Genomic DNA, 106,704 nt, shown 5'->3' with positions numbered 1-106,704 from the left:
CCCAGACAGAGGAGCAGGGATTCATATCCCCCAGACAGAGGAGCAGGGATTCATATCCCCCAGACAGAGGAGCAGGGATTCATATCCCCCAGACAGAGGAGCAGGGATTCATACCCCCCAGACAGAGGAGCAGGGATTCATATCCCCCAGACAGAGAAGCAGGGTTTCATATCCCCCAGACAGAGGAGCAGGGATTCATACCCCCCAGACAGAGAAGCAGGGTTTCATATCCCCCAGACAGAGGAGCAGGGATTCATACCCCCCAGACAGAGGAGCAGGGGATTCATATCCCCCCAGACAGAGAAGCAGGGTTTCATATCCCCCAGACAGAGGAGCAGGGTTTCATATCCCCCAGACAGAGGAGCAGGGATTCATACCCCCCAGACAGAGAAGCAGGGTTTCATATCCCCCAGACAGAGGAGCAGGGATTCATACCCCCCAGACAGAGGAGCAGGGGATTCATATCCCCCCAGACAGAGAAGCAGGGTTTCATATCCCCCAGACAGAGGAGCAGGGTTTCATATCCCCCAGACAGAGGAGCAGGGATTCATACCCCCCAGACAGAGAAGCAGGGTTTCATATCCCCCAGACAGAGGAGCAGGGATTCATACCCCCCAGACAGAGGAGCAGGGGATTCATATCCCCCCAGACAGAGAAGCAGGGTTTCATATCCCCCAGACAGAGGAGTAGGGATTCATACCCCCCAGACAGAGGAGCAGACGATTCATATCCCCCCAGACAGAGAAGCAGGGTTTCATATCCCCCAGACAGAGGAGCAGGGATTCATACCCCCCAGACAGAGGAGCAGGGGATTCATATCCCCCCAGACAGAGGAGCAGGGGATTCATATCCCCCCAGACAGAGGAGCAGGGGATTCATATCCCCCCAGACAGAGAAGCAGGGATTCATACCCCCCAGACAGAGGAGCAGGGTTTCATATCCCCCCAGACAGAGGAGCAGGGGTTCATATCCCCCCAGACAGAGGAGCAGGGATTCATATCCCCCCAGACAGAGGAGCAGGGGTTCATATCCCCCCAGACAGAGGAGCAGGGATTCATATCCCCCCAGACAGAGGAGCAGGGGTTCATATCCCCCCAGACAGAGGAGCAGGGGTTCATACCCCCCAGACAGAGGAGCAGGGATTCATATCCCCCCAGACAGAGGAGCAGGGGTTCATATCCCCCAGACAGAGGAGCAGGGTTTCATACCCCCCAGACAGAGGAGCAGGGATTCATATCCCCCAGACAGAGGAGCAGGGGTTCATACCCCCCAGAGGAGCAGGGATTCATACCCCCCAGAGGAGCAGGGATTCATACCCCCCAGACAGAGGAGCAGGGATTCATATCCCCAGAGGAGCAGGGATTCATACCCCCCAGACAGAGGAGCAGGGTTTCATATCCGCCCAGACAGAGGAGCAGGGATTTATATCCCCCCAGACAGAGGAGCAGAGATTCATACCCCCCCAGACAGAGGAGCAGGGATTCATATCCGCCCAGACAGAGGAGCAGGGATTTATATCCCCCCAGACAGAGGAGCAGGGATTCATACCCCCCAGACAGAGGAGCAGGGATTCATATCCCCCAGACAGAGGAGCAGTGATTCATACCCCCCAGACAGAGGAGCAGAGATTCATACCCCCCAGACAGAGGAGCAGATATTCATACCCCCCAGACAGAGAAGCAGAGATTCATACCCCCCAGAGGAGCAGGGATTCATACCCCCCAGACAGAGGAGCAGGGATTCATACCCCCCAGAGGAGCAGGGATTCATACCCCCCAGACAGAGGAGCAGGGATTCATACCCCCCAGACAGAGGAGCAGAGATTCATACCCCCCCAGACAGAGGAGCAGGGATTCATACCCCCCAGACAGAGGAGCAGGGATTCATACCCCCCAGACAGAGGAGCAGGGATTCATATCCCCCCAGACAGAGGAGCAGGGTTTCATATCCCCCCAGACAGAGGAGCAGGGATTCATACCCCCCCCCCCCCGACAGAGGAGCAGGTGTTTCATAACCCCCAGACAGAGGAGCAGGGATTCATACCCCACAGACAGAGGAGCAGGGATTCATACCCCCCAGACAGAGGAGCAGGGATTCATACCCCCCAGACAGAGGAGCAGGGATTCATACCCCCCCCCCGACAGAGGAGCAGGTGTTTCATATCCCCCCCCCCCACAGAGGAGCAGGTGTTTCATAACCCCCAGACAGAGGAGCAGGGATTCATATCCCCCCAGACAGAGGAGCAGGGTTTCATATCCCCCCAGACAGAGGAGCAGGGATTCATACCCCCCCAGACAGAGGAGCAGGGATTCATACCCCCCCAGACAGAGGAGCAGGGATTCATACCCCCAGACAGAGGAGCAGGGATTCATACCCCCAGACAGAGGAGCAGGGATTCATACCCCCCAGACAGAGGAGCAGGGATTCATACTCCCCAGACAGAGGAGCAGGGATTCATACCCCCCAGACAGAGGAGCAGGGATTCATACCCCCCAGACAGAGGAGCAGAGATTCATATCCCCCCAGAGGAGCAGGGATTCATACCCCCCAGACAGAGGAGCAGGGATTCATACCCCCCAGACAGAGGAGCAGGGATTCATACCCCCCAGACAGAGGAGCAGAGATTCATACCCCCCAGACAGAGGAGCAGAGCTGTGAGGATGCCCTGCCTGACTCTCATTCTGCCCTAGTGGAGCTGAGTTGTTAAACTCGCATTGAGCTGGGCTGTAACATTTCTCCCGAAGCTGTAAAACCCCTCTGACTGGTTGTAAGTCTCCCCGGGTGGAACAGGCTGTCAGGCTCCCATTGTAATAAACCTCAGGCCTGTCACTCTCACTTAGTGGGTCACAGGATCCGAATCCTATTGTAGAACCGGTCTGTCAAAAAGATATGGCCACATTCCTTGGGCAGAGCTGTCAGTCTCCCCATACAGCCCCTTCCCCACAGCGGAGCTGCCTGACTGGCCAAATGCAGAAAGGTAAAGCAAACCCCTCCATGGAAAAGGGGCTGCTGAGGGGCCCCTGCTGTACAACATGTGGCCCTGCCTGCAGCCTCCCTTCATTTGGAGCAGATGTTTGACCCTGCTGGAGAGTAGGGGAGGCAGGCTGAGGGGCTTAGTAAGGGGAAGCAGTGATATCTTGGGTAAGACTAGCATTCTGGCAAAGGAACAACAATAATAACTATTTCCCAGGAAGAGATGGGGAGTCATGTGGAAGCATTAACAAACTGAGAGTATGTGGGTGATGCTGGGAAATGTAGTTCAGCACCAACAGAAAAGGCGCAGATTTAAATAATGAGCACCTTAAACAGGCTTGTAAGTTAATTCCCATTAGTCTAGAAATCTCTAACCAACCATATGACGTTGATATTCTGAGACAATTTGACAATTGGTCTTCATTTTTTATGGTTTTTCAGTTATTTCGCTTTTTGTTCAGCAGCTCTGCATTTTGTATTTTAGAACTATCTGGTTGCTAGAGTCTTATTTACCATAGCAACCAGGCAGTGGTTTAAACCAGAGATGGGAATATAAACAGTAGAACGTCCGCATAGATAGATAAGATATAACAAGTAACAATATCATTGTAGCCTCACAGAGCAGTAGTTTTTGGCTGCCGGGGTCACTGACCCCATTTGAAAGCAGAAGAAGGTGACAAGAGGGTGTGTGGTGTTTCCCTGTACTGTACAGAAACCTGATACGCTGAATAGGTGTATGGCACCCAGGCTACAAATCAGCAGTGTAACTTAGCCCCCCCACAAAAGAAAATTAATTTGGGGGACTCCACCACTTGGTGGTTTATGGTATGGGATTGGCAGCAAGCTGGGTGCCAGATGCAACCATACAGCAGACTGTGAAGGTGTGGGACCAGGTCACTGGGCCCACCTCTCCCCCTCACTGTCTAATATACGGTAGTTACATAAGCAAAGGAAGGGCCAACGCCACTCTTGGCCTTGGCGTGAGATGTGGGGCTGGGAGGTGCCACAAACATGGTGCATATTTATTTGACAAATCTCCCATGAAGTATTTATTATTAGTTCCGTTGGCTTCCCAGAGATGCAGAGATGAATGGACTGGCCCCAGTCTCTGCCCGTGACCCCAGCATGGAATCCAAGGATAAATTACAGAGCAGTGAAGTCACTCATAGACACTCTATGTTCAATAAAGAAAAGGCAATAAAAAGGAAATGCCCTTTGGCAGCCGGAGGCGGCAGGCTGAATCTGCAGAGGCCACACACTCATCTGTTGCAGGCTCCGGATCAGAACCGAGCTGTGGGCAGATCAAGCAGTGCTGGGGCACCCGTTTGTTTATACTGATCTAAAATTGCAGCAGCAGCTAAAATTATTGCATTAAGGGCACGGATTCATAGAGACGGTGGGGAACCCAGTAACTAAGGGTTTTCCCAGGCCTGGGCTCTATTTAGAACCAACCCAGAAATAAAAACAAAAACCGCAGGGCTACAGAACCTTTTACTCACATTTCCCAGGATCCCACATGGCAGTAAAGTCAAATAGGAAAGATTTTGTCTACTGGGCACAGCCAATCAGAGGCTGCCTGGGAGAAAGATAAGATAAGCCAAACAGATCCTAAAAAGAGCACTGGCCCAGGGGGTTAAAAAAAAAACAACTTAGTAAATCAGGGTTCTTTTCATTTACAAAAGAACTAAGCCTTTACAAATAATTAGGGTTATAAATGCTACACATTAGATACTGGGCTTCTGTACCAGCCCCAGGCAACCACAGTGAATATCTATGCCTTTGAATATGCCCCACCCAAACACAACTGAAGCTTTTTGAAAAGTAAACATAATTTCAAGCAGCTTAGCAATATACAGTTAAATAATATGCAGCCTTTTCATGATTTTTAATTTAATAATATGGTTTGGAACAGTTCCCTAAGCCCCGCCCCCTACTGATCTGGCTGTCTACTTTGAGACAAGTAGTCGCCTTTCTCATTCTGCCTCCTCCAAATCCCACAATCCCCTGCACGCGTGATGTCAAGAAGGAAAGGAACCTTGCAGTGCAATGCATTGTGAGTTATGTTGTTCCTGCATGCTGTTTGTCAGCTGTGTTTTAGTCCCTCCTCCCCTGCCAGGATTACAAATAATGCAAAGAAAGAAGAACTGTTTTGCAGGTGGATTCCCTCCTCACACATACGCATTTAAGACTTTGCAAGGGCTGCACCCCTTCTCTGGAATTCACTCCCACAATCTTCCTGGCTTTAAAAACACATTTATTTAGAGAAGCTTCCTCTCATTAAGTTTAGCACAACCTCCGTAGGCTGCTGAAAGCAACACCCTGTGCTACATTTCTTACATTGCTTAATTATGATCTTAATCATTCCCACACCTTGTGTCTCCACTCCCTATCCTTATAGATTGTAAGCTCTTTTGGGCAAGGCCCTCTTCACCTCTTGTATCGGTTGCATTGTATGCAATTATGTATGTCCAATGTATAAATGCACAGAGCTGGGGTATATGTTGGCGCTTTATAAACACGTTAATAAAAATAATTTTAGCCTATAAAAAAAAATGGTATTTATACTTTTTAAAGGAACAGCTTACAGTGATAGGTATATTAGGGGTTTCTGTGCTCTTTAACAAATGTTTGTTTGGAAGCTGGAGTTCCCTTTTAAGCGCAGTGCTGTGACATATATAAATATATTCCATTGCCAACTCATCAGTGCCATCTATGTAATGTTGAGCAATGTAGTGAACTTCAGACCCAGTTCCCGGTTTCCCTGCAGTTTGCCCTTAGTGACACAAGGAGATACCATTAGCTTTACCAATAAGTAAGAGACAATGCACTGTTTTCAATTCCAGTCTAATTTATTTCCTAAAACATCAGAAAATCTCCTGCATCTCTCCTTTTTTTGTTGTTGAGAGGACTGGTAGGGTGGGCACTGCAACATGACATCAGAAACTATCACCTGGAGCCCCCCAGTCACAGCATATGACATCACCATAATGCCCCGTGCCCAAACTCCTGTACACAAGGGCGGATGATACACTCTACATTCTAAGCAGAAGGTCCTTAGGGGGGACCTTATTACATGATGTTCTATTACAAAAACAAACAAAAAACACCCTATGGTTACAGGATGGCAGCAACAATAATGCAGCAGGAAAATGGGGTGAAGGGATCATCTGTACAGCCACATTTAACCTTTTGCTGGTGGAGGGGCCTGTAATTCTTTGCTACCCCTCCCACGCCTCTGAAAGCAAAGGGTGCAAGTGCGTGTAGGGCATTAAAGCAAGATATATCCCCCCCCTTGGCACTGACAGAATTAATACAGATTGCACAGTCCATCAGGCCCCATGGAAGGCCAACTCCCACCCATCGGTGCTGGGAGAGTATCGACAAAGCCTAAGGGAGGGGATGGAGGGGGGGAGAAGAGCTGGAAATCAGCGGACTTCCAGAAATCAGTGAATCCTTGTCAGTTCTTCCACTACCTTTATCAAGTCATCAACCGTGGTCTCCCTTTTCATCCCACTGCCGTCATCAATCTGCAAGACAACAGAGGCAATAAAGAATGTTTCCTTCACATGTAAAGGGGGCGTAGGAGCAAAGTCACAAACCGTACATCATCCTACCTGTAGATTTGCAATGACTTCCTGCATCTTTGGCCGACTAATGTCAAGGAAGCTCTCGATCAGATCTCCATCTATGAATCCTGTGGCCGGTTCAGTCTTTCTCTCTGTGTGAAATGACCTCCAAGTGAAACAATAAGTCAAGGGTAACAAAATACTTATTTTCCGCTTAGACACGGGGGGCAAATAGGGTAAAATAGTTCCAAACAGGATAATCAATGGTCCGGCAGGGGGACAAGTGCTTTGGACACTAACATCAAAGCTGGTCTGACAAAATGCAACTGAAACAAGGTTGGCTAATGACCCCCAATAAAGGGATGTGTATGGGGACACATCTCAGAAATAGGTGGCGCTGATCAACAACCCAAAATTCATGCAACCTATAGGACTACAATAGCCTAATTTGTCCCTTTTGTGTTTGCATAAAGGAGAAGTAAATGTAAAGTAACAGGAGGGAGGGGGACCTGTACAAGGTTGAAAAAGCTGCATACACTAAGAACGGAACTTATAATAAATACCTAGCCACATGGAACAAATGGAATAATGCACACAACTCAATGCTTTAAAAATCAAAATGTTATAACCTGCTATCTATGTACCACAAGATGAAGCCTTGTAATTTACCTTATGTCTTAAGCTCTTCAAACAAATGTCCAATGTACCTATGTATTGCTTCAATAAACTTACCTGAGGAAAACAAAAAAAAGTAACAGGAGGGAGCCAATTCGTTAGGCTCCAGTGATTCCAATCACTTACCTCATAACCACCCTGAGTAGGAGGTAAGTAATGAGAATTCCCTGAATTCACACAGTGGACACCTGGCTCTAACTATTTAAAGGTGTGGTTCACCTTTACCTTACATTTAAGTATGATGTAGATATTGATATTCTGAGACAATTTGTCTATTTTTTTTTGTTCAGTTTTTCAGTTATTTAGCATTTTGTTCAGCAGCTCTCCAGTTTGGCATTTCAGTAGCTATCTGGTTGCCGGGGTCTTTTTAAAGGTAGCACCCAGGCAGTTATTTAAATGTCTATTTAAAGTCTGGAATATGAATAGGAGAAGGACTGAATAGGAAGATAACTATTCAAAAAAGAACAATAACAATAACACTGTAGCATCAGAAAGGAAAAGGTTTATGTCTGCCCCCATCTGAAAGGTGGAAAGAGGCAGAAAAGGAAGATAAAAAACGATAAGAAAAAAAGAAGACCAGTTGCAAAATTGCTAAGAAAAGGACATTCTATAACAGGGATCCCCAACCTTTTTTACCCGTGAGCAACATTCAAATGTAAAAAGAGTTGGGGAGCAACACAGGCATGAAAAAGGTACCTGGAGGTGCCACATAAGGGCTATGATTGGCTATTTGGTAGCCCCTATGTGGACTGGTAGCATATAGAATGCTCTGTTTGGCTTTACACTGGGTTTATGCAACCAAAACTTGCCTCCAAGCTAGTATTTAAAAAATGAGCACCTGCTTTGATGCCACTGGGAGCAACATTCAAGGGGTTGGTGAGCAACATGTTGCTCACGAGCTACTAGTTGGGGAACACTGTTCTATAACATACTAAAAGTAAATTTAAAGGGGAACTCCAACTTCCAAATGAAAATTTGTTAAAAAGCCCCACACAACACAGAAACCCCTAAAATACCATTTTATATATGCTGAAATCCAACTGAAAAACAGTTCTCTTTCTGCATCATTTTAAATCCTGGCAGGGGACTAAAACATTCATGTTACAAATTGTAACAACTTCTCCACAGCTTATAGGCAGCATCCAGGAACTACATAACCCACAATGCATTGCACATTGATGTTCCTTTCCTTATTGACATCACATATGCAGGGAATTGTGGGATTAGGTGGATGCAGGCTGAAGGCAGTCAACTTTGAGTCTCAAAGTAGTCAGCCAGACAGCAGGAGAACAGGGGGCGGGGCTTAGGGAACTGTTACAAACCATTTTATTACATTATGTTTAATGTTATGCTTAAGTTATGTTTGGGCGGAGTTCCCCTTTAAAAGTAAACCATCTCCTTTACTGAATGAACACTGCTTTCAGCCATAGTTTTCATACTATAATTGTCCTGGAAGGATTTGGGGTCACTTCTAGGGCCACATGACCATTAAAATGGTCATTTAAACATTTATCTTCTCATGTATTGAAGGATATAAGGAGTGTTCGATCTTGCCAACGCTTTTGATTACTTTGTTGAGTCTGTTCTGAACATCTAGAAGAAGATTGTACCAGCTCTCAGAAAGCGAGGTAACAAGACCTAAAAGGAGAGACAAGACAGAGATGACTTACTGGACTTGTTAGTTGTGAGATAAAAGCAATGTGTCCCATATATGCTGGAGATCTTACCAATCATTCCATTGACTGTGCCAAAGAGTACAGAGCCCTGTGTAGGTGGGGATGTCTCACCCAGATTCTGCATCACCAGGGAGCCATGACAGAAGACGTTAACAAATTCGCCCAGATGAAAGAGACCAACTTCCTGTAAATGCTGCCGCTCCTCATCAGTAGTAGCAGCACTAGGAATCATGAAAAGAACAATTAGTTAGCCTGCAAATAGTTTGCTCCTACGGTAGCCCTGGATTCTAATGGCTAATTAAGCATTCATACTGCCCATGGTCCTGAAAATCAAACTGACTGTCGCTGCATTACTTATAAGGAGCCTTTTAACATTACATTTCTAAATAAAGCTATTGAAAATCTAGTGTGTGTCCAGTAACTAAGCTTAAAGAATCCCATAGTTACCTGTGAACCAACTAAAGAGAAAAATTAATAATAATTGACTCCCCCCTAAGATTAAAAGTCAATGCAGATAGCATTTTAAGACATAACTGATTAAATGGCATGGCATCCGGATCAAAAAGGAAAGGTGATACTTATTCAATATGAATAAAAGCACTAAATCTAGTTTTCTGTAGTCACAAATGTTAAAAACAGTTAAATACGGCAAAAAGAATTACGAACTACCCCTACCCCAACATGTAATAAAAGGCACAAAGCTGTCCAAATGCAGTAACCCATAGCAACCAATAAGGTGTTTAAACAGGTGACTAGTAAGTGCTACCTTGCTATAAGCAATTAGACCTGTAGCACCATTTATTACACAATCCCATTATGTACTGTATAGATCTATTATTTTCCCCCAGTAGTGTTGGAATGATGGGGTACATTAGGTGGAGATTAAGAAGCTGATTGGTAACCTTATTACCTCTAAACACTGAATTTTTGCTTATCCTTACGATATTAACCATATACACTTTCGAATAAATCAGTCATGCAGTTTTGCCACCCATTACACCGTAAACGTCAGTACCACCCCCCTCCCCGCACCCCATCTACCCAGTTCTAATTACCTGTCTTTCTGACACACAAATAAATTAAAAGCATTCTCGGCTCCCAGGAAATTGTCGTCGTCTAAAATCTCCACGGCGCTCATCCAGTTTGGATTAAAATCTCGTGCGATCTGCAGGGAAATGAAGCCTGTTCACTGACCCAGCTGAACCAAAAGTATACACAGCATAATACCTTAATAGTGAATGTTGGATAAGATATGCACATCTGTTTTATCTCAAAGTCTAAAACCTTTATTTATTGCTTCTGTTCCTTCAGCTCTCCCTCCAATACCCATATTATTAATTTCGTACTAAGCTCTAAATTACCCACTAATATTTTTACAAGCCTACGGCTAGACAATCTGGTTCAGTCCAACCCACTATGTCCCTTAAATCCCTCAGCCCTCTGTCTTGTTTCTTTGTAATCTCTACCTCCTCAAAGTTTCCTTCCATCGGTTTATAAGCCAACAGCAGCACTGAGCGCATCAAGTCTCCCACCAAAATGAAATCGCCCTTAGTTTTGAGATACAAAGCCATGATATTGTTGTAGTGGTTGCACTCTGTTCGCAATTCCTTTTCAGCAGTCCACTCATAGAGTCGTACCTAAATCGAAAAAGTAGAAAAAAAATATTTACTGCTTTCATATATAAACCATATATGCATTTCTATAAAGCAGAAATATGTGACACCTGGTCCCTAGCTGCTGCTAACCTTTCCCAATTCCTAATTCCCAGAATCCTCTTTTCAGTACTACCAGCAGGTTAAGGCTAATGTAGAATTGCTAAAGCAATATGCCGTGCAGATTTGGTCTACAGTGCTCAAACGGGACATTACTGAGTTAGAGAGGGTCCTAAGAAGGCCAACTAAGTTGGTAAAGGGTATGGAAAATCTCAGTTATGAAGAAAGACTGGTCAAGTTGGGATTGTTTACACTGGAGAAGAGGCACTTTAGGGTTGATATGATAACTATAAGAGGATCATATAATAATAATCTCTCAAATGCTTTATTTACCAGTAGATCCTTCCGGCAGACACAAGGACACCCATTCTGATTACAAGAAAGGGGGTTTCGGTTGAATATTCAGAAAGGGTTTTTACAGCTGTGAGGTTGTGGAATTCTTCCCCTGATCCAGTCGTACTGGCAGATACATTAGATAGCTTCAAGAAAGGGTTGATGGCTTTTTAGCAAGTGAGGGAATACAGGGTTATGGGAGCCTGCTCATTGTACAATTTGATCCAGGGACTGGCTCGATTGCCATCTTGGAGTCAGGAAGGAATTTGTAACCCTCTGTGGCAAATTAAAGATGCTACACAGAAGGGATTTTTTTTTCCTTCCTCTGGATCAACTAGAAGTTAGGCAGGTTATATATAGGCATAAAAGGCTAAACAGGATGGATGTGTCTTTTTTCACCCTAACTTACTATGTTACTATATACCAGCTTAAACTGGCTACTTTAGTGCTTTTAGATCTTTTTTGTTCTTTTAGTGTGTCTTTACTCCATCTGATGTTCTGCTATACCATAACCAGTGCATATATCAATGTCAGATATAGCCAATGTGTAGATAATTGTGACTAAGTTCAAATAGTTGTTGTACAATCTGAAGCAACATGTTCTGCCCCTACTGCCTTTTACAGGTTACTGCCACTTGCCACCAACCCTGACTGTACCCCATCTCACCGTGCTGTTGATACTTGCTAGCAGCTTCCCATTGAATTCCACCATAGAATAAACAGCTCCTTTCACCTCCTTTTCTGCCACCGTTTGCAGCTTTCCTGCACAAAGAACATATAACTATTGGTAACCAATAGTAGGATCTTTTATTCTACCCATTTGAGTATTTTAATGATAAGGTATAACAGTAACCCTTATCCTTCAGTCTCCTAAATCTCACCATCATTATATTGGAAAACTACGATCCTTCCCTGCTTTGGTTCAGCTTCATCTGGATACACCATGGCAGTCCCCACCACAAAGTAAGTGGTTGGATCCTTCCCTAGTTTACAGGAAACCAAGCTAAGGGTATACTCATTTTGCAGGAACTGGTGTGTGTGCAGCACTGAAAGAGAAATAAAAGCAGAAAACAAGTCAGCTAGTTCTTTCCTAGTGACACAGAAGTGTCATCATTTTTATAGTGTGCCTTTTAGGATCCCCAAAAACCCTTTTACCTTCAAATGTGTGCTGATCAATGATTAGTAAATTGTGAACTTCAACCTCTTCCCCAAAAGACGTTTCATGTGGGGATGTACTTCCAGAGAACAATTTACTGCAGCTAACACTGCTGGAGAGTGCCTGAAAGAGAATTGTAAGAATGAAAACTGCACAGCTATAAACACTTTGAAGCAACTGACACTTGAAAATGCAGACTAGCAACAATTGCCCCCACCCCCCAGACACACAAATTAGGGAGACCATTTGATTCTTAGAATCCATATGTTCATATCTGTGTTGCCAACAGATGCTGCAGTAAACTAAAACTAACCTGTGTGCTGGCACTAGGTCTAAGAGGAGAGCTACCCCCACTAGCATCCTGCACCTCAATACGGCTGGAAAGAACCCCAAAGCACTGAGAGACTTCCTGATAGCATATCTTTCTGCAATAAAAACAAAGATATATATTGAATGTTAGGTTTTTATTCAAATCATTTTTGTCTGTAAGCCCTGTGTTTCACCTAGTTTTCCAAACACAAACCTGGGAGACTCATACAGGGGCACTGTGCGGATATGTAGCTTCTGTATTTCATCGATGGTTCCAATTGTCAGGGTGCTGTTATTGGCTAAGGCCAAGCTGTGGGAGAAAGGGTATACAGTTAGAAGATAAGAGTAAGTAGAGTTCATTTGGAATGGGGTGGAAGTTAGCATTAAAATGACAAAGAAGAGATATTTGGATAGCAAAGGGGATAGTGTGGGTATACTCACACTTACATTTGTCTGCCATTTAGTCTCGATAGGGAAACTCACCTGTCAGGGTATCCCTCAGAGTTCAGGGGGCACATATAGTTGACCTCCTTTAAGTTGACATTGGAAAAGACCAGCTTGTGGTTGCTGCTGTAGATTACCGTAGGACGATCAGAGCAGGCAAACACATTAGTGGTAGACAGAGATCTGAAAGTCCTGAGTACTGTGGGCTGTGTTCCCAAAGTAACCTTTTTCCTATCGCTCAGAAGTCCTAAAGAATTTAAAAAAAAAAAAAAAAAATAGTAGACTCTTCCACATTTAAGGCCAGAGAAACACAAGGAGATTAGTTGTCCTGTAATGAATCTCCTCTAGTAGTGGCGACTAATCTCCTCTGAATGCTTTCCTGGCAGTAATGTAAATCACTGGTAGAAAAATGTGTGTCACTTCAGCTTTACAAACTCACCCAATGTTGCCTTACAAGAAAAGCTTCAGAGACACATGTTTTCCTACCTGCGATTTACATTCTCGCCAGTAGGAAAGCAATCAAGAAATTAGATGCCACCGCTAGAGAAGATTAATCATGGGGCAACTAGTCTCCTCGTGTGTCTCTGGCCTAAAGATTCCATGACTACTATGCAGTGTATTTACACACCAAAAAAACATCTAGCAGTCAAAAGGGAGTTAGAAAACATTTAACCAATGAATACAGACAATTTACAGAACTGGAAACCTATATTGACACAAATAAGGAAAGACTCCCATCAATAAGTAGGCAAACCCATGATGCAGACAACCAAAACATTTCCATAGTCTTCTCCTTACCTGTGTCTGTGTTTAGACTGAAGTAGAACAGGGCACCATCTCCAAGTGCACAAAGCAAGTAGTGACTGCTTTCGAACGAAGTCATGAGGATGGAACGTGGGATTATTTCTAAGGAATAAGGACAGATGTATACAAATGGATTACAACTTCAATTGAATACAAGGAAATACTAGCCTCCCCTTTAAATGAAAGGTCCTCTTTATTATTAGGGATTTTATGTATTTCATAGAAGACAACGCTTTTCACACCCACATAATGTTCATTTACAAATAATGGCCGAAATACTGCAGACTATGCAAATATGTTGCTTAAAATGCAAACATTCTTGAAATACAAAAAAAAAAAAAAATAACTAATAACTTCTATTTTTGTGCTGATTGCCCTCACTCAAGGCACTTACCTCCACCCAGCATCTCCTTGTGCAACAGCTGGAAGCCTGGCAGGCTGAGGATCCGTGCAGAGATGTCAGTCCAAAGCCCTATGGCACAAAGAGAGGAAAGAGTATCGCTTCCTCCGAGAGGCGTGACATCCAGACAGGCCACCTCATGCTCCATTTCTGTGCAGCTGTGGGGCAGGAGTGGCAGACAGACAGATTAGACAGACAGATAGATTAGATAGACAGACAGACAGAAACCAGCTGATGCATTCTCCTTTCTTCACCTGATCTGTCGCAGTTCTCCAGGGTGGATCTCCAAGTAATACAAAACTCTACCCACAGCAAGCAGCACCTGTCGACTGTTGCAGGAGCAGACGCTAACCTTACGGCCCTGTGGTTCTTTCCATTCACTCACCAAGCTCTGTGGGTTTTGAGCTACCAGCCGTACTGAGGCTGATGTGATCTAATATAAAAAAAGGAAAACTGGATATAGCAGTGCACATAAAACAAATAAGTGGAAGAATATCAGATGGCAAAAGGAAGTTTCCTCCCAATTACCTGAATAAGCTGCTGATGTGCAACATTCCCACAGAAAAATGTCTGCTGATCATCAACGAAACCAGCCAAGTCTGTTTCCTCGACTTCTTCTCCTGTAAGGGTGAGGACTCTAAAAGGGAATTATATAACAGCAATTACTCACCAACTTACATAGAGTTTCTCAACTACCCACTGTTGCTTGGTCATAAGAAACATCACACTCTAACATATAATCAAGGGTTACTGCATGCTGGATTTGTACATTAGCTGAGGACCCACAATTAAGAAAGACTTTGTAGCACCTATGTTAGTAAATTGCATGTAACTGAGTTACAAATAGCAAATAGTGTATCCATTAAAGGAATACTGTTATGGGAGAACATGCTGTTTTCAAAAGGCATCAGTTAATAGAGCTGCTGTAGCAGAATGCTGCATTGAAATCTGTTTTTTAAAAGCGCCAACATATTTTTCTTATATTTAATTTTGAAATGTCACATGGTGCTAGCAATATTCTTCATTTCCCAGGGTGCCACAGCCATCTGACCTGTGCTCTGATAAACTTCAGTCACTGCAAGTTGGAGTGAAATCACCCCTCTCCCTCCCTTCCCCCCTCAGCAGAACAATGGGAAGGTAACAAGACAGCAGCTCCCCGACACCTGTATTGCTAAAAGTGGTAGATATGGGAATAGCACTCAATAGTAAAAAATCCAAGTCTGGTTTAGAACTCCTTCAGTTACATGGGAATAGGAGAAACAATAGGTTAGCTGAAAGCAGTTCTAATGTGTAGCGCTGGCTCCTTCTGAAAGCTCAGACTCAGGCACAATGCACTGAGATGGCGCCTACACACCAATATTACAGCTAAAAAAAATACATTTGTTTGTTTAAGGACAACATTTTAAATGGTAGAGTGAATTATTTGCTATGTTAATAGTGTGATTTGGAAATAAAAAGTACACCATAAAATCATGACAGAATCCCTTTTAGGGAAATGCTAACCTTGTTTGTCCCACAAAAGACAAAACCAATGTGTCATCTGTGTCACGATCAGCAGCAACTCTGAGAGGCCAAAGACCTAAAAGAGAACAGGAAACCATTATGAGAACAAAATTAAAAAACATAAAAAGAGAGCTCCTTATCCATATAAATTCACATTATATCAGTAGTTTCCAAACTGTGGGGCTGGAGCAGTGGCAGGAAGGGGCTCAAAATGAAGGCCAGTTAGGGTGAGATTAGAGGAGTGCCTATTATCTCTCCTAGAAATAATAATAGCTATAACCTTGTGGTGAACTAAGGGTGGCCCTGACCCGATACCGGGCCCCAAAGCAACCACTATATAATGTAAACAACATATTCATCAGAAAAAAGGATTAGGGATGCACTGAATTATTTAATATTATGCGACTTTTGATCACATAAACAAGGAAATTTAATTATTTTTGCTACGCGGGGCTTTTTAACCCTTTTGCCCTGATTTCACATACAAATTAGGGTTTGGATCTGTTTGGGATTTGGCGGAATCCTTAATGAAAGATGCGAGATTCATCCGAATCCCAAAATAGTGTATTTGGTGTGTCCCTAGAAAAAAGGCATGTCCTGTTTTTCTGTAGAAGTTTGTCATCACCTTTAATCCCAGGAAGGTCGATACTGGCATGTTCGTGGATCCCAATTCCATTTCGGATAATCCTTAAAGAACCCTCCTTAAAGGCTCCAGAGCAGGTCACTAACTGTTTGAGACAAAAAGCAGACATTAAATGCTGCTTAGGAAGACAGTATGGTAAAAATGGAACAAATTAAACTTACTGCCTACCTGCCCCTGTCCTTGCCTCTCCAGATCCACAACACACATGTCTACAATGGGGCCCAAGTTTGTGAAAGTTTCCATAACAACAACGTATGATCCCTGTTCGTTGCTCTCTGCTGTAAGCTACACAAAAATAAAGAGTGTAAGGGTTAGCATGAGGAAGGATGAGTGGCAGAGAGAGAGAGAGGTGATAGAGTGCACTGAAAACAAAGGAAAGGACAGAAATGCAGGGAAAAAGAAGACAAATATGTAGTACACAATTACCTTCACCAGCTGGGAATCTCCGAGACGAGAGCCCACAAACACAACTCCATTGTCTAAATAAGTCAGACATTCAGCAATGGAAGTCTGACATAAAAAAAAAAAAAAATGTTAGAGAGAAGGTTACTAACGTTTCCATTAAAAACATAAATTAACGTGCATTAATGGAGAAACACTTCACTACTACTTGTATCTGACCAATCTCCCCAAGGGCTGAAAGGATGGAAACCACACAAATGGCCACCTTTCTATTGTTCCATTTATTTGGACCAGTGCATGTTGAATCTGCATATAATATAGCTGCCTGATTGACATCTAGACCGAAATCCATTTTATAAAAATTAGTATGGATTGTCCCACAAACTGGCATTTTACTTTTTTTTTTTGCTAACCTCTCCTAGTAATTCCACACGCAGATCCTTCAGTGTGACACTTCCATCCATCTGCTCCTCCTTCTCCAATAAAAGCATAAACAGGCGGCCCTCCATGTCACCCAGCAGATACCGCGAACCATTGACATCTACTCGGTTATGGCACACAATGGTGCTTTGCTGCAAAGAAAGATAATACCAGCATTGGAAACCTCAAACACCAGAGACCATATTATCCTCTTAAGAAAAACCACCTCCTTTGTGAAATGATGCTTCATCACTATCAGTATTACTACAAGATAAATAGTTATAATTCTTACCTTGATAATGGGAGGTGCTATTGCTAGGTACTTGTCTCCATTGTGGTAGGTAATGGACTCTTGGCCAATGATAATGGCACCCCCGAAAGGCTCTGGAACTGAAAAGTCATCATTATTAATATCAATAACCCTGCTTGTTTCTGTACAACCAAAAACCGATACACAAAAGATCTCAAGGAGCACCACTAAATATGTTGCAAACCTACATAGGTTATTCGTGTGCTTTGTGTATATACCTGCAATGACCATAGATGCTTCTGCCTCTACATTTTCTTGTTTCCAGGGTCCCTTGCTGAACTCCTTCTCCCTCAGAGAAACTTCATACGTCTTAACATGTCTGCCTTGGGGGTCCTGATACACAAAGCAAATAGTGGGGGCCTGACAACTATACAGGAACTTCACATCAATGACATGCAGCTCCTCCAAGCGAATGTTAAAGGCCTTCAACTCTTTATTGTCCCGCTCTAATGGTATCACTTTGAACAGCCCATCATAAAGACGAAGACCAATCATTCTGCAGTCCGGGTCAATGATCCCAATGATGCCAGTTTCAGAAGGGCGGCCAATGCGATCCTGACAGAACAAGGTTGAAACAAAATTTAGGGTTTAAAAAGGAAAAGCTCAAAAGAAATTGGGAAGATACACAAAGGTTTGAGGCTGGACAAGCCATGTTACTGGGGTATAAAGAAAGTCTATCTTATAAAGAGTAAGAAACTGGTTTTAAACCCACTCCAACCAAACACCCACAATTACCTGTACGTTGCCATGTGCACGAGTTATGATATCAATGCTGTCCCCGTTCTGTTTGTACTCCAAAATACATGCATTGTATTTAGCGGTCAGTATAAATAGCAAGTCTTTACTCTCACCCTGCAAACAAAAACACACAGCACAAATATCACTAGTTAGTACCAAGATTAATAATCCATTATAGTCACCAAAATGTTATTACAGAAAAAGAACCGGTTGCAGTCATTTTAGGGTTATTTTTTGCAGCTCTACAGTTTGGCGTATAAAAAGGCTAATGGCTTGTTAGAGTGTCCAAGAGAGTGGTCTGAATGACAGGATGATAAAAAAAAGGGGCCTGAATAAAATAAATAAGAAAAACAAACAATCTCGCCCTATGCCCTTTCTGATTTAATGGATGATAATTTTTTTGCCCAGAATACTATTTATGCTTTTACCAGACACCCACAAAGGGAATTGTCTGCTTTCCTCCACCTGAAGGCGAATCTGCTTTAATGTGCTTGTACCTGTAGCCCCATTTAGAGAGTGGAGGTTGGCCCGATTTACAGTTCATGTATTTCCATGCAGACTGATGCCAGGTCTGTTAATGGAGCTACAGGTGTGAGGAGATAAAAGCAGATCCATTTCCTCCGCTTGTTTACAAAACCCAGGAAGAAGAAAGCGGACAATCCGCTGTGTGCCCTTGCCATTAGCCCAGCATCACTGAACAGGGTACAGATACTTAGACAATATCTGTTAGCAGGACAGAGAGAGCAGAAATAGATTATGACATCCCTGTCTTGGTGCCAACCAACACAAGCAATGGCGACAAGATCCAACAGAGTAAAGAGTACAAGAGTAAAACCATTTCCTAGCAATAACACATGAGAGAACAAAGGATCCTCACATTAAAAATTCCTAATAAATTATCCAGGCATTGCTAAGTCATTCCATGATCGCCCACCTTCTAAGGCAAAGAATAGGGGAAAATAAACATGATCCGCCCAGGTTTAGATAACCCGGAGCTCTCTATACAAGCCGAGAAGAGATGCATTGCAACAGACATCACAAAGGGCTACCTAAACCGTCCAAAGTACTATTTAATTCCCAAGTATAGCTTCCTAGCAACAGTAAGAAAGCACATCTCCATCACTGCCACAACAGGAGCCACTGGCATCTCAAAAATACAGACTAATGTGGGTTTTCATTCTAAAAGTGATTTGCCCTAAGTAATCGTCAAAGATCCAGTGTCAGGACAAGCAGCACCAGCAAAAAAATTGACTCCCAAAAGATGTGATGGTCATCAAGAACTTCTTAGCTTGTATATAATGAAAGAAAGCAGGTAAAAAAAAAAATGGGAACATAAGACTAAAACTAAAAACCCATTTCATGTTCCCCTGTAGCTGTGCCTCTAAGACAGAGAGTCTCTGTAACTGAGATTTAGCCTGTTTAAAGTCTTACTATATGCAGTCTCTGTCTCTACCTAATCACAAAAAGATTCAGGACCTTTCCTCTTTGAGTAATCTATACTCCAACGTAAACCAGAGTAAAACTAAACTTCTGTTAAAGTTTTGGTTTTCAGGCAGACCTAACGGAGGGTCACATACACAGGCAGATACGCTGCTGACTTGGTCTGATTGGGCCACTTAAATCCGCATGTGTATGGCCATCTTTAATTTATCTTATTGTGACTGACTAAATAAAACAGGCATACAACTAACCATAAAGAGCTTTACTTTTTAGACATGTTAACAATACCCTTGAAGGGAATCATACTGACCCTTATTATTACAGATAACACTGGAAAGTAGCAAGTTCATAGGATAGAGTGATACTTCAGAGCAGTGATCCGCCAACAAGTGACTTATGAGGATTTTGCTCCCAGGGCCCTTGAAGCAGGCCTTTTTTTTTTTTAATTCAAGCCAAGCAGAGCCTTATGTAGACTGTAAGCCCACATAGGGGCTACCAAGCAGCCACTCATGGCTTTTATTTGGCACCCCCAGGAACATTTTTCATGCTTGTGTTGCTCCCTAACTCTTTTACATTTAAATGTGGCTCATCAGTAAAAAAGGTTGGGGATTCCCACATTAGGGCATCCACTTCAAGAAAAGGAAACAGGTGCCCACAGAAAACTTCCGATATGCGTATCTCCACCACACACAGCAGAGGAAGGGATCCTGTGGGTCCCTCTAACGAAAAAAAGAGCTTACTAAATCAAATGAAACCCCCCTACTGCCATGTTTATGGAGACCTTCAAGCTTCATCCTTGTGTGCTTCAGCCATGTAAGACAAATCAGAATGGCAGAGTTGTACCTTTCATTACAGTGGAGTGATTGAGCAGATCAGTATCCTTTAATAGGGATGCACAAAAGCCATAATTTTTGGATTTGCTGAATAAAAAAAATCCTTCAGGAAAGGTCTGACTGAATCGGATTGGAATTGGATTTGCATACTCAAATTTGAGACAATGCAAGAAAACTAAATTAAGCGAGAACAAAAAAATGGTCATGTTCAATCGTCCAGAGCTTTAAAGTCACATGAAGTGTAAAAAACTGCTCCCGAACAGAATCCCTATTCAATAACCATTCTTTCCCAGTTGCTTTTAATGTACATAGCTTACAGAGTAGATGCCTTTAAGGAAACTGTGTATTAAAAAAAAAAAAGAAGCCTTATAATCATAAATCCGACTGAGGGTGCAAAACCCTTGTGAGAAGTAAACACAGACCCCCATAGTGAGAATGCTGTTATAGAGAAAAATATGCTGCTTTGGGAAAGAGAAAGACTCCCCCCTATGCAAAAGTGACAACAATTTCACCCAGAAAAGAACTCTTTCAAGCCACTATAACAACCATACCAAAACCTAATAAGGACCCTACAAAAGTAGAGAACTATCGTCCAATTTCTCTACTTAATTCAGACATTAAGATATATGCTAAGATTCTTGCAAACCGGCTAAACCCTATTCTTAAAAGTCTAGTAGCTAATGATCAAGTCGGATTTGTCCCTTCAAGGCAGGCTCCAGACAATACAAGAAAGCTCATTAATATTGCTATGCGTGCAAATCAAACCAAATCCCCTTGTCTCTTAGTGGCTCTGGATGCAGAAAAGGCCTTTGATAGGGTGTCATGGCTCTATTTACAAAAAGTCTTAGAAAAATTTGGTTTTACGGGTACATTTTTAGAACACATTCTCACTCTTTATAAGCTCCCCACAGCGGAAATTAGAGCAAACGGCCTAAAGTCCCCTAGTTTCACACTCTCAAACGGTACAAGACAGGGCTGTCCCCTTTCCCCATTAATCTTTGTTTTACTTATGGAACCATTAGCAGAAGCAATTAGGCAACACCCCCAAATTACTGGTTTCCAGATAGGGAAATCCATATATAAAATATCATTGTTCGCAGACGATGTTATAGTAACCCTCACAAATCCAGTAAAATCACTCCAAGCTCTATCTGAACTACTTTCCCAATTTGCAGAAATTTCCTACTATAAAACTAACACATCCAAGACAGAGGCTCTGCCAATATGGATACCTCAAAACACTTTAAGAAACTTAAAAGCGTCATATAAGTTTGTATGGCAGCAATCTGCTATTTCATATCTAGGTATAAAGGTTGGTTTTTCGCATTCCATTCTCTATAATATGAACTTTAAATCTATGTTAACAAAAACAGAACAGTATCTGAAAACCTGGGCTTTTAAAGAAATTACTTGGTTAGGAAGACTGTCTGCAGTAAAGACTATGTTAATGCCCAAAATCCTTTACCTTTTTCGGACTATCCCAATAACAGTCCCAAACAAATTTTTTACATTACTACAAAAACTAATTTCAAGATATATATGGAAAGCCAAGAAGCCTAGAATTTTGACTGCTACTCTTTCCAGAAATAAACTACAAGGAGGTCTTGGATTCCCCAACTTCAAAAAATATTACCAAGCAGCCCACTTAAATTTTATACAACACGTTTTTACTACTTCAACTCAACCCCAATGGGTACTACAAGAAAAAGAATTATCTACTCCAACATCTCTCCATTTGGACGAACTTATCTGGATTCCACCTAAACTAAGAATCAAATCTATTATACTTTTTCCAACACTTCAAGCCTCACTTAAAGTGTGGGACCTATATATGCACTCAGATCCGTTAAATCAAGGACTGCATCCTAAATTTCCTCTTTCTGCGTTTAAAGGAGTTATCCCGAACTTTAATTCAGACCCGTGGTCTCAAGCTGGAATGACTCTATGGTCCGACATTCTGATCAATAACCGTTTTCCTACGTTTGAAGCGCTACGACGTAAATGGCCTATTCCGACCAAGTCATTCTACATATATCTGCAACTGGCTAGCTTTCACAGAGCAAATTTTTACTGTGTTCCTAAACAACTATCTACAATCCAACAAAAACTCACTTCCTCAATCATGTCGGGTGCGAGGATATCACATTTCTACTCTAATATAAATGATCAGCTTCCTAACTCTCCAAATACTCCTCTTACGGCATGGAATAAGGAGCTAAATTCAGAAATAGACCCAATAGACTGGAACTCTGCCTTTGCTTTGATTACTGCTTCAACAAAATCAGCCAGATTGTTGGAACCCAGTATTAAATTGATGTACCGATGGTACCTAGTGCCTACGAGACTGTATAAAATTTATCCACTAACCTCATCCAAAGAATGTTGGAGAGGTTGTGCTCAAGAGGGCACTCATACTCATATTTGGTGGGACTGCCTTAAAATCGTCCCATTCTGGACACAAGTGTTTGATCTTATCAACAAAGTCATAGACACTCCAATCCCTAAAATTCCCACCATAGCTCTACTTAACCTGGAACTTGACCTCCTAAAATACACCCAAAAAACGCTGGTAGTACACTTTCTAGAAACGGCAAGACTGTTAATAGCACAAAGATGGAAAACAGATACTATTCCTGATATGACCGCAATGGTGAATTTGCTAGACTTAACGGAAAAATTGGAATTTTTTGATTCAAGAAACAGAAATTCAGTGAGCTCACATCATAAAAAATGGTCAAGCTGGGAAAATTACAAAGCCTGTTAATGAATGTAATACTAACATGGTACCAATAGGCCCGGTTTCTCGGTTTCTCTTTTTTTTTTTTTTTTTTCTTCCTTCTTCTCTCTCTCTCCTTTCCTATCTTTCCCGTCTCTTCTCTGTTTCTCTATCCTCTAAATTTCTCTCTATATTGAGTATAGAGTTTAGTTAATAAAAGTTGTATGGCCTGAAGGCGAGATTCATAAGTTGACCAACCTTTGGAAAGGCTATACCTTTGTAATGTGATTGTTTATGTGTTTTAATTGAAAGAAAAATAATAAAAACTGTCAAATTAAAAAAAAAAAAAAGTGACAACAATTTGAAAAAAAAAAAAAAAAAAAAAACTTTTATATACACACACAATTTTTCTTCAAAATTACTACTTTGTGTGAGGTACAAATACAACATTTTTATTGTGAGTGTAAGCATTAGACCATGTACCATAGTCCTAATTATGTATTTATGGACATTTTCACTTCTTTTTTTTAACAATCACATAGATTTAGCAACCCTACAAAGAATAAGTAAACATTTTATTTTAAAATCCCTAAAAAGACTCTAAAAAGGCCCCAAAATGGCATACCTATTTTCTTACATTGAGTCTGAGGTCCTTTCTAGTTAAAGTTAAAAGCTGAAATATGCTGCGGAACCGAGTTATTTCCCAGTCTAGCATGAATCTCTGCCCCCTTTAGTATACTGAGCCTTCTTTCTCCTTTGAATAGGAAGCCAGTCAAAGAGCTGTCTATTGTGCATGCCTGATTGATTCCCATTGGAGCAGGAGGCAGCAATTTGACTGGCTTCCTATGCAAAGGAGAAGGAAGGCTCAGTATACTAAAAGGGGTGGAGATTCACACTAGATCATGAAGTAACTCAATTCTGCAAAATGTTTCAGCTTCTATCTTAGAAAAGACATCAGACAATGTAGAGAGAGATTTGTAATTTTGGGGACAGTTTAGAGAGAAGGGATTTTAAAATAAAAAGGCTTACTTTTTCTTTAACAATGATGGTCCAGGCATTCGAAGCTGTCCACAGCTGGTTCCCATCTTCTGATCTTGTTAGGCCATCTTTTGAGTATAAGTAACACTGCACATGCTCAGTGTGCTCTGGCCACTGCTGAGAAACTAACCTTTGCAGCCACTGGAAATCTTTAGAACTGAGGCGCCTCCAAACATTACTGTTATAAACATTATTTACCTTGGCTGTAACATGAACAACATTAATGCAATGTGTTGGAAAGTTCAGTAGGCTCCACACAACCATGCATTAAATCCCCAGAGATCTTGCAGTTTGACAAGCACTGCTTTAGCAAGCAGCATTGATCTTGCCTAAAAAAAAGCTAAAAAAATATTCTAGATGCTGTGAAACAACCTCCTTCATCCCACCAAAATCTGTCAGGGGGCACCAAGTAAACAACACCACCTGGAGGGCTTTGAGTTGCCTAACTTTGGGATACAGGACCAGCACCAGGGTCATCACTCTTTTTAAAAAGTAACAGTATTGCTCCCTTACATTCCTACTTGAACACATATCATATAACACTGCCGTGCAGCCTGTCTGAAGAGGCAAACTTGATATTTTACCTTAGGCCTGAAGAGCTCCATCACTGCAATTTTGCCATACATTCCAACCTCCTTGACTGGCCTCAGACCTTCTGGTGTTACCACATAGATCTCTAGCCGGGTATTTTTTGCTATCAGAAGATTCAGGTCATCTTCAGATGTGAAGTGCCCTAAGAAAGAAATGTATTTACATTTTAATGTGTACTTAGCAATCAGACAAGCATATTGTGCATGATTATAAAGTATATCTAAAGGGGAAATGCTTAAAAGCAATAGGGAAATCTAGGCTTTCGCATAACACTTAGAAAATCACAGATGCACCAAATCCAGCAGATATAAATACTTATTATACATTAAATAATTTACACCAGTCTCCACTGGCAGGAATACACTAGGAAAGGTCTGTCTATTTTCCATGCAGAGAACCCATTATCTGCCATTTCACATATTTGAGGCCATATTATTATAAAAGAATAATGTCATACAAAGTTATGTATGGAGATCCCAGTCATTTGGGGCCATAAAAATATTTGAAAGGCCATATCGTCCAGACCCTCAAACCCTGAATCAACGGGTTGAGCTCCAGCACCACATTTAATTACCATACAGAACACCATACCCTTAGGCTAAACCAATCCCTATCTATTAACAGAACATTATTTATGTAGAAGCAATTGTGTTTGCAGCCGAGAAAGGGCGGTGTTCATAGTTGTTTTGTACCACACTACTGTTCTAACAAATGGAGTAATTCCATTTCACTGCAGTGGGATATTATATTTTAGCTTGTAATGCAAAAAATAAATAACCTGTAATATATACCCAAATAAACACTGCTTAATTATGCTGTCATTTAAAATGTGATGTGATGTCATTTAAAATGTGATGTCACTTTTAGAAATAATGTACTGTCTAAAACCTGATTTACGGAAGATTGTCCTTACATATGTAGTCTGCTGAACTACTGCATCCGAAACACAAAATGGGACCCCAGTCCTCCCTAACATGAAATACATAGTTGCACAGTGGAGTTGGCTGCATCACATCCACTACGATAATCCCCAAGGTGGAGCATGAGCACTCAAAGCTGATGTGGTCACACGCAAGCCAACTTCATTATGAAATGCTGCATTGTGGGTCAAGGTACAGGGAGTGAAGACGCTTTTCAAACAATAGGTGCAGCAGATGGGGAGGGTGATCCCTGATCTGATGGAAAATAAAACTTCAAAAATCCAAAAAGTAGGAAAAAAGCTTCAGCAGATTTACTGCTAACCATTTATTGTGGGTAGTGGTAACAATAAATGGTTTGCAGTAAATCTGCTGAAGCTTTTTTCCTACTTTTTGGATTTTTGCAGTTGTATTTGGTTGCAGCACAGAGCAACAACTAGGAGTTAAAGCTTTTTTTGTAAGTACTTTATACAAAGTTCACCAATCATTTTTTATTTCGGAAAATAAAACTTGTCCGATCGACATATGGTCAATTTTAGAACAGAAATTGGTCAGCTAGGCCCAATGGAGTCGCCTTTCACAGGCAGATAAGCTGCCAATATGGTCTGAAGGACATGAATCGGCAGCTTAAATTTGCCCTTAAAGGTGGCCATACACAGGCCGATCCTAGCTGCCGATATCAGTCCCTTAGACCGACTCGGCAGCTTATCTGCCCTTGTATGGGCGCTAACGACGGGCCTGCCCAATCGATATCTGGCCTGAAATCGGGCAGATATCGATCCGGCAGGTTTAAAAATTTTGTTGGATCGGGGACTCCGAACCGACTGCGCCTATGCCCGGGCCTGAATTAGCCCGATATCACCCACCCGTAGGTGGATCTCAGCGTGTGCGCCCACCTTTACACTTTCTCAATGCCCTTTGTAATTGTACCTGCCTTTTCAAACACCCTCAGACACTCGGGGGACCAGGCATTTGCACCTACCGGCTACTGCCACGGTTACTTGTATATAAACATATTGCATGTCTGCTCCCACGTTACCAACACTGGGGCAAAACTGCAACTGGGCAAGAAGCCAGAAAAACTAGTCATGACACACGGAGCTACTTGTTGCAGCTTCAAAAGAGACAATACTTGTAACTGTCTCTATGTGTGTTTTAGCAGAGACAATTCTCAGTATTGTCTATAGCAGGGAATTGTCTGGGGTTTTGTAGCCGCTACAAGTAGCACCGTGTGTCATATCCCTTAATTCTCAGTATTGTCTATGGCAGGGAATTGTCTGGGGTTTTGTAGCCGCTACAAGAAGCACTGTGTGTCATATCCCTTAATTCTCAGTATTGTCTATGGCAGGGAATTGTCTGGGGCTTTGTAGCCGCTACAAGTAGCACCGTGTGTCATATCCCTTAATTCTCAGTATTGTCTATGGCAGGGAATTGTCTGGGGTTTTGTAGCCGCTACAAGTAGCACTGTGTGTCATATCCCTTAATTCTCAGTATTGTCTATGGCAGGGAATTGTCTGGGGCTTTGTAGCCGCTACAAGAAGCACTGTGTGTCATATCCCTTAACTCTCAGTATTGTCTATGGCAGGGAATTGTCTGGGGCTTTGTAGCCGCTACAAGAAGCACTGTGTGTCATATCCCTTAACTCTCAGTATTGTCTATGGCAGGGAATTGTCTGGGGTTTTGTAGCCGCTACAAGAAGCACTGTGTGTCATATCCCTTAATTCTCAGTATTGTCTATGGCAGGGAATTGTCTGGGGTTTTGTAGCCACTACAAGTAGCACCGTGTGCCATATCCCTTAATCAGCAAGCTGCAGGGAGAACAATAAAAACCCAAATACTGACTGGTTGCCATGGGTTACTGCCCATGTGCTAATTTGCCTAGAATTAGTAAATAACTCGCCAGTGCAGCTGTTGCTATTAAGCCACAGGCTGCATATTCCTCTCTCATCCCTACAGGCTTTGTTATCCCAAACGACAGTGCGCTTAAATGTCATTATCCCTGGCACAGGGAGATACACTAGGCACAGACCCCTGGGCAGCCAATAGCCCTGCATACAAGCATGCCAGCAAGGATACGTCCCGCACAACTCATACCTGTCACACAGGCATTGACCGCTGTGGGTTTCTGAGCTGTCACCACGTAGTTGTACGACATGGTTCCTATGAAGTGAGTGCCTGTCGCAACGATCCCAGAAGCGACAGGCGGGAAAAGAATGAAGACAGCAAAAAAGGCCGCGGACCAATGGGGACCGGAAACCTTGCGACCACCGAGAAGACAAACAAGTGTGATAGAGCGTCCCTAAGACCAGCGAGAATAGACCTTGGATACAGACAGGCTCCTGTTACCATTAGGTTAGCGGCGCTCCTAGTACAGAGCGGCCGTAGAGATACCATAGAGTGTAGCCACTATGCGGCAGGAAGGGCTGCAAGGAGTGACGTCATAAGGTAGTTCTTGATGTAGTTTGAAGTGAGTGTGGGTTCCAGGTTCTACTGTGAGAGTGACACAGGGGGCGTAACTATAGAGAAAGGATGCGACTACAGCCCATTAATACTTTGCTTTGGATCCTAGTAACAACTGAGTGGAGCTAATGGCAAAATGCAGGCTGTTTTCATGTGAGGGTTGTATAGTGTATAATGGACGTCCTATTGTAAAATATACGTTTATTACGAATCATGGAGGAGTCATGACATGCTGCTCTGAGACAACTTCTAATATGCTTATTTTTTACAATAGGGGGTACATTATTATAATACTCAAGTTTCAATAAGTTGTGTAGCAGAAATTATATCACTAAGCCCCATTTATTTTAGGATTCAGAGGATATTTATGGCATATATATATATCTTCGCTCATTTGATACAGACACCACTGTATTACTGCCAACTATCCAAAATTCCAGCAATAGTTCCTGGTATTGACTTTCTGGAAATGTCAGTGATTTTTGAAGGGTTGGTTCACTGTTGTGATAAGATGTATATATGGCTTTTCAGTGCCAAATGAAGCATTTTTGCAATATATATCCATCAGCAAAAATTAAGATTTTAGGAGATATTCACATTGCTAATTCAAAGTAGACCGCAATAATCTTTTTTGAAGACTGGCCGCACTGTTTCTCAGTCCTCCATAGGGGGGTATCTGATGCTGATGTGCATGTTCCCGTCCCGCTTCTGTCATATAAGCGCCGAATCATTGGATCGCATCAGTGATTGCATTCGGCTGTGCCCAATGGGAGTCTGACAAAAACCCCGCTATGGACTGAGGAATGGTGTCGATGATCCCGCCACATTGCACAGTCCTCATAAAGGTTATTGTGGTTCACATTGTATTTGCAACATGAATATCTCCTAAATGCTTTGCTAATCCATATATATTGCAAAAATGCTTCTTTTGGCACTTAAAAGCCTTATATAAATTTTATTACAACGGTGAACCACCCCTTCACAGCTGACCATATAGATGAATTTCAGGAAATTTGTGGCTAGAATTAGACTGGCTATACATGCAAAGATTTGGTCTGTAAGGTTAGGAAATCTCCATACATAGATGTGTCTGCTCCCCTGTATTTGGGTCGTCCATGGTCTGTAGATCAAAGATTATCTACCCTGACTGAAAATGTCCACACTAAAAAACTAGAATATTAATCTACATGAAAAGTTACCTATAGGTCATATTGATCGTTTTTCGATTACGTCTGTAAGTAACTGTTACTTGAAGTTTTGCCACCCTGGCTGTCCATTCTCAACCTGTCTGTCATAGATTGTAATGCTAACACACTACCGCTGAACAAACATGGCAGCCCCCTTATAGAGGATCTTGGGGGATCAGGTGGGTAATGTAAAAGCTTTGGGCAAATACTTTTAAAGAAGACATATCATATAAAAATTAAGAATGTACCAGTGAATTATACTCCTCTAAATATAGAAGGATTGTTCTTAAAAAAGTTGTGTTTCGGACTGATTTATTGAGAAATTTCACCAAAACCCCACTAGTCCCGCCCATCTGTTCCACTTCCTGTTGGCAGGGGCAGGGGGGCCACTGGCTCTCAGTACACTGCACTGTAGGATAGGAACCAATCAGCAGCTAGGCTGACCTGGACACGCCCACCCTTCATTTGAAAGACGGACAGAGAACTGATAGGATCTATAGAGAGCTTCAGTAAAGGGACCAGCTTTGCAGACAGTATTCAATTTTAGACCAATGTGAAAAAACCCTAATTTTGTAGGCAATTAGGAATAATACATGGTGTATTATTCCTAATTGCCTACAAAATTAGGGTTTTTTCCATTTTTCCAATATGTCTCCTTTAAGGCAAAATGATCCGTAGCATGCAAAGACAGTATTATGATGGATGTAAAGAAGACTTAATTTCTGGTGTCGGTATCTCTTTAAGCACAGGGACACTATATTAAAGGAGAAGGAAAGGTACAGTAACTGGGATGCCAAAATGTTAGTCACCTCCCAGTGATTGTAATCACCTGATACTCTGTGCCAGTGCTCCTATTAGCAGAAAACTGCACCGGCCCAGGGTACCTGCAAGCAAGTGATTCTCTTCCTTCTTCGTTGCATTTTCGCATACGCAGTAGCGTGAAAAGCCAAACTTTAACAAAAAAGCAGGCTTTTTCACTCTACTGCACTTGCTTCCGCCCCAGGTCACAAAATAGAAGAGAGAAGGAAGAAAACTCGGGGAGATTAGTCGCCCGCGAACAGGGAGTTTGCCAGAGCCCTAAAGGGGTTGTAAACCCTACCATAACATTCACCAATGAGAACTCTACTGATCAAAAACTTCATTATAGTGCTTTAAGAATACAACTCTGATGCTGGTGGACTACAGATCCCAGCATGCCTCAACCTTCATTATATGTTAAATTGTTCTTGGATTTGTAGTCCAGCAATAGCCAAGTAAAGTTTGGTTGAGCAGTGCAGGGTTTTATAGCCCTTTAAAACTAAAAAAATTATGCAGTGAGAAAGATTCCTGAAGAATCCACATTGGCATTTAAATTGCATCATTCAGTTTCATATTAGGTAATTTCAAAAAACTTGAGGGAACCTATTTTCTAAAAGCAGGGCCTATCCCAGTGTCTCAGTTGATGTATATGAAAAATCGCAGAAAATATGCACAGTTCTAAAAAAATATTTTGTAATCGTAACCAATCGTACATTGATAAATGGGCCGCCAAGTGTGCAGGGGATTGTGGGATTGGGAGGATGCAGGCTGAAGGCAGGCTGAGGGCAATCGACTACTGTTACATGTTACATGTTATTTGAGTCTCAAAGTAGTCACCCAGATCAGCAGGGGAACAGGGGGTTTAGGGAACTGTTCCAAACCATATTATTACATTAAAAATGTTGCTTAAAATTATGTTTACCTTGTAAAAAGCTTAAGTTGTGCTTGAGTGGATTTCCCCTTTAAACAAATGTGTGTTTTCTATTTCCTTGCCTTTAATTAAGGCATTATGGCCCATTGCCATTTACTGTCCTATCCTCCTTTAGCTCAGTTATACCTTATAAAGGTTTCATGTTCTATTGTTTGAAATTGCTTATGTTAGAAGTAAGCATATGCTCCCCGGCCTCATATGTCAGCTGCCAGGGATTCCCTCTGCTCTGTTGCTATACACAGCCTGGTGCTGTTTGTGTGCCTGGTTATGTTGCACAAAGCAAACAGCCTTATTATCATTATCCTTTATTTATATGGCGTCCACTTTAGCTGCCGGTCCTTTAGGCCTTTTCGGCAGCTTTTCTGCCCATGTATGGGCACCAACAACGGGCCTCCCCCACCGACATCTGGCCTGAAATTGGGCAGGTTTGATTTTTACATTGGAACGGGTAATGTATTGGCATGTTGATGTGGTCCAAGAACAGATGGTGCTTATGCCCGCTAGTGGGACCCCTATCCTGGTGGGCCCTGAGCAAATGCCCTTTTTCTCATTTATTAAAATGGCCTTTTGGATGGGGGTTTTATTTACAAAATAGATTCCAGTGCTATGCTGATTTCACTAAGTTATCAAGCAAAGTCACTTCAACTGGCATATACATAAAGCCCTTTCCAAAGTAATTCGGGCTTATCTAAGCAAATACGCAAAAACACATTTTGCTGTATCATTGGTCTGTGTAAGATAACATGCATTTCTGTTTTTAAGTAGGAGAGCAAAATGTTGTGGCTGTGGTGTTGCATGGGGCGTGGCTTTGCAAGGGTAGGGGCGTGGCTATAACATTTTTGCATTGTACTTAAAGAGGTTATTCACCTTTGATATTGACATTGATATTCTGAGACAGTTTGCAATAGGTCTTCATTTTTCAGTAATTTAGCTTTTTGTTCAGCAGCTTTCAAATTATATATTTGCTAGGGTCTTATTTACTCTAGTAAACACACAGTGGTTTAAACAAAAGTTAGGAATATGAATAAGAGAGGGTATAATTAGAAAGATAAGTGAAAGTAACAATAACAATTACATTGTAGCCTCACAGAGTAATAGTTTTATCTGCTGGGAGGTCAGTGACTCCCCAGTTAAAAACTGGAAAATGTCAAAAAAGGAAAGTAAATAAAAAAACTATAAAAAATTAATAATGAAAACCAACTACAAAGTTGCTAGAAATGTTTACTTAGATTTGATTTAAAGGTCAACCACCCCTTTAAAAAAGGAGTTGATTTGCTAATTATCATTCTTGTGCCGAGCTTGACCTTACCTTATTAAAATGATTTAAACAGTAATTAAACCCAATAGGATTGTTTTGCCTCCAATAAGGATTAATTATATCATAGTTACCATTAAGTAGGGATGCACTGAATCCAGCATTCGGTAGGGATTCGGGCAAAATCCTTGCTCCCGGCCAAACCAACTTTTTGTCACGTAAACATGGAAGTTGAAATTTTTTTGACGCATGCTGCGCGGCACTCTTTAACCCTTCCATATCCTAATTTTCATATGTAAATTCGGTTCGCTATTTGGCAAAATCCTTTACGAAGGCTTTGGGGTTCGGCCGAATCTGAAAACTGGATTCGGTGCGTCCCCACCATTACAAGGTGCTGTTTTATTATTACAGAGAAAAAGGAAATCATTTAAAAAAAAAATTAGAATTATTTGCTTATACAGGTATGGGATCAGTTATAAGGAAACCCGTTATCCAGAAAGCTCCGAGTTACGGAAAGCCCATCTCCCAAAGACTCCATTTTAATCAAATAGTTCAGATTTTTAAAACTGATTTCCTTTTTCTCTGTAATAATAAAACAGTGCCTTGTAATTGATCCCAACTAAGATATAAATAATCCTTATTGGGGGCAAAACAATACTATTGAGTTTAATTCATGTTTTATTGTTTTTTTAGTAGACTTAAGGTATGAAGATCCAAATTACGGAAAGATCCCTTATACGGAATACTCTTGGTCCCGAGCATTCTGGATAACGGGTCCTACACCTGTAATGGATCTATGGGAGAGAACCTTCCTGTAATTTAGAACTTTCTGGATAATGGGTTTCCGGATAACGGATCCCATGCTGCAGTGATCCCCAACCAGTAGCTCGCGAGGAACATGTTGCTCCCTTACCCCTTGGATGTTGCTCCCAGTGGCCTCAAACCAGGCGCTCATTTTTGAATTTCTGGTAAAGGAGGCAATTTTTGCAGCCATAAAAAAAAAGTATAATGCGAAACAGAGCCTTCTATAGCCTGCCAGTCCACATAGTGGCTATCAAATAGTCAATTATAGCTCTCATTGGCACCTCCAGGAACCTTTTTCATGCTTGTGTTGCTCCCCAACACTCTTTCCACTTGAATGTGGCTCACGGGTATAAAAGGTTGGGGATCCCTGCCATGCCGGTATCTAATTACGTTTGTCTCCTTGATTCAGCTGTATCATGTAACACCTTCAAATACCATAATAAGTAAGATGGGGAGCATGTTTATATGAGCATCTGAGGACCTACCCGTAGATAGTTCTTGCCTTGGGCAAAAAAGAGAAATGTAAATCTTAATTACTGTAAGACTTAATTACTGATTAACGTTATTTCTCCAGCTGCACCTCACGTGGGCACGGGCAGTTATTACATAAAGGAAAATTACATACAATGTACGTCAGTGGAAACAAAATGCTCGGGAGAGTTTATCCAAAAGTCAAGAGTGTTTATTAAAACCTTTCAAGTATATAAATAGCAAAAAGATGTGAATGCGAGGCTTGACCCAATGAGCACCCTGGTTACTGGGCATAGAGGGGAAGCGGAGGTCTAAATGCATTTGTTCTGTTCAGTGTACATTAAAGAGCTGACACATCCTATAGGTTTGTGATTGAAAAGAATGAAACATTTAGAGCTAAATGGTGTTTGGCTGATGTAGGAGCAGAATAATGCTCAGGACCAGATGGTATGCACTAATCCTCAAAGGCCCCTTGATGCCTGGCATGGTGCCATCAGATTGGAAAATTGCACACATGGTAACTGTAAAAAAACGAACAAAGCCAATGCCAAATTAGGCACATTCCCATAGGGCTGCCACCTTTTCTGGAAATGTATTATTCTTCCCTGTTCTTTATTTACGTAACCCCTGGGCACTAGTGCAAGAGCAGTAAGGGGTGCTAAAGTGTGCCCGGTAGTGCTCATGTAGGAAGCACTCTCTCTCTGCACCATGCACCGGAGATGCAGTCCGGTATTAGCAGAGCGAGTCCCAGGTCTCTGTGCTATGAAACATGTACATTGCTTCATGCAGTGGGCAAATTAAACATATGGGGGCTAAAGTGTTTTCATCCAAGATTTGCTTTCCACTTATGGCAGTGATACACGTGGAGATTAGTCGCCTGTGATAAATCTTCTTTACCGTGGGCAACTAATCTCCCCGCAATGACATTCCACCGCCAAGAATATAGGTAAGTCGCCGGTGGGATGGCATACACGTCGCTTCGGTTTCCCGTAGTCGCCCCAAGTTTCCTTGAGAGACAACTTCGGGAAAACAAAGTGACGTGTATGCCATCCCACCGGCGATTTACATTCTTGCTGGTTGGATGGCATGTCAAGGAGATTAGTCACCCACGGTAACAAAGATTTATCGCAGGCAACTAATCTCTATGTGTGTCACTGCCCTTAAGGCACATTTTTAACAATGTGACATAAAGCCACTTCAGGTAGAAGATCTTTAGGGTGAAGACACTACTACACTACAGAGCTACTAGTAGCAGCTACGTGTGGCTACAGAAATAGACAAAGCTGATCGTTTACTGATAACTGTCTCTGCGTGTGTTTTAGCAGAGGAAATTCTCAGTATTGTCTATGGCAGGGGATTTTCTGGTGTTTCGTAGCCGTGACAAGTAGCTGCTACTAAGTAGCTCCCATTAGCTAGAGTTGCAGCACGGAAGCTACTGAGACCAAGCTAAAATGGCAGCAGCTATCTTAAGCAAACAGAGGGAGCTTCTAGGACTGTTTACTCAAGTATGGTGAAGCTTTCTGCAGAATAAATATAGCGTTCTAGGTGGCACTAATGTGGCTAATCTATTGCCAGTAAGTGCCAAAATACCTTTCCTTCTCCTTTAATGCATGCAAACTCCATTTGAACCTATGTCAAGATGCTCACTTTACTGTTCTGTTTTATTGTATTGTTCCCTTGGCTACTTAAATTCCCCTCTTCTTTAAGTGAATACTTAACACAGCCAAGTAATCCATCTTTTTATTCCATCTTTAAGACCTTTTTGTTCTTAAAATCCGTCATGTGTGTCATTAGCCTAAACCCTACTGCTGTATCATGTCAGAACTGATTACATTGCTCTGGGCAGGAAGTGGAAAATGCAAATTCAAACTGCTTCCCCCAAGTGCTAAACAAAGCACACAAACATATCTTTTTAGTTCCTTGAAGTATAGTCTATACTAAATGTACAATATAAGGTTTAATTTGTGTTATTTCAGTTCATCATAAACTAGACACACAAAAGGCAGGGCAGATTCCTAGAAGCACATTTATATTCTAGAATAGTATCCTGAGAGGTGTTGAAAGTCAGTATAATGTGCAGCTTGTGGAGGTCAAAGCAGGCAACAGTGTATAACAATATTAGTGACACAAACACCAGTTCTCAGGCTGAGATTGTTGGAACTTAGGAAGGACCTGATCCAAACAATGATCTCACAAATAGAAGAGGCACGAATATGGGCACACAAATAGCAGAGGCACGGCTTTGGCACACAGATAGCAGAGGCACGAATATGGGCACACAAACAGAAGAGGCACGGTTATGGGTACACAAATAGCAGAGGCACAGTTATGGGCACACAAATAGCAGAGGCATGGCTATGGGCACACAAGTAGCAGAGGCACGGCTATGGGCACACAAATAGCAGAGGCACAGATCTGGGCACAAAAATAGCAGAGGCACGGCTATGGGTACACAAGTAGCAGAGGCACGGCTATGGGCACACAAATAGCAGAGGCACAGATCTGGGCACACAAATAGCAGAGGCACGGCTATGGGCACACAAGTAGCAGAGGCACGGCTATGGGCACACAAATAGCAGAGGCACAGATCTGGGCACACAAATAGCAGAGGCACAGATCTGGGCACACAAATAGCAGAGGCACCGAACTGGGCACACAAATAACAGAGGCATGGCTATGGGCACACAAACAGAAGAGGCACGGTTATGGGCACACAAATAGCAGAGGCACAGTTATGGGCACACAAATATCAGAGGCACGGCTATGGGCACACAAATAGCAGAGGCACAGATCTGGGTACACAAATAGCAGAGGCACAGATCTGGGTACACAAATAGCAGAGGCACAGATCTGGGCACACAAATAGCAGAGGCACAGATCTGGGCACACAAATAGCAGAGGCACAGATCTGGGCACACAAATAGCAGAGGCACAGCTATGGGCACACAAATAGCAGAGGCACAGTTATGGGCACACAAATAGCAGAGACATGGCTATGGGCACACAAGTAGCAGAGGCACAGATCTGGGCACACAAATAGCAGAAGCAAGGCTATGGGCACACAAATAGCAGAGGCACGGCTATGGGCACACAAATAGCAGAGGCACGGCTATGGGCACACAGATAGCAGAGGCACGGCTATGGGCACACAGATAGCAGAGGCACGGCTATGGGCACACAAATAGCAGAGGCGCGGCTATGGGCACACAAATAGCAGAGGCACAGATCTGGGCACACAAATAGAGGCACGGCTATGGGCACACAAATAAAGGCACAGCTATGGGAGCACATAGATCTTCTATATCCGTAGGGCTTATAATAGACTGTTTAAAAGTCAAGAAGCATTAGCGGGTACATAACAAATGTACTGATACACAAAATATTGATTCTGGGAAATGTGATATCTCCTGTATTCCGGGCTTGCTACAATGGCAAAATACATAAATCCAACACCACTTGTAGGCTAGAACAGAGAGGGAGGGAGCATCATAATGAAAGGAAACATAAATATAAAGTACATACTGTGTAACAATTGTTTGATGTTTTCAATATATACATCAGAGATGCTCATAAGCCCATAAGCTGTTACTGAACTTCAGCCCCCAGCATTCTGCCACTGTCTAAAGGCTGTAACCACCACCCCCACACATACACAGTCAGTTTGTGGGCCCCAGAAGCGAAGGTGGGATTCTGATAAGCACCTACTTATATTTATATTATACTTACACATAATAGCAACCTGTTTTTAATCATGGCTGTGCCTTTAAATGTTCTTATCTTTCTGCTGAATTATAAGATACTGGCTTGTTTGCTAAACCAAGGGAAATACAGGCAGCCAGCAACACACAAATACAAGCAGTATATGTAGCGGAGAGGTCACTGCCTGCAGGTAACAAAATTGAGCAAATATTAGAGGAAACCCAGGTAACGTGGTTACACAGGGTCGGTGCTGCTCTCAGGCTCTCAGTGTTCTCTTAATGGAGCCCGAGAGAGAGCAATGGGTTATATCTACTGCTTTTTAGTTTGTTATATGTGCATGATACACAGTGGGAGCTGTAGATGTTAGTGAAATAGCTCCTCTAGTGGTTACAAAGGGCACAGGGCACATTGGTGTGTAAGAAGCAGTCTGTGGTCTCCTAGTCTGCATTACCTAAGCCCACTATGGGTAGGGTATTTTCATTGTGATTATTGTTAATATTACATTGATACTGGACTTAAGCTAGTATAAAGTGCTGCTGTTGGCATGTAGATTTAGGCAATATAGTTTCACTGAACCCCCAGTCTCCCCCCCCACAGTGCTGCCCTGTAGCACTTAGGGTCTGGGCACTAATTTGTATAGAAAGTTAGTTTAGGCCATATTTTGATAGTTGATTAATTATCTGCCCTCAGCTATATTACCTCCCCCATGGCATTGGCACAGTCACATGACCAGTTGATTATATTCTGGCCAAAGTATAAAGTCCCATTACAGGGAGCCTGAGCTGCCCTTCTTGTAGAGCCGGCTGTGCTGCCTGAGAAATCCCTGTTACTGTGCTCTCCATTCTGTTTCCCTGCAGAGTCTGTTTTGTGCTGGATCTGCATCTGTACCTGGGCATCCTGATTCCTGTAAGCAGACTCCCAGTATAATGTGCCTTTCTGGCCTGCCAGTGCTGTGATGTGCAGCCCTTGCCCTGTGCCCCTTTGCATCCCACCGTGCCAGTTTGCTCTCTCAGTATGCGTAGGTTGGCTTCCATCGATAGCAGTTCATTACATGTCCCTTTACTGAGTGTCCTTGTCCCTTCTGTGTACACTTCTCTTATTGATGGATGTTCTATTTCTATACAGGACACACCGAGCATAAGAGAGGACAATACAGCATATAATGGAGGTTTGTTACCAGTGGCTGTGCACAGCCTTTCTCTCATTTCATAGGTAGTAAAATTTGCTTATGGGCTACTATCTTATGATAAAACATGGCTTCAGTTTATTGGACATAGGGCTGCTGTGTTGTTTCCTATGCTTGGAAGTCCTACACCACCCTCTGTGCCCCACTAAACATACTTCTGTGATCCTCCAGAGTAGTCCTTGTTTAGTGAGAACAGAGGGGGTTCATATTTTGCCACTGAAGTCTATAAAGTATATTTAATAAAGGAGCCACCATAGCAGCACTTATTCACATTCTAGATCCAGCAGGCCTGGACTTGCAATCAGTGGATTCTGGACTGGTGGCAGGCTATTTGGGACTCACTGTCCTTTTAATGCCAGGGCCTATTTTGAATTCCAGTCCAGACCTGAGAACAGGGATCCCCCACTTTTTTTTACTCATGAGCCACATTCAGATGTAAAAAGTGTTGGTGAGCCACATAGGCATGAAAAAAGTTCCTTGAGGATGCAAAATCAGGGCTGTGATGTGTGTCTCTGTGCATCCAAAATGTGAGCAACATCAAAGGGGCTGGGGAGCAACATGTTGCTCACGCCCACTGGTTGGGGATCACTGTTATAGATAAATAACTTAAATAGGGTAATAGGGTAAATTTGCCCTTGACTTTATCAATATCCCTTTCTATCACTTATTGTCCTGCTGTGCAGAACTGACTTAACGTTTCAACATTACCTTTCACTGTTTCCAGGTCAGCAAAAAGCTTTTGAACTCAGTCCCAGGCTGCGTAGATGATGCTCTCGAAGGTCTTGTATGCTGCTCTCCTGGACTTCGGATGCTTCAGGGGCACCGCGTTATACTCCGGGCTGACTTTGAAGGTGTCAAAGGCAAAGTGGCATTGCTGTCTGGTGGGGGCTCTGGGCATGAGCCAGCCCATGCAGGTAATATTGAAAGGATAGAGTTAAGACATACACCCTTTGTTGGCTTGCAGTACCCTTAGCCTCTCTCTTGCAGGTTATGTTGGACGTGGAATGCTCACAGGAGCAATTGCTGGCCCCGTCTTTACCTCACCACCAGTTGGCAGCATTGTAGCAGCGATACGAACAGTGGCACAAGCAGGAGCTGGTAACTATCTACTGCTACCTTTAGCAGTGCTGTCCAACTTACTGTCGATAGTGGGCCAACATCCAATTTAACAAATATTTAGGCGCTGGAGAGTATTAAAAGAAGTCTGTGAGTTCTTGGGATACTCCTGGGCCATTTTGAAGGGCCACATCTGGCTTGTGTGCTCCCAGTTATGCAACACTGCTCTAGATTGTTGTTATCCACTTGGGGTATGTGGGCAGAAACAGCCTATCAGGAAGGTTTTATGGAGTCCAGCATCCTGTAGCTCTCCATAGAGAGATCTGGCCTGTGATACATAGGTATGCTAGATCTCAAAACTGGCCAACTTAAACTGCTCTAGCCATTTATTTATATATTGTTTTGTCCTCACCTGTCAGAGGGTGTGTCTTGTTTCTCATTTTTCTGCTCCTTGGACAGAGGGTGTGCTTCTGATAGTGAAGAATTACACTGGCGACCGCCTGAATTTCGGCCTAGCGCTGGAGAGAGCACGGGGAGAGGGAACGAAGGTGGAGATGGTTGTCATTGGAGATGATTGTGCTTTCTCCTTGCCCAAGAAGGCAGGCCGTCGTGGGTTATGTGGAACTGTGCTTATCCATAAGGTGAGAGCTAAAGTAGTATGTTAGTGCCTTTATTAACTAAGGCCACATGGTAATATGAAGAAGATTAGATCTATAAGGCCAGGCACATTAAACTATACAGTAAAAGTCAGTGGCATCAAATCTAACGGTATTTAGAGTGCCCTATCATACGAGACTAACTAAATATGTTGATCCAGACAGCAGCCAGTAGCATTGCACAGATACTATCCAACTGAGTGCCTCATTCCACAGCAATACAATGTTTATCATACTTTGATTTTTTTCTTGTGTCTCTCCTGTAGATAGCAGGTGCTCTGGCTGAAGAGGGGAAGAGTTTGAAAGAAATTCTTCATATTGTAGAATCTGCTGCCATCCGGATTGGTGAGAAAACTAGACCAGTAATCAGTGAAAACATGATACATGTTGGTGGTGTTTTATAGCTACTTCTTGTGTTTACCCCTTTAGGGACTCTCGGTGTCAGCCTGTCTCCATGCAGTGTCCCTGGTGCAGGACCAACCTTTAAACTTGCGCCGGATGAACTAGAGTTGGGACTTGGTGAGTTGGGACTTGTGTCTGTCCTCTTATTCTGCTTATTCCTGCCCCAAATGGCACTGGTTATGTTACTGGGCCGTATTTATCAAGATAGAACTTTAGTAGTTCTGCGACAGTACTGATAGTCATAAGCAAAGTAAGCTGAGTGAATAGAGGCTGTTACTTTGGGCAACATGCCATTTTGTATTTCTGTTATAGCTAAGTTAAGAAATTAGCTAAGAAGCTTTTCAGACAGGGCTAGATTCAGAGAGAGAGCAGTTGAGTCAGCAGTCCAAAACTGCTAATGTCTCAGAAACTGCTAAAAATAGAACATACATGTAAATTGCAAAAATGCTCAGAAAGCCACCAGTCCATTAGCTGCAGAACTCGATAGGAGTATTCTACATAAATATGGCTCACTGCGTCTTACTGTATTTCATTTCTGTTTAGCTCTGCTTGTTTGTCTGTCCTCCCTGCAGGCATTCATGGAGAGGCAGGTGTGCGGCGAGGCAAGGTTGGGCTCAAGTCTTGTTTTGTTTTTCCTAATTTCAAAGTCCTGTTATGCACAAACATGTTACATTTATAGAATAAAAATTGCCTTTTTATAATCTTTTTTTTTTTTTTTGGACACAACAGATGATGTCCTCTGATGAGGTTGTAAAAGTTATGATGGATCACATGACTGACCCCTCCAGCCAATCAAGGGTGGAATTAAGCCCAGGTCAGTATCTGTCTGCGTGTATTTCTATAGGCCAAGCCTTGTGCTGTCTCTAAAGCAGCAAAGCCTTCAGCCTTCTATAAGGGCAATATACATCAATATTTAGCATAAATAAATAGGGCTTGCATAAGAAGTACACCTATTCTTTTATCTAAAAAATATATTTAACATTATTTTGTAAATTACATGACAACTACACTTTTAGTGTATAGTATATAAACAAGAAGCACAGGGACCCATAACTTTTTTGTTTTTGTTTTTTAATGTTTGTGGGAATCTAGGATGAGCCACATAAGCCTGGTCCTTGCCCTTGAAATCCCATCCACACTGCACCTGCAATACACTTAAGCCATGCCTCTTTCATAGAAAGCCCCACCCCTTTTGCAGCTGGGTGGGGCACTAGCCTGTGTTTCCCCTGTAGCTGCCCTATGGATGAGCAGTAAGTCTGGGTAACTCTGGACTTAAATTATTCGACTTATACCATGCCATATATTGAGTTCTAAGCTCATTAGTCTATAATTTCTCTACTAAATTAGTATTTCATTCTTTATTGCTACACTGTATAGACATAAGTGGTCATTTATGTACTGCACTGCAGTTGCAGGTCCCACAGTCAGTTTTGTGAAAAATCACATTAATTAAATGTACTTGCCTCACTCTGTGCTCCTTGCACATCTGTATAGTTTGCAGATGCACCATAAGAATCAGGCACACATATCACTTTTATGTCAAACACTATGAGCTCCTGTGTGTGATGTGAGCTCCTTCCACAACTGCTCTAAAGAACCAAGGTGTTGGATCAAGTATAAAATGAAAGTACTTGCAGTTTCACAGTTTTGCACTATTTAGTGAAAGAAATAAGAAAAGCCAAAGTTTTTTTTTTCATTTGCAGATTCCATGCCCTATGCAAGCTCTATATAGAAAACTCACATTGAATGTAATGTTTATTGGGAAAGCTCTACCTTATTGTGCTCTTATTATGTGTCTCGTGATTAGGTGACACTGTGATCCTTGTTGTGAATAATCTGGGTGGTTTGTCCTGTCTGGAGCTACAGATTGTGGCTTCTTCGGCCGTACATTGCCTAGGTCAGTAGCAGCTCATCTGGATCTTGCCTCACACTTATACCCCAATAATGTCCTTGCTTTGCCTCTACCATTCTGTGTTAAGTTCTCCTCTTAGTTATTCCTTCTTTATGTCCCATGGAGAGATTAGTCACTTCCCAATAGATCTCTGCTATAGCGAGCAACTAATCTCTCCAAAATGCCTTTCCACCAGCAGCAAAGGGGATCGCCAGTGGAAAGGCCTATGCATTGCTTCGATTTTCCAAAGCGATGAGTAGGCCTTTCAACCTGCGATTCCCTTTATTGCCGGTGGAAAGGCATATCTTTAAATTAACTTTTATTATGATGTAGAGAGATAATTTGCAATTGGTCTTCTTTTGTTTTTTAAATAATTATCTTTCTTTAGCAGCTCTTCAGTTTGGAATTTCAGCAGCTTGGCTACTAGGGTCCAGATTACCCAAACAACCTGGCAGTGATTTGAGGGTGAGACTAGAATATGAATAGGAGAGGGTCTTAACAGAAAGATAAGTAATAAAAAAAAATCAATAACAATAAAATTGTAGCCTCGCAGAGTAATAGTTTATTGACTACCTGGGTCACTGACCTCAATATGAAAGCGGCAAAAAAAGGCAAATAATTTAAAAACTGAAGACCAACTGAGAGTTGCTATGAATCATCCATTCTATAATAGACTAAAAGTTAACCTAAAGGTGAACTACCCCTTTTAAAGAATTGTTGTGCATTTACGGTTTGCCCCTAGTATGTTACATAATAATCTATTTCAGAGGGAAGGGGAGTGCAGATACAACGTGCAATGGTGGGGTCCTTCATGACAGCCTTGGAAATGAGTGGCGTCTCCCTTACTATAATGAAGTGCACGCCAGAACTACTGCTTCTCTTTGGTAATGAGCTTTTGTGTTCTGTAACATCACACACTATGTACATTGCACTGAGCATCATGTTTAACTGTTGGCACTTGTGATCTTATCTCGCAGATAGTGAAACCTCAGCGCCCGCTTGGCCGAGAATTTCTCGTTTCCCTGTGACGGGCCAGACCCGGATCTTCCAGTGTGCTCCAGAAAGCACCACGTATGAGGAATCCAAACCAGACAGTGAGTCCCATACGTAGAAGTATAGAGTGCAGTCTTGCAAAAGTATTTACACCTTTGACCAGTTCCTAAACCAGTGTTAAACAAGAATGAAAGGCCCACTAATAGCACAATGTGAATATTTTGGCCTCCTAAATTGCTGTATTTCCCACCCCCAAATTATTAAAATATTCAACTATTCAGCATTTTAGAGCCAGGTATAGCAAACAGGCCAGTTTAGAGGGACCCAGTTGTGCAGCTTAGGAGGGTGGAGGAATGCCTCTGTGGGGGAGCAAGGTAATATAGCAGGCTTTTGTATTGCGTTAATAACCTGTCTCTTTAACATATCCATCCATTTGAATTAAAGGGGTGCTTTTGGGCTTTGACCTCCGTCATCTTGTCCCGACACCCTCCTGTAATTTCTTGCACTGCACATACAAACAGAAAGAGAAACTTTAATTACAGGATATTATTTCAAATAATATTGATAAATATATTAATACAAATATATAGAGAGTATCGATAAATCTTGATAAACCACCTCACCCCTAGTTTGTATTTAATTGTTGCCAACTGGCAGCATTTAAAGTATTTACAGAGAGGCTGCCAGAATATAAGAGAGGAGTAACTATGGGCTACCCAACACAGGAAACCAACACAGGTGAAGGGTCAAGCCAGGCTGCAAGTATCACAGTCCATGGCAAGGTACAGAGTGTAGTGGAATAGTGGTTCCTGTATAATGGAAGCAAGCTTGGGCACAGAAACTGTTGTTAAATCAGTATTTGTTCCATGATTTCTTGTGTTTTAGCCATGTCTGTGCAGGTTTACAGTCGCGTGTTGGGGCGTGTTTGTCTGGCACTACTAGCGCTAGAAGAGGAACTTAATGATCTGGACCGTGCAGCTGGGGATGGAGATTGTGGAAGTACCCATGCCAGGGCAGCCCACGGTCAGTGTTACCTCCTGAGGTTCTGATCATAAGCAATATAATGGTTATTTGATTATATCATGCCATTTTCAATCTCTGCAGCAATCCAGAACTGGATGAATTCACAACAGGTTCCCTCTCACCCTGCAAAGCTCCTTATGGCTCTGTCACAAGTCTTACTGGAAAAAATGGGGGGCACCTCTGGAGCGGTGAGTGTAATGCAAATGAAGGCTCTGGTAGGGGAATTTTAACACAAAACCTAACATTTTAGTTTGCTTTTAGGTTATGTGTATTTTACAGTGTAGAAGAGTTGCAATTTTCATCATTATAGTAATGTTGTGTTTTGTCTTGCAGCTGTACAGTCTTTTTTTGACAGCAGCTGCACGGCCCTTACAGAGCATGAGTGGCCCGCAGGCGTGGGCATCAGCAATGGATGATGGCATTGAGGCTATGAAGAGGTACGGTTGGCAATCTCGATAAAATGACAAGGAGTAAAAAAGCATAGCCATCAGTATAAAACTGAGATGGAGGGTTAAATTGACTAGGAAACAGTTATTACTTGATGTTTTCTCTGGGGCAAACCACAAAGACTAGAAGATTATATGTGCCCATGCCTGATGCCTATGCTATAACTCCACCCCCTTTTCATAGGCCAGTCCACTTTTGCCTGCAGAATGTGTTCCATTAAAAACAAGCGATTGAATCAGCCTGTCTCTGAGCACACACATGGGGGCACATTTACTAATCCACGAATCCGAATCACGAATGGGAAAAAATCGTATTGGAAATGAAAATTTCGTAAGATCACAAGCTTACGAAAAAATCGTATTAGTCACGATAATATCGTATTGGCGATCCGAAAGTCACGAAATTTTCGTAACGAACAATTGTAAACAGCGGTAAAACCTTTCCGATTTTTTCGTGCAAACGTCCGAAAAAGTTGTGCGGCGTACAAAAAAGTTGTGCGGCGTACGGAAAAAGTCGTGCGCTGTACGAAAAAGTCGTGCGGACGCCCGATAAAATCGGCGAAAATACGCTCGGAGCGTTTGCATGAATGCTCGAGCGTTCGTGCTTTTGTAAATGTGCCCCATGGTGTGGTTTGTAGGCCTAAATGCCAAGCAGCTTATGCATTTTAGCCCTAAATGGAATATGAGAGATTCTTCGGACAAATTATGGAAAAAGGGAAGCACTTAAAGGGGTGGTTCACCTTAAAGTTAACGTTTAGCATGTTATAGAATGCCCAATTATTAGCAACTTTAAATTGGTCTTCATTTTTTATTGTTTTTTAATTATTTGCTTTTCTCTTTTGACTCTCTCCAGCTTTCAAAAGGGGGTCAGTCAAATAAGTATTGCTCATTGTTACTTTTTTATTACTTCTTCAGACCCACTCCTATTCATATTCCAGTTTCTTATTCAAACAACTGCCTGGTTGCTAGGGTAAATTGGACACTAGCAACCTATAGCTGCCAAAATTCTAAAAACTGGAGAGTTGCTAAATATAAAGCTTAGTAACTCAGAAAGTACAAATAATAAAAAATGAAGACAAATTGCAAATTGTTTCAAAATAGCTCTCTCTACATCATACTAATTTAACGGTGAACAACTCCCTTAACATATTAGGTAAACTCAGGACTCTGTGACCCACATTCCAGCTCCTACTTGTACAACTTGTGACGTCAAGGAATAACTACAACTCCCATGTACATCAGCAACTCACTTTATGTTATAATGTTACTTTACACTTGATTATAATGTATGTTAGTTGTCCAAAAGGGTTGGCATTGCACAGAAAAGGAGAGGTGGAGTCCTATACAGTGAAGTGTTTTTTGTTTTTTGTTTTTGGAACGCTTTAGGTTTGGGGGTGCAGAGCCAGGAGACAGGACCATGGTAAGTCATTTTGTGTTGCTAAGCACCAGTGAGTATGACAGGTGTCACTCCTTTCTAATGTGATTCATATTCTCCACTAGCTGGATCCGCTGTGTGCTACTTCTGGTGTTCTTCAGTCTCTGCGGACTCCAGGTTGTGATTTGATGCAGACCCTTAGCTTAGCCGTGCAGGTGATTTCTTGTGCCTTGTTTAAGTGGACTGGACGGAGCACAAATGGGGTAAAAGCTCCCTAATCCTGTACTTGTCTCTTGCAGAGAGCCACAGAGGCCGCTGACAGCACACGTCACATGACAGCGGGAGCAGGGAGAGCTAGTTACATTGGGTCCTCATCACTCAATCGTCCAGATCCAGGTGCCGTTGCAGTAGCGGCAGTTCTCAAGGGTATCATGGAAGGCTTGGAAAAAAAGTGACCTGGAGTTTGTCAGCAGCCCAAGAAGTCTTATGGGACCTTGCAATGTTGACAGTATTATGACACAGACATTACTCAGTGGAAATGCCCCACCCCGGGCCCTAATTAAAGCAAATGACCTGTATTAAATCAGAATGTATAGATTGCCTGGTAACACAACCATTCCCTAATAACAAATGCAGCTGCTGTAACATTATGCCCCCAGCCATACAGAACTTCAGTTACATTCCTGCAGATGTTTGCAATAAATTCCAGATGGCAACGCATGTGTTGTGGCGCAATCCTCTGTGGAAACGAGGAAGCAGAATTAGGCACTAATATCATTTATTTGATTTAATTGCTGTGTAATTTGACCATAGCTCTCTAAACATAAAAGACCAGACAATAAAAAAAAAAGTCATGCACTCGGCAGGGGCCCTCGGCCTAGAAGTTTCTGGGCTATGAATAAAATGAACGTGATTCTGGCGGATCAGTGGTGGGGATGTTCCTGAGATTAGTTCAATTGCTCCCTTAAGCACTCTACACTCACCATTAGTGTTGCACTGCAAATCACTTCATAAGCAGGCAGCACACTCAAACTTTGGTTTCAAAGGCTGTTCCTCTTCTATTTCTGCATACAGTTTTGGTGACAGACAGATGTTAGTGTTGCTATGGGCACTTTCCTGACAGTGGTGCCTATAGCAATGCTTTGTGCCTGTCTCTTTAAGTTATAATTGGACACACCATTTATTAGGTAATCATTTACACAATGGCTTATAAGTACACATACCCGTATAAATAAATGATTTCTTATTTGGAACCGCTTGCCCTTCGTGTAACTGATCAACACTTTATGGTTTGATGTGTTTCTCCGCTACCAAGACTTTATCTAAGCTTAATTTTCTGTAAGGGTACGATAAAAGGACGCTTCCGCCCAATTCCAATATGGCCGCCAGTGGAACCGCGTCATTGTGGGCAGGGCCTTTCTAGTAAGCGCGTTACTGAATTCCGCTTCTGACCGTCGTCATGACACCAACAAGCTGGTTGTGGCCGCGGTAGTGAAGTCAGTCCGGGCAGTACCGAGAGATCTCTGAGGGGATGTGACAGATCGGTGAGCAACCGGGCCTCTCCCGCGTCCTTCTATAATACACTCCGGCCCTGCCTACCTCACAATAGCACCCTACTGTGTGTCTGTGGCCGCCATGGTGTTGTCCTCCCCCAGCCCGGGGCACCCAGTGTGTGTGTGGGCTTGCTAGGCACTGCTCAGCCCCGGGGTTAGTGTGCCAGTGCCGGCAAGGGATAGGTAATGGTTGGCAGCAACTGCACCGTAATCCCCAGCCTTCTGTTCCTCAGAACTACAACTCCCAGGGTCCAGTGCCACTTACCTAGAAAATTGGTCCTGTCTGGATAACCAGCATCCCTTGCTTCTTTCACCCTTTTGTTTTCATTATATTTTCTTATAAGTTTCATATTAAGCACCAATATATTCAGCTGGGGTGGTGCATGATGGGGGCGGGGGGGGGGGTATATATTACAGTAGGGAGCACATACCAGAGAGATGAGGGGGGTATATATTACAGTAGGGAGCACATACCAGAGAGATGAGGGGGGTATACATTACAGTAGGGAGCACATACCAGAGAGATGGGGGGGGGTATATATTACAGTAGGGAGCACATACCAGAGAGATGAGGGGGGTATACATTACAGTAGGGAGCACATACCAGAGAGATGAGGGGGGTATACATTACAGTAGGGAGCACATGCCAGAGAGATGGGGGGGGTATACATTACAGTAGGGAGCACATACCAGAGAGATGAGGGGGTATACATTACAGTAGGGAGCACATACCAGAGAGATGAGGGGGGTATACATTACAGTAGGGAGCACATGCCAGAGAGATGAGGGGGGTATACATTACAGTAGGGAGCACATACCAGAGAGATGAGGGGGGTATACATTACAGTAGGGAGCACATACCAGAGAGATGAGGGGGGTATACATTACAGTAGGGAGCACATGCCAGAGAGATGGGGGGGGGTATACATTACAGTAGGGAGCACATACCAGAGAGATGAGGGGGGTACATTACAGTAGGGAGCACATACCAGAGAGATGAGGGGGGTATACATTACAGTAGGGAGCACATACCAGAGAGATGAGGGGGTATACATTACAGTAGGGAGCACATACCAGAGAGATGAGGGGGGTATACATTACAGTAGGGAGCACATACCAGAGAGATGAGGGGGGGTACATTACAGTAGGGAGCACATACCAGAGAGATGGGGGGGAGGGTACATTACAGTAGGGAGCACATACCAGAGAGATGGGGGGGGTATACATTACAGTAGGGAGCACATACCAGAGAGATGGGGGGGTATACATTACAGTAGGGAGCACATACCAGAGAGATGAGGGGGGTACATTACAGTAGGGAGCACATACCAGAGAGATGAGGGGGGTACATTACAGTAGGGAGCACATACCAGAGAGATGAGGGGGGTATACATTACAGTAGGGAGCACATACCAGAGAGATGAGGGGGGTACATTACAGTAGGGAGCACATACCAGAGAGATGAGGGGGGTACATTACAGTAGGGAGCACATACCAGAGAGATGAGGGGGGTACATTACAGTAGGGAGCACATGCCAGAGAGATGGGGGGGGGTATATATTACAGTAGGGAGCACATACCAGAGAGATGGGGGGGGTATACATTACAGTAGGGAGCACATACCAGAGAGATGAGGGGGGTATACATTACAGTAGGGAGCACATACCAGAGAGATGAGGGGGGATACATTACAGTAGGGAGCACATTCCAGAGAGATGGGGGGGTATACATTACAGTAGGGAGCACATACCAGAGAGATGAGGGGGGTACATTACAGTAGGGAGCACATACCAGAGAGATGAGGGGGGTACATTACAGTAGGGAGCACATACCAGAGAGATGAGGGGGTATACATTACAGTAGGGAGCACATACCAGAGAGATGAGGGGGGTACATTACAGTAGGGAGCACATACCAGAGAGATGAGGGGGGTACATTACAGTAGGGAGCACATACCAGAGAGATGAGGGGGTATACATTACAGTAGGGAGCACATACCAGAGAGATGAGGGGGGTACATTACAGTAGGGAGCACATACCAGAGAGATGAGGGGGGTACATTACAGTAGGGGGCACATACCAGAGAGATGAGGGGGTGGTCAGCAACCAGTGCTGCAATACCCTGTCCCCTCCCTTTCTCTGATTGGCCCAGATTTGGTGGGGCAGTTTAACCCATTATAAACATGTACCAGGGCATGTGTGCCAGCTTGGGGGGATAGGTTTTGCCCCCAATACCTTGCCTTTGGCATCTGCGGGAATCACAGCGAGTGGCATAATCGCACAATTGCTGTATTTATATAGCGCCAACACCTTTCCAAGAGATTATACATCATCCATGCACCAGTGGAGCTTACAATCTAACGTCCCTATAACATTCACACACACTAGGGGCAGTTCTATAAGGAGCCATGTATCTGGCCTGTATGTGTTCTGGGGGGTGAGGAGGGAAGCCGGTACCCAGAGGAACCCCGCTCACAATACGGGGAGAATATGCAAACTCATTGCAGTGCCCAGCCAAGGGCCCCCAGCGCTGCAGGGCAGAAGGGATACCTACTGAGCTACCCTTTAATGCCAACCAATGGCACACCTGCGAGTGGCAACCATATTACAAGTGGGCTGAACGAGTGGCTACCATATTAGTAGTGGGCTGAATCTCATTTTTTACCATACCAATCAAAACATTAGAGCAAAGTCCTGGTAGTGTTAAATAGCACTGCAAATAGAAGCACCAATTGTTTTGGGCCTATGAATATAATAACATAAGTACTGGCCCAGGGTACTTGCTATGGGAGGGCTGCGCCATGATGATTACTGAATTCCCTAGTGATTCCTTGCTACAGTCCAGGACATGCACAGTATGGTAAAGTCCAAGGTTAGTAATTATACTCACTGATGGGGGGGTAACAAACTGGCAGTGAGTTGCACTTTGCTTGCTCTAAATACGTAGCACCCCCCCTCTTTGTTTGTTATTTAAACCTTGTCATTTCCCATGAGTCCAGCCACCCTGCCTTCATCAGTATCTCCCGTCTCTTGGCTTCTGGTGCCTCTCTTCCCTAACATGCCTTTTTAACCATTTCTCTTCTTTCTCAGCCCGGCGGTTGGACAGAGGATGTTGCAGCCTGGCAATTACAGTCTGGTGCTGTCCCTGCAGTTCCTGCTGCTGCTTTTCGACCTATTTGTCAACTCCTTTTCTGAGCTCCTGCGGGATCCCCCAGTTAACCAGCTGGTACTGTTCATGTGAGTAACTGCTGGGAAATACCTGCTACTCCAATAGTAAGCCATGCCCTTATTCACTGGTATCAGACATGGGCCCAGTAATGGCCCTGATTGGTCAGTATAGTGCAGACATCTTGCATTTGTTTTTTGTTCTTTTGAGTTTCAGAACTTTTTAAAGTTTTTAACTGTCAGTATAATGAATTGTGTAACAACAGCACCACCTGCTATATCTTTAGAAGGAAAGCAGAGTGTTCTGATGTTGCTTAGCTCAGTAAAGAGATCAGAAGCCCCGGATTCCCTTTCCCATCTCCTTCCCGAGCAGAGCAACATCAGAACACTTTTTCTTCTTTCTAAATGTACAATTACATGAACTGACCAGCAGGTGGTGCTGTTGTTACACAATTCATTATATTGGCAATTAATAAAAACTTCAATAGCTTTAAAACTGAAAAAAAAAATTAATGGGAATTGCAAAAGTGCTTAGAACAGCTTGAACAATTTTACATATTTTTTTAAGGTTAGCGTCTACTTTAATACCGGACAACTACATGTATTACCTCCACATTAGGGAGCACATTGGCCAGTTTCATTGCCTGCCCCGTACAAGGGAATTACAATTATAACTCTATCCTTTCTCTGTGCCAGATTGCAGGATGTGGGCATTCTGTTTGCGGCCATCGTCCTGTTCCTCATGTTGTTTAACACGTTTGTGTTCCAAGCCGGGCTGGTCAGCCTCCTGTGTCAGCGCTTCCAGGTCACAGTCATTCTGTGCGCCGTCTACATAGCGCTGAGCATCTCACTGCACGTCTGGCTCATGGTGAGAGCGCTTTTAATGGAATCCGTTTCTCCCACGCACCAGCAGTGCCTGTTTCTATGGATTATGTGGGTTACAAATAGTTGCTATGTTTATTATACCTGCGCTCTCTCTCTCTCATAGAACCTGCGCTGGACAGGAGCCAACCGTTTTGTCTGGTCGGATGGGTTACTGGCTTTGTTTGTTTTACAGAGGTTTGGTAAGTTTCTCTACTTGGAAGAACTTTAAAGGCACCTGTCACCCTGAAATTGTTTCCCCTATCAGATGTACGGGCTGATAGTGCCTGCACTCCAGTTGGGGGAAACAATAGGTTTATTATTGACAAGGAAAGGCTAAGTCACTTGGGGGTGCCAAAATGTTAGGCACCCCCAAGTGACTTAAATCGTTTACCTTGTACCCCGGGCCGGTGCCCCTGTACAGAGAGAACAGCACCAGCCCAGGGTACCTGCAGCGCTTCCTGCTTCATTTTACCGGCTAATTCCAAGGACCGCCATATGTGCATTGGAGTGAAAAGCCAACTTCTCTGTTAAAGTTCGGCTTTTCACTTTACTGTGCATGCGTGCGAATGAAGACGGAAGGAGGAAGCGCTGCAGTTATCCCGGGCTGGTGCTGCTCTCTCCGAACAGGGACACCAGCCCGGGGTAAAAGTTAGGTGATTTAAGTCACTTGGGGTGCCTAACATTTCCTTGTCCTTTAAATAGCCGGCGGTTGCATTAGCAATGAATGCTCACCCCCCCTATAGCCAGGGAACAATTGTACCGGTACCTGTATAGGCAGGTTTGGGCAGTACAAGTAGAAGTTTGTGGTACAGGTGAGTACCAGCAGCACTACTTGCCTAATAACTTACCCGTTGCTTTACTCACAGTTGCCGTGTTGTACTTCTACTACTACAAAAGGACGGCTTTAAGCATGGGAGACTCTCGCTTTTATCACGACTCTCTGTGGCTGCGGAAGGAGTTTGCACGCGTGCGAGGATGATCACGCTTACAGAAAAAGCTATTCCAAATATCTACATGAATTGTTTATTGGGATGGATCCATTCCCGGCGGCGCTGCAGGGCACATACGCACAGATGGAGCGCATACCTCCCATGGAGAGCGCACACATTGCTTTAATGAGCCACGACATAAAGGTGGCTTTTTGCAAGCCGAGGGCCATTCTTTCTCCTGTTTGTTGACCCAATCCGGAACATTTTTATAGAGACGATTTTGGCAAAGGAATATATTATTTTAGTAGAAGAAACAATGCATTCCCCTGGCTGTTTATTTGTTTAGGTTGGTTTTGTATTTATTTCCTTGAGGAAAGAATCTTTGTTACAATAACAATCTGCCCCAAATGACTCAAATTCATTTCATGGTGCGCTCCACTTATATTTAATGAAGGGGCTTATTCATCAGCTGTTGTTAAAGGGATAGTGACACCCTCACACGTTATTCAGGAACCGCCATTATCCCTTTAATATACTATCCAGCGCCCTCACAACTGACCTACGTACATTTTTGCAGACCCCCATTACCTGCTTTAGTCACCATCTCAGCTTCTGTCCATGATGTCTCATTGGTCATTGCTGCACAGGGTGGGCCAAAGTCCTGATTGGTTAAGGGCAAATATAAACAATGCCCTAGCTTCTGGGTTTGGTCCAGGTTGCCATATATGTTTACCATCCCAGTGCATTTTCTGATGTCAGATTTTCCTTCACAACATACTTGTTTGGCATGGGGAGATCAGTGGGGGGGGAGTGGTGATGTTTACCGGCAGGGATCACGTCTGGGTTTTTCCCAGTGTTCCGTTGGCCCAGTCAAACCCTGAGTGTTCAAGAGGCTGAACAAGGTGCATTAAGCCATAGACCTCTAGGGACCAGATACTGTTCACTTTATATTTTTGTAAAATGCATATAAACCTTCCAAAATGCCATTTTTTTTATAAGAACTGCAATAAAAATAGTAAATGATTTAGATCACTTGCTAGTTTCTGCTGGTATGTGGCCTTTTAGCTCAACCTATACTCTCCAAGTAGGAAATGTAACTAATGGCGCCCTACCTTGTTTTCACTCTATTTACAGTAGAATCCCTGGACAGCGTAAAATCCAGAGTGAAAAAAATGCCAGTTGCCTGTATATGGGACTGTGGAAACACAGCATAAATTCTGGGGAAATGTAAAATCAGGGTTCTACTGTATTTTTTAATGTTTCTCATACATTACAACAAATGTTACATATAACAATTTTTTCAATTGTGTATCTTCATAAATTACGTCAGAAAACCCCAAATACTCCATGTGTCAGTACCATGTCCCTATTGAGGCCAGTCCCTTGCAGCAGAGTTTTTTATATTAATTTAATATTTCAATCCTTGGGGGACTTCTATTAGGGGAGGAGGGCAGTGCTGTTCGGGGACGTTATGCAGGGTACACTATCAGTGAAGCTACTTGGCAGCACTAGAAGTCCCTTAGAGGGCTGCATTCTACTTGTTGGCCTCTAGATGGCGGCCTTGTTCATGGAAACCTGTTATCTAAGTATTTAATACTTAATTAATTCTGTACCAGTTGTTTAATCTGTGACATGTAACAAGTCACCTTGAACCCAAATTGTGTGGAAAGCTAAACAGCCAAATGTGACAGCTTTTTACTAGATCCTATCTATAATTTATTTACAAAAGGGCAATCTTTTCATCCTTTGTCCCCAACTTCTATGCAGCTCCTGCAGAGCCCGTAGCAACCGGTTATTACAGTCCACTGAAAACAGAGAAGACTTTTGAAGGTTCAGCCTTTTGAGACAATAACCTACTTTGAGTGTAAGCTCCACTGGGACAGGGACAGATGGGAATGATCTGGTTACATAAATCAATGTTCCCTCTAAGCTGTGGGCGCACACAAAGAATTTTGTGAGAAAACACAAATTATTATATATATTCTGGCCTAAGCACGCTGTTTTTAAAAACACACACATAGCCGAGGAGGAATCAATAGGAACACGGATATAGGGGAGTGCTCAGTGTGACCATTTTCCGTTTTGCCAAGTGATTCCACCCATTAACCCACAGGCCAATCCAATGGCTCCGTGCAATCTGACCAGAGATGCCCCAATGGCTCTAACAACAAGCTCTGCCTACTCACAGAACTCTGGACTCTGTTTTAGATTTTCCAGTTTTTATTAACAAGTTACATGTATGAAATCTTAAAAGCAAGGAATAATCAGGTGCAAGGCCTTCAGGGAATAGAATGCGTATAGTAGGTGAGTATGAAGGCTTTTGCTGCTACAAAGTTTTCCCTATATGAAAAAATAATATAATTTCTTAAAATAACTTAAAAGGACAACATAAGTGTTTTATACATCATAGGGTTCGTCCCTACAGCATTCCCACCCTAGAATCCAGCCCCACTCCCCTATTCACAAGCAGGAGAGTAGCACAGCAGTGTAGGTAGCCGCCTCCTGTCTGTGGCAGAACAGGAACATGCACAGTTCTGGTGTTTGTTGCCAAAGACAACAAGCCAAATGGGCAGACATGGTGGCCACCAACCCCACTGTGCTACACTGCTTTATATCAGATAAGGGGGAGCTGGGGCCATATTGGGGAGCCCTCTATAGAGACCCTATGATGTACAGACACTGCAGTTCTACTTCAAAGGGGTGCTTTAACTTCAGCTTAACGTTTAGTATATTATAGATTGGCCTATTCTTAGCAACCTTTTCATTTGTCTTTATTTTATTGTTTATGAATTATTTACTATTTTTAGCTTTGAAATGGGGGGGCGGCCTAGCTGACAAAAAATGATTAGGCTACACTTTTATTGTTACTTTTTATTACCTTTTCTTCCTATTTAGGCCCTCCTTTCTTCATATTCCCATCTCTTAAAAACCAATGCATTGTTGCTAGGTTGAATTGGACCCTAGCAACCAGATAGCTGCTGAAAAATAAGGACAAAATGCATACGGCCTCAGAATAATATTCTCCACATCATACTATAAAAAAAACAACCCCTCTTAAGGTTATGGCCATTTCTTGCAGAGGTGGGAGCCTCAGCCAAATACCTTAGTTATGGCAGAAGTTACATATATACCACAAGTGACATTTCGGGCATGCACTGATCATATGCCCACCTGTTTTCTTGGGGGTTTGTTTGCCCATTCCATGAATTTCTGTTTCTTATCCACTGTGGATCCACAAATATCGCACCAAACAGACCGCCGCTGCTGCCAATATATTGCTGGTCACATACACTGAATAAGCAGAATATAAGAAACTGGCAAATCATGAGAAAAGACCGGAACAGGCTACTTACACTGAGAGCAGCTGGGCATCAGTCTGTATTTTGGCACACAGTGGGTACATTATGAATGTAGCAGTAAATGGCTGGCATTGATACCAATGGTCCCTCACAGGTGGGACTCTGATGGGTTCTGCTAGAAGTGGCCTAAACCTACATCATATCATCCTGTGATGCAATTGTCTACTTCTGTGAAATACAAAGTATGGGTTTAATTCCCCCAAATAAGTACTGCCTCATTACTGATGGGAACCAGGGTTATTTTCTAATCTTGGCTTATGCTTATCTATTTTATATGAGGCTTACAATAGAAGGCCAGTATCAGCTCTGTGTTGAACGACATACACACAGCTATGCCTGTGCTTCTGCCCATCTCATTACTACCTGCTCAGTGACTGGGAAGCAAAAGGCAGAGCTATTTTTACATTTTAAGATCTGAGCCCACATTTTTACCCCTCCCTGTACCAACTGAAATCATGAAAATAGTTCAACCATCCCCACACTAAAACATTCTGCGAATCACTGGGTTAAGATTGGTATAATTAGAAATCAGGGATAAGCAGAGACTGCCCTGTAGATCCCTAAAGTGCTGTGATCCTCCGACCCTTTCCCACATGTGGGTCATTGGGTATTGTGCAAAAGAAAGTCCTTCTGGCGTATGAATTGGAAGTGCTCTCATGTACTGGAATGGGATACGAGGTAATAAAGAAGGAAGAAGAGCCCCACAAGTCCAGAGGAAACGTAGCACAAGAGCTTGCGATTGTCCCGCCCAGACCGAGCCATACCGGTGAAGCGCTTGACACTGCCGCTCAGCAGTCCCGTCACACTCAGGAAATCAGAGTCCTGGGAGGAATAAGGAGACCAGTACAAGCCAATGAGAAGTACTTCGCTTACAGCACACACTGTTCATTATTTATTTATGGTTTTTGAAAATTTGCCTTCCTTTTCTACATTCTTTCAGCTTTCAAAGGAGGGTCACTGACCCCCACAGGCAAAACTATTGCTCTATGAGGCTACAATTTTATTGTTATTGTTACTTTTTATTCCTTAACTTTCTACTTAGTCCCTCTCCTATTTATATTCCAGCCTCTCATTCACTGCCTGGTTACTAAGGAAAAGACCACCCTGGCAACTAGATAGCTGCTGAATTTCCAAACTGGAAACTGCTGAACAAAACCCTAAATATCTGAAAAACCATAAAAATGAATACATTTAAAACAAATTGCAAATTGTCTCAGAATATCATTATCTATGTCATACTAAAAGTTCTGCTAAATCCTGAAAGTACATATTGCTGTCCCATTAAACTCCTCCCTTAAGCTGGACGTAAAGAATTAGAAATGGGTGAGAAACCAGTTATTCAGAAAACTTTTCCCATAAAGTTATTTTTTTTTTAATGATTTCCTTTGTCTCTGTAATTGATGCTAATTAAACTATCCTTGTGTTTATATTATGTTTATTTTCTGTAGTAGCCTTAAGGTGTTCTAAATTATGGAAAACAAAATGTCACTAACATTCTGGATAACAGATCCTAAACCTTTACTATAATTATTATAAATATATATATATATATATACACACACAACAGATAATGAACAGACTGTTTTGTACAGGGATTCGAAGTATCTATAGAGTCTTACCATGCCATCCAGGTACTTGTTATGGTCATCAGCCTCTTTGTCAATGTCCAGTGCAAGCTGTAAAAAAAAAAAAAAAAGGAACAGATTGTGATATCCGAGTGATTATGCAGGAACAGAGCCCAGGCAAAAGAGGCAGAAGTGCCCTGTACTTTATGCATACAGTAGGAATTGTTAGAGAGGCAGAAGTGCCCTGTACTTTATGCATACAGTAGGAATTGTTAGAGAGGCAGAAGTGCCCTGTACTTTATGCATATAGTAGGAATTGTTAGAGAGGCAGAAGTGCCCTGTACTTTATGCATACAGTAGGAATTGTTAGAGAGGCAGAAGTGCCCTGTACTTTATGCATACAGTAGGAATTGTTAGAGAGGCAGAAGTGCCCTGTACTTTATGCATATAGTAGGAATTGTTAGAGAGGCAAAAGAGAAAGGCGCTGTGAATAGAGGCCTACACATCAGTTATTTATTCCTGTAGAATATCTACCACTCCTACTTACTGATTTCAGCCTGGTCACCTTCGAAGAAAGATTTTCTGACAGCCGTTTGTTCTCTGCATCCAACATCTCATCCACTGCTCCTGAATTTGGCCCTGTAAAAAAAACAAAGAGCAACTGAATGGCAGGTTTTTCTTTTTTGGAAGGGGAAGGGACAGTGGTGCCGGCCCAACAACGCGGGGAAGGGACAGTGGTGCCGGCCCAACAACGCGGGGAAGGGACAGTGGTGCCGGCCCAACAACGCGGGGAAGGGACAGTGGTGCCGGCCCAACAACGCGGGGAAGGGACAGTGGTGCCGGCCCAACAACGCGGGGAAGGGACAGTGGTGCCGGCCCAACAACGCGGGGAAGGGACAGTGGTGCCGGCCCAACAACGCGGGGAAGGGACAGTGGTGCCGGCCCAACAACGCGGGGAAGGGACAGTGGTGCCGGCCCAACAACGCGGGGAAGGGACAGTGGTGCCGGCCCTGAATCACGAGAGTGGAAACTAGAATGAGACTGTCAGGATGTAAGAAGGGATTTCCAGGATGCCCGACTGCTGTCTCACCTAATGCACAAACACATCCCCAGACTAAAGTCCTCATGTGTGACGTGCATTTAACATAATCAATAAAGCCAATTTCAATATATATCAATATATATCTGGCCATGGCAAGGCAGATCCTAGTGCGATATGGCCATAGTCACATATGGGCAGAGTTTCTCTGGGCCTTTTTGCAATATACATTCATTTCAGAAACCCCAGGGTTAAAAGAAACTACAAATGCATAGACAGTCAGGGCCACAGTCTTTTCGGGCATTCAAAGAGAGCTGATGAGCCGAGGTCTTCCTGGCAGCACGTATCTGCTACTGACTCACAAACCATTAAAACTAGAAAATCAATGCACACTGCAAAAGTGCTCAGAGACTGCTAAGTTTATAGCAATTCCCCTTCAAGGAGCCGACTATAACGCACTAAGAAAGTAACCTGGAGCCCTATGAAACCCTCCCCCACCCCTATTATGTCTGAAATTATTACAACAGCCCCTCAGATATCAACAAGAGAAGAGAGAGGCACCCAAATGTGTGCTTATTATAATATTATTATTATAAGTACAGGAAATCATTGCTTATGGTGCCGTACCCACGCACAACACTAATACACTTCCCCAGCCCAGTAACGAGCAGAGAGATCTCCAACTCCCCTCACACTGGGGACTGCTGGTACAGACTGCAACACTATACAGACTGGTACAGACTGCAACACTATACAGACTGGTACAGACTGCAACACTATACAGACTGGTACAGACTGCAACACTATACAGACTGGTACAGACTGCAACACTATACAGACTGCAACACTATACAGACTGGTACAGACTGCAACACTATACAGACTGGTACAGACTGCAACACTATACAGACTGGTACAGACTGCAACACTATACAGACTGGTACAGACTGCAACACTATACAGACTGGTACAGCAACTGGCAACACCTATACAGACTGGTACAGACTGCAACACTATACAGAACTGGTACAGACTGCAACACTATACAGACTGGTACAGACTGCAACACTATACAGACTGGTACAGACTGCAACACTATACAGACTGGTACTGGTAAGACTGCAACACTATACAGACTGGTACAGACTGCAACACTATACAGACTGGTACAGACTGCAACACTATACAGACTGGTACAGACTGCAACACTATACAGACTGGTACAGACTGCAACACTATACAGACTGGTACAGACTGCAACACTATACAGACTGGTACGACTGCAACACTATACAGACTGGTACAGACTGCAACACTATACAGACTGGTACAGACTGCAACACTATACAGACTGGTACAGACTGCAACACTATACAGACTGGTACAGACTGCAACACTATACAGACTGGTACAGACTGCAACACTATACTAGAGACCCCCACGACTCTCTAATGACTCCTAGAACAGTCTCAGTCTACACAGAGTAGAACCCCCGCACCCTGAACACTGTGTAGTACAGAGTATACAGCACATTCCCATACTGACCTTCCCTAACAGAGAAATCACCCACCAAAGGCCTTCAGAGTACTTCCCCATACAGCCCCCATGGAGACCACCCCTAGCATAGAGCCCCACCCAGGACAGAGTACCGCCCCCAAACATTAATTCCAGCATAGATTCCCTCTCAGTTCCTTTGCTTTACGCTTAATATCCCAGAGCGAATCCCACGCAAACACCTTCTCTGTTTGCCAGGCCGCTGCCCCCACTCTCTCGGCATTCAGGGAGCACTGATATCCTACATAACACACGTATTTATCTCACACAAGCACCCTAGACCCCAGTACCTCTGCCCCAGTCCGCCATCTTGGATTCTTCTAAATGTGACGCGGCAGGATATTACACGTCACTAACGTCACCCTCACAGCCACCAATACGCTTCAACCTTGCGTCAGTGCGTCAAGAAAGGACGGACTGTCTCATTAAGCCACGCCTATTAATGTTTAGGCGTTCGCTGTTGCCATGGAAGCAGTTTATCCGAATTATCCTAATATAAAAAAAATAAAGTGAAACGTGCACTCCTTTTGCTTCTCCTACTTTGTGTGTTGTGGCTAGCTCCGCCCCACATGGCGAATCTCTTGGGGGATCTTGGGATTTGTGGTCCAACAAAAACAGTGGAAGCAGATTACACATTACAGCTCAATACTCCCCCCACATATTCTCCAATTTGGAGCCTCTCTCAATGTAGTTTGTGACAAAAAAGGCTTCCAGTGCTTTAAGGAATGGCGACACCAAAAAATGAAAATTATTTCAAGTAATTAAAATATAATGTACTGTTTCCCTGCACTAGTAAAAGTTCTTTTACTTCATAAACCCTACTCTAGTTTATATATACAAAGCTGCTGTGTAGCCCTGGGGTTATGGTTGCCACCTGTCTGGTAAAAATGATGCTTAGTGCCAATGTTATTATTAGAAAAAAAAGATAAAAATATAGGAAGGCCGGTATTTATTTTCAGAAAAGGTGGCAAAAAAAAAAGAGGACAAAAGACAAAAAACTGATAAGCTCTCTAGAATACAATGGGAAACTACACTGCTTATCTATTATCAGCTGTGTAACCTGTGTCAATTAGGGCTCTTGCACACGGGGAGATCAGTCGCCCGCGACAAAACTCCCTGTTCGCGGGCGACTAATCTCCCCGAGTTGCCATGAGCGAACATGTGAACATGTAAGTCGCCGGCGGGATGGCACACGCGGCGGCGCGATTTCACGAAATCGCCGAAAAAGACTCGCGAGGTGACTAATCTCCCCGTGTGCCAGAGCCCTTAGCCTTATTTCAGTTTGATACAGCTTTGTTTATATAAAATATAGTTGAGATTCTAATGCAAACACAACTTACCAGTGCAGGGCAATGGTACAAAATATAGTGACTACTGTGATACATACATTTTTTTGGTGTTACTGTTCTTTAAAGTATGTCTTAGTGCTGGTGTTGGAAATCAGGGCGATTAGTCACCGTGACTAATGTGACTACTGTGGCTATAACAATGCTGACTTGTCCCATACAGCAAATTCCACAGGCGGCGACCTGTATGTTCATGTATGGAAATATCCATTATGTCGATTAGTTTCGGTGATTGTGTTTTTAATTGTCCTGTCTGTCTTTTACCTTAGATACCAACATGCAGTCTAATCTCATACCATGTACCGCCTGAAGATGGCCATACACGGGCCGATACTAGCTGCCGATATCGGTCCCTTAGACCGTTTCAGCAGCTCATCGGCCCATGTTGGGGCAATAACGACGGGCCTGCCTGACCGATACCTGGCCTGAAATCGGGCAGATATCGATCGGGCAGTTTAAAAAATTTAGTCGGATCGGGGACCGCATAAGGGCTAAGATTGGCTATTAGGTAGCCTCTATGCACACTATCAGCTTACAGGGGGCTTTATTTGGTACTAAATATTGTTTTAATTCAATCAAAACTTGCCACCAAGTCAGGAATTCAAAAATAACTACCTGGTTTGGGGGCACTGAGAGCAACATCCAAGGGGTTGGGGAGCAACATGTTGCCCCCGAGCCACTGGTTGGGGATCACTGTATGAGGTGGGGGATTCTGAAAATGTACCAAAATACTTTGTTTGAGCCACAATTTGTGTGCATTTATTAGAAGGAATATTGACTACATGATACAACAGGAAGAGACTTTCAGAGGATTCTGGATATTGTAGTTCTGCACTTTAAAACTAATAAAGCTAGGAGTGATTGGTAAAGATGGTGTTTAGATTTAGTATTTAAAAAGTATCTCTGATGCAAATTATACAGTTCTTTCAGGTTTAAAAGTAATTTATAATATGAGTTCAGCACAGTACTGGATGTTTATAAATAGGAATTGTTAGGTCCATTGATCATTTATATAGCATAAAAAACATCATTTTTTTTTATAACCTTTGTTCCCTATGGTGGATGTGTGTGGTTTTTGAACTCAAGATAAATAAGGTATTGTTCATTCCCCCCTGGATCTGATCGGTACTGAACTCTTTCCTCTGAGTTTACAAGCTGTTAGTGTTGTTTTCCATTCTTCTCAAGCTCCTCCAGCTCCTGCTGCCACCCCAGAAACTGCACAAATTGCTTAATTCCAGCTGTCACCTCTCCAAGCTCCAGCACATTGAGCCCTTGGGGGCCACTTACAAAAGGTCCAACGGAATCACGGTTAATGAGGACACGGGGGGTTGATGCTCGGACTGCATAAACCAGACTGGCAAATGGCTCCACCTGAAAAAAAGTGCAACATAACATTGGATATTATCTGTTTACAGTTGTGTCTGCAAGAAGAATGAAGGGGAAAGCTGGGCATACAGGTATCAATAAAATCATAGGTAACTAATTTTCAGTACTATGCATCATATGTGCTGGTATACGGTGCACTGGCAGATGAGGAAGTGAAGTGGAAACGAAACACCTCCTTTGACTTCCTGCTGTCCCAACCATTTGGGCTGTCTACCGTATGACTAGAACAACAGAAATGGGCCCATACACTTCCATGGTATCTGTCTATTTGACCAGTGGGCCAACATATAGCACAAAGGGTCGTCTGGTGTACAGCTGCCTCAAAATTCCATTTTGGGAGTCTGTCACATTGGTCGGCTAGTGTCCTTACTTAGTGGCTAGTAAATAGGTTTAATTAACTTTGGTTCTGAGACTAAAAAGTGTAAAAACAGCTAAGCAGTATATCTGTACTTATAACTTTAACTGACTTGTCTGAATGTCTCCTGACTTCACACCCTGAGCCTTTATATCCAGCCCCTATGTCACTCTCACCTCCAGAGATGTACCAATCACAAACAAGAGATCTGCCCGGGGGAAGTCTGTTAGGTGTAGCAGGAAGCGAGGTGGGAGCTGCTCTCCGAAAAACACAATGTCAGCTTTGATTAGACCACCACACGAAGAACAGAGGGGAACTTTAGACTCCATCACAGCTTTCTGCAAAAAAGACATTTTCATACAAAATCTCAGCAAACTCATATTGTATTAAATCATAGATTGTGTAGCACCTTCTCCATGGCAGCAGCACTGTGCACACTCAGGGCCAGCCAGAAAGGCAGCACATAGGAGAAAGGTGAAGGTAAAACTGAACACAAGTCATATACTTGTGCAAAATTACTGCATAACTGTACCTGCCATACAAGACATGCAGGAAAATTTTACATCACCATCTTTAGGATATACTTGAGGGAAGTACATAACTTACCTGAAAAGTCTCACCTGGGTAAGATTTGAGGCACATGGTGCATGTTGCAGAGGAAAAAGAGCCATGAGCTTCCACCAGCTTTTCTGATGGGATCCCAGCCGCTAAACATAAAAGAGTAGAGAGAGGCTGTCAGAGAGAAGCACAGTCAGGGTTAATCAGACTTTTTGGCCCATCTTTGCCCTCAAGCATTTATTTAGGTTAGAGATACACCCTTCTAATAGATTCCTTGTTACAGAGTTCTAAGGCCATCAAGGACAACAAATTATGATCCTTCCCCCCCAGTTTTATACTTCACTGATTTTCAGGCTGAAGCCCCCATTCCACTGACTTGGTACTGCATAAGGTCACACTCACAGTTTGTCTTGCATACAGTGTCATTTTAAAACAGGAGTTCCCAAGCTGTTGTTCAGAGCCTTAGCGCAAAGGGCAGAGCCTTAAGGCCACTTGGGGACTTATTTGTGAAGAATGTCTGGTTGCCCTCCTAAGTTCTTCTGGAAGTCCCATACTGATGTCAGACCACTGTTTGGGATGTCCTAGACATTATTGGAGATATCCAGGTCAGCATGACCCCTCATTTGTGCCTATTTAGGTAAAACTGCAGGGCATAAAAGTAGTGGGGTTTTTGGCAGATCAGGGACATGTCGGGACATTTATGGGTGTGGTCACGGTGGAAATTTGGCAATGCTCAGAGTAAAGGCAGTGATTTTTATGAGGGTTTTACTGATTCAGTTTGCAGTTTCATGTTAATGTAAGCCCAACTGTATTTTCCATATCCCTCCTGCAGTGCTATCCCCTAACTAGAAACCTGCTCAGAGAGATAGCATTAAAATATGCCAGCAATAGTATTCCCTTGTGTTAAACACACACAGCACAGAGTCAGACTCATAAGACTAATATCCCACAGGGAAATTAGTCACTCGCTATAAATCTCTGCTACCACAGGCGACTATTCTCCCCAAAAAGCTTTTCCACTGGCAATAAAGGGACTTGCCGGTGGAAAGGCGTATGTATCACTTTTTCAAAAGTCATGCATAGCTGACTGCAGTAGGAAATTTTGTGCGACTTTGGAAAAACTTCCCTTTGTTACTGGTGGAAAGGCTTTTCAGGGAGATTAGTCGCCCGCAGTAGCAGAAATTATCGTGGGCGACTAATCTCCCTGTGGGACATTAGCCTTAAGGAGCCCTGTAATGAATGACAGAACAAACATTTTGCCTCTACCTCTCTCTAATCCATCAATATTCTGTGTGTAGAGACGTAGCAGCACCTCCTTGTCACTGAGAAGGCGCAGAAAGTGATGAGCAGTGTTGGGATGGTGATGCCCAGGAAGGAGATCACGGGCTAGATGCAAAAAAGGTTGTGGCTCCCTAAGGAAGTATCTCAAATCAAAGATTGCTTCTGGGTAAGGAAGGTTGTATTCTTGCAGTCTGCTGTACAGCCCACTTGTGGGAGACCTGAAGAAATAACAAGACAAGAGTAAAAGAGCACAGTGACAAAACATCTAAGGGTTTGGTGTTTTCAGCTTTGAACCTCCCGTCACTTGGTCTAAGAACTAAGAGAACAGCTCATTACTTATTGATAGACTAAAGGAACATTCTCCTGAAATGTTTAGTTGTAGTGAGAGCACTTAAAGGTCCAAGTCATCTAGATTGCCAAAAGAAAGAAGAACAAAGTAGACATAGAGGAGCAGTTTGGGAAGCACAGAAGGGAGAGGCCCAGTAAGAGATAGAAGAGGCACAATTTAGGGAAGGGATAGTGGGGAGAACTTGTTTGGTAAAGTTATAGCATTTGTATCACCTGAAATCTGGGATTCCGCTGTCTGTACTGATACCAGCTCCCACCATAACTAGTATACGCCGGTACAGACCTTCCTTAATTCGGAGAGCTATGTCCTCAAGGGATAGACAGGTGTTCCTACTGTCACCACCCCCTCCAGGATGTGCACTGTTCTGCCACTGTGCCCTGCTGTGAACAAAAAGAAATTTAGCACAGATATTTCTGGCACGTGCCTTTAAGGCTAATAGCAGACAGGTTGTATTTGCGCTGAAATTCACTCTATGGATCCCATGCCTGTCAATGCGCACACATTCAGGGAGATAAAAGCAATGGCTGCATCAAACTGCTAAAGCAGAAATCTGTGTTCCCACCTTGGGTTTCATTCATTTTAATTCATTCTATTTGGTTTAACAAAATAAAAATGTAAATGAAAGGCAATTTTTCTTAAATTTTAGAAATTTAAAGATAAGTTGGCCTGATGTTCCTTAACTAAAGCACAAGAAAACAATTTCATGTCAGATCATCTCAGGTCTAGAGTCACGAACTTTGTGCTGACACCCTGTCACTCTAAAGAACCTAGGTCAGCAGCTTAAATCTGCCTGTTTATGGCCACCTTAATAGACTTAATATTGTCTGCTGCCTGCCCTGATCTCTTGCCTGCCTAACAAACTTAGTGTTGACTGTCGCCTGCCTTTACCATTAGTCTGGTTACTTGCCTTCCAGTTTTGCCTCTTATGTTTGTTTTCATTATTTAATGAGTGCATTGCCTCAGACTACAGCTATGGTAATAGTCAGATGCACCAGTACTCTGCACTCCTGAATGGCAAACCAAGCATGGGCTGTATCACAGCAATACAGGAAAAGTAATACTACTCTGGTAAAAACCCAGGGTAATAAAGGACAGTCTGGAGGTGGGTACACGTTATACACCTGGACGTACCATTTATGTGAATATATATTTCTCCTGGAGCACAATGATTGTGCAGGTGGCACATTTCCACTGGTACGAGCCGACAGCTGATCCTGCCTAACGGTGCATAAAATTGCATGTCCCCTTTGCACTGCAAGAAAGAGAGGAAGCCATCATAATAGGAGCATAGCTCTAAATAAGAGATATCTTTTAGGACTATGTTCTGCAGATTTTAGGGAACTCTGGGGTAAAAATGCCATAGAGTGCTTGTTGGGCCTGGTGGACTCCCTACTACCAAAGACAGCCTCCAGAGCACTTATGAGGGCTCTGCTATTTTATGCAAAAAAAACTGTGGCCCTACACTGGATGGGTCCCCTACCTCCTACTTTAAATAAATGGATAAAGCTGATCAACTCACAACTAGAACTCTACAGGTTAACATATCTAGCCAGAGGATGCCCACTAAAGTTCGAGAAGATTTGGAACCCATGGCTGGAGTCTCCAGCACCATAATATGCTCTCTATTCCCTACTCCCCCCCCCCTCCTTTTTTCTCCCTCCTTTTCACTTTCTTCCTTCTATCATTCCCTTGTTTATAAGAAAATGAATAAACGTTGACTATTAAAAAAAAAAAAAAATGCCATAGAGTAAAGTGCCATAGAGCAATCAGAAGAATGTCAATGCATAAAGCACCTAGAGTCAGGTAACATTCCAGAAGCAGCACAGCTATAAATAATTAACTACTCCCATCATTTATACTAGGGCTGGCCAATTAGAGACCCAGGGAAAGATGAAGCACTGCAAACAAATCTTAAGGCCCCAGCCTACAAAGGCTCATATATGGTATTAGTGATACAGTTGATTAAAGTGTTTCCACTTAACTTTTGCTAAAACACAAATAAGGTGCCTTACCAGGACCCCATAGTACACAAGGCACTTGTGCAGTTACACCTTTGGTATGTTCTACCCAGTATGACAACATTTAACCCAAAATATGTGGTATCAAGTAATTAGCCTGCTACTAAGATGTATTGTCACAAGGTAATGTGTGGTTAGGTATAGGCATACATAATAATTGTTTCATATTCCCTCATTTTAGATGACTGGAGGTATAGGGTTAGACCTATGGAATACTATTAAAACAGAAATACAAGTACAAATATAGCTTACTATAAAAGTGATCTTTACCTGTCACTTTTGTCTGTGTGACAAATCCCCACGTCAGGTGTTTGAAAAATTGTCTTGCAGGTGCATGGATCATGACCATTCTCTAGGCAATAAAGAAATATATGATTATTACAATACCCATTTGTGCAACAGCTACACTCAGGCCTGGACTGTGATTCAAAATAGACCCTGGCAAAGCTTTGTGCTACTTATTTGTGTATACTACAAGAATCCTCTCTGTGCTGCAAGTGTCCCCCTACTAAGTGTGCACCCTAGCTTGTTCTACACCCAGCTTTCCACCTTGTAGATACCAGATAGTCTTACGCACAAGCGGAGCACCACTCTGAGCCATGCCCAACATTCTGACCACATGCTCCAAAACCCCACCTACCTGCGCTCTAGTTTTATTTAGCAGATGATGCAGATAGCCTGTCAGCCAGCGAATGTGGATGAAAGTGCATTAAACAAAAAATATTATTAAAATGTAACAGTAGTGTAATTCCAAAGCAGAATAAATCATATTTTAACAATAAAAAGCAATCTTCAGGTCTGGTTACATGGTGTACTTGCTGTGGTGGTGATCAGGGATTAAGATCACCTTTCAGGGCTGCAGATATAGGGGCCCAGGAACTGAATGGTCTGGAGCCCCAATGTATTTGGTCAAATAGTAATACAAGGAGTTCAGCTTGTGGCTCTCTAGATGGTGCTAAATTTGCCTCTTATCATTCCCACAACAAACAGCAATAGATTTATATAGTTTAACAAGTTATGTATATACCAACAATATGAACGGTGGATTTACTACTGTACAGCAGAACCTGGGTGGAGATTGGGGGCAGTGCCATGGGGTCTGCTGTTTGGTAATCCCCCTCATAAGTAAAATTCACCACCTGCCATGGGCAAGTGTGGACTGTGACTGTGCAAGCTGGGCTGCTAAAGTTTTTTTTTTTTGCAAAGGGGCTCAAACAGTCATAGTCATGCCACTGAATATCAATTATTTTTATTAGTATTGTCCCCAGTGGATCCCTGTGGTGCTTCGGGCCCGGGCTAATGCCCTCTGTGCCATACATTTAAACAAACTGTGAGGGTTTCTGATAATACTCAGCATATTGTTAGTCCACCATCCTTCCCCTCCCAGCTTACCTATGAACCCTTTTCCTATAATCCAGGGCTGCCATCGGGACGGCATAATTGGCATTGGCATAATTAGGGAATGGGTGGAGCAGATCAGGGTTGTAACTGTGTATTCAAGGATCCTTTTTGTTTGTATGTGGTAATGGGTGATTGGCAGACTGGAACATCATTCACAATTTCCTCTGCTGACGACAGTGTTTATGTCAGTCAGGTCAAGCAGTAATGGCACTGGGGCCCCGAGTTCATTCCCAGCCAGGGCACTATCTGCAAAGGGTTTGTATTGCTTTCCTTTGGGTACTCCAGTTCAGGGTCGGACTGGGGGGTGCAGGGCCCACCGGGGCTCCCGCCCCAGGGGCCCTACAGGTGCCCCAGACAGCCGTGTCCCCCGACCCTGCTCCAGTTTCCCTTTACACTACAAAAACATAGAGGTAGGTTAATTGGCTTCTGACTAATTTGACCATGGTGTGTGTGAATGTGATAGGGACCTTAGATCGTAAGCTCCTCTGGGGCAGAAAATGATTTGAATCATACATAATCTTTGTAAAGTGCAGCAGAAATGTGTCTGCGCTACATAAATAATAGGGAATAAAAAAAAGCAAGAACATCGGACACCCCCCAGCTTGCAGGGTAGTTCAATGTCCCTCCACTGTCAGCCAATCAGAGTGAAGCATACATGACTCTGCTGCCTACACCTAGTCCTGGCCCTGACTTTCCCCACTGGCTGAAAGGGGTTAAATCAGCCCAGGAGGTTGAGTAACAACAAAATATAAACGAGGAGGAGGAGGAGGATACCACATACGATGCCTAAAGGCTCCAAACTGCATTTACTGTAATACAATACATTGTATAACACATAATATTTTACTTTCTAAGATCTTCCACTTTTTAAGTTTTTAAAGCCCAGAACGGGAAGGCAGCTCTAAAAGCTCGAATAAGTCGACAGTAATCGAGCCCATGTGTATAGGCTATAAAAGAAGGAGCCTGTATCAATCTAAAATATGCACATATTCCGCAGTAAAGCACAAACGCTTCACGTAATCTCAATACATACGTCCTTACAAAGAAAAAGCGTCAGCCAATGAGATTTGACCCTTCCTTTCAGCGCCGGTGCATTCTGGGAGTTGTAGTTTGGCTGGCGCGCTTTACGGCACGGTGTTACCGGAAGTGAGTGTGCAGGTTGCTTTCAGAAACTTCCGGCAGCGGTGACCGGTTCTTTTTTTTTGCCCCCCTCACGTTTTCTAGCCTTGCAGTGTCTGTGTTGAGACCGCGGAGATGAGGGACGTGACCGGATTCCTGCAGCAGCAGCAGAGCCAGAGCTCGGCTCCGGAGACAGCCGCCGTGTGGCACCGACTGGAGGAGCTGCACAATAAGAAGTGAGCAGGGGCACATACACCATTCAGCCATACACACATCCGTCTCTTGCTCTCAGCTTCAACACTATGTATATTGGGATGCTGGATAGTTACTGGGGGCCTAAAGGGGATTATTAGGAGACAATGGGCACATTTTCAGTACAGCAGTATGGTGAGGCTGGAGAAGGCATTCGCAATGGAACAGGGGAATCTTGAGAAGACATATATAAATAAAAACAAGGCTATGCAGATACTGAGCTGGGAATTATAACCTGATTTAGCTGCCCACCTGCTGTTGATGATTTGTTTTCAACATTTAGATGATTATAGGAGGCTGCAGTGACCCATTGGGTGAGGGCCACCTTAAAGGAACAGTAACACCAAAAAATGAAAGAGCTTTCAAGTAATAAATATATAATGCACTGTTGCCCTGCACTGGTAAAACTGGTGTGTTTGCTACAGTAACACTACTATAATTTATATAATAAGCTGCTGTGTAGCCACGGGGGCAGCCATTAAAGCTGGAAAAAGGAGAAAAGGCACAGGTTACATAGCAGATAACAGATAAGTTCTGTAGAATACAATAGTGTTTTATCTGTTATCTGCTAAGTGCCTGTGCCTTTTCTCCTTTGAATGGCTGCCCCCATGGCTACACAGCAGCTTATTTATATAAATTATAAAAGACTTTCTGAAGTAAACACACAACTTTTACCAGTGCAGGGCAGCAGCACATTATATTTTAGTTACTTTTATACACTTTCATTTTTTGGTGTTACTGTTCCTTTAACATGTCTGGGTCTTTGCCTGACAGATCTCCAGAACCTCCACTGGGCTTTGGCAACATTGTCTTCTTCCCCTGTTGTCATTTCTTTGTGGAACATTGTTTATATTAATTTAGCCATTACCTGGATACCTAGCTATTAAGCAGTAGCTACCAGCGTTAATACATTGTTTAAGTAGAAGGAAGGGGCTAACCACTGGGAGAGGGGGTGCCAATCTGTTAGGCACCCCTCAGTGTTATAATTGTTTACCTGATATACTGGCACTCCCCATTAATGACCCCTTCATACATATAAGTAACAATTGTTTGTAAGGATTATAAAATATCTCCTGGGAATGGCCAAGTAAAATATGTCATTATTATTATTAACATCTGTTTAATAACATAGTCTACTTTTTGTACAGTAAATAGGTGTATACTCTAAACCAGGGGTCCCCAACCTTTCTTACTTATGAGCCACAGTCAAATGTAAAAAGACTTGGAGAGCAACACAAGCATCATAAACGTTCATGGAGGAGCCAAATAAGGGCTGTGATTGGCTATTAGGCAGCCTCTATGCACACTATCAGCTTACAGGGGGCTTTATTTGGTAATAAATCTTGTTTTTATTCAACCAAAACTTGCCCCCAAGTCAGGAATTCAAAAATAACTCCCTGGTTTGGGGGCACTGAGAGCAACATCCAAGGGGCTGGGGAGCAACATGTTGCCCTGAGCCACTGGTTGGGGATCACTGCTCTAAACATACAGATTCTATGCAAAAATGCAACCAACTGATACAAGTGGTAAAGAGGGCAATATAGCTTTACAGCTTTTCCTGGTTTGGCCCCCAGTGTTTACATCAATCTGGTTTGGCCTGTGCATCACCTGGTATTTTTTTGATAGCTGTGCAGCTCTCCACTCACCCTCATGTTATTCACTATAATAATAATACGCTATTTACAGTTTGCCTTTGAAACCTCTTGGTTGCTAGTGTCATTAGAACCAGAACAACTAGGCAACAGGTAAAATTCCAACCTGGAAAGCTGCAGAACAGAAAAATGAAAGCCTTTTGCAAAATGTGTCTCACTAGCAATGTGGACATCTTAATAAAAGTTTAGTTGACTTTTGTTGCAATAACAATTCAACAGAATTTGTTACACTTGGAAAACCATATTCTTTGCAGAGCACTGCTGTAAGCCAGTCACAGTAACAAAGGTAATTATTTGTATATTGGTTTTGAAGTGTTGTGGCCCTTTATTGATAAATCGTCAATATCATTATATTTTGGCATGCCTGCGTGTAAACGTAAAGCTTAATCTAGGAAGTAAGTATGAAATGTGATTGTTTTATGGTTTGTGTATTTCTGCAGGCTTTGGCACCAGCTGACATTGGAACTGCTTGAGTTTGTGCAAGATCCAGAGTGCTCTAAAGGAGATGGACTCATCAAGGTGAGCATCAGAACATGGATCCTTCTTCCCATATACTAGTGATACTGCCATGAACATGCTTCTTTGATTATAGTATGGCACACACCATAAGGAAATACCTCATTTGTCACTTTTACCTCAATCATTGGAATTCCCTCTACTTTGTTTTTTGCATTGGTGTCTGTAGGGGTGATAATATCCCATTTGAAGAATTAGAGAAAGACCAAACTCCTGCCTCTAACCCAACTATTGTCTCTCCACAGTTATACGAGAACTTTATCAGTGATTTTGAGCACAGGTATGATGAAATCATGTTGCTTGCTGTTAATGTCTGGCCATTTATTGTACTGTACTCTCTACCTGTATAGTTGTGTTATAGCGTTTTCTTCTATCATGTTTGTTTCAGAATTAACCCATTGTCCCTGGTAGAAATTATTCTGCACGTGGTCAGGCAGATGACAGGTGAGAATGTGTCTCAGTTGTGCTTGAAAAAGCAAGGGCTGGAGTATTGCGCATATGCAAAAGGGCTCCAAATGCACCGGACACAGCGGCTTGCTTAAAACTTGATTTTTATTACTCCATTTAAAAACAATACGCCTGACGCGTTTCGTGTAAATATACACTTAATCATAGGCATGAGGCTGGAGTATTGCAGTCCAGTTTGCAATTGTATGTATGCAAAATGAAAGGAGCAGTTCAGGAATAAACTATAAACCTCTGAGCTGAAATGTAACTTGCATGTACAATGTTAATATAGGGCAGCTAAACGCCATGATTAGTCACGACTACTGAGTGCTGTGTGTCTTCGCCATAAATGGCATTCCATCAACTCAATAATTCCATTTACTTTTCAATCAACTGGCAAAATAGGCTTTTATTTTTAGTATTTTATATTTTCCAGCAAATGTTGTATTCTGTTAAAGGAACAGCACCAAAAATAATAAAATGTTTGAGTAGTTAAAATATAAAATACTGCTGTCCTTCTCTGGTTAAAGGTTTGCATTTGCTGCATAAAGACTGCTATAGTTTATGTGAATAAGCTGCTGTATAGCCACATGGGTAGCCAATCAAGCTGGTAAAAAGGAGAATAGGCACAAGTTACATAGCTGATAACAAATAGGCTCTGTAAAACACCATTGTATTCTACAGAGTTTATCTGTTATTTGCTATATAACCTGTGCCATTTAGCCTTATTTCAATTTGAATGGCTTCCACCCCCCCCACATGTAGCATTTATAGATACTTAGGTCCCTTTTAGTAAAAGTAAAAAATGGAACTAAGCCCTATCCTAAAGTCACATTCTACTTCTTGACTTGTAGAAGCACAATCAAAACAAATCTGTAGAAGCTTAGATAATTGAAATTTCTTCTATTTTCCAAGCTGATTTGTTTTGATTGTGCTTGTAGGGTTCAGGACGTAGAATGTGGCTTTAGTTTCAGTATAACATTTTGCCCTGTTTAGTGCAAGAAACAACAAAAACCATAGATATTTCTCATTAAATGAGGCAACATCTTTGTTCAACACAAGCTGTATTTGTTAAATCATTGATGAAAAAATGCTTATATTGCTCCTCCTAAATCTATAGCTTATGTAAGAAATGTCTCTTCCATGTAGATCCCTCAGTAGCTCTGAACTTCCTGGAGAAAACTCGCGAGAAGGTTTGTGATTATTTTTAATAATGATCTTGTATGTCCTTCAGCTGTAAATTGGTTTACATTATTTAATGATATATTTATAATAGGTATGGAGACTGATTTCTTGCCAAAGCCATGATCTGTCTGCTTTAATGGTTGTAGGTCAAAAGCAGCGATGAAGCAGTAATACTGTGCAGGACAGCCATCGGAGCCCTGAAACTCAACATTGGGGAGCTGCAGGCCACAAAGGTGCGTATAAAAATGCACAAAGGTGCATTATGTGGTTTTTGAAGGTACTAGATGGTCTATAAGTAGGACTGCACAATCAAAGAGCATAACAGTATAAGCAAGCAACAAGTAGGGGGTGACTTGCATAGGGGAGGGAGGGGAAGCAAAGCTTCCTGTTGCATTCTCCCTCGGTATTAAAAACCTTCTTCCATTATGATTCTATGAATTTCCCCTTACAGAATGAGAAAGGAAAACTCCTCATTACGTTTCAATGATCCCTCAGCTTTGACAGCGGTGCCGTCCAATATCCTAGATACAGTGAAACCTCAATTTTACATACCCTGTTTTAAATGTTTCCGTTTTTTCTGTATCCACGTCACTTTAGGCTGCACATCAATATTTCAGCCCCTGCTGTACCTCAAAACATTTCTGTGTAGTCACCCCCACATATATAGGCATGGTAGTATGATCAGCCTAATTCATTCCCTTCTTTTATTATGTTCTTTATACCCTCTTTTTTACCTTTGCTGTTCCTATCATTCCTTCCCTCACTTTCTCATTGTTCCATCCTTTCTGCTCTTATGTGTTTCTCTACCTTTTTACCCTTATTGCATCTCTGAAACTTTCTTGATCATTTTTATCCTCTTAATCTCACCCCTTTTGCCCATTTCACCCCTTCTCTTGTTTCTTTTTCTCCCGTTCTGCTCTAACCAGTTCATGCTCTTTCCTGTGCTTAATTTTCTTCTCTAATGACTCTCACCCCCTTCAGTTTCTCTTGCGCCCCAACATCCCCCAGTACATTTTTGCCCAGTTTTTTTGCAGCTCCCCTGGTGGTGCTATACAAGGTATCTGGATAGCTTAGCAGTGCAGTAGAAGACTACCTAAAACATTTTAACTTGCTTATGCATACTTTTATTTATGGCTGTATCTTACAGCCTGCCCAGTCCCTGCTCTGCTGCTCAGTTGATGGCATACAGCAATTGTAGCTTAGCAGTGTGGCAGGAAAAGAGCTTAACTTTAGCTTAGGTAATTTTCTGCAAAAGAAATGTGATAATTGGGCATGCAGTGGGATATTCAAGACATTGTATTTATTTTAAATGTGAGCTTCCACCTTTTAATTGCCAGTGATTAAATATTCTGCTTCCATCCTAGGCCATGGAGAGTTTTGTTGGGGGCAGTGCACTGTAGAGCACTGGCTTCTGTTCCGACATAAGTACATAATGACCGTAATCTGTGGAGACGCTGACTATTACTTGCTAACTCACCTCTAAATTTTTCCTTGGTTTTAGTGTCTCTTGTCATTTTTAACCTAGTTATTTACGGTGTGCTCAAAACAAAACCTTTATTATCCTGACCATTAAGCATGTCATATATGGTGACACTGGCGTAGGTTTTCTAGTTATACTCCCTTTTAGCACAGTTATTGTATGGCTGAAGGGCCCTTATTCTCATCTTGTCATCCTCAGGAAACTATTGAGGCAGTGGAAGAGATGTTGGGCGGACTCGCTGGTGTAACCTCTGTGCACAGCCGTTTCTATGACCTTTCCAGCAAGTATTATCAGACCATTGGCAATCACGCCTCTTACTACAAAGATGCATTGCGCTTTCTAGGTTGCACAGACCACAAAGAACTTTCTGGTAAGATACATATAGGCACTCATTTTTAATAATAAGAATGAGAAAGCTTAACCATGGGTAATAAAATGACTAAAATTATTTACATTGCCTGCAATGGCACAGCATTTTGTTTGTTTTGTTGCCCAAAACTACCCATGTGTAATTGCTTTAATAATTCCAAGTGACTTCTAAATGTCACCTTCTGCTATTTCCTTTAAGTGTCAGAACAGCAAGACAGAGCCTTTACCCTAGGGCTGGCAGGTCTGTTGGGAGATGGAGTCTACAACTTTGGAGAACTGGTAAATCACCTATTTCTTAAAGCAACATTATAGCTTTTGATTTGGCTCAAGATTTATATTTGCTGCATAAAGTATATAAACTATATACCTGTATTTGTTTTATGCATATATAGTACAATATATCGTTATAAGCTGATTTAGATTATGTCTACCACAAGAACGTAGATATTGTTTAGGTTACAGATTTTGTGGTATAGACAAAGGGTTCAAGATTAAACCTTTTTATGTCCTAGCTGATGCATCCAATCCTGGAATCTTTGCGCAACTCTGACCGGCAGTGGCTAATAGACACTCTTTACGCCTTCAATAGTGGCAATGTGGAGACATTCCGTGGGCTGAAAACTGCTTGGGGACAACAGGTATTTTTCCTGAAAAGAGGAAGACCGCTATTTTTTCCCTCCATTTATATCCACTTACTAGTCCTGAGACACTTTAATCTACTAAAGGGCAAGTAAAATAATAGTGATTGAGCCAATCAGTAAAAAAAGCTCACCAGCAACAAAGTGTGAGGTCTGAGTGCACGTGGCTCAGACCTAATAAGCCCTATTAGTATCTTTTATATGTGTTTTTAGTAATGTCTGACTGTGGGGTCTGTGAGTGACTACTGTGTTTTCTGTAATGGATTATTTCTTTGTTTATTCTATGCACAGATCCATTCTTTCTTTGCCTTGTTCCATTTACACACATAGGTAGAAGCCGAATCATTTCCATATGCTTTAGCAGATAATCACCATATCTGTTTCTTTAAAAAAAAAAAACTTTTATCTGATCCAGTGCAAAAGTGAAATTGACCACTTATTATGTTCTGTTTGTAGCCGGATCTTGCTGCTAATGAACCCCTTTTGCTAAAGAAAATCCAATTACTTTGTCTCATGGAGGTAAGGCTGATGCTATTGCAGGGTGACCATTAAATTAATATTGGCACGCTTTATTTTAGTATTCCCCAGAGTATGAATGCACCCTGCAGTCTCTGACAGAGCAGATGAGCAGGTGGAAGTAAAACAGGTATTTGGGGATACAGATGTGTTAAAATTGCTTCTTCAAATAGTAGTCTCACACATGCACATGTGAACATCTATAGCAATACAGGCAGACGTGTGAGGCTAAAGCTGACCAAACGTTACAAGATCCTAGTGGAACAGGTTGTCGGGGCAAGGACCGCATCAAAAATTCAATGCTGTCCTTGATTTTGACGAAAAAATCAAGTTATGGGAAAATCAAATTACAGTGCAAGTTGATTCATGTTACAAACCACATTGATTTCTTATAATTTTGGGTTCTGTAAATGCATTAAAACATTCAGTTTGGTCAAGCTGTTTGGGTGCTGGGAGCTGTAGTCAGGATATCTGGGAAGAGGCACAGGTTGGCCATAATGGGTTAGATTTTAAATGTTAATTTGTATTGTTGATGGTCCCAATCACTCTCTACTATCTGCTTAGATGACATTTACACGTCCTGCCAATCATCGCCAGCTCACCTTTGAAGAAATCGCTAAGAGCGCACAGGTCACAGTTAATGATGTAAGTACGAGCACTAGCATGGCTTCTGTAGTCATTCTAAATGCTTTTAGCTAAGCGTATGATCACTCAGGCTGCTCACCTGATCTACTGGCATTTGTCACTAAATATAAAAAAAATGTGTAAAAACAAATACATTTGAACTGCCTGTCAGGTGTGTTTGTTTGCAATATAGTATCTGTTCATTTGATGCACTTTATAAAACTGATTCAGTAAAGGCAAATCACCCCATGAGACTGAGTTTCTCTGCAGTTCACTGGGCAGGTACACGTTAATAGACACAGCCTAGGAGCCAGAGCATATAGCTAAATTATTTGGTACATTGGGCGCCTAATTTTGTCTGGATATGCTGTTGGACCAAGTCATTTTCCATAGTTCTGCCAATCTAGTTCTTTGCTGCCTGAGTGCTTAACTTATATAGTTAACTATGAACATAGCTCATATCATACTCCTTAATGAGGAGCATATACTCAGAAACATAGTAACCATGTTTATTGTGCTTTATGCTTTTACCTTCTTTTCTTTCTGCTCTTTCTTCTCTTTGCATCAGAACATACTATATAACCCTTTTCTTGACATCGACATAGAATCTACATCACTGGCAAGTTACAGAGTGTCGGTGGATGCGGATTCTACATTTACATTTTCTGTTCAAATGAATAGAGGGCAGTCACGGCCACTGGCAATGAATTTGGTTGCAGGTACTTGAGCTTTCTTCAGTATCAACTCTTACTTATAATGTCCCTGTCTTGCCTTGTAGGTGGAGCTTCTCGTAATGAAGGCCCTGTCAGTAGGGCTGCTCCGGGGCAGTATTGATGAGGTAGATAAGAGAGTACACATCACTTGGGTGCAGCCACGGGTCCTAGATCTACAACAGGTAAATATATTTTTTAATGGTTGAAATACAGGGGTATAGCTGCTGATAAACGAACCAATAGTACTGTACGAATATACAATTATCTGTGTGTGTATGGCAGCCTGTCAATCCCAATATATCTGTACTATATCAGTCTGTTCAGGAATTGGTATATTTGAAATTGTAATGTGCTGATGCACAGTACATGGTACGCTGCCAGATGGAGGTGATGTAGTCATTCTGTTTGCACAAACAATCAGAACAGTAGAAAGATGCCATGGCATATGTGGCCCCTTTGTCTGATTACCCCATGGCCAAACATTTGGAGGGTGTACAATATCAACCCGAGTGTGGCCACCTAAATGGTTATTATGGGAAGTCACAGATGCTGGGACCACAGGAAGATGGTAGAGCAAAGAAACATACAGGGTGGGGAAAGGGTGTAGTTAATAGACGTGATATGGAGAGCAAGAGTAATGTATGTAAGTGATTCCACAGAATTGCCTGCTTGTGCCCCCAAGCTCAAGTCAACTTTTTAATTGTTTGCTGGGTTTGAATGCAGCACCGGCTGTGCTAAATTGTAATAAGGATCAAATGACTCTCTAGTGGTCTGATTAACACTGCCTATGATATGCCTACTGCTATAAACAAAACTGTCAGAAAACTAGTTACACTCACAATCCGCTTTAAAGGGGCAGTGTACCCCATTTGCAACATAAGTTCAGTGTTGAAATGAACAAGACTGAACATACTCTGCTAAATATACTTGTTTTAATCACAAAACAATGTTTGTTCTTGAGCTTAACAGACTAATATTACTCCACATTTGGTCCCTTGCATAATGGACTGTCGCTAACAGATCAACAAATGTGGAGCGAGAGGCTTTTTGCCCTGTTTAGCTCATGAAATAGTAAACTTCAGAGATTTTTCATGATTAGAACAATAGGCAAAATGTATGGGGTTTTTTGGCACAGGCCCTAATCATGGCATTCATGTTGCATAATGGGGGCAACTGCAAATGATCAATTTTATATTTTAAGTGAATTTAGAGATATTAGCAGTTTGCTATGCTGGCTTTCCACTCAACAGCTTTTTGAAGGCCCTGAGTGTTGGTGACACTAACTATGCACTTTCTTTGCACTGCCTATCATTAGTTAACCCTTGGATTGCTGACTGTTGAGCCAAAAGCCTGCTAATGGTGTAAAAATCTTTGAGAAACCACTAAAATAAAAAATGAATTTAGATTGTAAGTATTCCGAGCAGCACCCTGAGCAAGTTTACATTCGTTCCTAATTCAGAGGCAGCATGCAGTGCGTTCCAGTGTGGCCTAATGACTGTCTCTCCTTATTAAAGGAAGTCTCCTAGATCCATATGGTTCTATTTATGGAAAGAAACATTAAATTCACTGAATGTTTGAGCTTGACCCATTTTCTGTCTCCATCCTGGTTATTACAAGTCATAAAGGTTGCAGAGATCTAATTTTTGTGTGTGGCCACCTGTTCACCATGTGTAGGTTGGTAGCCTTGGGGCAGCAGTTTTTCTGCACAAAAAGTTGACATTTTTATCAAATTTAATGTATTTGTAACCACTATGTGACTGAATGTATATCTTTATTTCAGATCAAGGGAATGAAAGACCGACTGGAGCACTGGTGCACAGACGTGAAGAGTATGGAAATGCTTGTAGAACACCAAGCTCATGACATCTTGACGTAAATCCCCTGTTCGCTGTATTCTAAAGCAGAGACCACACCTGTGCCCTCTCCATTAAGGGATGCTACATCTGTCCTCTCTGCGTAGGGGTGGAAAAAAAGGACTAAAATGGGAGCAGCCCGGTTCCACCTGATGTTTGAAACATCTGACCTGTTCTATTTTTGGCTTAATAGGACACAGCCTCTTTGTTATATTGGATGTGTGTCTGCACTGATATCGCAACATGAAATAAACCATTTCTGTAAATCTTTCTTTATCTCTATTATAGCAAGTAGCATCAAACCACAGACGTATTTGGCATAGTCATCTCACGTACTGAGGAGCATGTCAGCTTTTGACATTCAAGATTTTCAGTAATTTGAACAGAGGTAATATTGTCTATATAAATATATATATTAGGGGGGAAAAATACAACAGAGTAAAGTAATAAAAAATGGAATTGTCCCCTCCATACGTTTATTAGGCATCTGCAAACTTTACACCGTAACTCCTGTAACTCCAACTAGTGCACAGACTACGGTGGCCAGTGCCCCATTACCACCCTGCCCCCAGGAGCCACAGGGCCTGTCTATAAGTGATGTTGTTAATTAAAAGCTTTATTTGAAATGCATTCTTGAACACTCATTGGCCATTTTGGGATTTTTTGGAGAACTAAAATATATAAATATTATATATATTATATATATATATATATATATATATATATTATCATTAGAATTCATCATCATTTTCATTCCAAAATCAGCTTCTCCCATGCCCAGACATACAAGGGGAAGAAGCCAGGTAATCGGCTTTTCTCTAGCGGAACTACCCATGTGCCATTAGCTAACACTGTATAAAGTAGTTTGATTATATAGTATAAACCAGGGATAGGCAACATCTAATATATCAGCATTTGGAGGACTACAGCTCAAACCTCAGTGAGGGGGTCGATGGGGGCTGTAATTCAGCAAAAGGTAAAAACAGACAAATAATAAAACAGAGATAATAAACAAAAAGCACTTTTATTTTCAAAACATATATTAAACGCATATTAAACTAAAGTGTTTAAGTGCAAATAGAATTTACTTTAAGCATTGACATCAATACGGTTTGGCACATTTTGGTAAACAAAGACAAAGCATGCTGCCCACGCACTGATAATATTGTCCAAAAATGTATGATGAGAAAAAATTAAATTAGTCAACTTCCTCAATAGTTGGCCCTTGTTTGGGCTCAGCAGTGCAGCCAGCCCCTGGCATTCCCCCTGGCATTCCCCCTGGCATCCCACCTTGGTACAGTTTGGTAATAATGGGATTACACAGCTTTTCCAGCTCTTTCTGCTTGTGGGTATATTCCTCCTTTTCTGCGAGTTGGTTCTGCTCCAGCCATGAGATGACCTCCTGGCATTTGTCCAGGATGGATTTCTTGTCATTGTCACTGATTTTGTCCTTAATATTATTATCCTCCACTGTGCTCTTCATGTTAAATGCGTAGGATTCCAGGGAGTTCTTAGCAGCAATTTTCTCCCTCTGTTGTTCATCATCAGCTTTGTATTTGTCTGCCTCCTGCAGCATCCTCTCAATCTCCTCCTTGCTCAGCCTGCCCTTGTCATTAGTGATGGTGATTTTGTTCTGCTTCCCTGAGCTCTTGTCAACAGCAGAGACATTGAGGATTCCATTGGCATCAATATCAAAGGTTACCTCTATCTGGGGCACACCTCGGGGAGCTGGAGGGATGCCAGTCAGGTCAAACTTGCCCAGGAGGTTGTTATCCTTGGTCATGGCTCTTTCTCCTTCATACACCTGGATCAGAACCCCCGGCTGGTTGTCTGAATAAGTAGTGAAGGTCTGGGTCTGCTTTGTAGGAATGGTAGTGTTGCGCTTAATAAGAACAGTCATTACACCTCCTGCAGTTTCCAGACCCAATGACAGAGGAGCCACATCCAACAAGAGCAGGTCTTGAACATTCTCAGACTTGTCGCCCATCAAGATGGCAGCTTGTACTGCTGCCCCATAGGCCACTGCCTCATCGGGATTGATGCTTTTGTTCAGCTCTTTGCCATTAAAGAAATCTTGCAGCAGCTTCTGGACTTTGGGAATGCGAGTTGAACCTCCCACCAGGACGATCTCATGGATCTGGGACTTGTCTAGTTTGGCATCCCTCATGGCTTTCTCCACAGGTTCCAGGGTGCCCCTGAACAGATCTGCGCACAGTTCCTCAAAGCGAGCCCTGGTGATTGAGGTGTAAAAGTCTATACCTTCAAAGAGAGAATCAATTTCAATACTGGCCTGGGTGCTGGAGGAGAGAGTGCGCTTGGCTCTCTCACAGGCTGTCCTCAGTCTCCTCAGGGCCCTTTTGTTTGGGGAGATGTCTTTCTTGTGTTTGCGCTTGAACTCTTCCACAAAGTGGTTCACCATGCGGTTGTCGAAGTCCTCTCCCCCAAGGTGGGTGTCTCCGGCCGTGGCTTTGACTTCAAAGATGCCATCGTCTATGGTGAGGATGGATACATCAAAGGTGCCACCTCCCAGATCAAAGATGAGGATATTGCGCTCTCCCCTGCCGCTCTTATCCAGGCCATAGGCAATGGCGGCCGCCGTGGGCTCATTGATGATTCTCAGCACGTTCAAACCAGCAATAACGCCGGCATCCTTGGTAGCCTGTCGCTGGGAGTCGTTGAACTAAGCTGGCACGGTGATGACGGCGTTGGTGACTTTGTAGCCCAAATAGGCCTCTGCCGTCTCCTTCATCTTGGTCAGCACCATGGATGAGATTTCCTCCGGGGAGAAGGATTTCCCCTCCCCCTTGTACTCCACCGTGACTTTGGGCTTCCCCCCATCACTGATGACTTTAAAGGGCCAGTGCTTCATGTCTGACTGCACCACCGGCTCATCGTACTTCCTGCCGATCAGTCTTTTGGCATCAAAGACGGTGTTGTGGGGGTTGAGGGCCACTTGGTTCTTGGCAGCATCGCCAATCAGCCTCTCTGTGTCTGTGAAGGCCACATAGCTGGGGGTGGTGCGGTTCCCCTGGTCATTGGCGATAATCTCCACCTTGCCATGCTGGAAGACCCCAACGCAGGAATAGGTGGTCCCCAGGTCAATGCCGATTGCAACCCCTTTGCTAGCCATGTGGTACAGGAGGAAGGATGGGAGACTCTGGTACCTGCTGTATCTGTAGCTTCTGGTACAGGAGGAGGGAAGGATGGGAGACTCTGGTACCTGCTGTATCTGTAGCTTCTGGTACAGGAGGAGGAAGGATGGGAGACTCTGGTACCTGCTGTATCTGTAGCTTCTGGTACAGGAGGAGGAAGGATGGGAGACTCTGGTACCTGCTGTATCTGTAGCTCTGGTAAGACCTCTGGTACCTGCTGTATCTGTAGCTTCTGGTACTGGGAGACTCTGGTACCTGCTGTATCTGTAGCTATGAGAAGAATCTGTAGAGAGAAGAGCTATGGAGAATGAGTCTATGCTATCAATAGTAGTTCAGCTTGCTCTTCTCTGGAGTGTAAGTCTGACTGATTCACAACACCCCGGTCTGGGTTTAAATATACTTCGCGGCGGCGCCCTGGCAACCGCTGGAAACTTCGGGATACTTCTTTCAGAGATAGCCAATCAGCTTAGACTTCTAGCCGTGACGCAACGCCAGGGGCGGAGTCAGGCTGTTTCTCCCGTTGTCTAGAATGATCGCCGCTTGGTACGTCACCTACGCAGCGCGTCCCGAAGCCCTGAGGTAATTGTGTCTGGGATATTCCAGAGCCTTCCCGGCGAGTGGCCCTGAAACCAAAGCCGGACAGTGAAGGCAATGACAGCCGAAAGGCTTTTATTACTATTAAAATAGCAAACTGCTGCCGTGTGAATATTCACAGGGGATGATGGGAATTGTACAGCTGGAGGGCGTTGCTTGCTCGCAGTGCAGGTAGTGATTGGAAAAGGTAACTCAGATTACAGTATCAGGACATGGTCTCCCCTCTGTAGGAGTAATAACTTAAATTGACTTTATTTTAATCTATTTGTATATTCAAGTTTATTGATTCATAGTTACAAAAGTGAAGCATAAATACAGTGTGGTAATACAATTCTGCTTATTTTATTATTAACATTTATTTATAAAGCGCCAACATATCCCGCAGCGCTGTACAATAAGTGGGTTTCATACATTGGACACACAGAGTAACATATAAAGCAATCAATAACCGATACAAGAGGTGAAGGGAGCCCTGCCCAAAAGAGCTTACAATCTACAAGGAGTAACATATAAAGCAATCAATAACCGATACAAGAGGTGAAGGGAGCCCTGCCCAAAAGAGCTTACAATCTACAAGGAGTAACATATAAAGCAATCAATAACCCATACAAGAGGTGAAGGAAGCCCTGCCCAAAAGAGCTTACAATCTACAAGGAGTAACATATAAAGCAATCAATAACCCATACAAGAGGTGAAGGGAGCCCTGCCCAAAAGAGCTTACAATCTACAAGGAGTAACCTATAAAGCAATCAATAACCGATCCAAGAGGTGAAGGGAGCCCTGCCCAAAAGAGCTTACAATCTACAAGGAGTAACAAATAAAGCAATCAATAACTCATACAAGAGGTGAAGAGAGCCCTGCCCAAAAGAGCTTACAATCTACACAGTACAAGCTGACTAGTCTCACTGTGGTTTATATTAAGGGATTATGTTGAGAGAAATGGTAAAGTCTGCTTCTAACTACTGAGGTTTTGGGACATGATCTGGGCCATGTGTATATCTCTGGCCTATCCGATAATCCCTTCTCTTTATAGATTGTAAGCTCTTTTGGGCAGGGCTCTTCACCTCTTGTATCTGTTATTGATTGCTTTATATGTTACTCTTTGTAGATTGTAAGCTCTTTTGGGCAGGGCCCTCTTCACCTCTTGTATCGGTTATTGATTGCTTTAAATGTTACTCCTTGTAGATTGTAAGCTCTTTTGGGCAGGGCTCCCTTCACCTCTTGTATCTGTTATTGATTGCTTTATATGTTACTCCTTGTAGATTGTAAGCTCTTTTGGGCAGGGCTCCCTTCACCTCTTGTATCTGTTATTGATTGCTTTATATGTTACTCCTTGTAGATTGTAAGCTCTTTTGGCCAGGGCCCGCTTCACCTCTTGTATCTGTTATTGCTTTTTATGTTACTCTGTATGTCCAATGTATAAACCCACTTATTATGCAGCACTGCAGAATATGTTGGGGCTTTATAAATATATATCTTAATAATAATAAAATACCAGCCAAAGACTTTATTTCAAATTTACAGCTGGCAATGTACTTGCTGATAAATTTGTAATGACTAGTCCTCTGATCTCAGCATACCCTAAATTCCCTCCTAGTCGGCCCCAAAACCCCCTATCCAAGCTTCTCCTCAAGCTGCTCTACTCACATATTTTTCTTCTGATGGTATGGCCCTGCCCGGTCAGTGTTGGACTGGAGAAAAACTAAAGTAATGTACTTTGTTTTGCCACAAAATATTATATATAATATTATAATAATTATTAACATATATAAAGCGCCAGGATATTCAGTAGTTTTGTAAAATAATAAGGTGTATATATGTATCCAACATACAGACCTAACTACATCCCCCTAGGTTGCAAAAGTGACGCCACAGTTACTTCCACCGGAAGTGACATCACATGTACCGCTATCATTGTTTGACCCCCCCTCTCCCCCTGGCTCTGCTGCTGGATTTCATAGAATAAGGGCTTGCACACAAATAGTCACAGGCACAGTAGTAGTATTAAAAAGTAATTATCTTTTATATAGTATACAGAAAATTTTACAAAGGTCAATTTTAATCCATACAACACAGTCAATTACACATGATTCTATAAGATAATACATACCACAAAAATGTGCACAGGTAAAAAAAAGGAAAGCAAAAGGTAAGCAGATACACTTGCCAAAGATGAGAATTACCCCAATATTTCGACACAGAAAGCCTTACGTTGGGGTAATTCACTTTGTTACTGCACTTATATATGGGCCTTATGGTGTTAGGGGTGGGCAACATCAAGAGTCAGAAAGAGATGTGGCATTGAGCATTTCAGTTACAAGATGGCAGTGTCCAGTGACTGGGTAGGGAGGTCAGGGGTTCTGGGGCCTGAAAAAGACATGTTGGTTGGGGGGGAAGTCACTTGTTCTTTATATGGAATGGATAAAGGCAGTCTATATAATATGTGATTGTCACAATCTGCTAATACCAGATGTTGCTTATCTGCTTGCTCTGTGTCATCACTGCACCTACAGGCACAGCATTGGTCTGTGTACACACGCACAGCGGATTTGGGTGTGAAAACACATTCTCTGGTGTTTTCAAACCGAAATCCACTCCATGTCTGTACACAGGCCGACGCCGTGCCTATAGATGCAATAACATTACGAAGTGGAGGTAAACAGATAGGCTGTTTCTCATCCTGAATTTATCCACAAACTGGGAAACAGACACATCTAGCATTAGCCTAAACCTGATGTCTCCGCTGGATACTTGCATCGTCTACCATTAGTTGCGACTTGCTGCTTTGTCGTTTATTCCCCTCGGTACACGGCACTGTTGGAGTCTGTCTCGTGCACACAGACCTCATACAGAAGCCCTGCCGGTAGCCTCTTCTGCAGCTCCTCCCAAATAAACACGGTTATGTTTTCCACCGTACTGCAAGGGAAAGATCAGCAAAGCAATTATAAATACATATATCATTGATTTCAGATGTTCAGGGAAACAAATACACAGTTCACAAACTGTTCGCCCATACCGACATTGTACAGTTGCATTGTTATTTTTATGATTAAATTAAGTAGAATTTTTTTGTCCTTTCTTCTATATATGGTTAGGTCACCAAACAAGCAGATCTTATTGGGCCAATCCAAATTTCAACATCAGAGATATGATCCATTGGAGTGCGGACCACATCAGTCAGCCAATGCGGTTCTCAATCCAAAGAGATTAAACCTGCCCAAACATTGTCTGGCCGATTTCCAGCCACCTGGCCTCCATCATGAGATCTACCACAGTTAAAATAGTGCAACGTCTATCATTTGGCGCAATAAGCAAGAAAAAATATCATTTAATGTTTAACAAATAGACATAGCAATATATAAATGCAGTGCCAAATTCACATTTAATGCCCACATAACATTATTCAAGTGCCAACTTCAAGTTTAATGTGAAAGGATTGTAGTAGTTTTTACTTGTAGCTTGCACACAGAAACATATGTAAAGCTGGAACAAATATATACAGTGGCCCAGTGGGGAAAATCTTCTATGCTGGGATGAAACTACAAAGACAGATGGCTTGAGCGGCCGCACTTAAAATCTTCTGTTAGGGGGGGAAATAAGTGGCGGGATGTCATCCCACTGCATTCCACCTCAAGGTCTACCAGAAACTTTAAAGTGATCTACTGGTAGACTTTTTGGCCACCCCTGCTCTAAGCTGTGCCCTTGTGCGTACATACACAAATTGTGAAATGCAGAATTTTGTGTTTTCACACAAAAATCATTGTGCGCACCGCACAAAGAGATTTGTGTGAAAACACAAAATTTTGCATTTTGTTCTGAAGAAATAAGTGGTCCCATGCTAAATCTCCTTATCCTGGCACTCATACTTTCCAGCCTAGAGGCAAAACAGCATATACCCAGCCTGGAACAGGCTAATTAGAACTGTCTGCTTCACTAATTAAAACCATTCAGTAACCTTCCCATAACTTGTAGTTACAAAGCTAGAAGGCCATAAAGGGGAAATGTGGTGCTTTGTTTTGCCTTGAGACCTGGAAAACTAAATGATGTTCATTATGAAAACTATTTCCTTGTTGTCCAGTAAACACTAATGGGGGATTCTAAACTCTGTCTTAAAGCAAAAAGAAATAAGAACAAGAATTTTTCAGGTTAATATTTATTTAGGACAAATTGCAAGTTTGTTGACTTGGCAGAGTAAGCTGGGTATACATGTAAAGGTCTGCATGAGTTGCAGATAAATATGTCCTGTTATCAGAGCTATGATTGGACAACTTGGTTGAAAGTGCACAAATTACCCAACCACATTTCATTCATGTATTAATAATTCACTAAAAAATAATGGGGTTTAACTGGTGTCTCTTTAAGTGTACAATGGCTTTGTTTTAGTTTATATGTTTTGTTGGGTCCTGGCCCTGCATCGACCTTGTTAATGATTTCCATTGAGACAGGTCATTAAAGAGTAAGACCTTTGAAACAAGAATGGTAAAGGAGATACAAGTATGGAACCTTTTATCCAGATTGCTTATGACCTGGGGTTTTCCAGATAAGGGGTCTTTTTGTAATTTGGATCTACATACTTTGTCTACTAAGGGCTCTGGCACACGGGGAGATTAGTCGCCCGCGACAAAACTCCCTGTTCGCGGGCGACTAATCTCCCCGAGACTCGCGAGTCTTTTTCGGTGATTTCGGGAAATGGCGCCACCGCGTGTGCCATCCCGCCGGCAACATACATGTTCGCCGGTGGGATGGCGGGTCATGACAACTCGGGGAGATTAGTTGCCCGCGAACAGGGAGTTTTGTCGCGGGGCCCTAAATATAATTTAAACATTATATAGACCCAATAAGATTAATTATATCTTAATTAGAATCAAGTACAACTGTTTTGTTCTTATCTACCTGTAATTCAGAATTTTCTGGGTAATGGGTTTCCAGATAACAGATCCCATACCTGTACCTCTATTACCTAATTGTTTACCTGTTTTTTAAGGACATTACAGTTCCTTTTTCAAGGATGTTCAGAAGTCGCTCTTTTAACTCTTTGAATGCCATGGTGTTTTAATCTTGCTACAAAGTGTGTTGCCAGTGAACAATCAGCGCAGCAACAGATAAAAAGGAAACCTGGGACAATGCCATGTTTATGCCAACACCTAGATTTTATGCCTGGTGGCTCCTAAGGGCTCTGGTACACGGGGAGATTAGTCGCCCACGACAAATCTCCCTTGTTGCGTGCGACTAACCTCCCCGATATGACATCTCACTGGCGAAAAAGTAAATCGAGAGGCAACTTTGGCAATCGCTCCACCGCGTATGCCATCCCACCGGCAATTTACATTTTCGCCAGTGGGATGTCATATCGGGGAGATTAGTCGCCTGCAACAAGGGAGATTTGTCGCGGGCGACTAATCTCCCCGTGTACCAGAGCCCTCCCCATGTACCAGAGCCCTAAGGGTGATGGCCCACTGGGAGATTAGTCGCCCATGGTTAATCTCGGCTACCACAGACAACTAATCTCCCCGAAATTCCTTTCTACCGGCAATAAAGTGAATCACCGGTGGAAAGGTGCATACGTAGCTTTGATTTCTGAAAAGTCACATAAAGTTTCCTGCAGGAGGAAGCTTTGCGTAACTTTGGAAAATGAAGCAACGCATATGCCTTCTCATCACTGGTTCACTTTATTGCCGGTGGGAAGTTATTTGAGGCAGATTAGTTGCCTGTGGTTAAATCTCAGCCAACATGGGCGACTGATCTCCCCAGAATACCTCCCCACCAGCAATGAAGCGAATCGCCAGTGGGAAGGCACAAACATTGTTTCAATTTCCAAAGTGACGCAAACTTTCTTCCTGTTGGGATTAATTACAAGGCACTGTTTTATTATTACAGAGAAAAAGGAAATCATTTTTAAAAATGTAAATTATTTCATTAAAATGGAGTCTATGGGAGATGGCCTTCCCATAACTCGGAGCTTACTGGATTAAAGGTTTTCGGATAATGGATCCCATACCTGTAGAACCTTATTGTTACTGGCTCCTTGAGCTATACATTTATCGCTATGACACTCACCTAACAACGTTTCGGAAGTAAGGCACATCTTTATCAACATTTTTATGGTCCAGGGGAACTGTGATGCATTCCTAGGAAAGAAGAGAGAGTGATTGGTTAAGACTTTTTCAGCTGGGTTCATGCATCCTCTGTTTAAAGGAAAATTAAACTCTAGCCGCCCCTCCACTGCTTCCCCTCCAAGCTCCCTCCCCGCAGCATCTATTCTTTTTCAGAAGTCTCCCTGTATTCTGACCTGCCATTAATTTGCAGCGCTGTGCAGCAGAGTTCATCTTCCCCTGTCTTCTAAGCTTATTCTGTCAGAGCACCAACATGGATCTTGGAGGAGGATGCGCAGTTGAATCTACATCCTGAATCAGCTTCAACTGCCCATACTCCTGCAACATCCTTACTGACAACTGAGAGGATTAGAAGATGGTGCTGTTCCACTCAGTGTGCAGCTCTGTAGATTTATAACAGGGTAGCACACAAGGAGACTTCTGAACACAAAAGGGAGGGAGCTTGGAGGGTAGGGATTAGTTCTCTTTTATAGGGAGCATATATAAATTGCAGAAGTGCCAGGAAGAGCAATCTGAGCAGTTTCTTTGAGTGGGTATATGTCTCTTTTTAAAGGAGAAGGAAAGGTATAATCACTTTGGGGGGTGCCAAAATCTTAGGTAATCACCTAGGACCCTGGGTCAGTGCTGCTGTTCGCTAGAAAATGCACTTGCCCAGGGGTACTTATGTAGGAGCCCCCTGACACCATCTTTTTCTGCATCTTCCTTCTATTATTTGGCCTTTGTTTGGGTGCGCATGTGCAGTAGAGTGAAATGCTGAATATAGAAGCAAAAAGCTGACTTTTTATTCTACTATACATGCACCCTGGCCTGGGCTTGAAGAGAATAAGGATGAAGTATGGAGTATCAGGTAAGCAATTATAATCACTGGGGGTGGCAAATACTTGGCAACCCCCCCCCCCCACCAGCGATTATATGTGGGGATTATACCTTTTCCTTCTCCAATTTTTATCACTGGTTTGCAGAAAAGAGTCTTACCTCCATGTACTTTTTCAAATCAGTAAGGTTAATAACCATACCAGTTGTCGGGTCAATCTGAGATAAAGAAGGGACAGAATTATTTTAATTGTTCAAGTATAACTTGTGTTTAGGGCTCTACAATCACATCTGTATGTCAAAGTATAAATTACAACCCATTTCTTGTGTTCCACAGCCCTCCACACTTCTCTTCTGCACTAATTACTTATATTTACTGTAGTGTTGTCATCGATTCTAATCTGTGCCTAATTGTGTCATCTGGAAATTGTATATTATAAGAAATAATATACCCTCTACTTTGAAATATAAGGATATAAGAACTTAACATGCTCATAGAACTCTGGAACTATTTTATAATAGGTTATACATAATTTCTTCTTTCTAGAATGGGAGTAAAACAGTTAGGATTATTTTTTCAGTGATAAACCTGATTTACCTGATCAGTATAGCCCCCTTATGATCCAGATTTTGATCCAGGGGCCAACTGATTTGGTCATCTCATTTTGTAACCTCACCAAATGAGGTGATTTATCAGTGCATTACCAGTTTAGTGCATTGTTTCTCTTTGTGTGCATTAGATTTTTGTTTTCAACATGTTCTCAGCATGTGTGCCATAGTGTGATCTATCCAAACCCTGTACAACAGATACTTTGTATGATCAGTACTCACCTTTCCACGGACTGTGACGATCACTTAAAATCAAAGGAAAAAGTAAGTACGTTAAAGTAATCCAGTCTTTACACAATCACTACGTAGAACATTTTTTTGCCTGTATCCCCCCCTCACCTTTGTAGTTGTGACCATGGCCATTAGGGTTGTTACACTTTCCAAATATTCTTTTGTTTTCTTCTTCACTCAGCGAGTTGCTACAAAGCAGTGAAGAAAAGGTTTTAATGGATAGTACATTCTAGGTTCAGATATTACATGTAAGTGATTATACTAAGGCATGCTTACAAAGATCGCGTTATAGAACACAGCACTGCTATAGTTGTATTACAGTTTCCAGCATCTCTAGTCATAAAGAAGATGTTGTCCTTCAGAACAGGCCACAAATGCCCTGAAATGTTCAGGTAGTTTGGCTGATTCAGGCCATTCTGCCCAACCACCTGGGCATGTATGGCGGCTGTTCAGACTGATACTCCTGTGATTGGCTGGTATAGTAGAGATTATTACTCCTGTCGGCTGAAAGGAAGTGAAGAGCTGCATCACTATGGCTCCCCTTCACTTTCTGACATTCATATTGTTTGGGTAGTCGGCCCATGGGCCACCTTTAGGGTGACGGCAAATTGGAAATGTTGTTGCCTGTAGTAAATCTCCTCTAGCACGTGCAAGAAAAAACATACAGATATACCACCGTATTGAAGTCAACCTCCTCCTGTAAAAACATCTGAATCACATAATAGCGGCAAAATGTAGGAGAAGGCAATTTGGTATGAGTACATGATTCCAATGTTTAACCAATAGAGATTTAGATCGACTTTAATAGCTGGGATGGTATTGGAGCTGGGATGTTTTTAAAATGCGTGAATGCCCTCAGAATGTCACTTGTGAACCAATTATACCAAAATGTCATCCATGATCCATCCACCCAACTGCTGTAGGGTTTTTTATTTTTTTGTTACTAAGCAACACAACTAAAGGGGTAATCTCATTAGCTAATAAATGGCTGTTGTAGCTGAAAGGGCTAAACTCTACAGGAGATTTTGCTCATAATTTGTGGGTCAGATTTTATCTGATCTTGTCGTACGACACCATTCAACAGACCATACAAAATCTCATCTCCATAGGCTGTAATGTAAAGTCGGATCAGATAAAATTGGATGGTGGGTTTTATTCATGCATCTACATCTGGCAGTCAATGTATTTCAATGAGAACAAAAAGTCTGGCAGACACCATCAGATTTTATCTCAGTGGATGCAGACGCAGCCGGCAGCATTTCCATCTGACAGGTGCATCGCGTCTGATCGCAAATCTTTCATGCGGTTTACACATAAGATTTCTGTTTCAGTCCTTTTATATTTTGACCCGTGCCACTATATCCGACGTGTAAAATGCGTTTTGTCAATCACCCTACAAAATCAGGGGAATTTAGCCCTTACTCTTACCTGTGAAGACGATGACTTGCACTGAAAGACAAACCGCGTGAAATCTGGATGATGCGAGGCACTGGATGAGATGTAATTAAGTCACAGTTCTGCATATTGAGAATATTAGCGGCAGCCAAACCACTACCCTCTGTGTCTGTGCTACACACACTGCTCATCTGCTCTTTGATCAGCAGCCCCCGAGGGCAGGCTTAGAAAGTAGGATTCTGATTGGCTGGGACATCGGCTTCCTTATTGACACAAGCAGGCTCCAAGCTCGGCTTACTGGTGTCATGTGATACTCCTATGGAAATTCTAAGCCTTTTTTCTCCCTTTATGCTTGTAGTACGATTACAATAATATGGATTGGGCAAGTTAACTCACTGCATTCTGTGGCTGGTGTAATACATGCTGGCAGATACGTTCTCTGGAAAATAGAAAGTATGTATTAGTGTTTACAGATGCTACAAAATTATGTAGCCCAATAAATTCCATCCAGGATGTGGCATCCTTGCAGCAGGATCTTGACAAACTGGCAATTTGGCCAGCTAAGTGTCAGATTAAACATACATAAATGTAATGTAAATGGATGAAAAATATGACCAACAGTTATACCCTTAATAGGACTATATTTCCAATATATATTCTTTAAAAACATTTAACATTTCTTTTAATGTTCAGTGGGTTTAACGTTATTTGTAATTGCAAATGCAAATTATTATTTTTCTGTTTATATTCTCTGTACTTTTTGCTCTAATAAGGTTCAGTCCAACCAGTGCTCCGCTGCTGCACCACCAAGGTTTGGGGGAAAAAATAAACAGTTTGGTTGCCCATGGTCCCCTGGCCTCTCCATTTCTGTGCCTATGGGTGTTCCATAGACATTTTTACCACAGGCTAAAGTCAGACAAGGCTTTTTTTTCCCCTCCGATGTAATTTTACCGAGAATGGAGAGTCACCCACAACTATTGGCACTTTATAGTGGCAACATAAAATGCAGTCTTTGGAATCAAGTCTAGAGCCCCAGCACTGGAAGATACAAGCTTTAGTCTCTGTGGCATCATGTAATAATATTCTCTGCCATCTTGTTTAGTTTTGAAGGGTTATAGAGCAAGAAATATAGTTACATAGAGTTGAAAAAAAGACCATCAAGTCCATCAAGTAAACCCAGCACACACAACCTATACCTGCCAGTCTTTACTATCACATACATAAACTATATATACAACCACTAACACTAACTGTAGATATAAGTATCATAATAGCCTTGGATACTATGCTTGTTCAAAAACTCATCCAGGCCCCTCTTATAGGCATTAACAGAATCTTCCATTACCACATCATTGCCCTCACTGTGAAAAACCACCTATGCTGCTTCAAATGGAAGCTCTGTTCCTCTAATCTAAAGGGGGGGCCTCTGGTGCGCTGATCGCTTTTATGGGAAAACACCCCCATCTGCCTATAATCCTCTCTAATGTACTTGTACAGAGTAATCATGTCCCCTCGCAAGCGCCTCTTTTCCAGAGAAAACAACCCCAACCCTGACAGTCTCACCTCATAGCTTAAATCTTCCATCCCCTTTACCAGTTTAGTTGCAGTCTCTGCACTCTCTCCAGCTCATTAATATCCTTCTTAAGGACTGGAGCCCAAAACTGCACTGCATACTCAAGGTGAGGCCTTACCAGGGACCTATAAAGAGGCAAAATTATGTTCTCATCCCTTGAGTCAATGCCCTTTTTTATACAAGACAGCACTTTATTTGCTTTAGTAGCCACAGAATGACATTGCCAGGAATTAGACAACTTGTTATCTACAATAACTCCCAACATTATAAAACATAGTGAACTTTACTCAGGACCGGGCTGGGGCAATGGAAACAGGGCACTTCTGGAATGAAGTTCTTAAATTAGCAAGTGCAGGACTCTAGTGATGTGTGGGTCGAAAAAAATTTGACCCACACCCGACCCTAACCCGCCCTCTCCCAACCTGAGCACAACCTGACCTGCTGCTCTGTGGCTGTTTATATACCCGCGCCGGACAAGGCAGGCACGCTGTCATGCCGGAGCAGTATTTCTCTGGCATGTTCAGGGTTAAACCTGCCAACATTTGGCTTTGGGTCCACAAGAGACCCTTAAAGGGGAAGGAAAGGCAAAGTCACTTGGGGGTGCCAAAATGTTAAGCACCCCCAAGTGACTTTAACCGCTTACCTTGTACCCCGGGCTGGTGCCCCTGTTAGGAGAAAATAGCACCAGCCCGGGGCACCTGGAGCGCAGTGCTTCCTCCTTCCGCTTCCTAAACTGCCGGTGGCCGGGCATGCACAGTAGAGCGAAAAAGCCGACTTAAATGTTTAAGTTCGGTTTTTCACTCTAAGCGCAGCGAAGCCGGAAGGAGGAAGCGCCGGCAGCTACCCCGGGCTGGTGCTGTTTTCTCCTGACAGCGGCACCAGCCCGGGGTAAAAGGTAGGCGGTTAAAGTCACTTGGGGGTGCCTAACGTTTTGGCACCCCCAAGTGACTTTACCTTTCTTTTTCCTTTAATTAAATGCAACAAGGGACTGTGGAAATGTGATGCACTTATCTGGGTTAGACTATTCGGAGCCATACCATTTGTGCAAGGACGATGGGGCAATTAGTTTCTTTGATCTGTTGATCGAAGAAAGGGAACTGTGGACCTAGAGTTGCAGGGGGAGCAGCTATGAGAAAAAATATGGATTATAAAAAGGGATCCATATATCCTTTGCTTTAAGATTCATGGTTGCTAGGCTGGCTTGCATTTACCTGTGATCCTATCTCAAAACAATGTAGAACAGTGCTATCCAACTGGCGGCCCGCGGGCCGCATGTGGCCCTCGACCCCACTCTGTGTGGCCCCCCACCTGTCTGGCTGCTTTAATGCCTTAACTTTGTGTTAGCTTTAAATCGTATCAGTACTGAGATTAACTGGCCCCTTGCATGGTTCTCACCTCAGATTCAGGCTGTAATCAGGCTGTATTGTTTAAAAATGTAATCCCCTGTGTTGTTCACACCTTTTAATCTCTGCATTGTTCACCCCCTGCAGTGTTCACACCTCAGGCTAGGGCTGTAATCACCCACATTGTTCCCCTATTCACACTTCAGACATTGTTTGTACTGCCTGGGCTATGCTGCCTGTGTGTTGGCAGCATAGGGTAGGCAGAGTATGGCACATAGGCAGCATAGGGCAGGGAGGGTATGGCACCCACAGGCAGCATAGGACAGGCAGAGTATGGCACACACAGGTAGCATAGGGTAGGCAGAGTGCTGCCTGTGTGTGCCATACTCTGCCTACCCTATGCTGCCTGTGTGTGCCATACTCTGCCTACCCTATGCTGCCTGTGGGAGGTGAACATGGCAGGGGTTTGTTCTGGGAGTTTGTTAGCAGTTGGAAATAGACATTAAATGGTCCCTAAGGTGTGTAATTATATGCTGGGGGTTGCTGTGCTATCCACAGGGGAGGAGGCATATGGATTTAAGGGTATGTCTAAATATGACATAATATAATTCTTTAACATATAAATGATGGTTAATATCCCTGCAGCGACCATTGTGATAAAATGGGTGTGGTTTGAAGTGGATGTGGTTTAAAATGGGGGAGTTGCCAAAACTGGCTTCCATTAGCGGCCCTCCACCATGTATGCGAGAGAAATTCCGGCCCTCGGCACCGCAGAAGTTGGACAGCACTGATGTAGAAGATATCAGCTGGCTTCTGCTACATTGTTTCCAGGGCTGCTCCTACCCGCAAGCATAAGTATCCAGTTACCAGGTGCAGCAAAAAGCCCCTTCTAGGCAGGGTCGGACTGGGGGGTGCAGGGCTCACCGGGGCTGCCCACCGGGTTTTTCCCCGGTGTCCCGATGGCTCAGTCCGACCCTGCTTCTTGGGCATAGAATGCAATAGCCACTATACCTACTATTGAGGGCCCTCTTCTGGGTGTTTGTTTTGACATATGAGGTGAAATAGCAGTGAATTCAGTCCTGCATTCAGCTGCAATAGTTCTAGGATTGCAGGGAAAAACACTGCATTATAATTAAAAATAAAGTGGCAATTTATGTCTGACATTGCACATTAAGCACTACGCTTTCAGCATTCAGTGAGCCTATGTATGTTTTTAATGTGTTTTATTTTTCTAGTTTCATTTCTGATTCTCTCTGGAATCCTTAAAATAAAATGTAACTTCAGAATCTGTAGAAAAACATTTGGACTTAAGGAGTTGGGGATGTAGCTCAGTGGTAGAGCGCATGCTTTGCATGTATGAGGCCCCGGGTTCAATCCCCGGCATCTCCACTTTATTGCTTATGCCATTTTTATGTTTGAAGTTTTACGTTAATAGTTTAAGTTTTTACTCCTGCTAAGGTAGTATCCCTCTTTCTTTGTAAATTAAATAATTGCCATGTGCCCAGGTGCCAGAAACAAAATACTATGCATTTAATTCCTTAGAATTTTGCTGAATCTGTAAGTGTGTGCGGCCACACTTAACTCAACAGTGATATTTTCTCTCACAGTGACATCTACTGGACAATTGTTAGACTTGAAGATAAAGGTGCTGTTGCTTTATTTAACAGTTTTACGTGTTGCATTATTTCCTCTTGATTAGCCTTTGTTATTTGTCATTTTTTTTTGCCTAGTTCTGACCATTGGGCTATCCTTGTGTAGAGTTTGTTTAAATTGTGTTTTCTAATTAGATATTATTAATTAGCTCCTGATTAAACTGACACTAGTATGTGTGAATGTACTATTAGGGCCGTGGCAGACGGGGAGATTAGTCTCCCTTGTCGCAGGCAATTAATCTCCCCGAAATGCCATCCCACTGGCTAGAATGTAAATCGCCAGTGGGATGGAATATGTGGCGCCAAAATCGCAGAAGTTTCCTCTCAAGGTTACTTCTGTGATTTTGTCAAATCGCCTCGATGCATATGCCATCCCACCGGCGATTTACATCCTAGCCAGTGGGATGGCATTTTGGGGAGATTTGTTGTGGGCGACTAATCTCCTCGTCTGTCACGGCCCTTAGGCATCTTAGATTGTAAATTCAACTGCGGCAGGGACAAGTTCCCTCTAAACTGTGAGCTCATGCATGCACACACGCATTTTGAGGCCAGTGAATACAATTAATTAATTGTGTGAAACACATCATTTTGCACTAATTTTAAGTACTTTCTAATTATGCTAGACTGATGTCAACAGGGCCGCCATCAGAAATCACTGGGCTCCTCACAACAAAATTTGCTGGGGCTCCCCTCCTCCCACACCCTGCCTCCCAATGGCCCCTCCCCCAGTGACCCATCAGCCCATCAGGGCCCCCTAAAACATTGCTGGTCCTCCCGCAGTGTCCTCATACTATGGCCCACTCCCTGCTGCTTCCTGCTCCCCCCTAGCATCCTCCAGCTCCCCCCAGCATCCTCTCCAACATGCTCCAGATCCATCCCCAGCATCCTCCAGCTTCCCCCTAGCATCCTCCTGCTCCCTCCCGCATCCTCCAGCTCCCCCCAGCATCCTCCAGCTCCCCTCATCATCCTCCCCAACATCCTCCAGCTCCCAGTATCCTCCAGCTCCCCCCAGCATCCTCCCCAACATACTCCAACTCCCCCAGCGTCATCCAGCTCCCCCCAGCAACCTTCCCAACGTACTCCAGCTCCCCCCCAGTGTCCCCCAGCTCCCCCCAGCATCCTCCCCAACATACTTCAGCTCCCCCACAGCGTCCTCCAGTTCCTTACCCCAGCATCCTCCAGCTCCCCCCCCCCCCCACAGCGTTCGCCTGCTCCTCTGGCTGTGTCCTCTTGCTATGTCCGATGCTATGAAGAACAACCTCTGTAAATGTTGTAGAATATGTTGGCGCTATAGCAAAGATAATAGCAATAAATAATATTGGGGAGGGTGGAATTGAGTGATTGATGGTTCCCTTTTAGGGCTATGACACACAGAGCTACTTGTCACAGCTACAGGTGCCAGAATATCCCCTCTAGCAACAAATTATCAAAGATGATCTTATTTTCATTGGTATTGGCTGGATCTTTAAAGGAATGGGGACAGGCAGAGCCTTGAAATGTGCATCTCCCAAGGGAAGAATAGAAAATTATAATATTCTCCCAAACTTGTGTGACTAGAGCCCAATGTAAAGGCTGAATCGAAGTAATAATGCTGGTGCTAAAGCCAAAAATATTAAAACAAATGATTTAGCCTAAACTATTAAAACTATTATGTGTTTGGAAGTTTGTCCTTGCCCCATTTGGAGTTTCCCCCTTAATGGACAAGGTCCCTATAATTGTAATGTACTGGCTAGTGTTTGTGTAGCCTCTTTTTCAATTCATATGCTACTATATACTGAGGAGCTTTTGTGATGTTAAAGGGGTAGTTAAAGGAAATAATTTGCCTTTTTTTTGTGGGTTTTGAATGATTTAGCTTTTTTGGCACCTCTCCTATTTGGAATTTTAGCAGCCATCTAGTTGCCAGGGTCCAATTTTCCTAGTAACCAGGCAGTGGCTTCATTGGGAGACTGAAAGATGAATAAGAGAGGTTCTAAATGGAAAGATACGTAGTAAAAACTCAACGAAATAGTTTTTGGTTGTTGGGGTCAGTGATCCCTATTTGAAAGCTGGAAAGCGGCAGAAGGCAAATAAATCAAAAACTATAAATAATATTGTAGACCAAATATAAAGTTGTTGATTATAGGACATACAATAATATACGAAAAGGTAACTTAAAGCTGAACCACCCTTAAATGTGCTGTTCGTACACACAAAGGACTTTTTACACTGTGGGAACTTGAGAAGTTTCCAATGAATATTTAACTGCAATTGCTTGAGTTTCACTGGCAGAGAGAACACTCTTTAAGGGAGGTGGGAATAACAGCCACTGTGACCCAGGGTGCAGCCTTACGCCGTTATTGTGGCCCTTGCTGTGCCCTGCACCTGGCTGTGCTCCTTGGAACTCCGTCACACAAGTATTGGTGCCCAGCATCCTGCATTGCTCTCTTCCTGGTGGTAACCCCGTGGGTTCTGTTCCTGGTGGCTTTGCGTCACTGATTCCTAATGGGGGGCTGTGGCTCTGTGCCTACAGTGGCCTCTGGTGAGGGTGTCGATGAGCCTTTACCTGAGGGTGTAGAAGAACAGCTGAGTTCCGGTGATGGCATTTTGGAACTGAGTGGTCGCAAGATTCCACGTCTTCCAGCATCCATCTGTAACCTGTCTGAAAGCCTAAATAAGCTTTACTTGACTGGAACAATGATAACGGAGCTGCCTGATGATTTTTACCAACTAGAAAACCTGCGAACACTGGCACTAGATGCCAATAAGCTGCCAGAGTTGCCAGAGCCTGTGTGCTCCTTGCCAAACCTGGGTCGCCTGTATATAGGGGCCAACCACCTGCAAGGTCTCCCCATGTCCTTTGCAAGACTTCAGAGTTTGCGGATATTATGGATCGAACGCAACTTTCTCTATCACTTTCCACGGGTGCTGCTGAGTATGCCTGGGCTGCGCTGTGTACAAATGGGGGATAACCGCCTGAAGGGGCTTCCAAGTGATATAGCGACTGCCATGCCTGGCCTCAAAGGCCTCTGGTTGTATTCAAACCGCTTTGACAGGGTACCCAAGGTTCTCCTGCGCTTACATGGCCTGGAAGTTCTAGATCTCGACAAAAACCGTATAACAGAATTCCCTGATATGAGTAGAATGAAAGGGCTGCAGTTGCTGTCTTATGATCACAACCCTGTGAAAGGGCCACCCAAAGTGGCAGAGACTGTGACTTTAGTGGGAGAGGGCGCTCAGGAGTTTATGGAAGAGCGAGAAGCACAAAGGCAACAGATGGAGGAAGAGGAACAAGAGGAGAGAGAAAGAGAACAGCAGGAAGCAGAGAACAAGGAGGCTGAAGGGGGTGAAGAAGAAGGGGAAGAGGGACAGGAAGAGGAACTTTATGAGGAGGAAGAGGGGGAGGCTGAGGAAAGAGTAGAAAATGCCAATGACCATTATTACTCAGAGTATGAAGAAGAAGACTACTACCTTGAGGAGGAGGGGGATTGCATGGAGGATGAAGGATATTATCCCGATGAGGGGCAGTATTATAACCAGTGGTACAAATAAGCTACAACAACTGGGAAGGAGGCTTTCAAATAAAGGCACATTAATGCCAATATAAGCACAGCTATAGCATCCACAGACTTGGCTATGCTTCTTGAATAGGAATGTCTTGGCTGTTAAACTACAACTCCCATCACCCACTAGCAAGACTCTGGGTTCTGGGTTCTTTAAAACTGCTTATACATTTGCGTTTTGACTCTGTACTTATATTAATACAGGAAAGTAACATACACTTTAATGCAAGCAGTGCTTGTGGCACATTGTGTAGCACACATTTTCCTGGTAAGAATGTGTCCCTGACCATATTTAGAAGGAAGATATTTCTTTGTACTTGTGTCTGTGAATCCTTCATAAAAAAGCTTCTAATTTAAAGTTTTGGTGGTGGATATTACAAATATGGAGTAAAATTAATGACTTAAAGGGGAACAAAACTCTGTTTTAGGAATGTGGGCCCCCACATCAGCTACCCTCCCTACCTGCTGTACCTGAAGTTTATGGGGTGCTGATTGTATACAGTTCATTGTGTAAGAGAAAAAAAATTGTTTATAGTGTTCATTATATACTTTTTTGTCAGAGGGCAAATAAATCATAAAAATATATTTTGTCACAGCAAAACTAATTTTGTGAGGAATAACTGTTCTGTAGCCACAAAATCAATTTTCTTAGCACAAAATACTGTGAACACAAAATGAAGGAACATTTTGTAAGCACATTAATAATCATTTTGTAGTTACAACATCCATTTTGTCTAACAATTTGTATCTTTCTATATTGCAATAAAATGTTGTTCACAGAATTCATTTTGTGTTGAATGAAGATCAGTGATCCCAATAGCAATAAATATTCATTTATGAACACTTGAAAAGAACACAACTCAATTCAAAAATAATTTTCTACTTACAAAGTAAATGTTAGGATTATTTGTTTTTGTGTTCAATAAATTAATTTTGTGACTATAGAATACAATTTCTGGACAGTTTATTTTTTGACTACAAAATGTTTTGTATTGTTAGAATTAATTTTGTGATCCTGGAATGTATTTTGTGGCTACAAAAGTTAGAAAAATATAATGTATGGATTTTGAGTCTACAAAACTGTATTTGGCAGCACTGTATTCATGAGGGATGGGAGGTAGGAGAAACAGACTGTGGGTTCAGGCAAATGCCAGAGGGGCTGCTGTAAGGTGCCATAGACAGTCACTATTTATTGGGCTGGTGGGGGGCTATTTGGGCTTCTGTGAAATGCCAGGGCTTGTGCTATTTACTTATGCTTATAAGGCCTTACGCCATGTCACATAGAAATATATCTCGGTCTTTCAGCAAGTTTTCTTATCACAATAATTTAATGGCTGTTTTTTCCTCAAAAGGCACAGATAAATCTCTCTGCTTTTTCATAGCCCAGCCATTCCTATAGAGAATAATTAGTAGACTTTCCCCATGACTGCAACTTTCCTGACAGCTGGATATGAGACAGGCTATAAACAAATGTTGGGGAATTAATGAAGCTACTGTGGTATATTTTGTTGCAGACAAAATGTGAAAATTATGTAAACTGAACCCATGAAAAGGGTCAATTCCTATTAACCAAGTGTCTGTCTTAAAGGGGTAGGTCCTATTCTTGAAAACTTTTACATTGGTCATCTTTTTTATAGTGTATGTATTATTTGCCTTCCTCTTTTGTTTCTTTACAGCATCCAGTTTATCATTCATACCACTGCTCAGTTGCTATGTTAAATGGAACCCTAGCAATCAAATTGTCTAACAGCATCACTATCTATATCCTACTAAAGGTTAATTTGAAGGTGAGCTATCCCTTTAAAACAGATGTGAGTATATAAGATACCAGATTGTTATCAAGCAATTTGCTGTTTCCACCAGCTGCTGAATTTATACAGAAATAGCCTGTGTGGCAGATATGTATCAGTATGTACATATTGGTTAGAGTTACAATAAATATTTGAATGTTGCAGTGTCTTTAAGGACAGACTTTATTTGAGGACAAAGCATAAATAATTCAGGCTTGGAGATCAGCCATGTGAAGAAATTAGATATCTAGAATTTCTCTTCCACTGTATCCACATTCTAAAGGGATGAGCGAATGTAAGATACTTGTAGCCATTATAATATGCGACAGGTCTCTCATATACTGTAGCTATATGGCTACCCTTACCAAACATCCTGGGTGCTTTTGGTATGAGTGCCCAAGCTGGCATATATTCCATTCACTTTTTGCATCTGTTTTAGCCCTCTGAGCTTGCACTTCCAGGTGTGAGCGTGCCTTCTAGAGACTCACATCCAGTTTGCTATTGAATATTTTCTCAGCAAGAAAAATGAATCAAATCTGGGATGCCCAGCGGTGATGTTCAGGCCTGCCCGAAACCCATTGGACTCCCAGCTTTACCCACAGGTTGGTTGGGTTCTTGGAAGCAGAGCACAGGCCTCCCTGCCCACAACCTTAGCTTCCCCCAATTCCTCCAGGGGCCTCCTGTCATCCACCTTATTCATGTAATCCATGTTCTTATCTAGCTGTACAAGGCTTTACTAGCTAATATAGGGTTACAGGTTGTCTGTAGATCCTAAAGCTTTAAATCCCTACATTTATATACTCACACCTACCATAATGATGGCTCTCAAGGTTGGGTTGGATGAGGGTCAGTAGAGGGCGAGTTAGAGTTGGGTGCAGGCTGGCTTTTTGTCGACCCATGTATCACTAATTCCCAGATTATGGGGTCTACTTTGTCATGTCATGATGATTTAACAGATGATTAAGTACTTCTAGATCATCCCTAAAACTTTGTTTTGCGGAAGAGAATCATCTTTTTTACCAGTATGTGATATTCAGTGGCTCCTCTGCAAAAATATTATTGTCATGATTATTGTCATGATTCCCTTGGTACTTTTACGGTGCATTTTCTGAGGAAGACAAACACCAGCCTTGGGTAGCAGATAAGCAGCTTGATATCTAGGGTATGCTTAACACCCCCATTCCACCTTTCCTTCTCCTTTAACACCTGTCATATATATATAAAGAAGGCTTGAACCCAAACATTCTGAAAACCCGTTTGTTACATGTTATATTACTTAAACCTTCATTCTATTCATGTTGTCTGGGAAGGAGCCCTAAAAGAAACAGTGTTTGGAGCTAGTATTGGAATATACAAAATAAGAACTAATTCAGTTTTGCACGGTCTGCTTTACTTGCCACTTTTACTTCCATCTTGGTATAGTAAATGCAGCAGATTTATGAGTGCCTTGTATGAGAACAGTTTGGCAGGTCTTATTGGTCTTATTTGGCAGGTGTTTGTTATGAGCTGAGGTTCTTTGGAAATGCTGTGAATGGAAAGAAGCAGTCTAGGAGGTGGCCTCCAGCTCTAAAGCCCCAGGTCCTTCAACTTTTCCTTTTTAACACTAGAGGGCGCTCTAGGATAGTCTTTAGATGATGGAAATCATGCCTGAGGCATCACAGCTTGTCTCCACCTGTTCTCTCATTGCTATTCTTTGCAGTGTCTCTTACCATTACTCCCCCACCTCCCCACGGGCACAAATATAAACACAGCACTATATCTCCACTTTGCCAGTCTCTCGTACTTTCCCGTTTTTTTCCCCACCTGATGAATAGCCATAAATTGCTCTTTGCTTTCTGAGAAATTACAATGGTCCAACCTGTAACCCTCCAGCTGTTGTTGATTTACAACCCTCAGCATCCCCTGACAGCCACTTGAATGTCACAACTACAGGAAACTCTTTGTTTTCTAACTATACAGGTATGGAATCCATTATCTGGAATCCATTATCTGGAATCCAGCCCTATGGCATTGTGCCTTGTGCCCAGCAGCGTTGAACTCTGAACCTTGCACCTCACAGCACTGGGCACTCTTTTTACCTTGCAGCAGGGGTAATATTAATAGACAGGTCCCAAGCATTCCATATAACAGATCCCGTACCTGTATCACCGAATTGTATAGTTTTACCTTTAACCCCAGCCCCTGTATTTTTCTTCATTTCCATGTGTTTCTGTTTGTTTGTCCCACCGCCTTAAAGGAGAAGGAAAGTCAAAATCTATGAAGCACACTATTAAATAGTACTACTACTGCTGTGTAAAAACGCTATATTCCTGGCTTGCCTAATGAAAGATTTACAGAGATACACATACTAGAACTTGCATACTTGTTTCAGTGAACGGCGCCGCCATCTTGTCCAGCGTGTCTGTATGGGCTGAAAAGCACAAGCCAACCCCCCCCTCCGCTCCCCGCTCCTGTCACAAAGATTCCGCAGCTCCCTGCTCCTGCCACAAACCCCCCCCAAGCTCCACAAACCCCCCCGCTCCTCCCACAAACCCTCCACCGCTCGCAGCACCTGCCCCCCTGCTTCCCCCACCTGCTTGTCAAAGAGTTCGGCGATGCTGCATCGCCATGGCAACCGGATGCTCCTGCTGTGTGCGCATGCGCCGCCTGCAGTAACAAGTCGCCAAGTCTTGAAGGAGTGTTGCATTATGGGAATCTTCTCTACCCAGCTCAGCGTTTTTTTTTCCTGTTTGAATTCTGATCTTCTGAACGTGTGAAATATGGGGAGACTTAAGGGCACTATTAAGACAACTGAAGGTATGCCTGCAGCTTGAGATTAACTCTTTATTAGCCTTTCCTTCTCCTTTAAAGAATTTCAGACTGTTTCTCTTGATTCTTTCTGTTGCTGATGATTTTTAGAATAAATCTGTTTATCTCCTTACGTGAGTCTGAAATCTTTTTGAAATCACTCCAGGAGACCTGTTCTTCTTCTCTCCCATCTGCAGTCCTCTCACCATCTGGTTAACTGGAACTTTATCTTAAAATTCACATTAGTGAGAAGCAATCTAATCCCCCCTCCCCGTACATGTACTGCCCACAGTTTTATGGCTGTGTAACCCCTAAGTAATTAAGTATAATGCTTCTTGAAATGTAAGGGGAGAACTAAAGAGAAGATGATGTAATGAAACATTAGTACATGAAAATAACAGGACAGACAGGGATCACTATAATGTAGCAAAAGAATACTTTTACATTCATGATTACTAATTACTTTTAGGAGAGGAAGGAGGTCCCTGCCACACAGAGCTTACAATCTAAGTGGGTGGGTAACTTACACTTGACACTTAAGTGCCAAGAGTTAGATGTTATGATCTTCCCTAAATTGTGCATTTTAATGTATGTGGCCTTCATATATTCAGCCCCCTGTGCAGGCTGATATTTCATACAATTCCAAGTGACCAATATGGTTGTCATGTAAGCCCCACTATAAATGCTAATTAACTTCTGGAAAGGCCCCCCCACCACCACCACTGGGCCCCTGTGAAACCATTGGTCCCATGCGAGTGCCAAGATTGCCCTTATGATAATCCACCAGTGGCCCCC

At 42.7% G+C, this 106,704-nt stretch overlaps 9 protein-coding genes and 1 non-coding gene across 15 annotated transcripts; 5 read left to right on the top strand and 5 right to left on the bottom strand.

The window, feature by feature from the left end:
- Positions 1-5,801: 5,801 nt before the first annotated feature.
- ddb1 (damage-specific DNA binding protein 1) lies at positions 5,802-27,864 on the bottom strand. The gene is made up of 26 exons (XM_002937641.5): positions 27,694-27,864; positions 24,676-24,824; positions 18,062-18,178; positions 17,545-17,881; positions 17,309-17,406; positions 17,010-17,168; positions 16,621-16,704; positions 16,363-16,479; positions 16,177-16,279; positions 15,552-15,627; positions 14,577-14,685; positions 14,303-14,481; positions 14,043-14,206; positions 13,643-13,750; positions 12,884-13,091; positions 12,615-12,710; positions 12,405-12,516; positions 12,091-12,214; positions 11,817-11,981; positions 11,603-11,697; positions 10,357-10,527; positions 9,946-10,055; positions 8,942-9,111; positions 8,750-8,852; positions 6,588-6,711; positions 5,802-6,500 (listed from the first exon to the last, which is right to left on the bottom strand). The coding sequence occupies exons 1-26, from the start codon at positions 27,752-27,754 to the stop codon at positions 6,417-6,419; spliced, it is 3,423 nt and encodes a 1,140-aa protein (XP_002937687.4). The 5' UTR covers positions 27,755-27,864; the 3' UTR covers positions 5,802-6,416.
- A 91-nt stretch (positions 27,865-27,955) lies between these two features.
- On the top strand, positions 27,956-46,952 carry tkfc (triokinase/FMN cyclase). 5 transcript variants are annotated; one of them, XM_012962152.3, is made up of 18 exons: positions 27,956-28,044; positions 38,330-38,372; positions 39,115-39,304; positions 39,378-39,488; positions 39,906-40,087; positions 40,369-40,447; positions 40,532-40,621; positions 41,077-41,111; positions 41,234-41,318; positions 42,312-42,401; positions 43,163-43,279; positions 43,373-43,489; positions 44,274-44,411; positions 44,493-44,599; positions 44,745-44,848; positions 46,244-46,277; positions 46,358-46,447; positions 46,532-46,952. In XM_012962152.3, the coding sequence occupies exons 2-18, from the start codon at positions 38,367-38,369 to the stop codon at positions 46,685-46,687; spliced, it is 1,731 nt and encodes a 576-aa protein (XP_012817606.2). In that variant the 5' UTR covers positions 27,956-28,044; positions 38,330-38,366; the 3' UTR covers positions 46,688-46,952. The 5 variants fall into 5 exon arrangements, with proteins under 5 accessions (XP_012817606.2, XP_012817609.2, XP_031756414.1 ...); XM_031900554.1 differs by having other exon boundaries at positions 28,005-28,066; XM_018093321.2 differs by lacking the exon at positions 27,956-28,044 and adding an exon at positions 37,635-38,110.
- Positions 46,953-47,698: 746 nt separating this feature from the next.
- Positions 47,699-53,772, top strand: tmem138 (transmembrane protein 138). Its single transcript, NM_001008081.1, is given in 5 exon segments — positions 47,699-47,776; positions 50,876-51,022; positions 51,647-51,818; positions 51,939-52,014; positions 52,681-53,772. Coding segments are annotated over 4 exon segments (489 nt in total). The 5' UTR covers positions 47,699-47,776; positions 50,876-50,894; the 3' UTR covers positions 52,794-53,772.
- Positions 53,773-54,945: 1,173 nt separating this feature from the next.
- bet1l (Bet1 golgi vesicular membrane trafficking protein like) lies at positions 54,946-60,662 on the bottom strand. Of its 2 annotated transcripts, none has more exons than XM_002937640.5 (4): positions 60,551-60,662; positions 58,215-58,306; positions 57,722-57,778; positions 54,946-56,924 (listed from the first exon to the last, which is right to left on the bottom strand). In XM_002937640.5, exons 1-4 carry the CDS (start codon positions 60,567-60,569, stop codon positions 56,757-56,759), a joined length of 336 nt encoding a protein of 111 aa, XP_002937686.1. In that variant the 5' UTR covers positions 60,570-60,662; the 3' UTR covers positions 54,946-56,756. The 2 variants fall into 2 exon arrangements, with proteins under 2 accessions (XP_002937686.1, XP_004913477.1); XM_004913420.4 differs by lacking the exon at positions 60,551-60,662 and adding an exon at positions 60,252-60,313.
- A 1,676-nt stretch (positions 60,663-62,338) lies between these two features.
- sirt3.1 (sirtuin 3) lies at positions 62,339-70,069 on the bottom strand. The gene is made up of 8 exons (XM_012962148.3): positions 69,988-70,069; positions 67,824-67,905; positions 66,667-66,787; positions 65,748-65,915; positions 65,172-65,404; positions 63,954-64,054; positions 63,524-63,685; positions 62,339-62,977 (listed from the first exon to the last, which is right to left on the bottom strand). Exons 2-8 carry the CDS (start codon positions 67,900-67,902, stop codon positions 62,765-62,767), a joined length of 1,077 nt encoding a protein of 358 aa, XP_012817602.2. The 5' UTR covers positions 67,903-67,905; positions 69,988-70,069; the 3' UTR covers positions 62,339-62,764.
- An 81-nt stretch (positions 70,070-70,150) lies between these two features.
- Positions 70,151-80,584, top strand: psmd13 (proteasome 26S subunit, non-ATPase 13). Its single transcript, NM_001005429.1, has 13 exons — positions 70,151-70,309; positions 72,418-72,496; positions 72,739-72,773; positions 72,882-72,937; positions 74,090-74,133; positions 74,272-74,358; positions 75,804-75,975; positions 76,174-76,253; positions 76,487-76,612; positions 77,069-77,131; positions 77,693-77,773; positions 78,531-78,647; positions 80,246-80,584. The coding sequence occupies exons 1-13, from the start codon at positions 70,209-70,211 to the stop codon at positions 80,339-80,341; spliced, it is 1,137 nt and encodes a 378-aa protein (NP_001005429.1). The 5' UTR covers positions 70,151-70,208; the 3' UTR covers positions 80,342-80,584.
- A 739-nt stretch (positions 80,585-81,323) lies between these two features.
- On the bottom strand, positions 81,324-83,663 carry hspa1b (heat shock protein family A (Hsp70) member 1B). Its single transcript, XM_002937639.5, is given in 1 exon segment — positions 81,324-83,663. A coding segment is annotated over 1 exon segment (1,932 nt). The 5' UTR covers positions 83,449-83,663; the 3' UTR covers positions 81,324-81,516.
- A 2,400-nt stretch (positions 83,664-86,063) lies between these two features.
- pts (6-pyruvoyltetrahydropterin synthase) lies at positions 86,064-93,434 on the bottom strand. Its single transcript, XM_002937651.4, has 6 exons — positions 93,259-93,434; positions 91,939-92,018; positions 91,822-91,844; positions 91,153-91,209; positions 90,122-90,192; positions 86,064-86,980 (listed from the first exon to the last, which is right to left on the bottom strand). Exons 1-6 carry the CDS (start codon positions 93,414-93,416, stop codon positions 86,857-86,859), a joined length of 513 nt encoding a protein of 170 aa, XP_002937697.2. The 5' UTR covers positions 93,417-93,434; the 3' UTR covers positions 86,064-86,856.
- Positions 93,435-97,458: 4,024 nt separating this feature from the next.
- trnaa-ugc lies at positions 97,459-97,530 on the top strand. The gene has a single exon. It is a non-coding gene; the product is annotated as a tRNA-Ala (tRNA).
- Positions 97,531-99,992: 2,462 nt separating this feature from the next.
- On the top strand, positions 99,993-101,321 carry lrrc10b (leucine rich repeat containing 10B). Its single transcript, XM_002937650.5, has one exon. It carries the CDS (start codon positions 100,275-100,277, stop codon positions 101,319-101,321), a length of 1,047 nt encoding a protein of 348 aa, XP_002937696.1. The 5' UTR covers positions 99,993-100,274.
- Positions 101,322-106,704: the final 5,383 nt, after the last annotated feature.

Source organism: Xenopus tropicalis, chromosome 4 (assembly GCF_000004195.4).
Source record: "Xenopus tropicalis strain Nigerian chromosome 4, UCB_Xtro_10.0, whole genome shotgun sequence".
NCBI lineage: Eukaryota > Metazoa > Chordata > Amphibia > Anura > Pipidae > Xenopus > Xenopus tropicalis.
The sequence above is the reverse complement of the archived record's forward strand: the minus strand, read 5'-3'. Positions and strand labels throughout refer to the sequence as shown.

Coding starts and splice junctions, on each gene's coding strand:
- ddb1 (XM_002937641.5), bottom strand. CDS start 27,754: ATGTCGTACAACTACGTGGTGACAGCTCAGAAACCCACAGCGGTCAAT. Junction 18,179..24,675: donor TGGAGCTCTTCAGGCCTAAG/GTAAAATATCAA, acceptor TTTTGTTTGCAG/GGTGAGAGTAAAGACTTGCT. Junction 15,628..16,176: donor CGACCTTCCTGGGATTAAAG/GTGATGACAAAC, acceptor GTTCTCTTTTAG/GTCTTTGGCCTCTCAGAGTT.
- tkfc (XM_012962152.3), top strand. Junction 40,448..40,531: donor ATCTGCTGCCATCCGGATTG/GTGAGAAAACTA, acceptor TTACCCCTTTAG/GGACTCTCGGTGTCAGCCTG. Junction 46,278..46,357: donor AGCCAGGAGACAGGACCATG/GTAAGTCATTTT, acceptor ATTCTCCACTAG/CTGGATCCGCTGTGTGCTAC.
- bet1l (XM_002937640.5), bottom strand. Junction 57,779..58,214: donor AGGTGACCAGGCTGAAATCA/GTAAGTAGGAGT, acceptor TTTTTTTTACAG/CTTGCACTGGACATTGACAA. Junction 56,925..57,721: donor ACAAGTACCTGGATGGCATG/GTAAGACTCTAT, acceptor TATTCCTCCCAG/GACTCTGATTTCCTGAGTGT.
- sirt3.1 (XM_012962148.3), bottom strand. CDS start 67,902: ATGGTCATGATCCATGCACCTGCAAGACAATTTTTCAAACACCTGACG. Junction 65,916..66,666: donor AATATATATTCACATAAATG/GTACGTCCAGGT, acceptor TTTTGTTCACAG/CAGGGCACAGTGGCAGAACA. Junction 64,055..65,171: donor TATTGATGGATTAGAGAGAG/GTAGAGGCAAAA, acceptor TTTTATGTTTAG/CGGCTGGGATCCCATCAGAA.
- psmd13 (NM_001005429.1), top strand. CDS start 70,209: ATGAGGGACGTGACCGGATTCCTGCAGCAGCAGCAGAGCCAGAGCTCG. Junction 74,359..75,803: donor GGGAGCTGCAGGCCACAAAG/GTGCGTATAAAA, acceptor TGTCATCCTCAG/GAAACTATTGAGGCAGTGGA. Junction 75,976..76,173: donor AGACCACAAAGAACTTTCTG/GTAAGATACATA, acceptor ATTTCCTTTAAG/TGTCAGAACAGCAAGACAGA.
- pts (XM_002937651.4), bottom strand. CDS start 93,416: ATGAGCAGTGTGTGTAGCACAGACACAGAGGGTAGTGGTTTGGCTGCC. Junction 90,193..91,152: donor ATTTGAAAAAGTACATGGAG/GTAAGACTCTTT, acceptor CTTCTTTCCTAG/GAATGCATCACAGTTCCCCT. Junction 86,981..90,121: donor TACTTCCGAAACGTTGTTAG/GTGAGTGTCATA, acceptor TTTCCCTTGCAG/TACGGTGGAAAACATAACCG.
- lrrc10b (XM_002937650.5), top strand. CDS start 100,275: ATGGGGGGCTGTGGCTCTGTGCCTACAGTGGCCTCTGGTGAGGGTGTC.